General features: G+C 48.1%; 8 protein-coding genes across 24 annotated transcripts; 3 read left to right on the top strand and 5 right to left on the bottom strand.

Moving 5' to 3' along the window:
- Positions 1-706: 706 nt before the first annotated feature.
- Positions 707-6,826, bottom strand: LOC132526407 (roundabout homolog 3-like). 9 transcript variants are annotated; one of them, XM_060160662.1, is made up of 14 exons: positions 6,616-6,826; positions 6,186-6,357; positions 5,905-6,090; positions 5,068-5,091; positions 4,934-4,976; positions 4,596-4,735; positions 4,115-4,309; positions 3,811-3,949; positions 3,428-3,640; positions 2,895-3,043; positions 2,346-2,456; positions 1,973-2,140; positions 1,299-1,489; positions 707-949 (listed from the first exon to the last, which is right to left on the bottom strand). In XM_060160662.1, the coding sequence occupies exons 1-13, from the start codon at positions 6,778-6,780 to the stop codon at positions 1,329-1,331; spliced, it is 1,866 nt and encodes a 621-aa protein (XP_060016645.1). In that variant the 5' UTR covers positions 6,781-6,826; the 3' UTR covers positions 707-949; positions 1,299-1,328. The 9 variants fall into 9 exon arrangements, with proteins under 9 accessions (XP_060016645.1, XP_060016649.1, XP_060016652.1 ...); XM_060160666.1 differs by having other exon boundaries at positions 3,811-3,905; positions 6,616-6,825; XM_060160669.1 differs by lacking the exon at positions 3,428-3,640.
- On the bottom strand, positions 6,825-14,446 carry LOC132526560 (roundabout homolog 3-like). The gene is made up of 14 exons (XM_060160899.1): positions 14,332-14,446; positions 13,913-14,017; positions 13,239-13,565; positions 12,713-12,870; positions 12,105-12,225; positions 11,870-12,008; positions 11,423-11,550; positions 9,668-9,790; positions 9,146-9,351; positions 8,846-8,927; positions 8,376-8,541; positions 8,024-8,190; positions 7,371-7,495; positions 6,825-7,181 (listed from the first exon to the last, which is right to left on the bottom strand). The coding sequence occupies exons 1-14, from the start codon at positions 14,444-14,446 to the stop codon at positions 6,825-6,827; spliced, it is 2,319 nt and encodes a 772-aa protein (XP_060016882.1).
- A 37,328-nt stretch (positions 14,447-51,774) lies between these two features.
- LOC132525447 (small ribosomal subunit protein eS6-like) lies at positions 51,775-52,522 on the bottom strand. Its single transcript, XM_060157998.1, has one exon. The coding sequence runs from the start codon at positions 52,520-52,522 to the stop codon at positions 51,878-51,880; it is 645 nt and encodes a 214-aa protein (XP_060013981.1). The 3' UTR covers positions 51,775-51,877.
- A 6,682-nt stretch (positions 52,523-59,204) lies between these two features.
- On the top strand, positions 59,205-88,560 carry MSANTD2 (Myb/SANT DNA binding domain containing 2). Of its 8 annotated transcripts, XM_060160657.1 has the most exons (5): positions 73,896-74,061; positions 77,960-78,049; positions 81,949-82,048; positions 83,649-83,709; positions 86,310-88,560. In XM_060160657.1, exons 3-5 carry the CDS (start codon positions 81,973-81,975, stop codon positions 87,160-87,162), a joined length of 990 nt encoding a protein of 329 aa, XP_060016640.1. In that variant the 5' UTR covers positions 73,896-74,061; positions 77,960-78,049; positions 81,949-81,972; the 3' UTR covers positions 87,163-88,560. The 8 variants fall into 8 exon arrangements, with proteins under 8 accessions (XP_060016636.1, XP_060016637.1, XP_060016643.1 ...); XM_060160653.1 differs by lacking the exons at positions 73,896-74,061; positions 77,960-78,049 and adding an exon at positions 59,205-59,824 and having other exon boundaries at positions 81,793-82,048; XM_060160654.1 differs by lacking the exons at positions 73,896-74,061; positions 77,960-78,049 and adding an exon at positions 59,215-59,824.
- On the bottom strand, positions 66,187-67,671 carry LOC132525930 (endothelial cell-selective adhesion molecule-like). Its single transcript, XM_060159502.1, has 3 exons — positions 67,492-67,671; positions 67,168-67,323; positions 66,187-66,194 (listed from the first exon to the last, which is right to left on the bottom strand). The coding sequence occupies exons 1-3, from the start codon at positions 67,631-67,633 to the stop codon at positions 66,187-66,189; spliced, it is 306 nt and encodes a 101-aa protein (XP_060015485.1). The 5' UTR covers positions 67,634-67,671.
- A 3,260-nt stretch (positions 88,561-91,820) lies between the features above and the next one.
- LOC132526405 (endothelial cell-selective adhesion molecule-like) lies at positions 91,821-99,682 on the top strand. The gene is made up of 7 exons (XM_060160652.1): positions 91,821-92,031; positions 95,453-95,649; positions 96,705-96,906; positions 97,074-97,229; positions 98,484-98,606; positions 98,887-99,013; positions 99,234-99,682. Exons 1-7 carry the CDS (start codon positions 91,962-91,964, stop codon positions 99,547-99,549), a joined length of 1,191 nt encoding a protein of 396 aa, XP_060016635.1. The 5' UTR covers positions 91,821-91,961; the 3' UTR covers positions 99,550-99,682.
- Positions 99,683-99,778: 96 nt separating this feature from the next.
- Positions 99,779-106,071, top strand: VSIG2 (V-set and immunoglobulin domain containing 2). Of its 2 annotated transcripts, XM_060160650.1 has the most exons (7): positions 99,779-101,255; positions 101,632-101,795; positions 102,380-102,587; positions 103,368-103,526; positions 104,498-104,617; positions 104,729-104,873; positions 105,884-106,071. In XM_060160650.1, exons 1-7 carry the CDS (start codon positions 100,847-100,849, stop codon positions 106,014-106,016), a joined length of 1,338 nt encoding a protein of 445 aa, XP_060016633.1. In that variant the 5' UTR covers positions 99,779-100,846; the 3' UTR covers positions 106,017-106,071. The 2 variants fall into 2 exon arrangements, with proteins under 2 accessions (XP_060016633.1, XP_060016634.1); XM_060160651.1 differs by lacking the exon at positions 104,729-104,873.
- A 267-nt stretch (positions 106,072-106,338) lies between these two features.
- On the bottom strand, positions 106,339-113,509 carry NRGN (neurogranin). Its single transcript, XM_060160649.1, has 4 exons — positions 113,352-113,509; positions 107,773-107,999; positions 107,535-107,552; positions 106,339-107,128 (listed from the first exon to the last, which is right to left on the bottom strand). The coding sequence occupies exons 1-2, from the start codon at positions 113,364-113,366 to the stop codon at positions 107,778-107,780; spliced, it is 237 nt and encodes a 78-aa protein (XP_060016632.1). The 5' UTR covers positions 113,367-113,509; the 3' UTR covers positions 106,339-107,128; positions 107,535-107,552; positions 107,773-107,777.
- Between the last annotated feature and the right edge of the window lie 18,745 nt (positions 113,510-132,254).

The following is a 132,254-nucleotide window of genomic DNA, read 5'->3' as shown; positions in this document are numbered from 1 at the left end:
CATGCCAACCTCATTTGCCAGACGAAATGAGAAAAAAGGGATTTGTACACACTTAGGTCAAAGTGGTAGGAGAGGTCAGAGCCTGGGACTGGGGGGTCAGCGGCCATCCCCTGAGAGCCCGGAGCAGTCACTGGGCAAGTGAGAAGGAAACAGACCTCAGTGCCCAGTGAGTGGTGTGGGCTGTGGGTTCGGGAGTGATGGGGACGATGGCGTTCGTGGCCAAAATTAGAAAGAAATTCTCTGCCAGTCTAACCAACTACATCTGGGTCTAATCTGGCTAAGAGGTGCCCATCTACACACACCCTTTGTGAGGGGTTGTGGGTGGTTGTCTGCAAAAGCCTGTTTTTCCTTCTTGGCTGGGATTTCCCCCATCAGCTCCTCCTTTCTTTGAGTTTTTAAAAATTACTGTTATTGTAAGGGGTATATTTCCTGATAGGGGAGGAGGGCACCAAGGGAGGGCCTGGCTCCGCTCTGGGAAGGCAGAACAAGATTCTCGCCGTTGGTTATTCGGAAAGTCCTTCTGGTTGTAACTGGGAAGACGGTGGCTTCAGCTCCTTCTGGAGGCAAAACAGGTGGCATCTCTTAGCCCTGCCCTCCCCTAGTGCTTTCAGCCGAAGAAGCTCAAATGATATACACACGCTCGCAGCCCCCTTCCTCCCCACATCCTGCACAAAACCAGACAAACAGGGCCCAGCGCTCTGATCAGACTCTTTTTATTGTCTTTCTTATGAATGGGTCCCAGATGGCAAGGGAAGAGCTGGCTCCTGGCTTCTAGGCCAATTTCTCAGGGAGCCCCATGCATCATTGCTGAGAGGGAAGAGACTCCTCCCTGCTCCTCTCCGCTCAGCCCTCATTCACCAAGGGGAGGGGCTCTTGCTCAGGCTCCCGGCCCAGGGACACGCCCTTCCCCATGGAATTTCTGGTAGCTCATCAAAGGTCATCTTGGTTCCTAGAGACAGACAGAGAGAGAGAGAGAGAGAGAGAGAGAGAGAGAGAGAGAGAGGGGCTGGTTTGCAAGGTGCTGGTCGGGACAAACAGGACCCAGTGGGGATGCACCTCATTTCTGGTCAGCCTGTCTCCCGATCCAGCTCTCCTACAGAGCCTGGCCCCTCTGTTATGTCATCTGTCTGCATCCTTTGTCACCTGTGCTCCAGGAGTCCTCTCTTCCTCCTTACTCACGGGGTCCCTTCCTTTTGACACTTCCCCCAGAAGACCTCTCTGCCTTCCTAGCTTTAATCATGCCGTGGCCCATGCTCCCTAGCCCTCCACTCTCATTTTTTGCCATCCCCAGCCCCTACCTCTCCACGCTTCTGTCCTGGCCTTTGGCTCTAGCTCCGGCTCTGGCTCCGGCTCCGGCTCCGGCCAGGGCCCCGGGAGCCCCGAGAGCTGCCGGAGCCTCTCGAAGAGTTGCTGCCGGCTGTGGAACAGGTGCTGGTGCCCTGGCCCCGGGACAGGAAGCTTGGTCGGCTGTAGGGGAGCCAGGCCTCTTCTGCAGCACGAGACAGAGGGGCATTTGGGCCCAGGCAGGGGGAGAACATCGCTGCTTGCCCCCGTGCCCCCCTAACCGCCATCCCAGCTCTGGAAGCAGAGTTGAGGGCAGACCATCCTGGAGGCTGAGGAGAAGCAGAGCACACAGCCCATGGCCTTTACATAACACGTGCTCAGAAACCCGTGGGGAACTCCCACGCAGAGAGGGCCTTGGGAAAGGAGGGACAGAGCGCCCGGCCCCCTCTCTTTTCTCCTCTGGGCTTCAGTCCTGGGAACGGATACAACTTGGGAACTTAAGGGGATTTTGCTCAAAGAGAGCTGGAGAGACAAGTGTCTTTGATGTTGAGCAAATGTTGACCTCCTCCCAGCTGGAGGTCAGGGGTGAGCTGGGTTGAAAATGAGTGCATCAGTGGCACGGTCCGTACCACCCTGTTAGGCTCCAGTCCCAGCACCCACCCTCTTGTGCAGCAGGGGCCCTCCTTACCATCCAGGTGCGGGCCCCGCCAGGCCCCCAGGGGCCCGGCCTGCGCCACTCTCCTCTCCCCACTGTGTTCCTGCTCCCGTTCCAAGGAGGACATGCTGCCTGCCACCCTCAGCCCCAGGGCCCAGCTTGCCTCTTCCTCCGGTGGCGGCAAGGGAGGGGGCGGCAAGTCTGGGGAGAGACCTGTTTTCAGCGCTCTCCTGCTTCTCCCTATACGGGCCTTTCTCCCACTCCCACTCCCCGGCGTCAGAGGGCGCTGAACAAACAGCCCAAGGTTTGGGTCCACTCGCTCCCTCCTCCAACCCGCAGAGCTCAACCTTGGTTATCTGCCTGCTTCCCCTACTGTCACCACCTCCCAGGCTCACGGCCCCCTCACCCCCAGGACTGTGCTCCCGCCGGTAGGGAAGAGCCTTGGGTTTCTTCCGGATTCGGGCACGGGGCCCGTGAAGTGGAGGAGTCATCTCCCCAGGCGCCTGCCGGGTTCTCCCTGTGGCATTGGGAGATGGGGGTAGGAGCGGGTAAGAGAGTGGATCAAGAAAGGGGCTTAGGGGCTTCCCTGGTGGCGCAGTGGTTGAGAATCCGCCTGCCAATGCAGGGGACACGGGTTCGAGCCCTGGTCCGGGAAGATCCCACAGGCCACAGAGCAATTGAGCCCGTGCACCACAACTACTGAAGTCCGCGCGCCTAGAGCCCATGCTCCACAAGAGAAACCACTGCACTGAGAACCCCGCACACCGCAACGAAGAGTAGCCCCCGCTCGCCACAACTATAGAAAGCCCACGCACAGCAACAAAGACCCAATGCAGCCATAAATAAATAAAGTTATTTTTAAAAAAAAAGAAAAGAAAGGGGCTTGAGGGTGAAGGGGAAACAAGCTTCCGGGAGGTGGGGAGGTGGAGGCCAGTTGAGGGGTCTACAGACTCACCTGGGGCACTGCTGGCTGTACTAGCGGCAGCGCTGGGGCTGTGATGGAGGGCCGTGGGGTCAGCACCCAGGCCAGCAGGCCTCCCTTCACGGCTACTCAGCGTAGGCTGGGATACACTGAGAGGGGAACTTGGCCCAAGGGGCGCCCTCCTGCAATGATGACATGAGGCTTCATTTGTTCGCTCAACAGACAGTCAGTGCCTATTGTGTGCCAGGCACCGTGCTAAACAATCAACCTAACACTCAGATGAATAAGACACAGCTCGTCCTCCACAAGGCTCCCACGCTCGTGGAATATGAGGAAAGCCAACTTTGAAATGCCCCAGGAAGCTTGCAGAGTCCCTCCAATGAGTGTCGGGAGTGAGAGACCTTGCCAGCCTCCACATTTCTCCCCAAATCACACTTGCACCCTGATACAGCCATGAGACCTCTGGGCCCCAGATTCATCCATCCATCTGGTCACCCACCCATTCACCCACTGAATAGATATGTACGGAGGGCCTGTAACATGCAAGGTACTATACACCTCCCTACCTGGGCGTCTGGTGGAGATGGGGAATGTCAGTGGGGGGCTGGGGAGGGTCAGGAGGTGAGGGGGTAAGAGTGGCTGTGGACTGCTGTCCATAGGAAGGTGTGGGAGAGGGGGTTTCCCCTCGGGACGGAGGGACCAAGCACCCCCCGCTGGTGCTGGGCTCTGCCACGTGGCTCCTCTCGGGCACTGGTGGGCCCCACTCTTCCGGCTCTGAGCTGGGGGGCAAAGAGGCAGGAGGGCGGGGTGACTGAGTAGCTTCATACCCTCCCTTTGGCCTTCCGCTGCCCCCTTCCCTTCTTCTCCCAGCATCTTTGCCCTCCGCCGACAGGAGGCCCTGGGCTGGTCCCACGTGTACAGGGCATCTGCAGGCGAGGCGCATCCTTACCGGCCCTCCAGCTCCTCCTCAGGCCCCTCTAGGCAGCTCAGTTCACAGGAAGGGGGCGGGGGTGGCAGCACTTCTGGCCAGTTGAGAGAGGGCATCTGTACAGGTTTTCCCAGAAGCTTTACTTTGCCTCCCCTGGCTCCTGAGGAGAGCAGGATGGGGCCACAGCAAGATACAGGCAGGAAAGAGGCAGAGGTGAGGCGCGTCAGAAAGGAGTGCTGGGCTAGCTCCCAGAAGGGAGGGTGGAGGATATTGGGGAAGATGCTGCTCAGGGCTAAAATGGGGGTGTTGGGAACTGGAGTCCTACCACTGTCCCCCTGGCTCCATTCTGGAGGAGCATACTGGCTCCAGTCGCCTGGCTCCCCTGAGGGATGTGGAGGGAACCCCCCGTGGAAGGTCTGCAGCTCCTCGCCGGCCAGGTCAATGGTGCTGTAGACAGGACCCTCAGCAGAGGCGGCAGCTCCCCGGGCCGTCTGAGCCAGGTAAAGGGAGATCCCTGCTTCTGAGGGGGAGAAAGCGGGAGGCCCGGGGAGGAGACGGGCCAGAGACAGAAAAATAGAGGACAACAGGAGAATGGAGGGCACAAGGGGATGCCGCCTCTTCCCCTATCCCAATCCGGGGTAAAGGTAAGGCATGGGAGAGGCTCCCCCAACTCACAGCCTCCCAAGGATCACGCAGCCTCAGCAAGACTGGGACCCCTTGGCCCCCTTCAGTTTGCCCCAGCCGGTCGGGAGGAGAGAGGGTGCAGGGCCTCCTGGTGTACCCCTGAGGGAAGCAGAACTCCTCACCATTGTAATATCTGTCGTCTGGGTCAGGATTGCTGGGGCCGCAGCTTCCCCTGGGTTCCTGGGCCGAGGGGCTGCGAGATGAGTGCGGCCACGAGTCTGCCAGCCACGGGTAAGGAGCAGGGCCGAGGCCCATTGGTGGCCTGAGGGACAGCAGGTGAACGCTGGGGACAGAGAGCCTGAAGAGGCCAGCGAAGTAAGGGAGGCAGGGGTAATGGGAGCTGGAGGACAGTAACGGTGAGTGTGGCGGTGAGAGGAGGGCGGAGGTCAGCACGGGGAGGCAGCTGGGCCTGGGACGAAGGGAGTGGTCTCATCCTGGGGAGATGAGCTAAGAGAATTACCTGGAACTGGCTGCCGACAGGCCCTCTGAGTGTGGGAAGGACACTGGGGAAGACGACGGGGAGAGTGTGAGAAGCGCGGCTACCTGGGGTCCGAACCCCTCCCCTCCCCCACCCCGGGGGCAGAGATGTCTTACCTGCAGGTGTGTAAGCAAAGGAGGCTTCCGAAAAGGAACCCGTGAGAGAAAGAAGAGGGGAAATGGGGAGAAAAGTCAGAAATATCCATATTCTGGTCCACTTCTTGGGCCTGGTCCTAATTCCACCACTCAGGTTGTACCCTGGACCAATTTCATCGGAATTCCTAGGGATGCGACTCAGGCATCAGTAATTTTCTAAAGCTCCCCAAGTGACTCCTGGTAGCGAAGATTGAGAACCTCTGCACTAAGAGAACTCGCATCTCTCCGGACACGCCCCTTCCCAGGGAGAAGCAGAACTCAAGTCTCCTCCTTTCAGCGGGTCCCCCCTTTCCATCCAGACCCCGCCTGACAATTTATCGCCTGGGATCCTGGCCACACTCCCTCTGCCAGCCCCCGACCCCCAGGAAGTGAGTTTCCGCCCCCCGCCCCCCAGACTTGCCCCTTCTCTACTGAGGCTGACCGCAAAGCCTGCTCCTTCCCGAGGCATTTTAAGGACAAATCTCACTCCTCTCAGCAAACTCAGGTCCCTCCCCGCCCCCTCTGGGCCCCGATCTTCCCCGTCACCCCACCCCGCAAGCCCAGGTCCAGACAGCTCTCGGTTCCATCTTGGGCACCCGGCCCCTGTCCAAGGGGCTGAGTTCCCGTGCTCCTGGCCCTCGCCCGACGCCGCTCCGGGAGCTGTTGAGCCCCTCCTCCTCTCTTTCCATCCTCCCCGCCTCCCTCCCTGGGGGGGGGGGGGGCGGGATCTCCAGGCTCCGCCCGCTCCAAGGCCCTCCTTTCCATCTCCGCGACGCCCTTGTGCCCCCCACCCGCGCTGCTCCCGGGCCGGGCTCTCACCCGTGTAGTGACTGAGCTCCTTGCGCTGCCTCTGGCGCCGGTAGAGGGCGGCGCAGAGCCCGAGGAGCAGCGCCCCGCCCGCGGCGCCGCTGCCCGCGAGGAAGGCGGGCTCCCGCAGCACCCTCGCCAGCCGCTCCGCCAGCCCTGGGCCCGCCTCGAGCCCAGGCTCCAGTTCCGGCGGAGACGCTGTGGGGGTCAGAGAGGTGAGGAGAGTAGAGGCACCGCTACCCCAGGACCCCCCTTAACTCCCAGCCCCGCCCTCCCACCCCCTCCGGACTCACGCAGCTGCACCGACACCGGGGCACTGGCCACGCCCACGCCCGCACTGGTGGCCGCCGCGACCTGGGTCCGGTAGAGGAGACCGGGCAGCAGTCCCCGGAGCACCGCCGAGCGCGCCCAGCCTGCCGCGGACCGATTGAGGTGGAAGCGGCTCTCATTGCCCAGGCACCAGATCTGGGGAGGCCGAGACCCGGGTTTAGAGATTCAGAAGTGGCTTCTGGCCTCACGGGGAAACTTGAAGCTCTGAATGGTAGAAGGGGCTTAGCCGGGCGTAATTCAACTCAGAGAGGGCACTCTGAAACCTCTCTCCTCTTCCCCCAGCCTCGTCTCCAGTCCCAGAGCCAGTCCTAGGTTCCCTCCTCCCGAATCCTAACCCCTCCATCCTCCCTCTCCTTCCACTCCCCAGCCCGCCCATCTCCTCAACCCCTGCACCTGGTATTCCTTGATGACCCCATTTTGCTGGGAGGGGAGCGGAGGGTCCCAAGACACAGTGATACTGCTGTTGCCGTCACCCCCCAAGGCCACTGCCACTCCCTGGGGGGGACCACTGGGGGCTGGGCCAGGGTGGAGCATGGTGAGAAGGACACAGACAGTCATTGCAAGTTGCCCCTCCTGCCCCAACCTTCCTCATCCTCCCAGTTCTAACATCTTAGGGAAGTGAGATGCATCCCCCCTTCCCACCGGCTCCTTGCTCTCCCCAGGCAAACCTTCATCCTCCCCCACTCCTTCTTCCCTCTTGTCCACCCATCAGCTCTGGGCCCCACCCCCTTACCCTCCTCAGGAATGCTCCTGGTCACCAAGGGGCTTTCAGCCCCCAGCCCCTCCTGGCCTTGAGCTTGAACCTTGATCTGAATTTGAGTCCCTGGGGGGAGTCCTCTTAGCACAGTACTTTGCTGGTTTGGGGACTGTAGGTCCAGCACTGACCAGCTTCCCCCATCAGGACCTGCTACCCTCCAAGACACCCGGAAACCTTGTACCAGCTGGACTGGGCCATCTACCTGTGGGAGACAGGACAAAGCACACCAGGGGGAGAGCTGGAGCCATGCAAGTCCTCCAGTCCCAGCCCCTCCTCCACTCACCCATCTTCCCCAGCCACTCACCTCGCACCCTCCCATACCAATTCTTGGAGGCCCCTTTGTCCCCCATCATCATCTCCACCCTTAGCCTCATCCCTAGGCCACACTCACAGTCCAGGACACCTGCAGGGTCCGGGGCCCAAGGACTACGGGCTCCTGCAGACGCACAGCCACTTCAGCCAGTCCCCGCTGGCCTCTCCACGGGTCCTCCTCCACTGGCCCGGATGGGTTGCTGTCTATTGACCAAAGAGCCCACTCAGCAGGGGCCTCCGGGACAGGGAGTCAGGACTGAGAGTGCGAGTATGTTCCACCTCTGCCCTGCCCCACAGACCACTACTTGGTACTTTGGAGCACATCCCAGGGTCAGGAACAGGCTGGTCAGGGGAAGAGCTTCCAGAGGTGGGCCAGGGTGTCCAGCTAACATGAGTATTCTTTCTGCATGGCTACATATGCGCCCTTTAAAGGCCCTGTTCCTCATCTCTCACGTGAAGATGACCCTCCAAGTTTCCTTCTACTTATAATCTGCGTTATCTGTGGGTAAAGCCTCAGAAGTGAGGAGCTACCACGATGACTGAATCCATCTTCCTCTCTTTCTCTCTCTCCTCTTCTCTTGTTCCCTCAGTGAAAGGGAAGCATGACCACCTATTCCAGGCCGGGCCACCAGGACAGACCTGGAACCAGGCAGGTGCTATGGTTTGCGGGGAGGGGGTGCTCTGCCATGTTGCGCGTTATGCCCATGATCCAGAGACCCTGACCTTGCTCACCCTGGGTGCGGACGGGCTTGGAGACGGGGCTGGGCTCACTGAGGCCCCAGGCTCCCACGGCTCGCACCAGGAACAGGTAGATGGTACTGGGCTGCAGGCCACTGACGGTGTGTGTCTCCAGCCGCACGCCGTCTGCCACCGTCCGCCACGTGTTGCCAGAGGCTTGGCTACAACAAGAGTGAGGTGACAGAGCTGTCCGAGCCCAACCTGTCTATTCCATCTCATCCATTCTCTGTCACCCCCTACTACCTCCTCACCCTGGCAAACCTCTCACCACAACAGCAAACCCTTTAAGGACACAGGGGCCCCTCCTGGTAACTTTCCATGTTTGCATTCAAAACCTTCTCCTTACCTGAAGGCCTCTATCACATAAGAGGCGACTGTGGCCCCAACTTGTGGGTTAGGCTCCCAGGTCAGGGTAATGCTGTTCTGGGTAATGTCAGTGACCACTGGTTGCGAGGGAGGCCCCGGAGGGGTACTGTGTTCTGTAGGGGGGTCTGGTGATACTCCCCAGTCTTCTGCAGTGAGGAGATAATCTTTGAGTAGAAGGACGGGGAAAAGATGGCCCCAGCGTAACCTTCCTCCGTCCCAGAGGAGCTGTGGCGCTGTGACAGTGGTGATGGTGGAGGGGGGACATAGTGAACTAACCCCTGCTCACATGTGCCTCCCAAGGGCACCACTTCTGTCCTCCTTTTCCCCACCACCATGGCCATGGCATTTGGAAGATAAAATCAGTCCTGGGGTTTGGGGAGGTACTGGTCACCTTTGAAGCAGGTTTGGAGAAGGGTGCTGGCAAAACAAGGGAACAGAGGAAAAACTCACCCCGCCTCCTCAGCCAGCCACTCCAGGTGGCCTCCCCTGTGGAACTCTTGGCCACACAGCTATAGAATCCCATGTGCATCTCCTGCAGGAGAGGGTGGAGGACTGGCAAACTGGGAGTGGAGCAAGGTAGGCCGAAGGAGTGGAGGTGAGTATACGGAAGGATGGGGAGGATGCTGTCCACTCTAGGTGGTCTGAGAGCAGAGGGGCAGAGGTGGAGTTCAAGCTGCAGCAGGTACTGGAGTTGGGCATGTGGACCACGTGGCCATTCTCAGTTACTTGGGCCCCAGGAGTGAGACTCACCTGCACACTGGCGATGTGCAGGGTACCGTTGGCCATTAGGTTGAGCTGGACGTCATCCCCGTGCAGCCACTGCCCATCCTTCTTCCACTGGACACTAGGTTGAGGGTTCCCAGTCACTCTGCATGGCAGCCACACAGAGGAGCCAAGTGCCAGCGTCTGATTGGCTGGTCCCTGGAGGATGATGGGAGGCAGCCCATCCAGGGAGGCTGAGAGAGGAAGAACTCGGGCACCTCAGGCGAGGGTCCTGGGTTCAGGCAACCAGCCCCTTGTCCTCATCTCTGCTCCTTCACTTCCCCTCCCCTGGATATTGCAGGGGGGCTTCCATAACTATCTGTTGTCTGTGTGTGGGATCAGCCATCTATTAGTGGCTTCTGTACCTGATTTCCAAACTTCAAGGACATGTCTCAGGAACATGCCTCTCCCCTTGCAGACATATTACAGCGAATCCAAGAAAAACAGATCTCTTTAAGCCATGATTTCCTTCCAGGCCGTGAGTCCAGCCCTGTCTCCATGGGCACGTACCTCCTTTCACCTCCAACAGAGCCTTGGCCAAGATGCTGCCGGCCACACTGACAGCCTGGCACACGTAGTAGCCAGCATCCCCGCTCTGCACTTCAGCGATGCTGAGCTGGCCTCTGGGAGAGACTGAGAAGCGCCCCGTGGGCTGAAGTGACTGACTGGGGAATAGCAGGGCCTGGGGACAGAGCAAGCAACCAAGCCACCTGGCAGCTGGCAGGGAGAGCTCCCCATTCTCACCAACCCCAGGATCCAGAGAATTCCTAAGCTTCTAGTTCATACTCTGTCCCAAGCCAGTGTTGTGACCTTAGGCAAACTAGTTAACCCTATTCACAAGAATAAGGGAGTTTTATTAGATGATTTGGGGGGTGCACATCCCGGCTCTACCAGTCAGGAAACTGAGCAAGCTATTTAACCTTCCTGAGCCCCAGTTTCCCCAGATTTGACTCTTAGAGGATACTTACGAGGATTCAGTCAAGTGATTACCTGAAACCCTTTCAATACATTGGATGATAAATGTTAAGTGCTTTCCCCTTCTTTCTGGCTTTAGCATTTTACATTAGATACACAGAAGGTAAGGAAGCAGGTTTTAATGACATCATGCTGAGCCCCTGACTGACACTTGTTCCCACCCTCTACTACCATCAGCATTTTGATTCATTTAAGAATCTAATTAAAATGCAGCAGTCCCCAGTGCTAGAGAAGATGTTGGAAAATTGTGGCTGTGGATTTGCAACGAGGCAGTGGGTGGCCTGGTTTCCCAGTGGGATGGGGTTAATGAGACTTATTTTATTCTTATTTTATTCTACTGACCCTGTTTCTCTCACTTGCTGGCACAACTCCCTCCCCTTGGAGGGAGTTACTGGTGTTGTAGCTTCAGTTCATGTTCATTCCAATTCTATATGCTGAGATTTGCTTGCTGAGGTTGAGGGGTGTCTGTGAGCTCCCCCTGGTGGAAGTCTTTTGTAATTAGAAAAGCGTGTAATGTTCTACCCTGAGCAGCTTTGGTACAGTACTCGCTTTCCAGAGCAGAATGTTAAAGCCCAGACCCCAGGCGTGGGGAGGAGGAAGGAGCTAATTGGATCTGCTACATCCTCAGGACAGCCTTGCCCAAAACAGAAAGATTCTCCAAGAAAATACAGGACTGTTCCCTACCACCAAAACATATTATCATATGTTCCAGGCCTTTTATATTCACTATCTTATTTAATCCTCCCAAATAACTTGCACAGGTTTCTGGAAGGAAAGCTAAGACGCTAAGACTGAACCCCAGAGAGAAGTTTGCAGAATGTAGAAGGAGGACGGCTGAGACCCAGAGGAGAAGCTGGTGGGAAGGCCCGTGGAGCTGGCCACCTACTTGACTTCCCTCCTTTTGCCAGAAGATGGCAGGCGGGGGGTTTCCTTTGGTCTCGCACTGGAAAGCTATGCTCTCTCCAGGAGCCGCCATCTGGTCCTGGGGCTGGGTCACCAGCTGGGGTGGGACTGGGAAGGGGAGGGGAGATAAAGGAACAGGGAGTCAGGGGTACTAAGAAGGGAGACAGGAAACAGGAGAGAGACGCCTGAGCTCGGCTTAAGCAGGAGCAGATGTACGTCTTTTGCTCAAGCCTGCTTAGCTTTCCCATCCTTCCTCTCCTTCCAGAAGTCTCAGGGGATGCACTCATATCTCCTGCTCTGTCCTTTCTCCTCATTCTCCACCTCCACCCATCCTCCGTCTTCCCTCGTCTCATCCCTGCTGCAGGCAGTCCCAGGTGGGGCCCTCACCGTGAACACTGAGGGAGCCGGATGCTTCGGCGCGGCCCACGCTGTTCTCCGCCACGCAGGTGTAAGTCCCCTCATCTTCAGCGCTCACACGCCCGATCCAAAGGCTGTGGTCGCTCCGGATCTCATACCTGCTCCACCCCCCACCCCCAGGCTGGATTGGCCACAGCTACACACCCTTTCTCCCCCACCCCAGGACAGACACCAGGATCAGGGTACATAAGGACAAGGTAGACCTCAACAGGGACAGAAGCTGCTACCCATGGACCCATGAACGGAGGTGGGGACTGGTTAGCGCAGGGGCCACAGGCTCTGGGGAACAGACTCTCTGTGCCAGCAAGTGAGAGGCATCTGCCTTCCTTTCCCCCTGCCCCGCCCCAGTTTTCTAGGGCTGGGTATGTTCTTGAGCTGATTGGGTCTCCTCACAGGCAGTAGGAGGGGGCTTCTCACCTGCCTGTGGGCAGTTCCCCATCCTCCTTGCGCCAGCGTAGACGAGGCGGGGGATCCCCCTGCACCTCACATGGGAAGTCCACGGGGGCATCAGCCAGGACCACCTGATTCACTGGTCTACGCAGGAATGAGGGACGCTCTGTGCAGAGTGAGTGAGTGAGTAGTCAGGAGGTCTGCTCAGTTACTCACTCCCCAGGCTACACACTCCCATAACTCCAAAACCCCACGTGCCTACCCAGGACCACAAGTTTAGCTGCCCCACTCTCCCGTTCTCCTGCCATGTTGGAGGCCACGCACACATACATCCCTGCATCACTCTTGAGCGTATGTGACATCATCAGCTTCCCTCCACGGAGCTGCAGAGTAATAATGGAAACTTTGATCCTTTATAGCCATCAAAGCCTATTTGTTTATCTGATCCTCACAGCAAGCCAATGAAGAAGACCAGTGAATTTGACCCACTTATCAGATAAGGAATCCTTGAGTGATTTGCGCAAGGTGGGGGCTCAAGTGTATCATTTCTCCCACAGCCCAGACCACCTCCCACCAGTCCCTGGGGCATCATAATCCCCACCTTCTTACACTGATTCCGTCCTACCTCTGCTGATTTATCCCCCACTCAGTAGCTGACTCTCAGCCTCCGGTTAGCTAATGCCCCAATTTCAAACCTCTTGTCTTATCGCCTCCAGGTCATTTCCCCCCGCCCCTCCAAGACCTTTAGACTCAGGCCTTCCTCCTCTGACACATGTCCCAGACCCCTAGCCTAGGGCTTCGCCCCTCAGGATGTCCCTGGCCCCGACCCTGGCTCCCGGTCGGATCCCCAGCCGTGGCCCCACCCCTCACCGTGATCCTTCCCTCCTCCTCCTTGAGTCTAGCACCATCCTTCTTCCAGGACACGGAGGGCTCTGGGTGGCCGCGGGGGGGCACGCATTCCATTACCGCGGGCTCCCCCACGGCCGCCACCACGTTCCCAGGAGACTGCCGGAAATCATCGCGGAGGACTGGAGAGAGGGAGAGCGAGAGCGAGAGCGAGCGAGAGTGAGCGAGAGAGAGAGCGAGCGAGCGAGAGAGAGAGAGAATGAATGACCACGGGAATAAATAGGGTGTGGGGTGACATAACTGGGTGAGGACACAGGAAAGTGTTTTGGGGAGAGGTGGATCACCACAGACCGCAGACCGGAACTCTTCCCGGGTTGCGACAACACCAGGCCCACTTCCTCATCCGACCAAAGCGAGGGCTTTAGAGACCAAAGGTCTTAGTCCCAAAGGGAAGCTGCTGAATGGGTTGAGATTGGGCCTGGCTCTGGATGGGATTACCCGGTGCCCTCCCGCCTTCCCGAGGCTCTGGAAGCAACCAGGAGACTCCTACCTGCCACTTCTAGAGAGGCGTTTCTACTAGCCGCCGCTCCCAGGTAGTTGCGCGCCACGCAAGTGTAGACACCCTCGTCCGGCCGCGCGCGGCGCCCATGCACGATGCGCGGGAAGAAGAGGGCGCCGCTGGGCAGAAGCAGGCGGTGTGCGCGCGGATCCTCGCGCGCGGTGGACACGCGCGCCCCATTCTTGTACCACTCGATGTTGGGCCGCGGCCGGCCCTCCGCGCGGCAGGGCAGCGTGGCCGGCTCGCCTCGGGAGACCAGCAGATCTGGCGGCTGCTCCACGATGCGCGGCATCGCGTCCTCCGGCCCGACCTTTGACCCTGAGGGGGGTGGGGGGCGCAGAGCATTCAGACCCGGAAACCGGGAGAAAGATCGAATCTCCAGAGAGAAGAAAGATCCCCTCCTGCCCACCCTCTCTGTGTGTAGGGTCGAGTATCTCCTTCCGAACAGGTGCCCCGCACGTTCTTAGGCTGGAAAGAAGATGCCTGCGGACAGGCAGATCAGTAGAGGAATCTGGACACCTGCTCCTAGGCCGGCTTTCTAGGCCGGCTAACGACGCCAGCCTCCTGCCAAGTTGAAGTGCAGAGTGACTGGGCCACGGCTTGGCAAGTAGACCGCGCCTCTAGCCGACTGGTTTTCAGTCCCCCACCCGCGCTGGTTCACAGACCTGTGAACAACCATAAGCGGTGCACCAGCGCCGACAATTTGTTCTTCGCCTCCTCGCGGTCCCGGACCAGCGATATGGAGACTGTGGCCCAGCCTGGGGCCCCCGCTTAGGAAAGGGAAGAAGTGAATGATGGGCTGAGGGCTAGGACTCCTTATCCTGGAGCCCGTGAATAGGCACAGTGCCCTCTTACTGACACCCCACAGATAATCACGTTTCTGGGTCCTGTGAAGTCACGGGAATTGAACGCAAATGATGGTGGAATAGTGAGTAACGCTCCTTTTCTAAGAGGGCATAGTTTTCAACAGATTATTCTACAGGTTGATATAGTTAAGAAAGGCTAAGGATCATTGAGAGAGGAATTCCTCACTTTCCTTGGTCACTCAGATCCGTTCACCCGCATGTCTACTCCTGCCCCTCACTTGGCCTACAGATTTCTGCTCGCTTCTTCTTCTGCAGTTTGGGATCCAGGATCCTCGAGCGGGTTGAGCTCAGACGCCCACCCCCAGATTCGTCAAAAGTGGATTTGTAACCCATGGCCAGTAGGCGTCGCTGCCGCCTCGCGTAACCCGGTGTCCTTAAATAACCAGGGACAGCCCCGTGCTTCTGTTCTCTGCCTCCCTCCCCCGCCCCCGCCCCCAACGCCCCACCCCACCCCCAGTTCCAAAATCCGCGGGGACCTCTTGCTTCCAGCCTCTGTACGGGATTGGGTTTCATTTCTCAGCCCCGGCTCTTAAGAAGTTCTAGTGGAGACAAAGCTGCACGGGTTGCCCCGTGCTGCTGCTATCCTGGGGAGAGGGTACCTAACTGGTTAGGGACAAGAAGATCGGTTTCCCTCCCACTTAGGGAAGGAAGGAATTTTTCTCGATTTCCTCCCTTTCAGATGGAAACCTCTGCTTCTCACTCGTTTCTTCTCCTCCATCCCATTCCAGTCCCCGTTTAGGGAGACCAGACCCCACGTGAGCGACCCCGGAGTGGATAAGAGCTCAAGGGGTGTCGTGGAACCGACCGGGGCTGGAATCTCAGACGCTGACACTTCCTAGCTGTCAGAACTAGGGCGAATTATTGAACTTGTCTGGGTCGAAGTTTCTTTACCTGTAATGTGGCACTGGTGGTAGGGTTGTCACAAGACCAGAGTGTATGTAAAGCACTTGGAAGAAGACTCCATGAGTATGGCTATTCTACCTTTAGTTAAGGACTCTTCCTCCCTGGCCCACCTTACCTTATCTTGACCTCTACAGTCTCTACCTGAATCAGATTCTTCCAGGCCCCAAAACTCCCTTTCCCCCCTTCACATGGCCTTTGGGTGTAATGGAAGTTGGTTTGTTATTGCCAAGCTTTACGTTGCTTTCGTGACCATTAGGATACTATTCATCCGCTCTGAGTTTGTTTTGTCAGTCACAAAATGTGACCATCAACGCACCTCCTTGAATTTTCGAGTTTGAATGAGACGATGTGTGGTGTAAACACTGTAAGAGCGCTGGGGGAGCAGAGGCGCGTCTGGGGTGTCCGTGAGAAGGGCTCTGTGCTTAACCTCCTGGGAATCTAAGAGGGTCAGGAGGTTGGAGAATCCCATCTCATTCCCCATCTCCTTCCTCCTTGCTCCCTCCATACAAACCACACCCTTCTCATCGGCTTTTTCCCCCTAATTCCTGTAGACACAGCTGCAGGCGTCCTTTCCCTGGAATTTCTTCCCTGTCATTCCCGGTGTCAGGAGATGCTTCGACAGCAGCTAATGAATAGCTAATGACCATGCTAATGAGGCTCTGGCGCTCCTCCCCCAGCACCTGGAGTACCCCACTCACAAACACACATCCATTGCCCGGGTCTCCTTTCTTGCCACCTTGGAGTCCCCAGCACGGTGCTGGTAGATTCGAGCGGGTAGAGGCGGAGGGATGAAGGCTGTGCCCAGAGGGGGATCAACAGCAAAGTCGTTCAGGGCTGCGGGAGTTCCCGATGTTGCCGGCAGGAGGCGCAATTGGCCCTCTCCCCAGGCTCCGGCAGATCTACTCTCGCCGCCTCCCCGCAGCGCTAGGGGAAAGCGCGCTGTCTCAATCATTTATTAATCACCGTAATTAGCGGTAATGACCTCCCAGCCAGCGCTGCCCGCCCGCCGCAGCTCTGCCGGGGTGAGCCGGCGGTGAGTTCTACCTCTGAGGGGCAAACTTCTAAGTTTCCCTGAAATGGTCGCCACCTCTGTCGCCTTCTGTAGCAAACACATTTAACATTTTGGCGTCATCACCCTCGTCCTAAGTGAGTTCTTGGAAAACTTAGGGTCCCGAACGGAAACCTGTTACCTGGGTGGGTCACCGAGTGGCCCGGCTTGGCCCAGGCCCTCCAGCGACCGCGCCCCCTCCTCTACCCTCCGTGCTGTGGGTCCCGGCCTCTCTTACTCAGGTTCTTCTCACCTGGGGTGGCCGTGGGCATCGGTTGGGGAGGAGAGGAGTGGTGGACTCAGCTGCCAACTCCTCCCAAGCCCTCGATCTCCCGCCGATATCCCCACTCAGGTGCTTTAAGCCCCAAACTATCCATTGGTCCCCACCACCCGGGAGGCGCGGGAGGGAGTAGCTGGGTCCTGAACCTTGGGGCAGGAGCCCTTTGGACTCCCCGTCCATGCCGCCCTCCCACCTTACCCCATCCCTGGATCCGAAGTCCCCGTGGCTCAGGGTCTCACCGTTGAGATAAGGATCGCCGGGGGTCAGCTGGCTTTGGTTGAGCGTCGCCACCGAGGAGTTGAAGCCAAAGAGCAGGTCGCTGGAGTTGGAGATGTCCCCGCCCAAGGAGTCCGCGAACAAGTTCATCTGCAGCAGCGTTTTAAGCAGGTAGCGCAGCATGGCGCGACCCGACTGGGACCGGGGCTGGGGGCTCGGGGCCCAGCCCCTGGGTCTGAGACCCGCGGGCCGGGAGCCGTAAGCCCCTCTACAGCTTCTGCGCGCTGTCCCAGCCACGGTGCCGCTCTCCTGCCGGCGCGCCTGGGTACCGCGCGTGCCTCCGCGTGCCCTCCTCCTTCCCTCGTCCTTCTCTCTCCAACCCGCCGTGCCCGGGTCCCCTGGGAGCTGGGCGGGCAGAAAGCAGGTGCCACGCGGATCACCGCGTAATTAAGGGATTAATCCGCCGCCTTCCACCCTCCCACCCCCACCCCGACGGCCACTAGCAGGGCCAGAGACTAGAGTCGCGTCGCGCGCGAGATGCGGAGTCCCCGCCCCGCGCCCCGAGTCCCGCGTCGGTTCTGGACACCTCGGGAGAGTTTCCCTCCTTTCTCAAAGCACCCAAGATGAGGGATGAGGCTCTTTCGGACTCTGCCCTTCTGCCTGACTTCAAAGGAGGAATCCCTCCTCTCTTTTCCTCTTTTAGGAAACTGAGGCAAAGGGCCAGACCGTTCCTCTAGCTCTCCAAGTCCTGGCTTCCACTTCCTCCCAAGTCCCCGGGCTTTGCTGCGGGAGTGCGGACGGCTGGCGTGGTTTGGGGCGGGAGTTGGAAGTGGGTGGAGAATCATTCCGCGGTGCGTCCACCCCTTTGCCCAGCAGTCGCCTGGTTTGCAGCCGAGAGACCGGGGGATGAGGTGGCGCGTCTTGACCGGGGAGTCCTTGCCCCAGACGCACCACTAATCTAGTAGTTCCTGAGGATACTCAACAGGGATAAAACTGGAGGCGGAAAGCCCGGGGAAACCCAGGCATCTCGCATCTATCGGCATGCTTTTGCATTATTTTGCTCTGACATATTTTATTAAATTGTCTCACCTTTCGGAGGAGACTGAAGGGGAGCCAGGGAGTCTGGGGCTAAGACAAAGAGAGCAATATTGTTCCTGTAAAGGCAAGTGCAAGAGAAGACATGGGGTTGATGGAAGACTCGCTCAAATCAGTTCAAACTTGATAACGATCCTCCTTACGGGGAGGGGACACGACACCCCCCCCACCCGCCTGCTTCTGGCTTTTCTGGCGTTCTTTGTACCTGAAGATCTCCCAGTCGCCCCCCTCCACACACACACACACACACACACACACACACACACACACACACACACACTTTCCTAGGCTAGGGGTGGCCTTGGGGTGTCAGGGGAAGAGAGACCCGGGCCTATCTGAGCTAAGGCCCTGCTGATGGTGGGGTTCTGGCTCAACCGGAGGGCTCCGTGTGAGGAGATCACCTTTGAGGAGTGGCTGCTTCCGAAGTGGGAAGAGGCAGGTGAACAGGTCAACATCCTGAGGGGTGGGTGTTACACAGACGTAGACCCCATCGTAAGCTAAGTCAGGAGTTGGGTATTTCAGGCAGGCGGCGCTCAAGTGAACTAGAGACTTAGTCAAGGGGTGGGGGCTTGTCCCCAAACTCCTCCCTCAATCCTCAGAGCAGCCCTCGGGGGCCTCAAACGAACGGACGTTTAGGTGCCTTCCTACGGCCCCCCGCCCCGCCTCAGCTCTGTGCGTGACTTCGCCAGGCCAGAAGCAAGAAGGGCGGGGGCGGGGCGGGGCAGTGGGGCAGGGCGTGCCCCACCGGAGGCTGCGCCCTAGGAGCTGTTCTTTCAGCACCCCGCCTGTCTTTGCTGGACTAGGAATCTGGCGCCCCACAAACGACTTAAACCCCAGTGGACCTTAAATTGGGGTAGGTGGGAGAGGAGCTGGTGACATTCTTTCTCAAGGACCAGTTACTAAGAGATAGGACCTGACGTCTGATCCTTGTTCCAGGACGAGGCTGCATTCAGATAAGAGAGGTGATAAGGGTTAGATTTTCCCACCAGAAATCAATCCCTTCAGGAATGACGAACCCAGACGTCCCAATCCTATATTTGCCAGTGAGATTTCACACTCTGGACCTGTTTGCCCATCCGTTAAGGAGAAATTGGACTACTTGCTCTGCTCTGATGCTTCAGATTCCCGGTTCAGGAGCCCTCTGCTCCCCTCCTTGCTGACCCACCCAGGTCACCTGGGTTCCGTCACGTCAGAGGATGAACCAGGACAGAAATCCGGCGTCCTGGCACCAGCCCTGCTCTGGGGCAGGGAGGGCTGCAGCAGACAGGAAACCGCATCCCACCATGTGGCTCCTGCCCCCTCCTAATCCCCTGATTTGCTCCCGGTGGGCCTCTCAGCAAACACAGGGCCTGCCAGCGTCTAGGGGCTTGTCACCCTGTTAGCGGATTTGTTCCCAGAGACAGCGCAGTTAATTGGCCCTTTATGTGGGGATCAGGGCTATTTGCTCAGGGTTCCCTGAGCGGAGGCTGCAACTCAGCCCATGGGCAAGGCTGCTTCCTAATCCCTGGCATTCTGGGTTTAGAGGCTGGACAAAGTAGGGCCACTCTCTTCCTGTCCGAGACTCTCCTGGCCCAAATCTCCTGTCCCTCTTCTACACCTCACTCCTTCTCAATACTCTTTTCTCTCTCCCCACTTTTTGTTCTTGTTTCTTCTCTTTCCTTTTTTGTACTTCTCTATCTCTAGAATACTCTCCCTTTAAACCAACTCATATTAAATGCCAAAAGAGGGTGCAGTACTCAGCTGGGGTGTATTGGAGAATAAACGCCTCCCAACCACAGCCCAATTCCCAGCCCGCTCAGGGTCCCTGGAGCCCTGGATTCAGTAGAGCGTGGGGCAGAGAGGGGGCAGAAAAAGCCCAGCCTCCCTTTCTTAAGGTCCGATGGGCAGCCTGGACACTGGCCCTGCACATTTTCCAGTCCTGCTTCTCTCTATGCTGTTCCCACAGGCAGTTCTGGAAGGAGTTTGCCTCCTATTCGTCTCCCCACTGCCTGCCCCACCTCACCACACAAACGACCAACACAACTCTGGCTTCTACCTCTCATTTAGAGAGAGTAGGTAACTCGCTGCATCTGTCTCCCTTTCCTAACCTGTAGACCACAGGCGCTGGTACAGCACCTAAAGCAGCGGTCCCCAACTTTCTGGCACCAGGGACCGGTTTTGTGGAAGACAATCTTTTCCACCGATGAGGGGTGGGTAGGGGGATGGTCCAGGTGGTAAGGCGAACGATGCAGAGCGGCAGATGAAGCTTCACTTGCTCGCCTGCCACTCACCTCCTGCTGTGCAACCCGGTTCCTAACAGGCCAGGGACTGCTACTGGGCCGAAGCCCGGGGGGGTTGGGGACCCCTGACCTAAAGCACTCAGTGTGTGCACTGTAATTGGAGGGTCCTCGTCTAACTTCCACCTTAGGCTGGAGAAAGGACTTGAGTTCCAGGCCCCTCCCTTCTGCTGCCTCAGGAGACTACTTCTTTCCCAGGGTTTTATCAGTAACAGTCTGCACTTCAGAAAGAGTAAAAAAGAGAAAAGGAAGTTCTGAGGGGAGTTGGCAAAAAAAGAGAGTAGCAAGAGGCAGAGAGGATGGGGAGAGTGGAGTCTATGGAGAGAGAGGGTAAGTTTCTTCTGATAGGGTTATGGAGTCTGGTGGGAAGAAATATGTGTCTGGGGTGTGGGCATGTGTGTTTATGGAGAGAATAGCTACCCCAGGTCAACTTCCATGGCCTAGAGCCATCACATACGCCAGAGAACATAGCTGGGAATTTTCGGTGGCCAAGCTGGGGGCTGTATGGGAAGCTTCTTGGTGGTTCAAAGCCTGCATGCCAGCTGGTAGTGGATGAGCTGCTGGCATGTAATTGAGGACAACCCCCCTATCTCACACTGATTACTGCCCCTGCCTCTCCCTAGTACACACACACACACACACACACACACACACACAGTCTGTTTACATCCCCCCAGAGCCTCTAGCCTCCCATCATTCTCTCTGCCTTGGTCCTTTCCCAGGGACCAAGCATATGTGTGTGTGTTTGTTGGGGAGGGAGACAAGGAACTAACATCTGTCCCCCACCCCTACTAAGCTATGCCTGTGAATGGCCCAGCAGGGTTGCTGGCTTCAGAGCAATGATGCCAGGGGGCACTGACCCAGCCTGCAGGGGCCAAACAGGAGGGGGGATCAGAGAGCAAAGAATAGGCCCCTGGCTGGAAAGCAGACAGCAGGAGCCAGCCCCCGGCAGGAGCCAGGGTCTGTTGGCTCAACCCTGTAGCTGCTGAGATAATAGGCCAGGGCCCCTTGTCCCAGAGCGCACTTCCCCCCCCCCCGCCTCGGCCCCCCACCACTGGGGTTCCAGTGGAGGAGCCTGGGGGGAGTTAGTGTGCAACACACACCGCCAAGTCTGGAAATTTGGGGGCAACTGGGCAGAAATGTCCACATCCCAGTACAGATGGAACAAAGGCTAGGGAGAACAAGAGTTTTCCTGATTCCTTTTATTAAACTTGGTACAGAGCAAGCACTCCGTACATATTGGTTTAGAGAATACACCCAATTAACTAGTCAGTCCTCACAACAACTGCCCCCGCAGAGCCCACTAGCCTTCCCTCTGTGCCTACCATTCATTCTCATTCTCTGTCTCTGTCTCTCTCCCCTTCTATATTATTCTCCTAGGGCTGCTATAACAAAAAAACACAAACTAGGTGGACAAAAACAACACATATTTATTCCCTTTCGCAGGCTGCAAGTCTGAAGTCAAGGGCTATGCTCTTTCTGAAGGCTCTAAGGAAGATTTCTTTCTTTTTTAATATTTATTTATTTTTTTAACATCTTTATTGGAGTATAATTGCTTTACAATGGTGTGTTAGTTTCTCCTTTATAGCAAAGTGAATCAGTTATACATATACATACATCCCCATATCTCCTCCCTCTTGTGTCTCCCTCCCACCCTCCCTAGCCCACCCCTCTAGGTGGTCACAAAGCACCGAGCTGATCTCCCTGTGCTATGCGGCTGCTTCCCACTGCCTATTTTACTAGCTATCTATTTTACATTTGGGAGTGTATATATGTCCATGCCATTCTCTCAGTTTGTCCCAGCTTACCCTTCCTGCTCCCCATATCCTAAAGTCCATTCTCTAGTAGGTCTGCATCTTTATTCCCGTTTTGCCCCTAGGTTCTTCATGACCTTTTTTTTTCTTTTTTTTTTTAGATTCCACGTATATGTGTTAGCATACGGTATTTGTCTTTTTCTTTCTGACTTACTTCACTCTGTATGACAGACTCTAGGTCTATCCACCTCACTACAAATAACTCAATATCGTTTCCTTTTATGGCTGAGTAATATTCCCTTGTATATATGTGCCACATCTTCTTTCTTGTCTCTTCCATGTCTGGTGGATCCCGGTAGTCCTCGGCATTCTTCCGCTTGTAGACGCATCTCTCCAATCCCTGCCTTTGTCTTCACATGGCAGTCTTCCCTGTGTGTGTACATCTTATAAGGATACAAGTCATTGGATTAGGGCCCAACCCAATCCAGTGTGACCTCTTCTTAACTACCGAAAAGGTCCTACTTCCAAATAAGTTTACATTCTGAAATTTAACCCACTACACCTTCTTTTTCTGTTTTTCTTCCTTCCCTTTCCCCCTCTATTATTTCTGATACTCTGCTAGGGATCCTATTGTGTTAGTTTAAAAATAGTTTTATTATCCTATGCATAATACATGCTCATGCAAGAATATCCAAGCAGAATAAAAGAGTATGAGATGAACAAAGTCCTCACACCATTCTTATCCTTCTTCAGCCTGGGGCAGCTACAGATGGTTTCTTGTGTACCCTTTCAAATTTTAAGAAAAAGCATATATCTCTCTATCCTTCTTAAAACACAAATATGATCATATTAATTGTACTGCTTTGCAGCCTGCTCTTGTTAACATCAATGTGTTTAGGGTATCCTTTCACATCGTATATATATAAATAGAGCTGACAAGATTTTACTGGTATGGGGAAACCTAAACATATTGTAGAGTTTATATTAATATTAGTTAATTATTAATTAACTAATTAATTAATTAGTTAATATTAGTAAATTAGTTTGGGGCATGTTAAGTTTGAGATGCCTGTTAGAAATCTCAGTGGTGTCATCAAATGGGCAGTGGGATGAACTAGTCGTGAAGTTCAGAGGAGCAGTCTAGGCTAGAGATATGAATTTGAGAGCCCTTCAGCTCTATTATTTTAAGATATTGTTGGTCATTTTTATGTACCTTTTAGGTTCAGGCATCATTTGGGGGGGATTGTTTCCAAAGTAATTAAATAAACTTGTATTGCTTATAAAAAAAATTTGAGACCCTTCATCAAATAAATGCTATAAAAAGCCACAAAACTAGATGAGATCATCAAGGGAGATAGAAAAAAAAGTAAACAGGTCCAAGGACTGGAGCTTTGGTTACTTTAATATTTAGAATTTAGGGAGTTGAGGAGGAAGCATACAGAAAGCTTAGAAGGAGCCAGAGAGATAAGAGGAAATCTGGGAGAGTGTGGTATCCTGGCAACCAAGTGAAGGAGGAGGGAGGGATCTATAGTAAATGGAATAAGAAGAGCTAGAATGAAGACCGAGATGAGTCATTAAATTCAGTAATGTGGATGCCACTGTGACCTTGTTAAAGGCAGTTCTGGTGGTTGGGTGGAAGCAAATTCTGATTGGGGTGGCATGAGAAAATAGAAGCAAAGGAATTAGAGTTTTGCTGAAATGGGAAGATTTGTGGGGAGAAAGTTGAAAAAGAAGTGGGATCAGAAATCTCTTTTAATAAAATGGGAGGGAAAGCCTCCTGCTTCTGTGCTGACTGAAATTACCTAATAGAGAAGGGACATCCACGATTCAGAGAAGAGAGGGGAGCGTGGCTGGAGCAATGTCCTTGACTGGAGAGACGACGGGGTCTCGTGCACAAGTGAACAGTTTCACTTAGGACACAAATCGTTCTTCCACAATAAAAGGAAGAAGAGGCTACGGCGTCCAGACACGAGTAGGTGGAAAGATGTGATGGTGGGAGCCAGTGGGAGTTATCTTCTTTTTGATTTAATTTAATTTATTTTGGCTGCACCGGGTCTTAGTTGCGGCATGCGAATTCTTAGTTGCAGCACACATGCGGGATCTAGTTCCCCAGCCAGGGATCGAACCCAGGCCCCCTGAATTGCGAGTGTGGAGACTTACCCACTGGACCACCAGGGAAGTCCCGGGAGTTATCTTCTGATTGCTTCTCTATTCCCCATGAAATAGGAAGTAAAGTTATCAGCTAAGAGTGGGATAGGGGAAGAGGTGTTGACGGCTTGAGGATGGAGGTGTGTGTATGACATATTCATATAGGAGAGCAGTAGAGTTACCAACTAGGGAAATGCAACATAATCACCAGGCAGTGTTAGAGGCCTGCCTGGGGTTAGAGATCATGAATTTAAAGTGAGACCATTGCGCATAGTTTTGCATGTTTTCCAGGTACCTTCAGTGGCTTGGGTGCAGGTTCAGAAGAGGTGGAGAGTTGGATTTATTCAACTTTGTGGGTTAGTCAGACACACTCAGAGAAGTGAGGGTCAGATAGGAAAGCTGAGCATGTCTACAAGAAACTGACTCTGATGACTGACCGTGGGAATGTAAGCTGAGTAAGGAGGGAAGTAGGGCCACGAGTTGAAAAACTGGAGTGACAGTGAAAAGGAATTGAGATCAATGGGAAAAAAATAAGATTCATGGATTATCCTGGTGGGGCTCTAAGGTTTGTTGGAATTGGAACATCAGAAGAAGCCAATGGGAAAACATAGGAGATGACGATTGGAAATGAGGTTGCTTGAAATTAAGATCATGGAGTAGTTCAGTTACTGGTTATGACAAGGTCTACTAGGGTATGACCACAGGAATTAATGGCTAAGGTAGGGCAGACAACAAGGTGGTGAGAGGAGAGGTCAAGAAACTGAGCAGCAAAGATACTGTTTGGTGTTTTGTTTTTTGATTTTTGAGGTTATTTTTGGCTCAGCTGTAGGATCTTAATTCCCTGACCGGGTATCAAACCTGTGCCCCCTGCAGTAGAAGCTTGTAGTCCTAACCACTGGACCACCAGAGAATTTCCGAACAGCAAGGATATCGGATGGATCATCTGAGTGGTTATTAGAACCATCAAGAATTAGAGCAGGGGAAGAGTTGGTGAGAAACATTGAGCCGGAAGCTAAAATCTGCAAGGAATGAGGTGGTAGGACCCAGGAGTCGGCAGTAGGTAGTACTGAGATGGTGGGTAATAGAGTCTTATGACATTAGACTCAAATATGGGGCATTTTCAACAACGAGGAGCAAGGAGTATATTGTTCCCCTTTAGGACCAGTGATACATGTTTGTGGCAGAAAACATCTGCCTCATTTTTATGTCCTTTAACAGTTTTAAAGTTTCCATGATGTAGATCTTGAATACTTCTCATTTGTTTATTCCTATGTTTATTATTGTTGTGTTACAATTATAAACTGGACCTTTCTTTTGGACTCTTCCTAAATTCTTTATACCTCCCCCCCTTAAACCCTGAACCTGAGGAAGCCAGTCCAGTGAGTCTCTGAGAGCTATTTCATCAGCTCTGTACCTCCTGCCCATCTCCACAGCCACGGCCTTAGTTTAGATTCTCACCATCTTTCACTCTGACTGTTGCAAACGAACTCCCTGCGTTCAGCCTCCCATTGGGAATCCATCCCCTACTCTGCTGCTTCAAGGAACTGTCGTATATTTGTTCAAACCCCATTTAGTAAGTAACCGCCAAGTGCCAGACACTGAGCTACACGCTTGTCTCTGATGTTCAAACCTGATCATGTCACTCGCCTACTTAAAAATGATAATGGCTTCTCAATTCCTAGAGGAAGTGCATACGAGTATCACCATAGATCATGTGTGCCTCTCCCAGATCTTCTCCATTACCCCACCTCTCACCCCATCCCTCTGGCCATCTACATCCCACCGCCAAGCTGCCTTTTTTCTTTCACGTGTGGTGCTCTCTCTACTTCTGCACCTTAGCTCCTGCCATTCTCCACTTCCTTTTCCTGAAGTACCCTCTCCCTTCCGTTCTCCACCTGCCAGGATTCCGTGCAGATTAGTGATTACTGAAGCCCTCCCTGACTCTCCCAGACCACTTGATTTATTCCCCTACCGTACAATTTAACATGCGATGTTTAAATTATTTGCTCCGTGATTAGCTTCCCCATGAGCTCCAAGTTCCCCTTAGGGAGCTGGAACTTATATCTGACTCATCTTTGAACCCTGGGTGCCCGACATAATGTGTAGCATAGCAGTTATTGTGAACTTACTATTGGCGGGGCTGTTCTAGGTGCTTTTCTCATTTAATTCTCCTAATAACTTAACAAATAGGTACTGTTACTACCCTCATTTTACAGATGGGGAGATGTAGGCACTGGGTGGTTAAGTAACTTGCCCAAAGTTACTTAAGTGGCTACTACATGGAGGATCCAGGATTTAAACTCAGGCTGACCATACACCGTGTGCCTGGTATACCACCTCTCTGTGAAAGACCTGCATCTGAGGATAGCAGAAGGCAGATTCCCCTGCCCCCACCCCACCATTCTTATGTATAATTCATAATTCTAGTAACAGAATGACTTCTACAAGCACATTGCTGAGTGTAACCCACTGAGACCTCCAGATCTTTTTCTACCATTCTGTTTTTAGTTCCGAAATCCCATCGTACCTGGTACCTATCAGTATTAAACCTGCTGCTCTTTCCATTTGCTCATTTCTATAATTCCTGGAACTTTTGCGGTTTCAGGGAAGTCAGAACTGGACTATGTTTTTTATCACTCTTTGTCTCAATTTCCCAGCCTCAGCCTCTCTCTCTCTCTCTCTCTCCCCCTCTCCCCCTCCCTCTCCTTCTCTCTCTCTCTCTATGTGAGCATAAAATTCACAAAGGAAGAGACCAATTAAGATCTTCAAATCCCCTGCATCCAACAGAGGATGTCTCATTTTTCAATTAAAGAGAAATATTCCCGTGCCTCTAATGATTTACATTCAGAGGGAAATGTTTTTGCATTAAATACATATGTGAAAGGTTCTCCACCTTACGTCACTGAGTCTTTAGTCTCTGTGTTCTTTGAGTTGCTACTTGTGTTCATAGATTTATTTGTATTCACCTTGAGTACTGGACCTATCTCCAGTGTCTTTCGGGACCCCTCTGCCCTGCAGTCCTTCCTTCCACTGCTCTACATTGAGCTTTGGTTTTCTACACCATAAGGGGCTCTGTTTAACCGACATATCCTGGAGCTCAATTCCTGGGAGTGAAGATGACTCCAAGGTCTCTCTGGGCTTCCATAGTCTGACCTGGAAAAGCCAGCATCATTGTGACCTCATTCCCATCTACACATGTAGAGAAGTCATTATTCTGACAAGTCACGAGAACCTATTCTTCTTCTTCCTTCCATTCATGTGTCTCTCTCCTTTCCCCATGGCTTTTCTTCCATGTCTCTCTCTCTCCTTCCATCTTCCCTACCCCCATCCTGCTGCCTGTTTATTTTAAAGCCTTACCTCCTAGGTCCTGATTGCAAGGCTCATAAATATTCAACATTTCCTAGAAGCAACCTCTGAATGTTATTTCACCACTCAGTGTTGTTACCACATCCAATCAAAATGGAGCTAGACTTTACTTAGGGTCATTTGCCTCCACCCCCTGAGCCCTGCACTATCGGCATGGGGGCCTTATTTTCCTCTCCAAGATCTTAATCATAAAGGGATGGCCCACTGTGACTTTGGAGCACTTTATGGATTCCAACCTTGACAAGTGCTGAGACCCCCATCCCAAATGTGAGAATTTCCAAATATTCCATCATGAGAGGGTTTACCTATTCCAGAGCAATAACCCTGGCATTAAAAGAGGAGAAGGATGGGCTTCCCTGGTGGCGCAGTGGTTGAGAGTCCGCCTGCTGATGCAGGGGACACAGGTTGGTGCCCCGGTCCGGGAAGGTCCCACAGGCCGCAGAGCGGCTGGGCCCGTGAGCCATGGCCGCTGAGCCTGCGCGTCCGGAGCCTGTGCTCCACAACGGGAGAGGCCACAACAGTGAGAGGCCTGTGTACCGCAAAAAAAAAAAAAAAAGAGGAGAAGGAAAGATAGGAACAGGTCTGGAGTTATAATCCAGGTAGAAAAACTATAAGCACTCTGCCTGATGCACAGAAGACATTCGGTAAATACTTTAGTTGTGTTGAGTGATTTCTAAGCATACGATAAAAGGAAAAAAGGAAAGAAAAATAAACCAAAATCTAAGCAATGGTTGGTTAGTTGTGAGGGACTATATGCAATTTTTTCACCTTTCCTCCATTTAAAAATATTTTGATAATAATGGAAAATATAAAATTATCATTTTAAAGGTTTAAATAGAGGCAGGAGGGCAGGCAGATTACAGGTCGAGGACTCGCCTCAGGACAAAGTGTTCCTGCCTCGATGGGCACCCAAGCCCAGGCAGCAGCCAATCTCTTCTTTCCTCCATTGGTTTGGAAAAAGGGTCAGCAAACCCACCGCTCTTTATATTGGAGGGAAGGAAGGAAGAGAGATGTACGGGCAGGAAGCAAGTGCAGGGAATCAGAGAATGGTAGGTCCCTTTGCAAATATCCTCGCCAAACCTTTCTTCTCATCCAGGCTTGGCTTGAATCCTTCCAGATACAGGGAGCTCAAAACCTGGTGGGATGCCTAGGACAAGATGGGCAGCTCCAACAGAGAGAACGGCTCTGGTCTGTAGATACCCTCACCTTTGGGGCTTGGTTCTAGTTCTGCCTCTAAAGAATTGGTTGGGAAGTGGGTAGGAAGAGAAGTAGGATCAAAAACAGAGATGGAGTCCAAGAATTAAGGAAGAGAAAATCACTTGGTGAGATTCCAACATTAGTCGAGTCATTGGAGACTGAAGGCCAAGCTCATCTTTCAACACAGTCCTGAGCCGTCTCTGCCCAAAACCCACACGGGGACTTAGGTTGGCAGAGGCTGGGGGTAGAGTGGGCGGCAATGACTTGTGCCAGTGTCCAAAGAAACAGCTTTCCAGCTCCCGTTTCAGCACAGCTTAGGTGGGAGATGGAAGTGGGGAATATTCCATGGGGCTATTTCAAAAGGCCAGGGCTGCTGTCAGACGAAGCTGTAAAAGTGCGTGCGTGTGTGTGTGTGTGTGTGTGAGGGGGAGGGTCGGTGTGGGGACAGGGCCCATGTGTTTTGGGCTCTATTAACTAACTCCCTCCCATCCATCACAGCCTCCCCCTGGGCCTCCGAAGCCCTGGCAGCTGGGTCACCCCGGGGAGGCTGGGCTGAGGGTCCCTAAAGGGAACCAGGCTTCGGGCAGAGCAGCGGAGACACATGTGTGCCTGGCTGGGTTGGGGCTGGCGCCTCATTGAGAAGGGGGCTCTCCAAGCTGGGCTTCATTAGGGCAGTGGCACTAATAGGGGAGGGGGTGCAGGGGGCCGGGCTGACAGCCAATTACTTGCTCGTCTGCATTATGGATTAACCCATCTGGGTCTGGGAGATTGGCTCCGAAAGGGGCACAAAAGGGGGGGGCGTGACCACAATCACACACTGAATTATCCAGTCTGAGCACAATTGTCCACCAACAAACAGGGCCTCAGGATGGGTGACCCCCTTGGGTTCTCTCCATCCTCCACCCCTCGCCCCACAGGAAGAGCCAGAGATAAACCGCCGCCTGGTTAAAAGGCAGGGTGTGGGATGAAGAGAACAAGGATATGCCATTCCAGAGAGGCGGGGAATTCAGGGAACAGGGCCTAGTTTGAGGTTAAGCCAGAGAAGTCAGGAGCCAAGCAAAAGTTCTCCCAACAGACTTTTTAACTTCAGTCCCCTCTACTTCAGAGGCAAAACATGACTTAAACGTGCCCATCTGAAATACCGGACAGAGTCAGAGAGCAGAGGGTCTCAGCTGAGTCTAGGGGAAAGGAATGGAAGGACTCTCAGAATCGGGTGTCTCACACGTCACCCATCACCCTTTCTGAGGTTAATTGATTCCAGAAGTGAATAAGGGGCTTTCAGATGGGGTCCTGGAGGACCCCTGCCCTGCTCTGGCATCTCTGATGCTCTCCCAGTGGGAGTGCCCTGCACCCTCCCCCATAACTCCTCCTCTAGGAATAAGCCCACCGTGCAGGGTGATGGAGGAAGAATGGGAGGGGGAGGCAGGCAGGGGGCTTCTCTCCTCTGGCTAATCCCCTCATTACCATCTCATAATCAGAACCACGCTTTCAATGTAAATGGGGCTGTTAAATATTGGTTTCTCTAGACACAAGCTCCTTTGGAGAAAATTATTGATGCTCCCTCTTCTGCCATCCCTGGCTGGCTCCCACATTGAGGGTGGGTGGTATGAAGTGTCAGTGAGGGCTGGGGGCTTCAGAGGCTGGTTGGTGGGGAAGGTGAAGGTGCCTGACAAGCAGGGGCAGACTCATTTGTTTTTAGTTGGCCCGGGCAGCCTCAATGTCCCTGGTTCAGCAGAAGAAACTCATCTGGAGGAAATTGGCTCATTTTGAAGTCAAGAACTTCTTGACTGCAAGAAGTCAAGCAGATTGGCTTCTGGTACCAAATCACTTTAGACTGTAGAGCAACATGGAGCTGTAGATCCCAAAGTGAGATTCCTGGGAGAAGGGAGGTGTATTCATTGGGCAGCTCTGGCATCTCGCCCTTTGCCCATTGCTAGAAACCCCTGGCGCGCCCCAGGGCAGTGACCTGGACTCCCTGGCCAGCCATTTCTAGATACAAAGCGCAACGTAAAGTTACGATGACTCTTCACATGCGAAGCTTCATGCTTGTCCTGCTGCAGCAGGTCCTGAGAGACAGCTATGGTGGTTATCATCCCAACCGGCAGATGAAGCTCAGGCTCGTCAAGTGACTCACCAGGTCCACATGGCTCGTCAACGGCAGATTCATATTGGAACATGGTTCTTCCGAGTCCAAACTCAGCCCCATCCCTTTGTGCCAAGCTCTGCCCTTTAAAATCGAGGCTACTACTATGCCGCTGTGCGGACATGGAGACCGTTTGATGTGTCTGTAGTATGACCGCAGAGGTGTGTGCCTCGAGAGGTGGGTATGCAGAGCAGAGCAGGTCATTTTCTGCTCTGTTCTCGCACTATGGTTAAGACCCAAGGCTGCAGACTGTTGGCGAGGTCACCACACCCCCTGTTGTCTCTCTCTGTTCAGGGGCCACATCCTTCCCAGCCATGTCTCGACCCTGGGTCCAAAACTGGGTATGAAAATGATAATAATAACGACAACAACAACAGTGGCTTCTCACATTTGCTTAGCATTTAACAGTTTACAAAGTCTTTTTCATGTGTTATATGATTAAATCCTCACAGCCACCTTGCAAACTAGCACTGTTGCTTGCTGCTAAGGACATGAGCTCTGGAATCACACTGTAGGTTGACGTCCCAGCGCCCCTTAGTAGCTGGGTGGCCTTGGGTAAGTTACCTCACGTTCCCTGCTTCTATGTCCTTCTCTATGGAATAAAGATGGTAAGAATAGAGCCTGCCTCCTAGAGTTTTGGGGAGCAATTAAGGAGATTATACATGCCAGCTGCTTACAGGAGTGTCTGGTACATATCAGTCAACCTTAGCCATTTTGAGGTGGGGGTAAGGACTATGATCCCATTTTACAGATGCAGAAACTGAGGCTTAAAGGACTAAGTAACCTGTCTAAGTTTAGTCGGTTGGTAACGACAGAGCTGGTTATTAATTCGGGTCGGCAATGAAATCTGCAGGGGGGTCTGGGACTCCTGCCCGACAATGAAGAAGGCGGTCTCCTGAGGTCCTTTGTTGGGTTTTAGACGGGAAGGGCAGGTTCTTTCTCTGTTTAGCGAGTTTGGGCACACACGGAGGAAGGAGAAGCAAGTTCTCCACGGCGGCGAGTGTGAGGCGATCCCTCTTCTCCCCGGCCGGAGGCAGCTTAGTGGAAGCCCGGGCACCACGTGGCTCGCGCAGGGCCTCGGCTGAAAAGAGAGGGCGGGAGATGCCTTCGGAGCCCCCTCCCCCCCAGGGCCTGAGAGTGCTTCCGCTGCTCGGCTCCCTCCGTTTAGCTTTCTCCTCATTAACTCCCCGGCCTCATTAATCAGCCGCGATGAAATGCGCCCCCGGGAGCACTGCCCGCCCGCTCCGCCGTTTGGCGCTTTAATTATCGTCCCAGCGGGAGGAGGAGGGGTGGGCGACACACACACACACACACACACACACACACACACACACACACACACACAGATTCTGCTTCAGGAGGAATAGGAAGTGGCTTGAATCTGCATGTTTAACAAGCTCCCGGTGACTTCTGTTCGAGTAATCTGAGGACCACACTTGGAGAAATATTGCTCTGATCCCTATTCTGGATTCTGGATTCTATTCTGTTGCCCACACACACATATACCCACTCACACAACACAGCTCCCATATTCACACAGCACACAGTCACACACCCAGTTCTCTTACATGTACACACACACACACACACACACACACACACACACACACACACGTCCTCGGATGGACAAGACCAAGCCGGGCCCGGGTCGTGGCTCAGCCAGGGCTTGGTCCCCAAGATGCTGCATCAGCCCCAGGCAACCCTAGCCAATACTTGGCATCTGTCAGTGAGTTTACTGTAGTGGTGTCATTTGCATCAAGCCCCCTCCCTACAACGGAAGGGAGGACTTCTTTCTGTCCAAAAAAGTCCACAAAGCTTCATCTCTCTGGTCTAATTTCATTTACTAACCAAAATCTTCGCTGACCCGCCTACTGTGTGCTGCGCTTCTAGGTGTTGGAGATACAGACATGGCACCTGTCAGGCCCCAGGAAGCTCCCACATTGTCCAGGTGGGAGACAAGTGGAAGAGAAAAACGAACCTAACTTGAAAAAGAGAATACAAGAACAAAAACCCACACAGGAGGCCACAGAAGTGAAGAACAGAGCAGGGAATGCAGCCAGGGCCTGCCCAAAGCAGTTTTCCTAAGAAGATCAAAGCTTGAAGGGGACTTAAACTATAAGTGAGAGTTAGCTGGGGAAGGAGTGGGTGCTTAAAGAAGCAAATAGAAAGTACAGAGGACAAAATATAGACAGCACTGTGTGTGCAGAGTCCTGTGCGTAATTCAGTCTGGCTGGAGGACAAGCTCATGACAAGGGGACAGCATGTGGTAAGACGCAGGTCATGGGGAACCTTGTCTGACGTGCAAAGGAGCCTGACTTAGATCTAACCTAAAGGCAATGAGAAGTTACTGACAGATTTTTAAGCCAGAGAGTGACGTGATCAGACTTATGGTTTGGAACACCTCTTTTTGATGAGCAGGATGAATTGGAGGGGACAGGAATGGAGGCAGGGAGGCTAATTAGCAAGTAGGTGACTGATTGGGTGTAGAAGGCAAGAAAGAGAGAGAGAGGAATTTGGGATAGCCTCAAGTTTCCTCTGCAAAGTGTGTTTTGGGAACTGGGAGGAAGGTTGTCTTGAGGTGTTTCAAGGTCTCTGACGCAGCTCAAATTAAAGGTAAGGCAGAGTCCAGCTGGTTCTCTCCTCTGAGGAGGCGACCAGGAGACTTGTCTTCTAGTCCCAGGTAGGTAAATTACCAGTTCTCTCATCTGTAAGATGAAATACAGATTGAATCTGGTTTACGAACTCACACCTGCAGTGTCCAGGGAGGTAACAGAAAAGATCTGAGCAGACCAGGAGAAGAATAAATGTCCACTAACAAGGGCAGTGCCCTTCAACAACAGGCTGCTCTAGCCATGTTGGAAAAGGGCTCAGGATTGCCAGATCATCTGCAGGAGAAACCAGAACTCAGAATTTTTAATATGGTGCCTCCTAATTTAACAATACCCATGTAATCCAAACATGCTTGGTGCGAAACGTATCTAATGTATTTAAATCCATGAGTTCATAATGATTTTTTTTTTTTTAGCGGTACGCGGGCCTCTCACTGTTGTGGCCTCTCCCGTTGCAGAGCACAGGCTCCGGACGCGCAGGCTCAGCGGCCATGGCTCACGGGCCCAGCCGCTCCGCAGCATGTGGGATCTTCCCGGACCGGGGCACGAACCTGTGTCCCCTGCATCGGCAGGCGGACTCTCAACCACTGCGCCACCAGGAAAGCCCCCATAATGATTTTTTTTTTAAAAAAAATCATTGCTTACCTTTAGAGGATGCTAAGGAATTGGTTCATTATTTTGAGAAATAATAGGTAAAGGAAAAGAATCAAGCCTTTATCCTACCTTTTCTACTTGGATGTACCGAAGTGTAAACAAATAGTTGATGACAGGTTTTCTTTAGAAAAGTATTCCAGCTAATAAATGAAGATGGAATCACAGAATTAGAATGCCACAATTTGGCAATCCCTAATGAAGTAATGGATCCAGGCAATGATCTTTACTGGAAACTGGATGCTGATATAACAACAACAAAAAACAGACAAGCAGACATTACTCCTGATACGATCACACAGTATTGCCTATGAAGTACTCTTGCAAAAAAAATATCAAGCATTCATTGATCAAGCCTTTATATCTAACAACCAATTTACAGGAAATATAGGGGCAGAAGAATGTGTTAGATGACACCATGGGGATACATTCAACAAAATTCAGACTGTGGAAAATTCTACAGAACAAATGACCCAGTTTTGTCACTTGCAAAGAAAAAAAAAGAGAAAGATTAGAGGGGAACCTCCAGTTAACAGAGACATTGCACTGTACAGATTCATCTGGATCCTAATCTGAACAACAAGAAGGAAGAAAAATCATTGAAACAACTGGGGAAGTTTGAATATTGATTATGTATTGGGAGATATACTTTAGGCATGACAATGTTATTACTCTTATTATGTTATTTAATGAGACCTTAACTTTTAGGACTACTTTGAAATATTTCCAGAAGAAATATGATTTCTGACATTTGCTTCAAAATCATGAGGGGAGAGAGGTGGGGACAGATGAAGGAAGATTGTTTTTGAATGGACACGTGCTGAAGCTGAGTGACGGATCCATGGGGCTCCTTCTATTACTCTAATTTTGAATATGTTTATTATCCAGAATATGCTATTATCCATAGTAGAATGCTTAAAAATACTTAACGGGCCAAAATGTGTCTGTCGCCTGGATTTGGTCCACGAGCTGCCAGATTCTGGTGAGCTTCAGCTTCCACTCAACGCTACCCCCCCCCACCCCGCCGTGAGTCCAAACCCTCAGTGGTGGGCGCTTTATCTCTAGACCTCGCTGTCCCTTTTCAGGTCCTTTCCCAGAGGTGCCCATTTCCCAGGGAACGTAAGAGTGTGGCAAAGAGGAGCATGAAACAAAGCCATAAAGACCAGCGCGAGTTCCCTGGGACAGAAGACACCCCAGGATTAGGGAGCAGGGAGCTGGGTGTCAGGGGCCGTCACAACCTAGCACACTTCCTTTAGTTCCCTCCCTCCTCTATCCAAGTCTTCTACCTCAACGTCAAAGGTACACACACCTGTCCAGACGTCCCAGCTTTTATCTCAGCATTCCAAAGCCCAGACAAAGGCTTCCACTGCCCAGGAAAATAAAATAAAATAAAAAGGGGGCATCTCTCCCGGAACAGTTCGGGCCAGAGAAGAGAGTCGTCAACCTAGGGAGACGAAGCATTTGGGGCGCGGAGGGGAGCGAGTGAAAGTCCCGTGATCCCCAGGCACGAGTGAGGGACGGTGTTGGAGGCCGGCTACTGCTTTTCTGTGCAGCCTCTGCTTCCTGCCTCCCCTTCTTCTCCTCCCCCCAGGCTCCCTCCTTGAAAGATCCTTTCCCCGGCACGCGCCGGCGGCGCTAGCTGCTCTTTTCGAACGGACGGGGCCAGCAGGGAGAAGGAGTTAACGGCAGGCGAGCGCGCGGGGCGGCGGCCGGGCTCGGGGCGTGGAGGGGACGCGGACAATAGGCAATCAGCAGCCCAGCAGGGCGCGCGCTCCCCGGGCGCCGCCCGTCCCTCCCCAGCCCCCTTGGGCCTCTTGTTGTTCCCTGGCTCCTCCTCCCGCCCGGCCTTGGGGGCCCAGATTGGCCCGGGCGTTGGGGGTTTGGCGAGGCTCGGAGCTCGGCCGCAACTGGACCTGTGTCAGCGGTGCAGGCCTCGCCCCTCCGCCCTCGCGCGCTCCGGCCCCGGGGTCTGCGCGCAGCGATCTGGCGGCCGGCCCTCCCCCTCTCCCCCATCCTTCAACACCCGCTCCCCGGCCCATCGGGGTAATGAGCCGCCCTCGGCCAGGCCCCGGCCCCATTGTGTGCACGTAGGGAACGAAACCGGGTCTCCGCGGTGCGATGGAGAGTGACCGCGCGCGCGGCTGCGACCCCCGCTTCACACCTGCTCCCCGCCCCCAGCCCGGGGCGGGCGCGGGTGTGTCCTCTCCCTCCCCGCGGGAGGGGTCTCAGCTGGGGCTGCACTTGGTAAAGAGGCCGTGGAGAGGCCGGCGGCGGCCCGAGGAGGAGCTATAAATTTGGAGCAGATGCGGCCTGACAGGCCCCGAGCCCGGGGAGGTGGGGGTAAGGCTCCGTTCCCGGCCCAGGCCCCATCCTCCCGTCTGCAGCGGAGTTAGACGGACTCCGGGCGGGGTGACCCGGGACTTTGGATGTACAGAGCCCGTCCCCCCCACTGCCACCTCCGCCTCGGCTCTTTGTGTACCCACGCGTGGGGAGGAGGACTGGAAGGCAGGGAGGCGCCGGAATAAGCTTATTGCTTTCCCCTTAAAAAGAGTGGTTTCTTTGGAAGAGACTGGCAAAGTCTGAGCCCCTGGCTCTGGCCTGACACTTCTGGGCAGCAGCTAGAGAAAAAAAAAAAAAGCAGATAGTAGAAGCATGGTTCGGCCGTTCATTCCACACCATTTAAATGCCCATTTTGTGCTAAAAATGCAAGGTAGGGAGACACAGGCAGACGGGATGGGGGGAGGATGGGAACGGGTGACAGAAAAATACTAAGGAATAATGCCTGCCATGCTGTAAGTACTATAGGTGCTGCGATACTGTACATTTAAATAGCATTTCCCTTTAGTAAGTACAGTCCTCCCTGGGTATCCTCTGGGGATTGGTTCCAGGACCCCCATACCAAAAATCGGATACTCAAGTCCCTTATCTAAAATGTCCTAGTATTTGCATATAACCTATGCACATCCTCTTATATACTTTAAATCATCTCTAGATTACTTAAAACTCCTAATACAGTGTAAACACTATGTAAGTACATAGTTGCTCTCCCTCAGCAAATTCAAGTTCTGCTTTCTGGAATTTTTTTTTTCCTCAGTATTTTCGATCCACAACTGGTGGAATCTGTGATTGCAGAACCAACGGACCCAGAGGGCCCACTGTAGTATTCTCTCCGTCCAACAGAAGAGGGAGCAAGGTGCTGAGTGCTGCCAGGGGTTTGATGGTAACTCAAACCATCAAACCATTCAATCCAGGTATCCCAACCCCAAGTGGGAGGAGGTGGGAGGGTGTGCTAAGGGGGCTTTCCAATACACTACACTGCCAAGGAGGTGAGGCGGGCCTGTCATGGATCTGGAAGGGAGTGGAGAGGGTTGAAACTGAGTGTCGGTAGCAGTTAACACAGCCCTGATTGACCTTACCTGGACTCGACACTGTGCAGCTACTTCTCTGGAGTGGCACGAATTGAAGGCTGAGTCCATGTCCCAAGTCTGAAGGTCGTGGTACGGTCACCATTCTAACCTAGGGCGAACTGGGGGGTTAGTGTCTACAACACTGGTGCCAAGCTGAGTTCGCAAAATCCACTGTGTGCAGTGTCATCTCCGTTTACAGCTGTTCTCTGCTTCCTCTGCTTCTAACACGCCATGGGGCTAACCAGATTGGCCTGCAGGAACCATTGCTTCTTCCCTTCCCTTCCCTTCCATTCCTACCAGTCTCCCTGGTCCATACCCACATAGTTTTGTAGACTAATGGTTCTCAAACTTTGGCAAGCATCAAAATTGCCTGGAGGGCTTGTTAAAAACACTCCCAGGATTTCTGATTTATTTAGTCTGGGAAGTCGTAGGGCCTGAGAATTTGCATTTCTAAAAGTTTCCCAAGTGATGGCGGTGCTGAGGCCACAATTTGAGAGAGCTGACCTAGATGGAAGGAGAAATAAGGGCTGGTGAAAGAGGAAAGAACTGATGTGTGTGCAGTGCTGGAGAAGGTTATTGGAAGTTCAAGCTCCCCAGGGTCCTGGGGTATCTTCACTCTCTGTGAGGGATAGATAGGCTATATCCCCAAGCAATTGTGGGCATAGTCCAGAATTAGCCTAGTGTGTGTGTTTCTTGTCTGGTGACTTAGCACTCCCCCTAATGGACTCAAACGATTCTGCGCTCTCCTCAGCCTCCTAATGGAAACAAGAATTACCCTAATTTATTTTCCCAACCTATCTTGGTCATCCATTCATCTCTTTGTCACTAAAGGTGCAGGGATGTTGTCTTACACATTTCTGTTTGCAAATTCATTAGCATGTTTTTTTTTCAAGGAAAGGCATTTTATTCTGATTAGCATGGTTTTGGGTGCTCAATGGTGACTCCGTGAATGAATGAATGCTTTCCTCTTCTTTAGGAGAACCCTAACACCTACCAGTCCCCTCTTCCTCACCTTTGCTTCTCCCAGCTGCTCTAAAATACTCTACAGGTGATTTAAGATCCAGATATTTGCTGAAAAATTCTCCTCGACATGTCAGCATCATTATCACCAGTTACAAGACTTTGGCTGGGGACAGGCAAGCCCAAGTCAGAGGCTGAGGATGGGTTTTGTAAAAATGTGACCAAAAAAAAAATATATATATATATAGCAAAAGATTAGATGAGAAAAGCAGGTGGAATTTTATTTCCTACCACCAGGTGGCAGACCTTGCCCCATTAATGAGAATTAACCCTGGACTTGAAGCCTGGCCTAAACTACTTTTTTCAAATCAGAGCGAGGACAAAAGGCTGTTTCTCTACTTAAATGACTTGGGAGTTGAGGCAGGGAGAGCAGTTACTTGAAAATACCTTTGTAACTGCTGCTACTCAAGGTACTTGAGTAGATCCCTTGAGTTTCCTCAAGGGCTCGCTGAGACATGCTAGTTTTTCCTTCCGGAAAAGAGGTTCACCCTCTTGTAGATGAAAGAAAATGGGTTACTTAACTAAGAAAAATGCCAAAAATGTAACTTCAAACCAGAGGTTTCTGGCGCCGCATACACACGTGGCAGCCCTGAACGGCTTTAAGTCCCAGTGCTTGGCTTCTTTTTCCCAGCCCCCATCTGGCAGTCAACCTCTATTTCCTACCACCCGACAGTTCTTTGTTCTCTTGCTTATACTGAATCTTCCTCAAACTAAAAATGAACGCTTTATTTTAACTCTAGAGTCCACTCCAGGGCCTTCTTACTGAATTCCAGTTTGCAGTCTAATGGGCACATGGATGGTCTCTAATCTACCCCTCCCTCAGAGGATCCTCAGTATGTTACAAAACCTAAATCATACAACAACTTGGGCAAGAGTTACAGGCTCACAGCAATAATATACATACATATGTGTTTGCGTGAAAAAAAAAATATGTATATATATAATGTCTTACAGGAAGGCTCAATGAATGTTTTGGGAGACAAGCAGGTGAAGATTCGGTTTTATGCACCTTTTTCTATCTCAGTTGTATGTGCAACAGATATTGAGAATAGAGTAGTATCCACCACAGTGCCAGGGTCAGAGCAGATCTATACCTTACATAGAAAACAGGAAGTTGTCTCTACCATTGTTAAGGGTCTCTAACACAGGTGAGCCATTACCCTCAGCTCATCGGCTTGCAGCTTCCTCCCTCCCTTGGGGATGTGCAAATCTCAGGTAATACTGACCATCTTAGACTAAGTAAAACTCACAGCCCCGAGCGCTTCACTGGGCAGTTCCCTACCACTGCAGCAGGTCCCTTGGTGGCCTAAAATGTTTATAGATATCTGTGCTAAAGACAGAGACTATGAGAAAAAAAATAATTGAAACAGTACATATTTGGTTGTTTTGGTTTTTTTTTTCTATGTGGATTGTTAACAGAGTCAGTCAAAACATATTTATGGCATGCCTGCAGGGCACATAGCATGGTACGTCACCCCTCATTGAAAATCCATTAAAACAATTACCAGGCCATGCTAGGAAACTTTTCTTCACAAAGGAATTTGCTTTAGTTGCTGGATTAGCAGGAACTAATTTGAGATGCAAAACTAACAACCCCCTTTGTACTAGGAAGCCCTTATGTAAACTGTCACATACTACAAATAATATATGTGTATTTATTTGTACCTGTGTCTGAGTATATGGACTTAAAAGCTACAATCCCCTAATGGGATAGTGATATAAGGGGAAAATAATTTTAAAAGTTAGTGAATCATCTACTAATGCTGCAAAGTTAAATGTTTACCTGGGAGGTTGTGCCCTGGTTATAGGCCATTAACGACCATCAAAAAATAAAATCATGTTCACATCTATCACACTTACGGAATGTCCTATTGTCTTGACTCTCATACGAAGAAGCTAGGTTCAAAAAACCCCACTTTTATTGAGATACTGTTGATCAATGCAAATAGTGAGACTCATTCAAACCAACATTTGGTCTTTGAAATTAATTTATAAACATAAGGAGATTTCATAAGTTTGTTTATTGCTTTTCCCCACTACTAACTGTAACAACCTTTATTAGCATATTACATACACACAGTTGGTTCTGTCTTCTTTCAATTATTTGTTCAACAAGGAATTTTCATTACCTACTTAAGGCACTGAAACAGAACGTACCCCCATATCTTGCAAAGCCCAAGTTATCTAGTAGAGAGATGCAGTTTGAGGGAGTTGCGGCATCTTGTTAATGGTGCCCAGTTGTAGTGGGAGCCCCACCATTGCTACTCCTGTCCCATGTTTCCAGTTCCAAATCTTCTCTGCAACCAGTGTCCAACCCAAGACCCTCTACTGAATCCCCTACCTACTTCAGGACAGAAGGAGAGAGAAAGAGTAGACTTGGGCAGAGGGCCTTACTCTTAAGAGAAGAACACACTTTCCATCAAATGGTAGAACTGTGGTGACTGACACAAGGAAAGTAATATAGGTTTAAAGCATAAGCTGAGGTCATACAGTCCCAGCATCAAAGTTTAGATTCATCATTTACCAGTGATCAGGTTTTGGGAAAGTAACTTAACTGCTCTGAGCTAAGGCTAAACATCTCACTTATAACGTGACAATAAGATAATGCATGTAAAATGCTTAGTATAGTGTCTACCAGAATGCATCAGTGAATGGAAGTTCTTGGTATCCACCAAAGCTCTGTGAGAGTAGAAAACTACTTCACCTCTGATGCTTCAGGTGGCTTCTGGCCGACCTTCACCTGTGATCAAGAGAGTATGTACGGGGAATTCCCTGGTGGTCCAGTGGTTAGGACTTGGCGCTTTCATTGCTAGGGCCTGGGTTCAGTCCCTGGTCAGGGAACTAAGATCCTGCAAGCTGCGTGGCCAAATTAAAAAATAATAATAAAATGTAAAAAGAGAGTGAGAGAGAGAGAGAGAGAATGTATGCACTTGCAGTACAGCAGAAAGCTCACTGATCTGTCAGTAAGCCAGGGTACTGCATCATTGGAACATTCGATTTGGGGAAAAGCTCTGTTTGGGGCTAGGAGTCATAGATGAGCAAGACTCTTTTCTTTTTTCCTAATTATTTTTCTAATTATTGGTAGGTTAGTTTGGAACTTCCAGAGATAGACGCTGAGACGAGGATTAGAGTGCAAGGAGTTTACCTGGGGAAGAGGACCACCAGTAGGGAAATAGAGGTGTTTAAAAAAAAGGAAGGAGGGCAATAAAGGGTGAGCGTGGGCAACTGGGGTTTATAATCCCGTCAGGGAGCCCTGGGAGATGGTGTAGGACACACCTCAGAGCTCCCCCACAGGGAAGAGCAAGGATGTTGGGATATTTATTTACCAACTCTCCATCATCGGTTAAGATCTGCTTCTGGGAACATTAACTGTTACAGGCACAGCCATGCAGCAGAACCCTGGAGGTCTACACTACAGTTTTCCCAGTGGAGCTTGCAAAAACTCTACATGGCATATACATGTACAACTAACACCACTAGCACCAAGGAATCTACTGGTCATAGGGCCAGGCAGCAAGGCCACTTAAACGGTACCCAGAACCTGCTACAGAGTTTGCCCTTGCTCTGGCCCCCCTCATAATGTGTGACCTTTAAAGTCACTAATACATAGATTGGAGTGGTATTCCCTAACATGGTATATGCTGTCTCCAAAATCCCAAGAAGCCTACCAGATCTACACCTCCGTGTGGTAGGTGGAGCAAGGTACAGGAACTTGTCCTCAAGCTTGGAGTGGACCTCTTGGGCATGCCCCAGACAACCGCACCCTAATAGCTACCAGGCACCCCCCCCAATCATTTTAGGGTGTATATCCTCCCTGCTGGTATTCAAGTGATCCAATTAACTCAATGCTATCAAAATAGGGGAACTTTTTTTTTTTTTTTTGCGATACGTGGACCTCTCACTGTTGTGGCCTCTCCTGTTGTGGAGCACAGGCTCCGGACGCGCAGACTCAGCGGCCATGGCTCACGGACCCAGCCGTTCCGCGGCAATGTGGGATCTTCCCGGACCGGGGCACGAACCCGCGTCCCTGCATTGGCAGGCGGACTCTCAACCACTGCGCCACCAGGGAAGCCCAAAATAGGGGAACTTTGTGCTGTTTCGTGTCACGTATACCAAGACAATCAAGGTCTCTGGGGACAATAATTTGGAGCTACTGCGGGAAAGCATCCTGAAGATTCTCAGAAGCCCTTGCTGAGAGTCCTTTAGGCATTTACCTTAAATCATTCAGGAGTCTTACAAAGGTTCTCACAGCCACACCCTTGATTTGATTTTTGGCCTTGGACTCTTTCAATGCTGAGAAATATTAATGAGCTGGGAAAACAGGGGATAAGAGACAGTTATATCAGCCAAACCAGCAAATCCTTGTGCTTCTGCATCCCCTCCAGATTCTGCTTGTTAATTGCATGGTGCCTTCTTTCGCTCACCCTTCTCTTCCTGTGCGTTATTATGCTCCGTCAGAAGAAACCAAAGGGCACTTTCAACATTCTGTCTGGAGATCTCTTTATCGTATATTTTAAAGTTTATTACGTACACTTCTTATCTTTCAAGTTTCCACAGGCAACATTTTGGCAATTATTCCATCATACATAACACGTGTTGTCCTTTCTCCAGCCTCTAATAACTTTTTTCTTACTGCTTTCTCAGCCTCCAGCAACTGTTTGTTCACCATTCCTCCAGGCTTTGCTAACAGCGTCTTTGGTGTTTTTCCAGCTTCTAACCACCAACTGGTCCAAGGGCAGAATTCCAAGAGCATGAGAGGTTAGGCTCTGGAACCCTTCTGCTACATTTTATTGCAAGCAAGCCCCAGGGCAATTCCAGATTCAAAGAGTGGGGAAAACAGATTCATCTCTTAATGGAAAGCATTGTAAAATATTGTGACAGTGTTTTTCAATATACAGCAGACATCTTTACACTAACCAGTGGATACATTTTTAGAATAAATTCCTAAAAGTGAACTTGCTGAGTCAAATGCAAATATGCATTTGTAAAATGTTGCCAAGCCCCCTTCACCGAGGTTATACCAATTTTGAATCTCCCCAGCAACATAAGAGGGTGCCAGATGAGGTTTCCCCAGACCTCACAGCACCATGTGTTATCCAAATTTTTTTCTCTGCCAATCTGACAGGTAAATATGACATCTTCTTGTCGTTTTAATTTGTATTTTGCATATTATGAGTGAGACTGGGAATATTTTATTTGCTTAAGAGCCAATTGTATTTTTTTTCTTGAAACTGACTATTCGTATGTTTGCCATTTTCCATTTGCTTTGTAGGCTTGGCTTACCATCTTTCAATGCACTCAAGAACTTTCATATGTTAGTAGTGTGATACAATTCTGGGACAGGCTCTCTCAAGTCTCTGAACTGAAAGTTTCCTTACCTACCTAATTTTGGTCTTTCTGAGGGTAATGAATTCTCTCCTCCCCTGGGAAAGGCCAATAGTATGAGACCATTATGAGCTCTAAGGGAATATGTGGTTCTCTAACTGGCGAAGACCTGGGTTTCTAGAGATTTTCCCCCAAATTTCACTGCCCCCAAAGAAGAAAGTCACATATGTGGAAGAGGATCCTGAGTCCTAAGTCTGGAGGAACCCAGTTGCCTTTAATTTCCTAACAAGGGCTTAGGCAGAACTGATCAGAAAGATACCCCTGCTTACATGTTATAATTGACTTCTGTAGTTTGTGGGTGCTACTATAAAGAGTTCTGTGTTGAAGTAGAACACCTGTGTTTGAGTCTAGTGACCTTGGGCAAGTGTCTCCCCTTCACTTCAGTTTCTTTGCTTCTAAAAGGAAGATGATATTACCTGTTTAGAAACTCAGATTTGAAATTTGCCAAGGTAAGTTGTACAAATATGTGGTGTTATGATGTTCACCTAGAGCCACTGGGTACCATCCAGGATCTAATGCAGGCTGTGGAAACTCAGTAGTTCTAAACCATCATTGCCTGCGGGACACCACTATTTCTCGCAACCTGAGATACTAGATATTGTTGCCTAAATTCTTCTAATGCTACTGTTAGAGCCAACCGAGGTTAAGAGCACAGACCTCCAGACTGCCAAGTGTGCCTGAGACTAGGCACCAACTGCAAGTTCAGGGATCCCTAGGGCCACCCTTACTTCAGACCAGCTGGCTACAAATTAGGAAGCTTCCATGACCACCTTCAGGTTTCATCCTTTGCTACAATGACTCAACGGACTCAGGAAGTAGTTTTGTTACAATAAAAGGATACAAATTAGAACCAGTCAAAGGAAGAGATACATATGGCAGAATGTAGAACTGAGAGGGTTCCAAATGCAAACGTTTGTGTCCTCAAGAATGAGTTTCTCTCATGGCTTCAATGTGTGGTAATATGCAGAATATTGCCAACATAAGAAGCTCATCCACACCAGTCCCTCCCATCAGGAAGCTTGCACAAGCCTCTTAGATAGCCTCATCCACCAGAGGGCAGACAGCAGAAGCAAGAAGAACTACAATTCTGCAGCCTGTGGAAGGGAAACCACATTCACAGAAAGACAGACAAAATGAAAAGGCAGAGACTTTGTACCAGATGAAGGAACAAGATAAAACCCCAGAAAAACAACTAAATGAAGCGGAGATAGGCAACCTTCCAGAAAAATAATTCAGAATAATGATAGTGAAGATGATCCAGGACCTCAGAAAACGAATGGAGGCAAAGATCGAGAAGATGCAAGAAATGTTTAACAAAGACCTACTAGAATTAAAGAACAAACAAATAGACATGAACAATACAATAACTGAAATGAAAAATACACTAGAAGGAATCAATAGCAGAATAACTGAGGCAGAAGAACGATAAGTGACCTGGAAGACGGAATGGTGGAATTCACTGCCACGGAACAGAATAAAGAAAAAAGAATGAAAAGAAATGAAGGCAGCCTAAGAGACCTCTGGGACAACATTAAATGCAGCAACATTTGCATTTATAGGGGTCCCAGACAGAGGAGAGAGAGAGAGAGAAAGGACCTGAGAAAATATTTGAAGAGATTATAGTCGAAAACTTCCCTAACATGGGAAAGGAAATAGCCACCCAAGTCCAGGAAGTACAGAGAGACCCAGGCAGGATAAACCCAAGGAGAAACACGCCAAGAGACATAGTAATCAAATCGACAAAAATTAAAGACAAAGAAAAATTATTGTAAGCAACAAGGGAAAAACGACAAATAACATACAAGGGAACTCCCATAAGGTTAACAGCTGATTTCTCAGCAGAAACTCTACAAGCCAGAAGGGAGTGGCATGATATATTTAAAGTGATGAAAGGGAAGAACCTACAACCAAGATTACTCTACCTGGCAAGGATTTCATTCAGATGTGATGTAGAAATCAAAAGCTTTACAGACAAGCAAAAGCTAAGAGAATTCAGCACCACCAAACCAGCTCTACAACAAATGCTAAAGGAACTTCTCTAAGTGGGAAACACAAGAGAAGAAAAGGGCCTACAAAATAAACCCATAAAATTAAGAAAATGGTAATAGGAACATACATATTGATAATTACTTTTAACATGAATGGATTAAATTCTCCAACCAAAAGACACAGGCTCGCTGAATGGATACAAAAACAAGACCTATATATATATGCTGTCTACAAGAGACCAACTTCAGACCTAGCGACACATACAGACTGAAAGTGAGGGGATGGAAAAAGATATTCCATGCAAATGGAAATCAAGAGAAAGTTGGAGTAGCAATACTCATATCAGATAAAATAGGCTTTAACATAAAGAATGTTACAATAGACAAGGAAGGACACTACATAATGATCAAGGGATCAATCCAAGAGGAAGATATAACAATTATAAATATATATGTACCCAACATAGGAACACCTCAATACATAGGGCAACTGCTAACAGCTATAAAAGAGGTAATCGACAGTAACATAATAATAGTGGGGGACTTTAACACCTCACTTACACCAATGGACAGATCATCCAAAATGAAAAAAATAAGGAAACAGAAGCTTTAAATGACACAATAGACCAGATAGATTTAATTGATATTTATAGGACATTCCATCCAAAAACAGCAGATTACACTTTCTTCTCAAGTGCGCACGGAACATTCTCCAGGATAGATCACTTCTTGTGTCACAAATCAAGCCTCAGTAAATTTAAGAAAATTGAAATCATATCTAGCATCTTTTCTGACCACAATGCTATGAGATTAGAAATCAATTACTGGGGAAAAAATGTAAAAAACACAAACACATGGAGGCTAAACAATACATTACTAAATAACCAACAGATCACTGAAGAAATCGAAGAGGAAATCAAAAAATACCTACAGACAAATTATAATGAAAACACGACGATCCAAACCTATGGGATGCAGCAAAAGCAGTTCTAAGAGGGAAGTTTATAGCAGTACAAGCCTACCTCAAAAAACAAGAAAAATCTCAAATAAACAATCTAACCTTAAACCTAAAGGAGCTAGAGAAAAGAGAACAAACAAAACCCAAAGTTAGTAGAAGGAAAGAAATCATAAAGATCAGAGCAGAAATAAATGAAATAGATACAAAGAAAACAATAGCAAAGATCAATAAAATTAAAAGCTGGTTCTTTGAGAATAAACAAAATTGATAAAACTTTAGCCAGACTCATCAAGAAAAAGAGGAAGAGGACTGAAATCAATAAAATTAAAAATGAAAAAGGAGAAGTTACAATGGACACCACAGAAATACAAAGCATCCTAAGAGACTACTACAAGCAACTGTATGCCAACAAAATGGACAACGTGGGCTTCCCTGGTGGCGCAGTGGTTGAGAGTCCACCTGCCAATGCAGGGGACACGGGTTCATGCCCCGGTCCGGGAAGATCCCACATACCGCGGAGCGGCTAGGCCTGTGAGCTACGGCCGCTGAGCCTGCGCGTCCGGAGCCTGTGCTCCACAACGGGAGAGGCCACAACAGCGAGAGGCCTGCGTACCGCAAAAAAAGGAAAAAAAAAAAAAAAAGGACAACCTGAAAGAAATAGACAAATTGGTATAAACTTCCAAGACTGAACCAGGAAGAAACAGAAAATATGAACAGACCAATCACAAGTAATGAAATTGAAACTGTAATTTAAAATCTTCCAACAAACAAAAGTCCAGGACCAGATGACTTCACAGGTGAATTCTATCAAACATTTAGGGAAAAGCTAACACCCATCTTTCTCAAACTCTTCCAAAAAATTGCAGAGGAAGGAACACTCCCAAACTAAATCTATGAGGCCACCATCACCCTGATACCAATACCAGACAAAGATACTACAAAAAAAGAAAATTACAGACCAATATCACTGATGAATATAGATGCAAAAATCCTCAACAAAATACTAGCAAACAGAATCCAACAACGCATTAAAAGGATGATACACCATGATCAAGTGGGATTTATCCCAGGGATGCAAGGATTCTTCAATTTATGCAATTCAATTAATATGATACACCATATTAACAAATTGAAGAATAAAAACCATATGATCGGGCTTCCCTGGTGGCGCAGTGGTTAAGAATCTGCCTGCCAATGCAGGAGACAAGGGTTTGAACCCTGATCCGGGAAGATCCCACGTGCCTCAGAGCAACTAAGCCCGTGCCCCACAACTATTGAGCCTGTGCTCTAGAGCCCTCGAGCCACAACTACTGAGCCCGTGTGCTACAACTACTGAAGCCTGTGTGCCTAGAGCCCATGCTCCGCAACAAGAGAAGCCACCACAATGAGAAGCCTGTGTACCACAAACGAAGAGTAGCCCCCCACTTGCAGCAACTAGAGAAAAGCCTGCGAGCAGCAGCGAAGACCCAATGCAGCCAAAAATAAATAAATAAATTTATTTTAAAAAAAATACAGGGCTTCCCTGGTGGTGCAGTGGTTGGGAGTCTGCCTGCCGATGCGGGGGACGTGGGTTCGTGCCCCGGTCCGGGGGGATCCCGCGTGCCGCAGAGCGGCTGGGCCCATGAGCCATGGCCACTGGGCCTGCGCGTCCGGAGCCTGTGCTCCGCATCGGGAGAGGCCGTGGCAGTGAGAGGCCCGCGTACCGCAAAAAAACAAAAACAAAAACATATGATCATCTCAATAGATGCAGAAAAAGCTTTTGACAAAATTCAACACCCATTTACAATAAAAACTCTCCAGAAAGTGGTCATAGAGGGAAACTACCTCTACATAATAATGGCCATATATGACAAACCCACCGCAAACATCATTCTCAATGGTGAAAAACTGAAAGCATTTCCTTTAAGTTCAGGAACAAGACAAGGATGTCCACTCTTGCCACTATTATTCAACATACTTTTGGAAGTCCTAGCCACGGCAATCAGAGAAGAAAAAGAAATAAAAGGAATACAAATTGGAAAAGAAGAAGTAAAACTGTCACTGTTTTACTATACATGGAGAATGACATGATACTATACATAGAGAATCCTAAAGATGTCACCAGAAAATTACCAGAGCTAATCAATGAATTTGGTAAAGTTGCAGGTTACAAAATTAATGCACAGAAATCTCTTGCATTCCTATACACTAATGATGAAAAATCTGAAAGAGAAATTAAGGAAGCACTCCCATTTACCATTGCAACAAAAAGAATAAAATACCTAGGAATAAACCTACCTAAGGAGACAAAAGACCTGTATGCAGAAAACTATAAGACACTATGAAAGAAATTAAAGATGAAAGCAACAGATGGAGAGATATACCAACAGATGGAGAGATATACCATGTTCTTGGATGGGAAGAATCAATATTGTGAAAATGAGTGTACTACCCAAAGCAATCTACAGATTCAATGCAATCACTATCAAATTACCAATGGCATTTTTTACAGAATTAGAACAAAAAATCTTAAAAATTGTATGGAGACACAAAAGACCCCGAATAGCCAAAGCAGTCTTGAGGGAAAAAAATGGAGCTGGAGGAATCAGACTCCCTGACTTCAGACTATATTACAAAGGTACAGTAATCAAGACAATATGGTACTGGCACAGAAACAGAAATATAGATCAATGGAACAGGATAGAAAGCCCAGAGATAAAACTACACACCTATGCTCAACTAATCTACAACAAAGGAGGCAAGGATATACAATGGATAAAAGACAGTCTCTTCAATAAGTTGTGCTGGGAAAACTGGACAGCTACATGTAAAAGAACGAAATTAGAACACTCCCTAACACCATACACAAAAATAAACTCAAAATGGATTAGGGGCCTAAATATAAGACTGGACACTGTAAAACTCTGAGTGGAAAACATAGGAAGAACACTCTTTGACATAAATCACAGCAAGATCTTTTTTGATCCACCTCCTAGAGTAATGGAAATAAAAACAAAAATAAACAAATGGGACCTAATGAAACTTAAAACCTTTTGCAAAGCAAAGGAAACTAGAAACAAGATGAAAAGACAACCCTCAGAATGGGAAAAAATATTTGCAAATGAATCAATGGACAAAGGATTGATCTCCAAAATATATAAACAGCTCATGCAGCTCAATATTAAAAAAAAACCAACCCAATCCAAAAATGGGCAGAAGACCTAAATAGACATTTCTCCAAAGAAGACATACAGATGGCTAAGAAGCACATGAAAAGATGCTCAACATCACTAATTATTAGAGAAATGCAAATCAAAACTACAATGAGGTATCACCTCACACCAGTTAGAATGGGCATCATCAGAAAATCTACAAACAGCAAATGCTGGAGAGGGTGTGGAGAAAAGGGAACTCTCCTGCACTGTTGGTGGGAATGTAAATTGATACAGCCACTATGGAGAACAGTATGGAGGTTCCTTAAATAACTAAAAATAGAATTACCATATGACCCAGCAATCCCACTACTAGGCTTATACCCAGAGAAAACCATAATTCAAAAAGACACATGCACCCCAATGTTCATTGCAGCACTGTTTAAAATAGCCAGGTCATGGAAGCAACCTAAATGCCCACTGACAGACAAATGGATAAAGAAGATGTGGTACATATATACAATGGACTATTACTCAGCCATAAAGAGGAACAAAATTGGGTAATTTTTAGAGATATGGATGGATCTAGAGACTGTCATACAGAGTGAAGTAAGTCAGAAAGAGAAAAACAAATATCGTATATTAATGCATATATGTGGAATCTAGAAAAATGGTACAGATGAACTGGTTTGCAAGGCAGAAACAGTGACATAGATGTAGAGAACAAACATATGGACACCAAGGGGGGAAAGGCGGGGGGATGAACTGGGAGATTGGGATTGACATATACACACTAATATGTATAAAATAGATAACTAATAAGAACTTGCTGTATAAAAAAATGAATAAAATAAAATTCAAAAAAACATTCAAACAAAAATAGAAGTTCATCCACATGCTTTGTATATTCAAGAAACAGGAATAAGGCTGGTGTGACCGGAGCTGGGAGCAGCAATAGGAGATGAGGTCAGAGAGGTAACTGGATGGAAGCAGGAAGACCACTTAAGCAGTTCTCTAAATAATCTAGGCAAGAGATAATGATGACTTGGAACTAATACTACTGATATATTATTTCACTAAACTCCGTAGTTTACATTAGAATTGGTTCTTTGTGCTGTAGAGTTGTATGGGTATTGACAAATGTATAATGTCACGTATGCATGTGTGTATGTCAGTATCATACAGAATCGTTTCACTGCCCTAAAAATCCCCCCTGCTCTATGTATTCTTCCTCCTTCCCTTCCCGCCCAACCTCTGGCTGCCACTGATTTTTTTTTTTTACTGCTTCCATAGTTTTTCCTTTTCCAAAATATCATATAGTTGGAATCACACAGTATGTAGCCTTTCTGATTGGCTTCTCTCACTTAGCAATATGCATTCCTCCATGCCTTTTCATGGCCTTTATTCGTTGAATAGTATTCCATTGCATGGATGTACCACAGTTTGTTTTTCCATTAACCTGTCGAAGGACTTTCTGGGTGCTTCCTGTTTTTGACAATTATGAATAAAGCTATTATAAACATTCATTTGCAGGTTTTTGTGTGGACATAAGCACTATTGCTGGATTGTGTGGTAAGACTATGTTTAGCTTTGTAAGTGGTTGAACCATTTTGCATTCCCACCAGCAATGAGTCAGAGTTCCTGTTGCCCCACAGCCTTGTCAGCATTTGACCTTGTCAGTGTTTTAGATTTTAGCCATTTTAATAGTTGTGTGGTGGTATGTCATTGTTGTTTCAATTTGCAATTCCTCAATAACATACGACATTAAGCATATTTTAATATACGTATTTCCATCCATATATCTTCTGTAGTGAAGTGTCCATTCAGATCATTTGTCTTTTTTTTTTTTTTTTTTCATTTGTCTTTTTTTGTTTGTTTGTTTTTTCGGTACGCGGGCCTCTCACTGTTGTGGCCTCTCCCGTTGCGGAGCACAGGCTCCGGACGCGCAGGCTCAGCGGCCATGGCTCACGGGCCCAGCCGCTCCGCGGCACGTGGGATCTTCCCGGACCGGGGCACGAACCCGTGTCCCCTGCATCGGCAGGCGGACTCTCAACCACTGCGCCACCAGGGAAGCCCAGAGCATCTCGTTTTTGACTGGACTCAGACTTAGAAGTAGAAGCTCTCAGGGCGGACAGCCTCTGTCTCACGACAATCTGTTCCTGGCGTTTTTCTTCGGGCTCCTTCATTCTTTAGGCCAAAAGTTTAGCATATTCTGCAGCCTCTTCCTTATTCTTCTTAGTACGCTGTTTCCTCAGAGCAATACACCTGTGTTTATGTTGCAGAACACGTGGAGTAACAAGACGCCGAATTTTAGGTGCTTTGGTCCTAGGTTTCTTACCTTCTTTGTTTAGGGGCTTTCTCAAAACGTACGGATGGACATCATGCTCTTTAGAGAGATTGAAAAGTTTGCAGATTCTCCAAGTTCTTTTGGGCCCCAGGCGACGAGGCACAGTAGTATCAGTGAGTCCAAGAATATCCTTCTCCCCTTTTTTTACGCTGACCAAATTGAGAACACTCAGATTGGCATCCACAATGCAACCCCGTACAGATTTGTGCTTTCTTTCTCCAGTCCTCCTCGGTCTGTAACAGGAATGCCCCTTATTCAGTGGCAGGCAGACTCGGCCATTGGTCAAGACACACTGCTTCGTGGGGGAAGCTTGTTTGTCGTTCCCCCCACTGATTCGGACCACATAACCCTTCCATTCTTCACCCAGAGCATCAGCAGCAACTTCCGTGGCCATATGCTTCTCATAAAAGGTATGAAGTTTTCGTTCATCATCCACTTCAATGAGCTTCCGGCAGTCAGTGGCCGGGAAAGAGATGTTCAGCTTCATCCTGAAGCAGCCGACTGCCTCCAAGATGCCACAAAAAGAGCAGTCTATTATTCTTGATTAACAAAAAATAGTGTAAACATCTCTCTAAGTTAATTCATTTACTACATCATTTTTCTTGTCAGAATAATATTTCATGGAATGAATATAACAGTGTTCATTTAACCGGTATCTTACTGCTGGGTTTATAGATCCATTCTAATTGTTGGTATTGCACACGGTGTAGAGGTGAACCATCTTGTAACTGAATCTTTGTGTGCAATCTTATTTTCTCAGTATACATTTCTAGAAGTGGAATAGCTAGATCAAGGAGTTCTTATGTTTTTTGAAGATTTTGTTATTTATTAAAATTGTTCTACAGAAAATTTCTCCCAGTTTACATTCTGATTAGCAGTACAGAGAAAGCATCTATTTCCCCAATCTCTTGAGTAGGTATTATAAAATGCTTTAGAAATGGAAATAGCTTTCTTTTTTCTTCTGAATACAAAAATAACTCATGCTTATGCTATCATTTAAAGCTGTTTGCAGATTGAAAGGTTAAAAACAATATTTCGTTCTTTTAATTTGTATTTCTTCGATTGTTAATGAAGTTAAACACTTTGTCAAGAAAAATAACTTTAGTCCCGTTTAAATAACATTAATATAATGGCTATGTAATAAATGTGCCATGATAGTATTCATAAAACATCATTTGAATATTTGGTATTCACATAGTACTTTGCTGGGTATTACCTAAATATGTATAGAAGAGTCAATCGCTAACCACTAAGAAATCACAGTCCAAGAAAATCAACAGTCAACAAATGTTTATTGAGTGTCTACTATTTGCCTGGAACTATGTTTTTTTATAACAACTTTACTGAGATATAATTAACATACAATGAACTGTACATAGTTAAGTGTACGATTTGATAATCTCTAACATATGCATGTACCTGTGAAACCATCACCACAATCACCTTGTTTCCTATCTCTTAGGTTCATTCTTCTTTGTTTTCTGATGTCCTTTGTCTTGAATACCACTGTTTCATATATTTTGTCTGGTTTTCTAGTTATTCAAGGGAGGAGGGTATATCTAGTCCCTACTGCTGCATCTTGGTTGATGATGAAAGCATGCCTGGACTATTCTAAGTACTGGATCTAGTAGAGGGAACAAAATGGACAAAATCCTTGGCTTCAAACAGCCTACATTCTAGAGGGGGGTGGCAGACAATAAACATATGAAAAAACTTAATTTGCATAAATAAATGATTTCAGAAAATGTGTGTCAATAAAATAAGATGGTAATGTGATAGAGATGCAGTAAAGGCGTCTCTGGGGAGGTGACATTTGAGGAGATGACTTATGAGAAAGGGGCTGTCACTTGAAGAGCTAAGATAAGAGTGCTCCAAGATAAGGATATATGACAAGTCCAAGGGCCCCCAAACAGAAATAAGCTTGACTTACTTGATAGGACAGATACAAGGCCAGTGCAGTTGGAATGTATCTGAGACGGGAGATGAAGTTGGTGTGGTAGGTAGGCTGAGCTTAGAGTAAACGGGTCTTGTAGGTCAGTGCTCCAGTTACCAACTGCTGCATAGCACAGAACAACAACAATCGTGAACCATGCTCATGAAGCTGGGGGTGCCTGGGGTGAGCTAGGCGGCCCTTGCTAAGGGTCTTGTGTGGTTGCAGTCAGGTGGTGGCTCGGGCTGGGGTCATCTCAAAGCTTCTTCTTCCCCCTGTCGAGAGCCTGGGCTGTTTAGACAAATAACTGGAAGATGGAACATTCCTGGCTCCTGGGCACCCTCTCTCTCTCTCTCTCTCTCTCTCTCTGGTATATCCACATGGACTTAGGGTAGCCCAATTTTGTACATGGTGGCTAAAGGTTTTGAGAGCAAGTATATCAACAGAAACTGGAAGAAGCTTCAGGGTATTTCCAAACCTAGCTTTGAAGTCACACAATGTCACTCCCACCACATTTGGTTCATCGAGGTAGTCACAAAGATTCACCCAGGTCCAAGGGGAAGGAACATAAATTCTTCTTATTGGAAGAGCATCACATAATGTGTGGATATGTTCTTAAATCACCACACTCATGACAAAGAGTTTGGATTATATTTTTACAGTGGGAAGCCATTGGTGGGTTTTTAACGAGGGAATGATATGCAATGATTTACAATTTTAAAAGACCAATCTGTCAGGATTATTTAGATGCAAAATCAGCATTCAAGCATCGATTGCATTATTATATACCAGCAAAAACAATTAGAAAATAAAATATGAAAACATAATACCATTTACAAGAGTGTTTTAAAAATACCAACTACTTAGGAATAAATCCAACAAAAAAATGTGTAAGACCTTTATGCAGAAAACTACAAACATTTTTTGAGAGAAACTAAAGACTAAATAAATGGATATACTATTTTCCAGGATTGTAAGACCAATTACTATAAAGATGTCAGTTTTTCTCAAATTGGTCCATAGTTTCAATGCAATAGCAATCAAAATACCCACAGCTTTTTCTGTAGAATTTGACAAGCTAATTCTAAAATGTATATGGAAATGTGAAGGATTAAGAATAGCAAGCCACTCTTGAAGAAGGAGGAGGAAGAAAGAAAGAGGAGGAGGGACTTTCTGTACTTGATATAGACTTATCATAAAGCCAGTGTGACCCACTATTAAGGCAGTGTGATATTGCCACAAGGAACACAAATAGAAAAATGGATACATGGACCAATGTAACAGAAGAGCCCAGAAATAGACCCATGCACATATGGACACTTGATTTATGTCAAAGAGACATAAATGCCTTTTTTTGGCATTGCAAAAAAAGGAAGGAAAGGATGGTCTTTTCAGTAAATGGAGTTGGAGTAATTGTGTATCCACATGGAAAGGAGGAGGGAAAGAAGGGAGGGGGAGGCATATACTCTACAGAAGTACTTGCACATATGCACTGGGAGACATGTACAAGAATGTTTGTAGCAGCGTTATTCATAACATCCTAATTTAGAGACAACCCAAAGATTCAACAGTAGGATGGATAAATAAAATGTGATATGTTCATAAAACAGATTATTTTACAGCAACAAAAATGAATAAACTGCAGCCTCATAGAGAATAGATGAATCTTAGTTAAAAACATAATATTGAATGAAAGAAGCCAGACACAGAATACATGTGATTTCATTTCCAAAAAATTCAAAACCAGGGAAAACTTTTAGCGATGTATAATCAAGTGATAAAACTATAAAGAAAGGCAAGTCAGGATAGTGACTTTATGAGGGAGATAGGGGTTAACATTGGGAAGGGATTGTAAGGTAGGGCTTCTAACGTGCTGGCTATATTCTATTTCCTGTCTTGGGTGGTGGTTATATAGTATTTGTTTCATAATTCATATAGTAGTTGTACACGTACATTTTATGTACTCCCCTATATGCACGTTATATTTCACAAGAAAAAAGTTTTAAAATACCAAGTTCACTCTGGCTACTATGTAAGCAGGCAAGTATGCAAGTGGGAAGTCCAGTTGTCCAGTAAAGACATGATGGAGGCTTGGACCAGGGTTGAGAAGTAGTCAGATTTAGGAAATAGTTTAGAGGTACAGGTAACGGGACTTGATATGGAATTTGAAGGGCAAAAAGATAAAGCAACAAACACACTGACAGTCATAAAACACAGCAAGAGAGTATGCAACAGAATTAACTAAGCTTCTGAAACAGAGAACATTAATGTGAAGTGCTAAGTCGTGTGAATGGGTATTAGATGGAGGACTTCTGTCCAACAGATTAGGGAAGGCTTCATAGAAAAGCTGGGAAAACAAACACTTGACTCAGATTGTGGAGGAAACGGATAAGGGGTGATACGGTTAAAGGGGGTAGTGTATATTTACAGGTGGAAGATTTGTATTGTTGTGCACTCTCTGGCCCATTATTATATTTTTGAGACGTTTCATATATTATCTCTCAAATAAGATTTTATCTACTTATGACTACCATTTAGATCCACAATAAAAGGTGTAGCATATTACTTCAATCATAGTAGCCATTCCATAAGTCCTGATTAAACCATGAAGTCTTGAACAAGTATATCGCACAACTTCTGGAACCCAGGAGCGGCCACAGGAAGCCAACACGATGATCACACGGTCCTGGTGGACTATATAGAAGTGCCTCTGTACTATGGAACACATATTAATAGCTTTTACATTATTGGCTTCGTTTGAACTTCAGGGTGTTAACGGAAATTTTATTATTTTATTTTTTAAATATTTTTTAATAGATTTATTTTTGGCTGCGTTGGGTTTTCGTTGCTGCGCACGGGCTTTCTCTAGTTGCGGCGAGCGGGGGCTACTCTTCATTGTGGTGCGCGGGCTTCTCATTGCAGTGGCTTCTCTTGTCGCAGAGCACGGGCTCTAGGCGCGTGGGCTTCAGTAGTTGTGGCACGCAGGCTCAGTAGTTGTGGCTCGCGGGCTTAGTTGCTCGGCGGCATGTGGGATCTTCCCGGACCAGGGTTCGAACCCTTGTACCCTGTACTGGCAGGCGGATTCTCAACCACTGCGCCACCAGGGAAGCCCAGAAATTTTATTTTTGATACAAGATTTTCTCATTGGATAGACTGATGGGTGTGGGAATAAAGGGGGGGTATATAGAAATAATGTCTAGAAACAGAAGTTTGTGGGAAGGGAGACTTCTCAGTCAACCCACTTCATCTAGGAAGGCTTCCTGAATGAGTCAGAGTTGATTTGAGAATCATCCAGAATTAACAGTAGAAGGAGGGAGGATTTTTTTTTTCAGGCTTGTGGTAAAATGAGAGCGGGAGAAGCAATGATTTTAAAACTCCTTGCAGTTTCTGATTTCATTATGATTCTAGGCACGTCACTCCCGTTCATACACCTTATGACATTAAAAAACTTACTGTTGGGCTGAATGATAGTGAATTTTGCTTTGATAGGTGTTTGAGCTTCCACTAGAGCCCTTAAGAGAATTGGAAATGAGAACACTGAACCAGAAGTGGAGAGAAAGCAACAAAGGGAAGATTCTATTAATAAGAGTACAGGCAAAGTGAGATGACACTCACTTTGTGAGTGTGTGACACTCACAAAGTGAGATGAGCTAATGCTCATACATGTTTATGTGAACCAGGCACCATTCTAAGGGTTTTATCTGTATTAACACATTTATTCTCATGACAATACTGTGAGGTCATCCTCATTTTACAGATGAAGAAACCAAGGCCCTGAGAGGTTAGGCACATAAGTTGGCTGAGGTTGCAGAATTGGAATTTGAAGCCAGGTATTCTGACTCTAGAATTCATACACTTAACTGAGGTGCTAGACTATATCTTTTATTTAGCTATTTAGTTTTGGAAGGATGTGAAATATTTATTTTTTTAATTTTTATTGGAGTATAGTTGCTTTGCACTGTTGTGTTAGTTTTAGGTGTACAGCAAAGTCAATCAGTTATACATATACTATATATTTTTCTTAGAAAAAGAGGAAGAGATAGCATAAATGTTGGAATTTCTTTGTTTCTTCATATTGCTAACATAAACTACAGTGACATTTTAATATGACATACGGAGACAATTATCTCCTCTACTTCAACCCTATTGCTTATTCCTTTGGCTTTCCAATGACAACCATGTCATTCTCTGGAGTGATTCTGAGTTTAAAATGTAGCTGACCTTAGCTCTATTTAAAAAAAAAAAAAAACCTAAAATATATTTGCTATTTAAAAAACATTGCATAGCTTATTCATACTTGAACAAAAAAATCAGCTGGGGCCTTCAACTTAAAGCTCCAAGATAAACAATTAGATTTTTGGCTTTGAAGAATATTGAAATACCTTACAGTGATGTATTGGACTTGGGGTGTTAATGTTCATTAAACTGCAGCATGTTACGGAGGGTCCAGGCGCGCTTACCACTAATTACCGGAGGTCACCACAGCTGTCATAATTGACAGTTTTCTTTTTAGCCTCCTTACACTTGAGAGCATGAAACACTGTGGCAAAAACATGCAACTTCCAAATTAGGGCGAATGGATAATGGTATTGTAAAGTAACTTTTCTGCTGAGCTCGGGAGTTCCTACCTATTTAAGTTATAGACAAACCGTGCAAGCGCAACAAAGACATCTAACTATTCTACAAATCGTCACACCCACCCAGATTAACTAGAAAATAGATCACAACTGGAATCAGAGTTGCTCTTCAAATAACGCGCTTGGATTTCTTGAAAAGCTACGCCGCAGGAACTCAAACCCTGGTCCCCAAATGCTTTTTAAAGTCTTCCCCAGAAACCCTCCCCCTGCAGCCTCGGCGCCTTCCTAGCTGTGCCCTGCGCAGGGCTCCCCAGCCTCCGCCCTGGACGTCAGCCTCTGCACCCCGAGGCCAGTTCCGAGTGGGGAGCGGCAAAGCGGAGGGAGAGAGGCGAGCGAGCGAGCGAAATGGTCAAGTCCTCCTTAACTCTGGGCCCCCTCGCGGGCCTCACCCCTCCTCCCAGGGGCTGAGATTGGAGAGGAAGTGGGAAGGCTTCAATCGGTTCCTCACACCAGCGCCCTCATGCCCCCACCCTACTCTTCGGCTCGGGGCTTCGGCGCGCCTCACCGCCGCCCCTCGCCCCGGGAGAGGAGCGGGCGGCGCGGCCGGGCTCGCGGTGAGAGGCCTGGGGCGGCAAGCGGCCTCCGCGGGGCCGCCAGGGCCCGCAGCCGTCCGCCCGCTGGAGAGCCAGGCCCGAGGGCAGCCCCGGAGTCCGCGGAGGCCGGATGCGCGGGCGCGTCACTTCCGGGCGGTGCAGCGGCGGCCGCTTGGAAGATGGCTGCGCCCTGTGGCTCGGAGCTGCCCGCCAACTCGCCGCTAAAAATCCCGAAGATGGAGGTGCTCTCCCCGGCTTCTCCTGGTGGCCTAAGCGACGGAAATCCATCGCTCTCCGACCCTTCCACGCCTCGGGGTGCCTCCCCGCTCGGGCCGGGCAGTGCGGCGGGCTCGGGGGCAGCGGCGTCCGGGGGTCTCGGGCTGGGGCTGGGGGGCCGCAGCGCCGCCTCGTCCTCGGTCTCCTTCTCCCCTGGTGGCGGCGGTGGCGGGGCTGCGGCAGCCGCCGCCGCCGCCTGCCGGGGCATGTCGTGGACGCCGGCCGAGACGAACGCGCTCATCGCAGTGTGGGGCAACGAGCGGCTGGTGGAGGCGCGGTACCAGCAGCTGGAGGGAGCCGGCACGGTGTTCGGCAGCAAGGCCCCCGGGCCAGCCATGTACGAGCGCGTGTCCCGGGCCCTGGCCGAGCTGGGCTACGAGCGGACCCCGTCCCAGTGCCGGGAGCGCATCAAGGTAACCGGCCGCCCGGCCTGGGGCAGCGAACCAGAGGCAGAGAGAAGGCGGGGAAGCGGGCCTCGGGGGCGGGGGCCGGTCTGAGCGCAGGGCTCCCCTCCGGGGCCCGGTGGGCGATTCGCATCTCCTCCGCCTTTTTCTTCTCTCCCTGGGAAGGGGGCTTTTTTCCAGATGGCCGCCAGCCCGTAGGTTTCCTGAGTTTGAAGTTGGGCGTGCCTGCCGCCGCCCCTCTTTCTTGCCAATTGAGGATGTTCTTGCGCTCTGAAGTTGGTAGTTTCTCATTGTGCGGCGGGCGGCGGTCCCCGTGCTGCCCGCGCCTCTCGCCCCCACCGCCGGGGCCCCTCGCTTTGTTCTAGGCCCGGGGCTCCTAGGCAGAGGCTTACCGGCCGGGGCGGGATGGAGCAAGGGTAGAAGACCGGGGCCGCTGAGCCCCCAGTTTAGGAATTTTCAAGTGAGTGGCAGGGGCAGAGCCGTACGAAAGGCGCCTTCGGACGATGGCCTTTGTGTCAGTCGTCTTATTTCCGACTTGAGCTTGCTTCTAACTCGAAGGGCGACCAAGTCTTGAGATGCTTTGGAGAATTGGAAAGGCTCGGTTGTAGCCAGATAGTGTATTGCTTTCGTGGAGTTAGGAGCACACAGTTAGCTTGGCTGGTAGTTGGTCTGGAATTTGGAGTGTGATGCCTGCAGAGTGAGGTTGGTTTGAGGCCCTGCTATGTTTCTGACTAAACTCCTTGAAAGCCCGTTTTCCCCTGCTTTAGCTGTTGTGCCGGCTGCGGTGACAAGTAAAGTTCTCACTGTGCATCTGGCCATCCTTGTGTACCTGAATGTTTAAATACAGAGGCTTAATTTAGGCTAGAAATTTCACCTCCAGCCAGGTTATCGTTTTGCTCTTGCTACTGACTTTTAATCTAGGAGTTCAGATTTGTAGTCTTGGCAGATACGGAGTTGTTTTTTAGGTAAGCTTGTTCCCTCTTCACAGTGTCTGCTAAAAGATTCTGGTAGGATTCTTTCTCCCAGTTTTCACGGAACTCCTTCTTGTTCAGAGTTATAGTATCTGTGTGCTTCTGGCAGGGATGACACTTTTTGGGGAACTCCTTGGGGGGTAGAAACCCAGTAAGAACTATCATGCTCACACTAGAAAAGGACATTGCTCCAAAGTTCCGGAGATCTTGGCTCAAGTAGTGTTCATCGGAGGACATTGTTGCTTAGAAAATTTGGTCCAGAGACCAAGATATTTCAAACCTATTAACTGTTGTTCAGGGAATTTGACACCCACTTCTCAATTACAAAATTAAATTGGTTTACCTGATAACATGTACCTCTGGGTTCCGTCCCCCCTTCCCCGCCTTTTTTGAAAAAGGATGTTATTAAAGTGATAGTTAATAGGTAGGATTAAAGTAGTAGCTAATAGTAGCCACTGTTCTCTGAATCTCACTTGTTGTTCTGTTCAAGGTTAAATTTGGGGGAGAGTTTTTGCATTGTACTGTTTAGCATCTATCCATGAACTTTTCTTGAGTTTAGAAGTGCACTTTAGGTATTTGTAATTTTTCTAGCTTTATTGATTTTTGTCCATAGAAATTTCCCAATCAAAAGGAAACAGTGTCTTATCCAAAACTCACTACTTATAAATCTCACTGATTATAAAATTGTTTCTCAAATAACCAGGAGATCTTTAGTTGGGTTGCATCTTTGTCCGGTTATGAGAAACATAACCTAAAGCAGAGAAAGGAGATAAAGTGTCTCTGAAGAATTTTTAAAAGAGGATTGTCTTTTCTGTCTCCAAACAGATAAGATCAAATTGACCTCAAGCTCTTAGACTATTTTGAGACCATATAGATGATGATGATGGGTTCTCTGATCCACAGCAGCAGTTGGCAAGGAGGGTAGATAACTGTTTTTTGTTTTCTTTTTTAAGTGCTCTACTCCTTAAGTCTGATTTCAGCCAAGGAACCAGACTTCTTCATTAACAATGTAGGTCTTTCCTGCCGGAATTATAAGCTCCGTAAGGACAAGTTCTGGTCTCTCTTATTCACAACAGTATTTCCAGTGCCTAGCACATAGTAGGCACTGGATACATATTTGTTAAGTTCACCAAATAAACTAAGTCTAGAAGGAGAATTTTGGAAAGTATAGAAATCTAGAGCAGTGTTACTCAAACTTTAACCCCAAAACATAGACTTTGAAACCCAGTTTGAAAAAACTGCATTAAAAACTAAGCTCTGTCCCTCTAGGAGGCTTAATATGAATGTAATCTTAAGCATAGAAGGACACGTAGTCACTGAAATCATAGCCTTACACAATTATGAGGTGGATGTCCAAGTACTCCAGATTACATTTATGAAAATAAAAACACAACCTTAGAAAATTCTCAGAGAATCCCAAACCCCTGAAACAAATCTTTCGATCCTAGTTTCAGAAATGCCAATTTAGAACAAGTAATTCAGAAATCTCCTTCACTTTATCGTGTTAATGAGAACTGCAAAAAGAAATTAAGTAATCCTTTTTGCTTTAGAATTTGAAAAATAGAAACAAAGTAGTACAGTAAGATATGGACCTGGAAACACATCTTGTTTAGGCTAATGTAGCTCACTTAAGTGTGAACTCATGTCAGAGGCTCCCAGGGAAGGAACACCATGTGTGTCAATTACATTTCTGGTCAAATGTATTTAAATATCTATCAAAATTCAATTATGAAGACCCAGTAAATAATTTCTTCTAAATTTGAAAGGAAGCATGATACATAGTAACTTCAGTTTTTCCCTGAAACTTTCCCTTAATCATAGTTTCAATATATTGATGTAGCAGCCTTCACCTCATCATGTGAAGGCAACAGCAAGCTGAGTCCTGTCGCAGCCTCTTCGCGGACCACCTTCCTGAGTAACCTTAAAGCACGTCACTTCCATTCTCTGGACTGTGCCTCAGTCCTCTTATCTATACAGAGAAAGTATTAAAGTTTTAAATATTGAAATTGAATTAATGACTCTTGGATTTTGCTACCAAAGTACTGTTTTTAAATACTCTCCAAGCGAATATGTATATTTCTAAGCACACAGAATTTTAACTTAAAGTCAGATATAAACTTTTTTTTATTGCTGCAAAGACTTTCATTTTGAAGTCTGACATGTCCTGTTATTGGTATTTGTTCGGCCATTTGGATAAAATGGATGTGTTTGAGACTGCCTTGCTACACATGTTATTGTTTGGTTCTAAAGTTTTGTTGCCTTTTGTTCGTTTGCCAGAAGAAATTTAGTCTGCTAGCAATTTCAGCCTAATTTTGGAGTCAGATTAACAAATAGGTGGTTTTCTGTTCTTTTCTGTAGACCTTGTCTTCATATCTCCATTCGCCAAATACTTGAGTGTTTACTGTCTGCTAGATGTTAGGACGAAGAACTGTAATGTACAGTCCGAGAGCTTACAGTGCAGTTGAAGTCTGTAAACACACAACCAAAGTTAAAAAGCTGTACGAGACAACACAGGGGATAGTATGCAGTGCAGTACTTGATTGAGTGTCGAATGACAGAAGCAGACAATAAGTGTGATAACTGCAAGGGAGGGAGAGATCTCAGCACAGTCCATACTGTAGTAGTTGAAAGACCTATCTAGACTTGGAATTCATGGAAGCATTCACTTCTGAGCCAGATGCTGTATTCACACTTCAGTCAGCTAATCTGATGCACTGCAAAGCCCATTCTCAAGCCCCATATTTTTGGGTGTTCTCCAAAAATTTGCCTCTTGAGGTTTGGCTTTATGTCTTTGAAACAGATGTGTACTTTTAGCTCTCCCTCAAGTTGAAATGCAAGGTGATTGTATGACCTGAAAAACTTGTTTTTGCTGGATCGATGCTGGTTGCCCATCAGGTAAATTTAAAAGTGGTAGGGAGTCTTCTGCCTAGCAAACAAGATGATTAATCTTTTAGGGACTTTGCTTAGATCTGTTCATCATAATTCATCATAATCTTTGGAACAAATATTGTACTTTAGCAGACAAATCACAGTATAGTATATGTGGTCTTCATTTTAGCTGTCAAGACTTGTCATTATTTGTCTGTGAGAACCAATAGGGCAAAGATAACTTGGAGCCCAAAGATACCATTGTCCCTGTTTAAGCATTTTAAGACTGTGTATCTCTGAGGACTCTTCTCTGGTGTTTGCAGACAAGACTTTCCTTCTGCATTATCGTTGAAAGATTTTCCAGAAATACGGTATACCACTCAGAGAGTTGGTAAGATTTAGTGAGATTTGTCTCCTTCCATTTCTGTTGTTCTAAAGTCATTGCCACCCGAAAGCTTGTGCGTTCCAGTGTTTTTGTCTGCTTGTGAATCTGACAAAGGCTTGATATGTATCCTAAAAGAATAGACCGTCCTAGACTCCTAGCCATACATTTATATTTAGGCTTTCAGTTTTGGAGGTAAGGGATCTAGTAAGCACATGTTAAAACTGTGTATGGGGCTTCCCTGGTGGCGCAGTGGTTGGGAGTCCGCCTGCCGATGCAGGGGACACGGGTTCGTGGCCCGGTCCGGGAAGATCCCACATGCCGCGGAGCGGCTGGGCCTGTGAGCCATGGCCGCTGAGCCTGCGCGTCCAGAGCCTGTGCTCCGCAACGGGAGAGGCCACAACAGTGAGAGGCCCGCGTACCGCAAAAAAAAAAAAAAAAAAAAAAACAAAACTGTGCATGAACAGGCAGGCATCTGAGTTTATTTCCTGGAGTTTTGGGAAGTCTACTGAAGAGTGGAGTGAAATATTCTGGATCCTTCATTAAGAGGATATATAAAAGGAAAAAAAATTAGAAAATCCATAGTACAAAACAGTGTAGTTCAATAAAACTTTCTGTAATGGTGGAAATGTTCTGTATTTGATGCAGTTCGGTGTGATAGTCACCAGCCACATGTGGCTGTTGAGCTTTTGGAATGTGGCTAGTGTGCTTGAGGAACTGAATTTTTAATTATATTTCATTTTAATTAATTAATTTTTAAATTATAAATAACTACATGTGGCTGCTAGTGGCTACCATATTGAACAATGTAGGTAAAAAGTTATTATTCAGAATATTAAAGAAGTCTTTATTTTATGAAAGGATTCTCTTGGCTATACACTCAAACCTCCAAAAGGAGCTCAAAGTTTCTTCTTCTTGCCCTCCCTGTCTCTTTACCCCTGAGGAGGAGGAACCTCGTAGAATTCAAGAGATATGGTCCACCATCACAGGAAGAGGAACTTTTCCTGTAAGGAATAAAGTAGTATAACCTGAGTTGGCTGGAGCAAACCATGTCATATTCTTGGTTCTCTAGGACAGTGCTGTCCAATAGAACCTTCTGTGGTGATTTGAGTGTTCCGTATCTACACTCTCCAGCAGCCACTGTGCAGTAGCCACTGGCCACAGGTGGTGATTGAACACTTGAAATGTGACTGTGAGACCAAATTTTTAATCTCAATTAATTTAAATTTAAATAGCCATATGTGGCTAGCTAGTGGCAATTACATTGGCCAGAACAGCTTTGGAATAATGGCGATCAAACTTTTTTGCTTATGTACTCCCCAAAGAGTTTTGAAATCCGTGCACTCTTGAACATTTTAAAGCTGACATTAAAATTTTTTCATCATATGTTTGAAAGTTTATGGGAAATTAACAGGATATAGGACATATTAAATCTAGTATGAGTAAGATGAGAATTGGCTGTAAAATTTATTGAATAATGTACCCTGAATCTGAAAGATTCACTCCAATTCTTATCTATAGGTTTTATCAAATATACCTTGAAAATGTTGATGATCAGACAGTATTCCACTTACATTTAAAAATAAACAGTATCACTAGCCTATATTCCTTTGGCTATTCTAAATTCAGCAGCCAAGCTTCATGCCTAAAAAATACATGCAAGACTGAGAATGACAGGAATCCCTAAGGTTTAAGGTGCCTTGATCAGTCATTAAAAAAGGCATATAGGTACCACAATTAAAGACCACTGCTTTAGAACTTTGAGCGTCTTTTTGATATCCTTCTTGGTAGATGTAGAGGGCCTGGGCCCTCGAATTCCACTGTCCATAGGAAACAGGAGAGAGGTGTGGAGCTTAACGGTTGGCTGAAGTCCAAGCACCTGGGGGAGGATTTGGAAATCTTAACCATTCCCTGTCATCAGACTCATCTGACAGATTCATCACAGGGTTTCTTTAAATACTAAGGTCTGAAATAAGGACTTCATTTCTTTTTATTATTCACCAGCAGATACTCGAGTGCCTCCTGTGGGAGGCCCTGGAAGTACAGCAGTGTACCATTTACTGCCAAGGCGTCCGCCTTCCAGGGCAGGAGTCCGGCTGCTAAAGCGCCAGTACTGTGACCACGGCCCGGGTGTTGTGTGGACATTAGGCTCATGGTGCTGCAGGCACACACAGGGAGGGCATGTCAATTTAGGCTTTCAGGAAGTGGATCGCGAGGGTGAGGGGGGACTACCCTGGGCAGAAGAGAATAGAGATGGATCACTAGTTGGGGTAAAAGCCCAGAGGCAGCATGGCCTAGAGTGGTGCAAACTGCAGATACAGTGAAATCTATTTTGTCCAAGAATCCAAAGTTGGAAGCATCCAAATAATGCAGTTCCAAACATTTTAAGTGATCAGCTATTTAAAAAGTCATGCCTTTCCGTTGAAGAACAGTTTGCCGTAGCGCATGAAGGTATGCTGTAGACACCATGAGTGACTGTTTGGTGGTGTCATCAAGGACCTTGTCGAAGGGTGGAGCCGATAGTTTTGGGATAACCGCGGACATACCAATTCTAGAAATTTATATGTTTTGATAAATAACTTTTATAGTTTGAATTGCAGTTATGCAAATACCCATTATCTAGCTCATTCCTTAATTTATATACTAGAAAGAAAAAACAAAGCAATGCATCATTTTGAACATACAACAAGAAGAAATATATTTTACCCTGTGGCCTAGTACTCACGTAACATACATATATGTGCATAAATATATACATGTATATGTATAACTGAAACAAATTTCACAAAATAATGCTTATATAGCATTTACTATGTGTCATCCACTGTTCTTAGTGCTTTACAAATATTAACTTATTTAACCCACATAATGACACTATACTTAACTGTGCAGTACTCTCTGGTATGTTCCACCCTATTTGAATGCAGATCTTCTAGCCCCAGCGCCTCTTGAGTAACATAAGTCTGCAGTGCAGCATGTGCCGGCACCTGGCAGGGCCTCTTTCTCCAGCTCCCCACCACCACCCCCGGCAGTGCTTTTCAGCATTGCCTCCCCTGGCACCCCGGCCCCTCTGGTACGTCATCTTTCCTCTACCCCAGCCGCACTCTCAGTGTCTTCGGAAGTTCCCTCACCTAAAACAGGTGCAAAGAAGACCTGGGAGGATGGGGGCGACCGCACCCACTGGTATTGGGCAGCGGGCTTACTCCTTGGGGACTGGCAGCTCAGGGTCACGTTGGTCCCCACGTGGGGCATGCCCCGGAGGCGGCAGGATGGAGGAGCTGGAGGAACTGGTGGAGGGGAGACAGGTTAAAAACTCACATCCGGGGGCCAGCGGCTCCCCTCCCCCGCTCCCACACACGGACCCCCCGTCACTCTGTTTGCCCCTCCCCCAACCTTCACACTCAGTCGCTTGGGGGAGAGACCTGCCCGACCTCCCATGGGTGCCTCTCACTTACCCAGCACAGTGAGTTCTAAAGTCTTGCTGCTGTGACCTCGAACAGTGCCTTGACTGTCTTGCAAGTTCACGGAACAGAGGTAGGGTCCGGAGTCTTTCTCCTGGAGGCCCTGCAGCTGCAGTGACACATTCCGGGAGGGCATGGGGTAGACCAGGGATGCTCCAGGTTTGCTTGATGTGACCCCACTGATGTGTGCCAACACCTGGTGGGCGGGTGTCACACCTCCCCATTATTACTTGTCTGCTCTGTGCCCAGGGCTCAGCTAGTCCCCCTCCCCCAAACTGGGGGTCTTCAAATGCCCCTCAGCTGCACCACCCCCTCTAACCTCTACCAGTTCTCCATTCACCCCTGTCTCTCTAGCTACCATCTCACTGCCCTGGGTGCTCTGCACCAGAACAGGTCCTGTTCCCCTGGGCGCTGTCTCTTCATCTCCCACTTGGGGTGTTTAGAAAGGTGCCCACAACTCATTAAAATTGCCCAACATACTGATGGGCCAGAACCTGCAGTTAGATAAGAGAGGAATGGAAGAGAATGAGGTGAGATCAAGTTGAGAGATCATTGTGCTACTGTAGACTTAAGGTATCAAAACTCCAGAAACATCATTAAGGTCATGTCCCAGATATTCTGGTGAAATATTTTCTACTGTGTAGTTCTAGACAGCTGGAGCTTAGGGTTTGAGGGAAAGGGTGAAAGGAGGTGGGAAGCAGTAAGAAATGAGACAGGAGACATAAACACGAGGTCAGATGATGGGCTAAGGAGTTTGGACTTTATCCTAAATTATCAAAGAATTTTCAGCTGGGGAGTGGCATGGTTCATCTTAGGTTCCAGAACTGGCTGTAAGGCGGAAAATGAATTGGAAAGGGTGAGACTGGAAGCACAGAGACCATTTAGAGCCTCCTTGCAGTGAGCTAGACAGGAGGTGAAATAAAGCAGTGGCAGTGAAAATGAAGAGAAGAGAACAGATTTCGGATATACCAAAACTAGTGGAGCTGTTTCGGAGAATCTGAAAATTCTAATTTATTGGATTTATTAGATCTTAACCTGGCATACAACTCACTATGTACTTCTCTACCAACTCACCCAGAGGATTCTTAGTTGTAGTCCTCAGAGATCATCACAGTACCTCATAGCCGAAGTTTTAAGAATTGGTTCTTTTTTTTTTTAGCCTTGCCACATGGCACGTGGGATCTTAGTTCCCCGACCAGGGATCAAACCTGTGCCCCCTGCAGTGGAAGCGCAGAGTCCTAACCACTGGACCTCAAGGGAATTCCCTAGAGTTGGTTCTAGAACCCAATGAGATCCAACTAAAGCACTGTTTTAGGGCAGTCCTGTCTGTGTTACATCCAGGCTACATACAGACTCTTTTGATTCAGATCTAAAATTTCAAATGTTAATTGTCATGCAGGCACTCTGAAGTCTGCTCATATCACTAGGATGAGGTGGAATAGCAGTCCCCTGTCCCCTACCCTTTGGATGGTTGTATCTGTGTAATGTTTACAAAATGTTAAAAAAAAATGGGAGAAAAAACTTCTTGAGTTTCAAAAACAAAGACCAGTACCATAAAAAGCTCTAGATTTTAGACAGTTGTTAGGATTGCCCATTGATTATTAGGTAGTCTTTAATCTTATTTCTGTTGTGGGGATTATGCAATGTGTTCTTCTGCCTGCTGTTTACCATTGCAAAAACTCCCTTCAGTGTTCAAAATGAATGCTTAATGACTCTGTACCTCGTGTGCTGCATATGTTACAAATTATCTGGGGTTTGTAATCTAAGTGGCGTCTCCCCCCTATTGTTCTGAATAATTGAAAAATGTCTTCATATTGGAATAAGGCATGTATTTAAATCTGTATAATTCTTACCTATTCGTAGTTGAGAGAGTCCTTGAGAGCCAATGGAAATACTTTTTTTTCTTGGCACCAATCAAGTGAGTGTTACCTTGTCACTTAGTGGGTGGGATGTGGTGTTATTTCTTAGTAAAATACAGACCTGTGTTTATTCTCAGACATCTTAGGAATAACAGCCATCATCTTATTTTTATATATGTGTTCTTGGCTGTATTCATAAATTACATTTTTTGAGCTACCAAATAATACTTCATTCAATATAAAGTGATACAGTAGAATGGAAGTTATTTACCTAGATATGTTTTCTAGTTGCATTTTCTCAGCCTGTGTAAGATGACTTTGTTGTAATAGCCTGAATTTTTGAAACTCACAATGTTGTTTCTCTACTATCTACCTTCAGATTACTTCATTTATCCAAAAAGTCAATTATGTTTGTACTTGATATTAATAAAACCAGAATAAAGTTCATACCTACCAAAACCTGCTTTTATCATTATTATTTAAAATTTACAAATACTTTTCTCTGAATGGATAGAGCTGGTTTATGATTTAGAAAGAAGAGTGTGATAGGTCAAAAAGTACCTTGACCTTATATTTGACCTCTCAACTGCCACATACAGTCTTAAGGAGTTTTCATTTATTCATTCATTTAGCGAAAATCTATTGAGCCACTTCTGGGTGCCAGGTACTGGGAATACTTCAATGAATAAAACTGAAAAAAAAACCCACCTGTCTTCAAAGAGCTTATATTCTGGTAGAAAACAGTATATTTTAAATATGCTAATTCAAAACAACACAATTAGAAAACCGCTCAAATATGATATTCCTTTATATCAGCCTCATTGACCTTAGAAAGTTTGAGCTCTCTACCTTTCATTATGCATAAGAAATAGAAATTCATTTGCCTTGGCTTTATTCAGAATGATTTACATGATTTCATATTACACCTTCTTATTGTGATACGTTCAGTTGTCACTTTTACCCCTCCAAGCAGCAAAGTGCCATATTGTTGGTATTCATGCAGTCATTGGATAATAAGCACGTCTGTGCTGGTCCTGAAGGTGCAGTTTTCAGCAGAAATAGGTAACGTTCCTTCTCTTTTGTGCAAACTAGCAAACATGGTTAATAGTTGGACTTGAGAAATTAGAGTTGTGCCAATTTTAGAACAATATAAAATATTTTTAATATAAATTACGTAAACCACATTACAAAATTAAGAGAAAAAAGCAAGGGAAGAATTTTACCCTCTCCACTGTAGCATAACTACGTATCTGTGAAGTGTTATTTTTTAAGAAGTGGTGAATCTGATTTTAATTCCAGTAAAATTTCCATGCACCAAAAATGAGAGGTGTACATGCTTTTTGTTTTATTGAACTCCAAGAAAATATAAAGGTCATTCATACTTCTTATTTGATTCATGCCTGCCACCTGCTTCTTGCAAACAGGTTGCCCAGTGAGTGAGACCAAATCCTCACTCTGGATGGGTAGTTAGGATTCCTTTTTTCTCCCTTGTTTATGTATCAGTGTGTTAGTCACCATATTCTTGCTAAGACTATAAACCTTTGAAGATGGTTAAATGATTGGCTTTTAACTATAAATGAATAAATATGAAGTTGAAGCTGCGATGACAAAGCCAGATGTTTATGAAACTTGACTAATGTGTGGCAAAAACATGTTTGTATAACAATGTTACTTAACATGTAACAAACCTAAATCTAAACTTTTACTTATAGATTTCACATGTTATTAAACAAAACCAACTTTATACAATATTTTTTAAGTACTAATAAAACTAAAAAACAGAAAAATCAAGTGAGCATTCTTTTAATATTGGATGGTGTAGTTCAGCTGAAACTTACTTGCTTTTCCAAACAAGGTTCTGATACTGACTGCTACAGTAAGGTTCTTTTGAGTTTGTTATTCTTACCATGTGCTTAGTGATAAAACTTTGCTGCTACTTTTTCTCTACTTGAACTGACCTTTACATAAGGCACCTTGGTCTCCAAATGGTCGGACTATCATTTTTGTAATAATAACAAATAGTTAACATTTACTGAGTACAGACTATTAAGCAAACACTGTTTTAAATGCTCTGCTTGAATTTTTTCATTTAACACAACAAATCTATGATGGAGGTACTGTTTTTAGCTCCACTTTACAGATGGAGAAATTGAGGCAGAGAGAGATTAATTTGTCTAATGTCACAAAGCTAGCAGGTGGTGAAGCCAGACTAAGGAGTGTGACTCCATGCTCTTAACCACTTGATTATACTGTCACCTTGTGAATTATCAGCCCACCTTTATTAAAATTTGACAGTTGAACTAATATTTTGGCAACAATGAAATCATAGTCATAAATGCCAAAAATACCAAAATCACATAGCAACACCCAGATGGACATCATTGTGCTCATACATGCTTCTTGTCATAGAAATGAAAACACAGATTTAAAAAATTCTTGCAGATAATTCATGGTGTCCTAAGATTGTAAACACAGTGAGAAACATTGATTTGGAAGTCCCAAGGAAGAATTTAAAACAAATGTTGAAACATAAGACTTTTATTGTAGAAGGCTCATTCAGTCATGCATTCAAGCCTTTATGTACGTGATGGTATCTATTGGACTACCAACTGCTCTTAAAGGAAGTAAGTTTGACATTACAGAAGGAGAAACATTTACAAAGTAGAATTACTTTTTGACAGTAAAAGTGGGTAAGGATGTGGCTTACCAAAGGAGGCCACGGAGTGTCCATTATTTTATGCCTGCCATTGTTCACCTGATGTGTAAATGATTTGGATACTCTTCTTAGAGATGATGAGGATGAGACACTGTCTTGTATAATATAGATATACAAAGAAGGGAATATGCATATGAAGAAAGCTAAAAATAGAATCAGAAAATGAGAAATCAGAGTACAGGGAGTATAGCAGGTAAATATGTTTACTTCAGCTAAATAGTAAAACGAGCTATGAACTTCCCGGCAACCGTGGCAAAAAGGTAAATACAGTGACTTTCTGTACTTTTCAATGTCTGCAGGAGAGAAGCATACCAGGTCCTAGTTTTGAAAGCTAAGATGAATTTGCATTAAGGACACTCTGATAGTGACCTTGGATAAGCTCTTACCTTTCTCTTAGTTCTCTTTTCTTTTACATAGCGATGCATCACATATCTTCTGTGATATGTAATATACTGCCCGGACCCCTCCTCCAGGAATGAGACACTGGTGCATCTCCACCAGCTGCCTGGAGCACTGATTGGTGATGGCTTCTGGTTGGATTTCTCCCAGGACTTTCCCGTTGCCCAAGGTTAGGCTCCCTCTCCAGTGGCATCCAGGACCCAGTGATTGGTCAGTGCTGAAATACAAAGGTACAGCCTCCTTGCCTCAATCCAGGGCAACTCTGAAGGGTCATCCAGGTTCCATACTTCACTTTAGGATTAACCGAGGCCTCTGCTGCAACCGTGAGTTACTTCAACTCGTCTCTCTACCCCATCCTGCTCCTCGTTTGCTCACAAGTGCTGTTCTGAAGAGCCCTCCGCTCTGAGCCTCCTGCACGGTCTCCTCAGTGTCTGTTTCCTGGGACCCTCTCTTTTAGCCTTATTGTAAAAATTAGAAATAATAAGTGTAAACTGCTTACCCCAAATCTCAGCACATGGTAGGCACTGAGAAAATGGTAGTTATGGTTTACTTTCATTGCATGGGACATTGAGCCACCTGTGGAAATGTTTTGATTTTTGTAGAAGGTACAGACATTTTTTCATACGGTGATTGCTTTTAGCAGTCCTCATAAAGGTAAGAGTAAAATATAAAAATGCTACCAAATGAGCTATAAAAAGTGTTATGAGTACCTGAATTTCTTTCTAACAACTTCCTAAATAAGTTCAGGTTGCCCAAGGACAGGCGCCTAAACTTAAAACAGGCTTATTTTCAGATTTTTCATAGAAAGTTTATATGTCAGGATGTGAAGATGTATTCTTTTCATGCATTTATGACCTATAGTTTATACCATGTAAATGCAAAAAAAAATTTTTTTTAAACCCTTTTAAAGTAAGTTAATATTTACCAGGTTTTAACAGTCGACTGAATCTTGACTTAATGCTTGTACCCAGATATCTTGATGGAGGATTTCTAATAACCTTACTTTTTAGATGATTTTATCTTAGATGTCCAAATTACTTTTTTTTACAACCAAATACATAAAACTTGCTAATGGGAAAAAATCTGTATTGTAAGTTATCTTTGCATCATAGATGGTAGTTTTTAGTAACAAAATAACTACAAAACAGAGAATCACATGGTCACCATACGAAAGGAATCAAGTGACCTGTTTCAGGGGTGAGCCTGCTCTGCATAAACATTGGTCTCATGAGTATAAGAAAGTACCTTTGTGTTTGGGAAGCCATACAATATTGTAATGATAAAGGTCCGTGAGGATTTTTGGAATGTGTGTGTATGTGTGCACGTGTAATGCCTAACCTTTAGACACCGCTGATTACAGAAGTCATTGCGTGATGCACGGTGTTTGTATGGCAGGACTTTAAAGATGAATGGCTGTCACTGCTGTCCTAGATATATTTTAGGTAATTCTCTTGAGTGTGTTTTCTAGTTCTCACATACTAATAAAAGTTACCATTTTAATATCATCCAAATACTACTTCTAGGTGGTGCCGTGGGATGGGAAGTACTGAGAAAAGATTCAACAGAGATGCTAATGTAGCAACGTCAGAGGTAATATAGGAGGTCAGATGAAAATAACCTCTAATTCAAGTCAGTGCTTTACCAAACAACTGATTTCTTTTCCCTTTTAGGTGGGAAGTTCTAGATACATAGTGTTATCTGACTATGTTTGATGACTAACTACCTGCTGCTTTTGTCTGAAATAGTTAAGTAGTTCAGTAAACCGTAATATTTTTACCTGTCTTGTTCTAAATGGAGAAGCCCTTGAAGATGTCTAGAAGGGTTCTTGTATCCCAAAGAAGCCCTTAAACATGACCATACATACTAGGTATAGATTATCTAGTATTGCTGCCAATGAGATTTTGTATGAGTATCTGTATGATTTACATACAGAGTAGAGTTAAAAGCTTTATGGCCATATGAGTATAGTTCCTTGAGCAACGAAAGGTATTTGGTTCTGACAATTAGTATTGTCCTCCTTGAGGGCTTTTTTCTTCATAATCTGAATGGATTAAGACCCTCAGCTCCTAGCATGGAGGAAGCTAGAAAGCTTAGGAGTTGATACTCAATGAGAACAAAACTTCCTGAATGATTTGTTCTATGCAAGTATTTCTCCCTCATGAAGACATACTGACCAGTTATAGACACAAAAGTGAGTCGTTGATAGGCAGATTCGGGATGAAGTGCAGCTGATAGAATTCAATCCTGGACAGTTCCCCACAAAGACTAAGGCTCCAGAGAGGCAGGAGCTCTTGGTTTCTGGTGGTCATTCTTCTGTCTGGCCCTGTTAAAATCCAGGAAGCAATTGAATCCTTTTTCCTTTTCTGTCTTTGACAGAACTACTGTCAAAGAATATTATATTCTTGAATATTTTATTTAATTTGTAAGGCATAAGAAATAATAAAATTTGGACAGGGTTACAGAGCTCCATTTGGCAGGTAATCCCGCCCGCCCCCCCAAAGAAAGTGTAACATGGTAGATATTTAAAAATAGCTTTGCCCTCTGTTGTTAGTCCTCCTTTGTTACAAAGAAATTAATTTGCTTTGCTAATTATAACTAACTGTTTTATACCCTTTAGGGCTCCTACTTTTTTCAAAAGGTTTTAGGAGTCCTACCTACCTTGGATTTATTGATTTTTATAAATATAGTCCATCGTTGTGGTTAACCAATGAGTTTCCTGATTTTCTTTGCTAAAAAATGTTTGATCTTCTTGGTAGTGATTTACTACTTTAAAATTACCTCAATTCATTTAATAAATATATATTGAACAATCCTTATGTGATAGGCACTATTCTGGACTCCGGGAAACAGCGAACTAGGTAGACATAACCCCTACCTCATGGAATTTACAATCTAGTGGAATAGCTTTCTTAGGATACAGTAACATTTTGTGAGTGGCATTTGGTAATTTTTCTATGCAAATCCCTTTTGAAGGAATACTCACTTGTCTTGGGGCCTCCACTCGCATTTGTTAATTAGACCTAGATGATCTCTAAAGTTCTTTTCCATTCAAAACTTCTCTAATGTTTTGGAGGTTGGAACCTGGTTTGCTATCAGAGCGTTGGGCAGCTCCACCCGCTCTCTGTCAATCAGTGTATTACAGAAAGTTTTAGAAAAGAGGCACTTGGCAAGGATGGTGACACAGATAGGTAATTAATAGTATTAAGTGCTGCAGGAAAGTCAGATGAGTTAAGGACAAAGTTTGAGGACCGTTGTTCTTAGTAATTAAGAAGGCATTGCTGACCATGACAGTTTCAGTGGAATAATGGATCAGATTTTGATCCCATTGAGTTAAGGATTGAATTAGGGTAGACATTGCCTATTCCTTTGAGTCCCTTTAGTCTTCAGGCAGTGTTAAAATGGGGAAATGTTAAGGCTTAGCCATTATCCACTAAGGAAGGTAGTCAAGATTTACTTTCCTATACTTGTTTCTAGGTGTGTGCGTTTCCCTAAGTTGTTACCTTAGGTAATTTATCTAGCATCTCTATTGATAAGTTAATCAGATAGTGAATGATCAAGTACTATGTGATACAACTGGAACAGGTGATCAACATGTTACGAATCATTTATTATTGTTTAATTGCCACTTCAGAAAAAACATTTCTTCCCCAGCAGGTAGAAAAAAAGCGCTATATTTTTGTGAAGAGTAAGTTGATATCCTTGTATGCTTTTACTGATAGAAATTGTTTCTTTCAAGAAATGGCAATTTTGCTAATTTATCTCTTAAAGGAAATATTAATGCTGCTTTATCTAAATGAGCAGGATACTGAGGAAACTGGAGAAGTTATTCTTGAACTGGCCCCAGTCTCCAGACTCTCTTGTAAAACCTATGACACACACTAAGTCTACCTCATTTTAGGGTTTCTGACTAATACCTATTATATTTTTTTACGGAAGAAACAACCACATGGCGTAGAGCTGAGTTTCTTAACCGAAGGTTCTTGTATGAGCTCTTCAGAGAGTCCATGTTCCCCATGACATTGTGTGGAACAGTTTTGTATGTGTGTTCTTCTGGGGAGGGAATCCAGGACTCAAAAAAGTTAAGAACCTCTGCTCTGGAGTGGAAAAGGAAAAGGAAATCTTAAGAATAAAAAGGTTTCTCACTTGCCAAAACTTCTGTAGCACTAAGAACCGGGGAGTGTGAAACAAGTGCTGTGTTTTTGGTTTTGGTTTTCCTCTTGGGGTTTTTGGTTGGTTGGTTTTAAAGGATTAGGTGATTGGAAAGTCAGTTTGCCAAATTTTAATGTACAGAAAACCTAAGAATGCAGGTAGTAAAGCTGCTACTGGCCCCAGATGGATTTTACCTTAAGTGACTTCCTCATCATTAGTTACAGCTCTGTGTCAAAAATATATATAGCAATTTATACTATGTCCTTAATATCCCTCTTACTGTGCAGAAATGTTTTTACAGTTGTCTGCCATTTCAGGGGTTTTTTTCCCCCTGCATTTGTGCTCACAGAAAATAAAACTTAAGAAATCTTGAGTCTTTCTTAGAGATATTGAAATAAACTCAGTATTGTTCTGTTGCCTCAGTTAACTAAGAGCAACTAATTGCAACACAGTAAAGCAGGAGCTTTAGTTTAAAGGAAGAGGATAGATCTATTTCACAAAGGCTTCTTTTGCTTTGCAGTACGCATCTGCTTAGGCTGAGGTACTGTTCTTAACACTTAGAAACAGTCACTGGAGATTTGCTCCCAGTGTAATTTCCCCTATCTCTTGTGGAATATAGTATGTGATTTTTAAGATTTTGTTTGCAAATAAGTATATTCTTTATTTAATCATTTGGGTTAAAGAATTTTAAATTTAATCATATTTAGTTGGCAGAGGGTTAAGATAAACTATAATATGTAAGTCATTTCTCGTATGGCCAGTTTGACAACGACATTTGAAAATCTGTTTCACTGCTTGTTTTTTCTTATAACACTGTTTCCTGCTGTTATAACTAAGCTGTCCTCCCTGCAGTATGACTGTTTTCATCTGACATCTTAGACTGATCATGCCGGTGTTTTCTAAACAACACGTTTATATGGCAGTTATGCCTTATTTCTGTTCCTCCCTGTTACATACCCTGTTCCATCGATAGACAGTTCTGTTAGAACAGTGGTTTTGTCATGGTGATGATTTTATGATTGTATGAAATGGGGCACATTTTGAGAAAATGATTGAGCCAGTAGCAGAATTGGTTGGCATGTGCTCATATGATTTATTTAGCTTGCTTCCTACTTTGCCATACCAGGGAGGAATTCTATTCTCCCCACTTCTTGAAAGTCAAAGGAGGGATTGGAGGACACTGAAACAAAAGAAACCTTATTTGTATCCCCAAAGTAGCTTATATAATATCAGGAAGGGCTTTGATGAAACCACTGGCCCTACTTAAAGATCTTATTTTCCAAGCCTTTCATTATTTTATTTGCCCTTTTCTGAACTCTACAATTTCCCTCTCTTGTAGCTGGTTCGATGCCCAGAACTGAATGCTGTGCTCCAGCTGTGGCCTCACCGGTGCTGAATAGAGAGGAAGAGCCACCTTCATAGCTTACATGTGATTCCTCTGCTTATACAACCCAATACTGGATTTACTTACTTTGGCAAGATAGTTGCATTGTGCACTGTATTTAATGTTACGTGTACTGTAACCCTGGGTCTTTCTCTGCATTGCTGCCGTTAAACCCCCAATCCTGCCAATCTAAAACTCCTGCCTTTGTTTCCCTGCCCCATCCCCTACCTCCAGACTCCCCTTACGTTCATCCACAATGAATGTCATCTTTATTCTTTCATTTTCTTTCACTGTAATCTTAAACTTTGGCAAAACTTTCCCTCTGTCTATAAATTGTCAGTTGTCAGCCATCTGATTTTTCTCCCTGCTTTGGTAATGGGACGTCCTTCACGTCTTTCCTGTGGGACTTTTCCTTTCCTAGTCATTGAACACTTGGCACGGTGGATTTACCAAGCATTCACTTGGCATTTCTTCTACATCAAATACCTTTGGACTTCTCTGATCTGACCACGTGGTCAGGTTGTTTCCTATACTTTAGTTCTTCTGTTAAGATTTTTTTGACTTCTCCTGACCTCTATCCTTATAACTTCACGCAGGATATAGTATTATCTCATAGCTCTTGTCCCAGGGAGGAGACAGTAACACTGATTTACCATGGACATTCCTAACAATAAGGAAAGTGTTCTTCTTCAATGTGACTAGAATAGTCTTTAATAATTTCAAGCAAATTCTTTCCCTTCTGAGATCTTAATTTTTAAAAAAATGCTAGAGCTAAGTGACTAAATTTCTAAGATGAGTGAGGTAAAGGAAGAAGGAAGAGAAACAAGGTTTTTGTGTTGAACAGGAAATGGTTCTCCAAGGAAGCTGAATTGAGGTTCTTGTTGGGTTTGGTACAGCTGTCCAAAATGGGAGGCAAGACTTCGTTTTTTCCTAGATTCCAGAGCATTATCTTAATCTAAGATTTACAGTAGGTGTTAAGTTGGTTTATTTAGGACTGTTGACAGAGACACACAATCACTTAGTTATATGCTTTGGTTAATCATGTAGAGTGTGGAAAGTGTAACCTTTTCTGATTTATTATGGATGATAAGAATTGGAAGGTCTCCATATGTCCTTTTTATCCATTTCCAAAGTCCCTCTCGTTTATCTTAATACCAGTGTTTCTTATAGTAGCAGTCAAGCTGATGTTTAAGTTCTTGCTTTTTTTTCTTAGTTGATATGTGCTATTTACACAGCCTCTCCTTGGATCTGTGGTCTTTACTGAATCCAGAAGATACGTCTTTTGCATATTTATGTCTTGAGAGAGTTAAAGTCAATTTGGAAATCTTTCAACACATCAGATGCTTATCATATGGATTTAGGAGTTACCAAACATTTTGCATTCAGACCCCTAATAGATATTTTACATATCAGCATATTGCACTATTAAAGTGTATTTCAAAAGTACACTACAAAGTAAGAGGGGGCAAGATCTGTTAGGCTTTTTTGATGAAATATAAAATATATCATCTGACTATTCTTCCATATCTAGAACGCTTAGATATTTCTAGTTTCCTTATTCATAATTACACAAGCCAAGTGAAATTTTAAGCTCGATTCGGTGGTTTCAGAGAAAGTAAATCTTTTCTGTGGTTTCCCACCATATATTGTGTCAAAGATTGGTGGCTTTGCTTACGCCTAGGTCACGTCCTAAGTGTGGCCCCTTCCTTCAAAGGAATGTTAGTTTTATTCCCTGACTTCTGAAATAACCCTCCATGACAGATCCAGCTGGGCTCTTTTGTGTGCTGAATGCCTTTCTCTAGGCGGCCAGTAAGTAGTGAGCAGTGGCATGGTTTCCATCTCCATTTATGGCCTTGGAAGGGTGACAGGGACATGGCTGGGACTCTCCATTTACGGTCCTTGCAGGAGCTGAGAAGAGTGGCTGGGGTGTTCTTGGAGGGCAGAAAGTAGACATTGTGAGATAAAAATAAATAGGAGATGTTTGCAATTCAAATTCCAGTCCCTGGGGGGAGGGCAGAAGGCACCGGGAAGGGGAGTGTGTAGGAAGTCAGATGAGATCTGCTGCAGGCATTTGTCTCCTTCCATTGGAAGGGTTGCTCATCACACGTTTCCCAGGTTCATTTCTGATTTGTTCCAGAAAGTTGTGTGTTACGTACTTGTGACTCTCCTTTACAAAGAGAGAGGAGGAACACTAATTAAAGTGTGGCAGAAACCTAACTTCTTTAAGGCATCATTTGAGGCACCAGAAGAAATCTCCAGAAAGGGAGAATGAGACAGGGGATAGGCTGGCTGGTTTTAGGACGGGGTGACTCTAGTCACTCCTCTGCTTTTGTCAGAGGGAGATCATCATCCGTGTCTTAGGTTTATTATTCCTTTTGCCCGTCTGGATTTCTGGCCTGGAGGGACAGATCTGCAAAGTATTTGACAGAGTGTCTTCCTGTAGCTTATCAACTGCGATTTAAAGGTACTGAACTTCCGAGGAGGCCCGATAAAGATTATTCAGAGTTGGTTTTGTTTGGCGAGAATAGAGGACGTGTTGGCTTATGGAGAGTCATCTCACATTCAGGAGAAGTTTATAGTCCGGCTCATGCGTGTAAAGTAAGCCTGAGGTGAACTTGTTTGGCACAGCTGAGTTAGAAAGTATTTGGAGCCACCAGAGAAAAAGGGTCTTGCCTGTCACGAAAATCCTCAGAGTAAAACCTAGTAGAGTGGAGAGGAGAGTAGAAGGAACAAAAGGAGACAGCGATGGGACAGAGGACGAATGTAACTAAACTAAATTTGGAACTAAGGCACAAGGACTGGGACTAAGTCCTTGATTTATTTTTTGAAATGTCGTGTAAGATAGCATAAGATGTACCATGAAACGAAGGAAATCCTCAGAAATATGCGTTAGAAGACCACGAAGCAAGTTGAAGCGTTGTGCAAGATAATAAAACTATCCAGGTTTCATCTGCGGATTTGCATAATGATATTTGCTGTGTGCTACAAAAAAGAAGTGAAATAACACCCTTCCACCTCACTTCCCCCGCAAAAGGAAATCATGGGCTTCGTTTGTCGGTGTGTTTGGCTGGCGGTTTGTGTTGGTAGAATAGACTAGTGTTATCACTGGCTAATTTTTAGATGTAGGTATTAGTGTATTTCTTGATGATTGATGTCTGAGACTGGGAATCTGTAGCATTATTGATTTGATCTCTTTTAAATTTTAGCAACTTCCCCAAAGACAGAGTGAGTTAGTAAAGATTATGGACTATGTAACAAGTTTTACCAGCTGATTTGTTTAGGCAATTGTTTTTACCCTGTGTTCCTTCTTATCAAGGGTAAGGAAGGTTATATTCTTTGCTTTGGGAAATTCTTCTTTCTGTCCTCCCTCCCCTCACTTTTTCCAAATTCTGGGCACAAATAGCAGCTCTTTCTTTTCTGTGGCAGGTGTGCATCCTATTGGCTGGCTGGTATTTCTTGTTTTCCTTTTTTTTTTTTTCCTTACTCTTTTAAAATGGGGGTGGGGGTGTACAAATACGTGTATGGGACACATGCAATAATGTTTTAATGTTTCTTGTTGTTTAATGGATAATTAATTGCAAAGTAATTGTTTGAATTATAACATGTTTGAGTAAATGCTAAATTAGTATTTTTTTCTAATATAATCATGAATTTAAAATCTAGCATTCCTGTAACAATGTGTCTGTGTTTGTCTGTCTGTGTCTGTCTAATAGTAATTAATATCTGTGGTCCGTACCTGGAAGAGGAAGTACAGCTTTAAAGGAATAACAAAAGACTTTGTGTCTTAGACCCTTCGCAGGTGTTACAGTCGGGTGAAAGAACATGGTGTTGGGAAAAGAAAGAGCAGTTACACATTTGAACAGTTGGAACAGGTGTTTGGTCAGGGAGGATGGGATGCTCAGCCCTGCCAGCCTGTACTTATTAACAGTAGTGGCTTGTACCAGGAGCTGGAGTCAGATGGCAGCACTATGGAGGAGTATTCACAGGAGGACTGGGGAAACCACAGTCAGGATCTCCACGGCTATCCAACAGATCAGGAATTGGGTAAGAGAGCCAGTATCTATGTTACTTCTGTGTGTGTGCACGCGCATGCGCGTGCACGTGCATATACATATCTTTATATGTGCACAGGTACTTCATATCTGTAATATCTTCTTATACCATTCCCACTGACAGCACAACGCATATAGCCAGTCTATTTGGGGCAATTTGGGCATCCTTAAACTACCAGCCTAGTGTTTAGTGACTTGGGTTCCACAAAATTCCTAAAGACAGAAGAATTCCTAATTCTGAGCTGCACAAGGAAGCTCAGTGACAGGCTACGCAATTGAAAATATCCTGCACCTCTTAGTTCTAAGATGACTGCTAAGAGTGTTGACTCTTGGCTCGACTGGTATAGCTATAACTGTCTTTTCCTTCCTTTATCCCCAATACTTTTATTTTTCCTGACTGTGATTTGCAAAAGGTCCCTTTCCAGGCTTCAGTCTGAACAATCAATGAAGGGAAGCCTTGGTTTGAAAGGAGCTGATATTTGAACATTATCAGGGATCATACTCCTTCAAACTCTGTAAAGGATCCCATCCCAACAGTAGCTGGAATGATTTATTCCCAGTCTTCACATTAAAAATGGAAAACAAAACTCCTGGCCATCAAATCTAAACTTGTGTGGACTAATTAAGAGGGTATATGTAGTTGTTTTTCTTCTTTCTTTTCCGTAAATGCTCCAATTTTAGTTTTCATAATTTGCAAGTACTAATCAAGTTTCTGCTGCAGCCTTTGTACATTCATAGCAAGTTGTGTAATGAGTGCTTACTTATAAGTAAATGTTCTCGCTCTCCAGTGAAATACTCAGGTAGCCCCCAAGGAAGGATAAGTAGGGTTGGTACTATAAATGTGCCTCCCTAGCTTAAGACAAAAGCCAATGGGCACTATGTTACAGAACTCCTGATGACAGAGAAATGCCTAATTCGAAAGAAAAAGGATTAAATGTTAATATTTCTTGTGAATGCTGTATCTAAAGGAATCTCTCAAATATCAGAAGAGAGAGGGAGCGAAGAGGTTATAAAACTGTAAGACTAACACAATGTAAGAGAGAGAATTGATGACTAGAAGGATAAGAAGGGCAGATGCTAAGTGATCACTACCTCTTAATTTCAAAACGGTACTAAGATCTAAATTACTTTGGCATCCTCTAACTCTGGTTTTGCTGGAGAGAGTTAAGTCACCTAAACCTTTGGGGGAAAAAATGACATGCATAGTATATATTGATCCTGATATTAGGGGAATAATTGCTCTCTAAAACCTACATAGAAAGTCTAAATAGAACAGAATTATTTTCATTCTCGTTCCTTTAAAAATCATGTTTGCCATGAAATTAAGCTTTAAGCTCCTAGCTAGAAATCCACTGGTGACCTTGAAGAATTTTATACTTGTAGAGCTGGTTTCTGATCTTGCATATAAATGTATGCATCTCATTATGTAAGAGTTATATTTATAAATCTGGCATTGGACAGTGTTTGACACTGGAATTAAGTTCTCGCATTGGAAAGCATGGAACAAACAGTAGACATACAGCTGCTTAGCTACATAAATGTATGCCACCACTTAGGAAAATATAACTTTTTTCAAAACCTCTGTTTTTCAGATGAAATACCTGTCACAAAGAGAACATTAAAAATAAAACAAGAGTCTTCTGAAGAAGCACAGTAAGTAGATGTTCCACCTTTCTACAAAGTGTATTTACCTAAGTTTAATGACAAAAGTCTTGCTGTAATGAAGCATGCTATGAGAGTTACAGCCATGCCACTGAGAGAGCATGTCTAGTTGTTCTTCCTCATCTTTTTAGCCTAAGTTTTCCAGTGGTTAATCCAAAATGTTGAGAATGTTGTATACAACAAGAAGAAATAAATATATGAAAATAAGCGTGTTTATGGTATTTTCCTGTGTGTGCATGTGGTATTTGGATGTTTAAATATGATACAGAGATAAGTCACAGGGCCCAGAGTTTGTCTGGGGTTAAGTGAAATGATAGGAGGGCCAGAGGGATACTTAAACTCCTTATAATATTCCATTTTGGGACTCAAAAAGCAAGTGCTTAGGAACTACAGGGGAGGCCCAATTGACGTAACTAGGGATGAACTCAAGCTTCACAGAATTGGTGTCCCCAGTCTCAGACCCCCTGAACGTTTCCCACGGTTGGAACTTCAGAAATACAACAGACAGTTCTCAGGAACTGTTTCAATAACTGGATATAGTTCTCATTGTGCTCCATAGCTGTGAATAGCTCATCTGAGGTTTGAGCCCAGGGAGCTTCAGGCCGAGATCAGATCAGTGGGGCAGGAAACTGACAGGCTCTGCAGAAATGTCCCGTGTGGCTGTCTCTACTCCAGGTTTCAGCTCACAGGGTGAGAGGGTTCTAAGAGGCAATTCATTTCCCAATGCAACAGTTTCCTCAGAACTGTTCCTTATTGATGATTTAGGGCTATGACAGTGCTGAATAAAATAACTTCATTTGGGCACGGGATCTTTTCACTCTAGGTTTAGGTGGGATTAGCCTGAACTAGCTGATATAGCCTGTAGTCAGATACACCACCCTTCACCCACGAAGAAGAGTCACGACTTATTTATCAAATACCTACTGTATGTCAGGCATAGGAGTACAGCAGTGAGCAAAACAGACAAAAAACTCTGCTCTCCATCCCAGCTCCTGAGCCGAGTCCTCCTTGAGATCAGTGAAATATTTTAAAAGAGGACAGGAAGAATGGTAGCTATGAAAGATAATTTTTCTTTAAAGCATTGACCCATGCAGAAACATGGTCCTATGTCTTAGCCTCACAAGCACCACAATCTAAATATTAGAAAAGTGATCGAGTGCCTTTGTGTACTCTGAGAAGAGGAGCAATCTCCAGAAATGCAGTGATTTCATCCTGATGGCCACTTAGATACTTGAGTAGCTTTCAAGACAAACTAAAGTGTGGAGGATAAGTCCAGGGCAGTCTTTGGTTCAAGAAGCAACTGATAACAAAACATTAGCTCTTTGCCATCTTGAAAAGAAAATCAAGGAAAGTAAGAGAGAATGACTATGTGGAAGGTTCCCCAGTTTGTTCCAAAAGCTCTTCCAGAAGGTATGAGCATTTAAGAATAAAGTTTCCAGGATCTGTCGCCTTCCAAGAAGCTGTTAGCAAACCACCATTACACCCTCTTTTCTTGCCTGTGTTTGATTGTATGTGAGTGTGGTAGTTGAGTATTTTTGTAGCTTAAACCTGTGATTGATGTCGAGTGTAATTGTTTGTTGCTAAGTTGATACTTAACAAACCTCAGTCTTCCAACATCAAAGTTGTACCCTACCTGAGAAATATCCTCATATAAATGTACAAATCATCATGAAGTATCCGTTGGAATTACATGAATTAAGCAGCACGTGAAACAAGAATTTCCCTGTACTTTGTCTTCTTCTGTTAACTGTCCAAATCAAAATTGAAATAATTTCTATACTTTTGCTTCCCTTTATAAAATATATTTTAGAAAAATCTCAATTCATTATCTGGAATTTTTTTTTCTCTTAAAACTGAAGCTTAATAATGGAACTTTTTCATCTGAATTCTCAGATCTTAATTCTGTGCTAAACTGACAGTTCTTTTAAATTTGAGAATAGTAATGTAATTCAGACAAATAGAAGAAAATGTCCTTTTTTCATGTTTTTGTATCAGATCAATAGTCATAATCAGTTGTATATTTTCCTATGGCCAGCATGTATGGGCCAAACATATTGAACTTTCAGAATTTCCAAGTTAGAAATTAATGTGTTCATTCTTTTAAGTGATACCTACTGGTTACTTTTCTGAATACAGCATCCTTCACCTGCTTTTGGTAGTTAGGTCTGAAGGTCATCATATGCACTATACTAGCCACTTTAAAAAGTACATGATCCTTGGTTTCTGAAATCCTAGGGTCTTATGTATCAATAGTTACTAAGTGGAATACAGCCAGACTTTAGAAGTAATGGAAAGCAGTTTTTCACTAGTTCCTAGGAACTTCCTAAGGGTGAGCATGTCTCAGATTTTAATACTATGATTATCTAGACTTGCACAGTCCAATATGGTAGCCATTAGTCACCTATGGCTATTTAAATGTAATTTAAAATTAATTAAAAACTTAATACCTCACTCACACTAGCCACATCTTAAGTGCAATGGCTAACATATTGGACAGCACAGACACAGGACATTTCCACCATTGCAGAAACTTCTACTGGACAGTGCTCATCTAGACACCTGAAGAATCTGACTTTCATTTCTCTTTCCAGGAAAAGAGACATCATGCAGAATATCATACAGATTTTGGAATCAGTACAGTTGAAATGGGAACTGTTTCAGAGCTGGACAGACTTTTCAAGGCTTCATCTCTCTAATAAACTGGCCATTTTTGGAATTGGTTATAACACCCGTTGGAAAGAGGATATCCGTTACCATTATGCTGAGATCAGCTCCCAGGTGCCCCTTGGCAAGCGACTCCGGGAGTACTTCAATTCTGAGAAGCCTGAGGGACGGATCATCATGACCCGAGTGCAGAAAATGAACTGGAAAAACGTTTACTACAAGTTTTTGGAGATCACTATTAGTGAAGCGCGGTGCCTGGAGCTGCACATGGAAGTTGACTGGATACCCATTGCCCACTCCAAACCAACCGGTGGGAACGTTGTTCAGTATTTATTGCCGGGAGGCATTCCCAAAAGCCCAGGCCTTTATGCCATTGGCTACGAAGAGTGTATTGAGAGGCCCCCCTCACCCCATGTGGAGCGACATTCCCTGGACCCAGGAAAGGAGGGCCGGGTTGACTTGGAAACCCTTTCAGCACAAGCCTCACTACAGGTGGAAATAGAACCTACCCGAATTATCTATTGCTACCTCGGGATCGCTGAGGTCAGGACTCTGCAGCAATGCTTATTTTTGCATTTCCAAGCAAATACCAAAACCTTCAGCAAAGATTGGGTCGGTATTAATGGGTTCTTGTCTCAGAACTGTATCGTGGATCCTGGAGTTTCCCCCAAATCCATCTATATCAAATTTGTAGAAGTAGAGAGGGATTTTCTTTCCGCTGGCTCTTTAGTTGAGTGCCTGGAAAAAGCCATTGGCTACCCCTTAAAATTTAACAACTGAATGTCATCCTTCATAAGGATTTGGGCTCTTACCTCTCTCTTCTTTACTCACATCCTGTTACCCAGACTGTCCCTCATCCGGATGCTGCCATCAGACTTCATGGAAACTCTTTCCACGATCGGGCCAGTACAACTAAGAAATCATAGTAGACTTTGGGCAGAAAAAACAGACCTCACCTGAAAATGCTCATTTTGAGCCAGCAAGCTATACAGCGGACTTGCATGGTGGGTCAGTTGTTTCTTTTTTAAAAACAAAAATCAATTTTTAAATGGATTTTAGAGCCCTGATGTAAACAAATGTAGGTACATTCCATATTGGACAAAACTTATACTTTGAGTTTCATATGAAATTGAAAAATTGTATTTTTTTCACGATGTTTCATTTTTACACATCTCTATGTCTCTATATAAGTATTATTTACAACCTTGAATAAATAAGCAATAGATAATGGCAAGTTAAATCTTGAGTCACAGTAAATAAGACTGTTTTTCAATATTACCCTTAGCTACTATTGTATATAATTTAGAGTTTCATTTTTTTCACCAATCAAGTGTTTTGCTATTCCCAATCAGTGTTGCCTGCAAAGACCTTTGTTTCTGTGATGTACCAACTTTATGGTTGTGCTGCCATTTAAACTTTTTTTTAAAAAATCATTAAAGTAATTCCTGGCCTCTTGGCGTACTAGTGGAGCTTTTTGTAGCAGAGTGTGGTCGCACTGGCAGTGGGACTGTGCTCTGACTTTACTGCTAGGGATGAACACAACAGAGTAGGGCAGCTTCACTTCCTTTCACTCTCTGTACCCCACTGACCAATGTCATCTCTTGTCAGAGTAACAAAGGTCATTGGACATTTCATTTTGTGCTACTTTTTAAAAAGCTACAAAAGGATATTCCTTTTGGCCCTACGTACATGAATTTGTAAGAGACTCTCATTCCTCATCTTTACAATCAGTAATCGGGGGCAGCTCTCTCAGGAGCACAGGTGGAGAATTGATGTCATCATACTTCCTGTAAAAAAGGAGGGAAGATCTAATAGAAACATCCAAACAAAAATTTTAAGTGATCCATAGGCTAGGAAACTGTAAGGTATCAGTCCATTAGGAGGGTAACTGTCACATTTAGATCTTTCAGTGATTTCTGTGGGTCAACTAGCACTCCAGTTGGAGGTTAGTACTCTTGGCTAGGAACTACCTTACTAGTGGAGTAGTCAAGGGTCACTTTGGTCTCATGACAGGGACTTGTTAGATTGGTTATTTATCTTTAATGATTCCCCCAGCATCTCTCGGGTACTCTACTTTAAATGGACTGCAAATCCAGGTAAGAGCTATAATTCTCCCCGTTTTTCTGTACTATTGAAGATAAGATTGCATATTGATTTAAAAAATGTTCTTTCCTGCAACCTGAGTTGTCTTAAATCAGTGGTTTTTCTCATTCTGACACCTCTTGGTTGGTTGATGCTTATTTATTTTTCTAGTGACTAGAGAGCTTATAACCAATGGGATGACTTTTATTAATGTCATTTGAGTCTAGGTTTATGGAGTTGGCTGTTTCCTGGTGTGAGCTGCTAAAAGTGGGTGCTAGTTCATGGAGAGTATAAATAAATATCCTGGAATATTTGCGTGCAGCACCTCTTCTCCCTGGGCACAGGCTGTAGGTATGGGCTTTAGGAAATTCTCATGAGTTTGCTCTTCTTTGGAACTTGGAATTATAGTCCTAAAGACCGAGGCTTCATTGACCATTTTGTAGCAATAATCTCATAATATTAGTGCCAAGTGCTGCAGGAAAAAGCATTATCACCAGGAGTAGTACATGGCATCCCCCAAACTTTGCCACTGATCAGCCCTAAAACTAACATTATGCTTCATTCATTTCTTCCCCCTATCCCGCTTTTCACTGCTGTTAGTTACTTAGCAGGGGCAGAACATTTGGGAACATTTAGTGAGGATGTCTGAGATCTACCTAACGTTACTGAGAATAGGGCATTGCTAGACCACTGTGAGCAGCACAGAGTGTATGGCAAAGCCTGATCCAATATGTGTTTTCACCATGTGGCTTGGGAGGGGTGAGGGGTGGGGGCAAGAGGACAAAGCTGGGCACTGGAAAATGGCGACTTGGAAAGAAAGTACCTTCCTGATACTGAATATCCATTCTCTTTGGCCAGGACAATCTAGAAAAGAGGACAGCAGGGTGTCAGATAACTATATGAGCATTTCTAAAAACAAAAAGACTATTTAGACCTTAATGAAGCCTTATAACTGATTCCAGGAGGATGGAGACACTACATTCAAATATGTAAGAATCAGTATTAAAAAATACTGTAGAGATAAAAGATGAGGTATGACTGGGAGAAACACTAGTGAGCTGCAAGTCTCTTAACATATGAAACTATGAACTTAGCTCTTGCACACAACCTGTTTATTCAGGGCACTCACAGATCATCCGCACTAACCTTCCCATTTTACACAAGGGTAGAGAGCAATGTTCACCCTAAACTGCATCTCAGCAAAAACTTCCAGAAAGTAATAGAACTGCTCTGCTAACTTCTACCACTTGACTGCCTCAGGGTCAGCAGAAAAGAAGTGGCTGGAGTAGGAGATAGTATAGAAAATTCTTTGATTGGGTGAGAGCAGTGGAAGAGTCCTGAAGGGACTGGCACTGCCTACAAATCTTTATTTGTATCTTTACTTCTGATGTTTTAAATTATCTGGGGTGCAAATTCTGGAACGTTAGCTACTGAGAGTGAATGTTGAGGCCGTCCCTGCCTTACGTAGCACTTGATAGGGATGAGCACAGCCTCTGTAATCAGATGCTTTGGTGCTCCTGGGATACAACCAAGAGCACTGTACTGCTGTTTTTGGAAGGAATTACTTATTTGGGGTAACCTAGGCCTGACCTGGAAATAAAGGAGGGATGTTTACAAGAGGTGCTTTGCAGTGAAGACCAAAGTAAAAAAAAAAATAGTGTGTGATAGACTAGACAGACCAAACCAACAGCACCCTCCCCCCCATACACACACACACACACACACACACACACACACACAATCTACTTGACAATTCCAAGTTTGTAGGTCCCTGCGTAAGGATATGAGACTAACAGTTACCTATTCCTGTTGCCTTTGCTGTCACTGAGCCGCCAAATACTAGATTCCAGGGATTGCATGAGCAGTCTAGTGTTTGCATAGCCATTTCTCAAAGCCACTGCATGGCAGGTATTTAAAGAGCAGCCAGGCAGGTCACACTAGGAAGAAGCAGCTGAGAGGGTCTACGGGGCGCTGTGTAGAAAAAGACCTTGGGCAGCGCAGGCTCAAAGACCACATTCAGTGTTAAAACAGAGCAGGGCCGTGTGGAGTAAATGGAATCCAGGAGGCCTGGCTGCTTTTCTACCCAGTCAACTGTCACCTAGAGCAGGCAGCGCCAGGGATTCGTTGTTATGCTTTCTGTCCTTGGTGACCTTTGCTCTGTGGTTGAGCCGTGCCGGGATGTTTGAAGCATCTTTATTTTGGCTGTCCGACCGAGAAGCCAGAACGGGTGCGTGCCCTTCTGTAAGAGAGCTGCGGCCGCCAGAGGGCGCAGAGGTGCCTGTGACCGGCTGGCGCGGGGAGGGACGGTTAAATTAAATTTCACCCCGAACATGATCTAGTCCCGGGAATTAAAGGATCAGAGCGGGCCTGAGGAGGGATGGGAGGCAGCGAAGACATTGGGATAAATAAATGGAGGGACTTGGTCCAGTCTACCTTCCCGCAGCTGCCCCCTCCTCCCCAGTTTGCATAAGGCAAAAGCCTTTATGAGTTAAGCGGGGAACCGGGATCTTGTTTCCTCAGTTTCCTGCTCAGCTCCTGGGGTTTCCTTGCGCCAGTCACTTCCCTGCTCGGGTTTGCGGCGCAAGCTCCGGGTGACCCTCGGGCCTTGGTTTTAGGGAGTCTCCGAGAACCTGCTGAGAGGCCCCGTCTTCTCCGGTCACAGGTGAACACGGTCCTCGGGTCCGCCGCCTGCGCATCCTCCACCGCAGCCTCGGGGCCACGCGGCACGTGCAGGGGTGGGCGTGGCCGCCTCCCTTCCTGAGCTTCTCTCCCTGCCCGCTCCCGCGGCCCAACCCGCCCCTGGCCCTGGGAAATTGGTAGTTTCGGGCAGCGGAACCGGGCCCGCGCGGCCGGCACTCTGGACCTTTCCTGCCGCCCCAAGCCCCACACTGCGGAGCCCCAGTGGCCCCGGGAAAACGCGGCTCCCCTCCTCTCCGCTTAGGCTGAGAACGCGTTACCCCCAAGCTCGGAGCCGGTTGGTCGGGCGGGAGCCCCGGCCGCTTAGGGTGTCGGGTACGGGTGGCCCCTGGACGTCGGATAATCCCCAAACCTCCCTTCCTTCCTGGCCCTCCTTCCTACCCCACTTAGCGGAGGGGGAAGGCTATGGCGTAGTCTGAGAGTTAGCGCTCTTGTCTTCTGCCCTTGCCCCCGGCCGGCTGTGAGGGCGCCACGACTCACCCGACCCCACCCTGCGTCCTGACTCGGTGGAGGCCGCGGGAGCCGGCCGTCGGAGCGCGAGGAGCGTCCCCCTGCGGCGGGTCACCCTCGAGCCCCGCCCGCGAGGACGGCGACCTCTCCGCCCCCTCGAATGCCCCGCCCCCAGTCCCCGTCGGTCCCCACCCCACCATCGGCACACGCACGCAGACTCTGGCCAGAGCCGCCCTTGGTGTCAGTGGCCCGGCTCCCGCCTCCGCTCCGGCTGTCGTGCGGCCCCAGCACCTGTCGCTTGGTGTGTCCCGGAGCCGGCGACCCTGACTCCGTCGGGGCCAGGGAAGGCCATGGTTTCCCTGCCCGGGTCCCCTGCGACCAGCTTGCTGCGGGTTTTGTTCCTGGGGCTGACTGCTCTCGGTGAGTGAAACCCTGGACCTGGAGGGGACATGAGATGGGAGAGATGGGGTGAATCCGACCCTGAGGGAGGTGCTTTTGGGCACTGATGAGGAACTGGGTGGGACAGGACTCCCGTCTCTGACTCTTTCCCTCCCCGCCCTTATACTTCCCCCCACGCAGGGCATCACTTGTGTCCCCGCTGCGTTGGGGAACAGCTCCCACTTTGGGTGCGGTGTGTTTGTGGTCGGGGAGAGGGTTAGGGCACTGCCTGGGGTGAGTTGTTGGAACCATTCCTCACCCCCACTCCCCACCTCCACCCAGCAGAGCCGGATGAGCTGAGCTGCTGGATAAGACACTGGCTAAAGAGCTTAAGGACTTAACTCCAGCCCCCCTCCCGACCCCCACCCCACCACAAACTGATGTGCAAGAGCCTCTGGGGAATTCCCTGGTTCCCGGGCTTGACACACGCACTTCACCTCAACTCCCCAGCCCAGATCCTCCCACTTGCCCCCTCCTCCTGCTTCCTGGCCTGGGAATCAAGGGAGGTGCCCCCAAAGCACGACCGTGAGGTCATTTGGGACACAGGAAATGGAGGAGGGCTTTGAATGCCTAGAGGAGCAGAATTGTGACCCCCCCCCCAAGAGGTCCACCACCCCCATTGGCTCCCAGAGCCAAAAGGACAAAGGAAATAGAGAAGAGGGCCTTTGAGTCAGAGAGGAAGGGCCCCTCCTTGGAGCAAGTGCTTGAGGAGTGTTTGAAGGGCTCCAGGAGCGCCCAGGAGCTGGGGTGGCCCAGTGCAATATCTGGGAGCAAAGGACCCACAGGAACTAAGCTCATTATAAGCTGTTTCACATGCTGCCTCCCAGGCTTTCTTGCCATCTTTCTTCAAGGATCCCGAATGAGGGTGAAGGGTGGGTTTGTCCAGGTCAGCTTTAACTCCTCATTTCTCTCAGGTTGGAAGTCGCCAGGGCAAGTAAGACTTGGAAAGATGTAGAGTGAAATTCAACCACAGTGATGGGGCCCACCTAACTTTCACCCGTGTCTCCTTTAGCCCAGTCTGTGCTGCAAGGGTGTTGGGGCATGAAGTATTAGGGTCCCCAGACAAAGTGGGGCTCAAGACCAGACCACCAGCCCCTTGGTGGGGCTGCTCCAGGATCCCTTGACTTCTCAGGCCCTCTGTCCCAGCTTCAACATCAACACCTCTTTCCCTTCTGTATTCTACCCCCAACTTCCCCATCCCCCTTCCTGCTGGGGATCTCTGAAGAAAGGGAGAAAAATTCAAGTTAGCAGCTAGGGTGTCTCAGGCAGCTCCCCGGCAACCCGTCCTCTTTCTATCCTAACTCTGAGCCTCAGAGTTTCATACTGAAGACCCAGGCTTCAGCATCCCTACCTGGCCACCCCCGGGGGGCCACTGAGGGTTAAATGGCCCTCGGGATGGTCAGCACTTTGGGTGGCACAGGCTCTATTGGGCTCTGCCCGACAGGGTTCTCCGCCGAGGCCCTTCTGCTCCCTTGCTCCTCGGTGGCTCAGCGATGCTGCCCCTGGGGCGTGAGAAGCCCGCGGGGGGAGTTTCTCAGAGAAAGAGGGAGACTAAAAATAGTAGCCCTGGGGAGCAGGCCCATTTTCCTTCTCCTGCGCTCTAGCCTGCCCCACGCTCTGGTCTGGCGTGGGCCAGAAGGGTCCCTTTCCTGGGCGGCTCCCGTCTCCTTCACTCAGACCCAACCACCCCCTTTGCCTCTCCCTGTGGCTCCTGGGAGCAGAAAGGGCCGAAGAGTTGAGGGGCTTCTGCTCCAGCGGACGCCCCGGACCAGGGCAGCGAAGCCTGGGGCCCTCTCCAGCTCCTAGCTGGCCTTTGCCCAGACCCCAATGTGTCCGCATTACTATTGATTTACCACCCCTCTACCTTTGGCAAAGTGACCTCGTAAATGCAGGACCTGAGGGAGGTCGCGGGGGGCCCAGGGAGGAGGCGGCTCATCCCTCTCCCGGGACTGCGGCCGCTTTCTGGCAGGAAATGTGTCTGGCCGCTGGGGGTGAGCGGCAGAAAGGCTGGGCCAGAGCCTGCACCACCCGTAGGCCTCTCCGCGTCCCAGCCGGCGGGCTGGTCCTGAGCGGGTGTCAGGCTCCTTGAGGCAGAGGTTGTTTTTGCCTGCAGAGCCTCCGGTCCAGCGGCGCCCTCCTCATTGTCTTCTGGCTTATCACCGGGCACAAGTTTCCTGCTTGGCCCACAGGGACCTGCCAGGAAATGGGGAGGGGGGGGCTAAGAAGGCCAAGGAATCGGGCTGGGGGTTCTGTAAAGACACGCAGCCAGGAAGCCATGGGGGCGGTGTGCATCCTGGCCAGATCCACTCCTGGGCCCTTAGAGGCCTTCAGCCGGCCTCTAGCAGGGTGGAGAGCCGGACCCGGGCGCGGCCGCTGTCCGAGCGGTGGCCCCCTGATCACCACGTGGAGGTGGCATCTCAGACTCCAGGGCAGAGTGTTGAGGCCGAGGACTCAGGGCCTCAGTGAGAGCAGGGCTTAGGAACTAGGGCGGCCAACATCCTCAGGCCTGGCCACGGACAAGCCCAAGCTTATTCCCCCAAAGGGCTTTTGACTGGCTGCTCCGTTGCCTCTCCAAAGGGCAATAAGTGAGTGTTCCTGGGCGACATGATGCAAGCTTTGATTCGACAGCCCCCTCCTTGAAACCAACACCCCAGGCCACCTCCTGAAGGTCAGTCACAGGCAGAGGCAAGCTCTGTACTTGATTGCTTTGTACTTGATTGTCAGGGGACCTTCATTCTCCTCTAGCTCTGCCAGGATTCCCTGCGACCCGCCCAGATCCCCTGGGCCCCAAAAGGGCCCTTGGGAACTTTCCTGGGGAAGCCCACGTGTGGGAACCTAGCGGGAGGCCAGGGAGCACGGGCAGTCACTGGGCCGGGTTAGGCGCTGGGCCACTCCAGATTCCCTGGCTCGGAGTAGTTCAGAAGGAGCCGCGGAGTTAATCGGTAACCGATTAACCGTCCCACCCCCCCCCCTCCGCACATCTGTTTGAGAACGCAGGAGATGGGAACGCTCTTGATCCCGACCGGCGCCTTTCCGCCCAGGAAAATTGGGGGAGCAAGTGGCCTACGTAGAGTGTAGATAAAAAGTATTAACTCTTCCCTTCCTCTTGGATGTCTTTCCCTTCTCGCTGGAAATCTCCCCTCCTCCTCTTGGTGCGCGGAAATCTGTGCCTCTGGGTACAAATAAATGCGTAGACACAGGTCCCTATCCCTGCTGCAAGCCAGCGGGCTGAGGTTGGGGAGAAGAAGCGCTGATGAAATTGACAATGGGATCCCAGGCCAGCGGGCCCTGGGCAGTCTTCGAGGCCTACGGTGGCGGGACCCCGCGAGGTTCGTCCTCTCCTGCCGCCCCGCTGAGCTGGGTCCTTGGGCTCCGCGCTCACCCTCCTCGCTCTCATCCCCAGCGCCCTCCTCGCGGGCCCAAGTGGAGCTGCACGTGCCCGCCGGCCTCACCAAGTTGCGGGCGGTAGAGGGAGAGGAAGTGGTGCTCCCGGCGTGGTACACCCTGCAAGGGGACCAAGCTTCGACCAAGCCCAAGCCTTGGGAGGTGCCCACCGTGATATGGTTCTTACTGGAAGGGAAGAATATGAATATGAGCCAGGTGAGGGAAATCGTCTCGGCCGGAGGCTCGCTACGCCCGAGGTGGGGCGGGGCCGGGGGCGGGGTGGGGAGCAGGGAAGAGCGGGCAACGGTGGGAGGGGTGGCCAGGGGATGGCTGACTCGAAGGAGTGTCAGGGAAAAGCAAGGTCCACCTCACCGGTTCAATTTTTGTTTTGATATTGGAGGCTTCCCCAAAGAATTCTCCTTTTCCCAGGTTTCCCTAGAACTCGAGCACACCAAACACTGACAAGTGCAGAAGCATTTTACTTTGCCGGGCAAGGGGGAAAGTGAGGATTGAGGGTATAGGAAACAGGAAGGGTTAGAGCATGTATCACACAACTTTTAAAAGTTGAGCATCTTCCTGCTTTCACATTATCTGTGCTTTGGACATTGTCACAGGCCGCTTCTCTTTCCAAATGATTATCTGTCCCGCGGCTCCCATATAACCTCCTTGAGAGGCAAGGGTACATGTCCTCCTACAATCTCTCACCTATCTTCCTTCCTGACATCAGACGAAGACTCAGAGGCAAATTTACCCAGAAGCCAAGGAAACGTCATTTTCAGAGCTGCTTATTTGCCGGACTCCTTGCAAGGTCCTAGAAAGTGTGTTCAGGAGGTCATTTGATAAGTAGGGGGTATGTATGAAAGAAACTTAGATTGCAGGGGTAGGGCATGGGCTTATACACTGGGGGGGGGATCTTCAAGAAAAATTAAAAGGATATTTTTTCTCTTGGCTCTACCCCTGCAGTCTAAGTTTCTTTCATACATTACCCCCTATTTACATTATCCCTCAACCATTTTACCACTTTCTAAACACCCCAAGTGGGAGATGAAGAGACAGCGCCCAGGGGAACAGGACCTGTTCTGGTGCAGAGCACCCGGATTGATGAGACGGTAGCTAGAGAGACAGGGGTGAATGGAGAACTGGTAGAGGTTAGAGGGGGTGGTGCAGCTGAGGGGCATTTGAAGACCCCCAGTTTGGGGGAGGGGGACTAGCTGAGCCCTGGGCACAGAGCAGACAAGTAATAATGGGGAGGTGTGACGCCCGCCCACCAGGTGTTGGCGCACATCAGTGGGGTCACATCAAGCAAACCTGGAGCATCCCTGGTGTACCCCATGCCCTCCCGGAATGTGTCACTGCGGCTGCAGGACCTCCAGGAGAAAGACTCCGGACCCTACCTCTGTTCCGTGAACTTGCAAGACAGTCAAGGCACTGTTCGAGGTCACAGCAGCAAGACTTTAGAACTCACTGTGCTGGGTAAGTGAGAGGCACCCGTGGGAGGTCGGGCAGGTCTCTCCCCCAAGCGACTGAGTGTGAAGGTTGGGGGAGGGGCAAACAGAGTGACGGGGGTCCGTGTGTGGGAGCGGGGGAGGGGAGCCGCTGGCCCCCGGATGTGAGTTTTTAACCTGTCTCCCCTCCCCCAGTTCCTCCAGCTCCTCCATCCTGCCGCCTCCGGGGCGTGCCCCACGTGGGGACCAACGTGACCTTGAGCTGCCAGTCCCCAAGGAGTAAGCCCGCTGCCCAATACCAGTGGGTGCGGTCGCCCCCATCCTCCCAGGTCTTCTTTGCACCTGTTTTAGGTGAGGGAACTTCCGGAGACACTGAGGGTGCGGCTGGGGTAGAGGAAAGATGACGTACCAGAGGGGCCGGGGTGCCAGGGGAGTCAATGCTGAAAAGCACTGGCGGGGGTGGGGGGGGCGGGGGAGGGGCTGGAGAAAGAGGCCCTGCCAGGTGTCGGCACGTGCTGCAGACTTAGGTTACTCAAGAGGCGCTGGGGCTAGAAGATCTGCATTCACTAGGTGTGTGACTTTGTGACTCTGTTTCCTCATCTGTAAAATGGGGATATCAATAGCCCTGATTTGAACACACCAGCTATAAAAAACATTTGGGGGCAATTGGAACTTTTTTTTTTTCAATTTGACTGAGATAATCGATGGAACAATTTTAAAATGGAGTACTAGATGCTCTTGGAGAATTAGTCTTAATTTATCAGGTGTGGTAATGGTATTGTGGTTATGTAGGATACTGTCCTTCCTTATTTTTGGAGTTTCATGCTGAAGTATTTACTTTAAAATGTCTCAGAAGAAAGAGAAATGAAAGAAGTATAGCAAAATGTTAGCAACTGTTGAATCTAGGTTGTGGGTATATGGATTTTTATTTCGTCCCTCTTTCTACTTTTCATTTGACCATTTTTATAATAAAAGTTTTAAAATTATTTTTACATAGAGCTTATCTCATAGGTTTGTTGTGAAACTTTTCTAAGTTAGTACATGTAAAGAGCTTAGTCTCTGGGGCAGAGTAAGCAGCCAATAAACTTTAACTGTTAAAATCATTAGATTACTTCATATATTCCTTTCAACACAATCAAGTAGGTCGTATTACCCCCATTTTACAGATGAAGAAATTGGGACCCAGAGATAGCAGGTCACTTTCTTAAAGTCAGTTGACCAGTCTTCCCAAGGAGAAGACTGGTCAATTCTGGATCCTAGGTTTTCTAATTCCTCAGTCAATGTCCTTTCTCTCTCACTCTCCGCCATTCAGAAATAAAAGTAAAAATTGGATTTTGGTTTTTCTGGGCATCACTTCCTCTTTAGCCTCCTTTCAGATATCACTTGGGGACACTGAGTGGTGGAAATGGAGAGGGGTATTGAGCCAGCAGTTAGGCAACTGGGAGCAGAACCCAGCACACTGGCTGTCACACCTCTCCCTTCCCTCAGGGAACGGATAGCCAGGGAGTCTGTCCCAGGGAGTCAAAGAGGACATTCCAGAGGAGGGGCAGGATGTTTTTTATGGGAAAGAGGATCCCTGGACTGACGGCTAAATTGTGTCCACAGATGCCATCCATGGGTCTTTAAACCTCAAAAACCTTTCTACTTCCATGTCTGGAGTGTATATCTGCAAGGCCCACAATGAGGTGGGCAGTGCCCAGTGCAATGTGACCCTGAAAGTGAGCACAGGTCAGTGAGGGGTAAGTGTGGTTAGGGAGAAGATTGGTCAATGGGGGGGGTAGGTTTGCAAGAGAGGGGAGGAGGCCTTTCATTATAACAGGACAAGGAGCTTGTCTTGGTCAAATGTTCATGCAGGTGCTTGGTCAGTGACCACTTTCTTCTTGACAGTCACCTTCTTCTTAACAAAGAGAGAAAATGTGTATGGTGGTGGTAGGGCAGTGGGGCAGTGGGGTTGGAAAGGGCCAGGGAATAAGCTGAGAGTCCCCCTCTGACAGCAAGGTTTTTCCAGGGCCTGAGGCTACGGTGGTTGCTGGAGCTGTCGTAGGCACCGTGGTTGGACTGGGGCTCCTGGTTGGGCTGGTCTTGTTGTACCAACGCCGGGGCAAGGCCCTAGAGGAGCCGGCCAACGATATCAAGTAAGTGTCCCTGGTCTGTGCCAAGATGAGGGCTCTCCTTGGGAATTCGGGCAGCTCTCATCTAACGGATGAGGTTGGGCGGTGGCTGAACCATCCTTCCTGTGGGCAGATTTTAAGGAGAGTTGAAGAAGAGGGGAGGCGAGAGTAAGACAAAGCACGTGGGAAATCTCCCCCTTCCCCCTTCCGGCTTCTGACCTCTTATCGCTTCTTTGATGACTAGGGAGGACGCCATCGCTCCCAGGACCCTGCCCTGGCCCAAGGGCTCAGACACAATCTCCAAGAATGGGACCCTCTCCTCTGTTACCTCAGCACGAGCCCTTCGGCCACCCCAAGGCCCTCCCAGGCCTGGTGCATTGAGCCCCACACCCAGCCTCTCCAGTCAGGTCCTGCCCTCACCAAGGCTTCCCAGAACAGATGGGGCCCGCCCTCAGCCAATATCCCCCAGCGCTGGGGGGGTCTCTTCCTCTGCTCTGAGCCGCATGGGTGCTGTCCCTGTGATGGTTCCCGCCCGGAGTCAGGCTGGGTCTCTGGTGTGATGGCCCAGCCACTCGCTGGCTGGGTGTCCGGCTTCTCCTTCCTACAGGGGTCACCCCTAGCACAGAGGCCTGAGCCTTGGGAGGGTGGCCGCCTTCCAGACCTCTGGTCCTCTGCCCCCACCTTTCTTTACTATGGGCAAACTGAGTCTCAGTTAAGACCCAAACTTCGAGGAGGTAGAAGAAGAGGACGTGGACCTAGGATTAGGAAGGCCTCCGCCCTGGGCTCTCTGTAAGACTGCAGTGGGATGCTGCTGAGATTGCTACCTCTGCCTCTCACCCTCATCCCCCAGGGCCTGGTAGGGACCGCCAGTCAACCAGTCCTCCAGGCCCCCTTGGTCTGTACCCCGTCCCACCTAACCTCATCCTTCACTCCCCCTCCAGCTCCCAGCGTTAATATAACCTGTCCTGCTGGTTTGGTTGGGTTTTGTTGGGGCAGGGGATAAGGAAGATATTTTTTATACTAACTTGAAATGCATGGTTCTGTTTTGATTTTGCAAACTTCAATAAAGATACATTGTGTTTGTGTGGAAAGTGAGAGTCAAATCACCTTTTCAAGCTTGGAATTCCCAGGAGAAGCTGAGTCTCAGGATGATGCAAAAAGGACCCTGCCCAGGCGGTGGACCCAGAAGGGCTTCTCCGCACAGCCTCCAGCTTGGCTTACTGGCTCAGGATAGCTCTTCTAGAGTCTTTAAAAGGGTCGTTTGCTGTCAGGCAGTGGTGGAGAGGCACAAAGAGCTTGGGGCTGGGAGACCCTCACTCACTCTGAGCAGCAAGGGGATAAAATTGGTGACTCTCTGCGGGAGCTTGAGCACTCACAGCTCAGGTGTGCGTGCGCTTATCTCCTGTTTCCTCCTCAAGAGCAGAGGAGAAGAACCTGGCTTCTGCTCCTCTCCCAGACCACTGAATCCTTACCTGTCTTTTTGCCCGTCCAGCAGTGACCCCCCCCCATACTGGGGGGGAGCCAGGCACAGGATGTGGTGGCGGTGTGTCCACCCCAGTCCTGCCACACCTTTTCCTACCAAGGGTAGCAGCTCCTCCAGACCTCAGTTTCTCTGCCCGTGAAATGGGGTGGCTCTGGGAGGGGGGAGGGCTTGTAGTTTCCACGGAGACTCCTGCCTCAGCAAGTGGTGATAAAGGTGCCAAAGAAGGGATCTCAGAGGAGTACCTGGAAGAGGGGCTGAGGGGCTCAGAAGGAGCAAGACTCTGAAGAGGGTGGTAGGGCCCTGGCCTGGGGCTCAAGCTCACAGTGTGAGACCCCAAAGTGGTGACGTCATTTGCCAGCTCCCAGGTTATCAGAATGCCTCCCTCTTCCTCCTGCGTCACTCTTTCCCTACAGAGCACCAGTTCTGATCTCTCTCCTGTCCTGAAGTACCCACCCCAGGCCCAGCCCTTTCCCCAGAGCCTGACTGCTTCAGAAATTGGGGGGAGGGGGACAAAAGAAGGAAGTAGGGCTAGAATGATTCCTGTACTGGGGCCTGGAGGAGGGAGGAGCACTTCCTTACCTGAGGGCCAGGCCTCTCCCCTTGTTTGCTCTGAGATAGCCAGTCTCGCTGGGGCCCGGCACCAGGAGGCTGCCGTGTGGGCACTCGCTACCTTCTCCCAGAGCCAGACACCCAGACGGACCAAGAGCCGGCAGGACGCGGCCATGGCCTGGCTCCAGGGGCCCTTCCTCTGCGGAGCCCTGCTGGGCTGGGTCTGCTTGAGTGGTAAGGAGGGGGCCAGCGAACAGCGGTGGGAGGGGGCGGGGCCAGAGCCCGGGAGAAGACGTCGAAGGCCGCTGGGAGGGTGGAGGACAGAGGAGGCCGCTGGGCCAGCAGACAAGTTGGGCCTCTCGGGAGGGTGTAACCACCACCCGACTTTTGTTTTCCTTTCCCCGACAAGCACACCCTCAGACCGGGCCCAGTCTTGGCCCTTTCAGGTCCTTCCACCCGAAGAGCCGGTGGTGTGTGGGCTCCTCCCTCCTGGAAACCTCAGGCTTCAGGAAGGGAGGGATGGAGCGGAGGGAGTTGAGCCCCAGGGGAAGAAGGGCACCCCGGCCGCGTCACCTGAGCGCTTCTCCCGCCGGCCTTTCGGCCACTGCAGCCCCCGGGCTGGCCGTGGAGGTGAAGGTGCCCACCGAGCCCCTGAGCGCGCCGGTGGGCAAGACCGCCGAGCTGACGTGCAGCTACAGCACGTCGGTGGGAGACAACTTCGCCCTGGAGTGGAGCTTCGTGCAGCCTGGGAGGCCCGTCTCCTCGTCCCAACCCGTGAGCTGAGGGCACCCGCGCGGAATGGGGGGGCCCTCCTGCCTTTGGCGGGCTTGGCCAAGAGAGGCAGGAACAGGGGACCCACCCAGCGATGAGGGCGAGGGGGTCGGAGAGGGCGCATTTGTGGATCAGTATGCTTGGATGAAAAAGATCTTTCTAGATCTTCTTAGGAACGCAGTCTCCGTGAGGCTATATCACACATACAGCCCTGTGTATCCAGCCGCCTCCCCGAGTTCCTCCATGCAACCCCTGTACGTTAGTGCCGCTCCAGTGTCAGTTCATAAACCCACCAAGGCTAAGCGGTTGTGATTAAAAGCAGGATAAAAATGCTGCCCCCTCCGGGAATATTTGCTTCCCCTGCCCCCAGATTGAGAGCATGCTTAGCGGAAAGCAATGACTCTAGTTCATTCAGCACCTGGGAAGGGATGGTATTTGGCGACAGATAGACCTCCCTGGTTCTGGCTGCAGAGTATCAACTTCCCTGGCGGCCATAGGGAGGGGCTTCTAATACCCGCGTTGAAGAAAGACTACAGAGTTGACGCCAGGTGGCAAGAAGCACATATGTGTCTTCTGCTTCTCCCCAGATCCTGTACTTCACCAACGGCCAGCTGTATCCAACTGGTTCTAAGGCAGAGAGGGCCAGCCTGCTTCAGAACCCCCCCACAGGAGGAGTGGCCACCCTGAAACTGACTGATGTCCACCCCTCGGACACTGGAACCTACCTCTGTCACGTTAACAACCCGCCCGATTTCTACAGCAATGGGTTGGGGTTAATCAACCTCACTGTGCTGGGTGAGGCAGGCTGGGGACCCACCAGTCACCCACATAACCCGAAAGATTGCACTGGCCCTGCTCAATCCTCCCCTATCCTGATTTCCAGCCCAAGGGCACAACTGCACTGGGGACCCCGAAGCAAAATGCCTCCTTCCCAAAGTCCTCCAATCCTACCCCTGCTCCACCCTCCACAAAGAACGCCTCCTCCCTCAGTCGCTCCCACAGATAGGGATCTGAGTCATGCCCCCAACAGCTCCATCTTTGGGGGAACCTCCCATTTGTAGCTAGGTTTCTGTCCCTCTCTAGGTCAGTAGCAGAGAGGGGGAGTGCCCATCAAAGGAAAAAGGGTCCCTGTCACTAAGCACTAACTTTGTGTTCAGATCACCCATCTCACCCCAAACTAGAGCCTGCTTGGAGATGAGCAAACAGAAGAAACTATTAAAGGGGCTGGAGATGTTTAGATGGAAGAGAGAAGACTTAGGAGGTGGTGTATGACAGCAGCATTCAAATATCTGAAGGGCTGTCCTGGGGAGGAGAGTTTTTTTCATTTCTCTTTGTGGGCCTAGAGGGCAGGTATTGAGACCAACTGGGATATTACTAACACAGATTTTGGTTCAACATGAAGAAGAATTTTCTTAACAATCAGAATTTCCAATAGTGGAAATCATTTCCCTGGGATGCAGTGGTACGTGAATAGAGGTGGACCGCTACGTGGTAGGAGGTATTGAAGCAGGAAACCTAGCACTTCATGGGGGTGGGCTTAGAAGATGGCTAAGGTACTTCCTGTGATTTTTGCAGTGCCTCCCAATAGCCCCTCGTGCAGTCAGAGTGGTCAAACCTCCATGGGGGGCTCTACTGCATTGAGATGCAGCTCTTCCGAGGGAGCCCCCAGGCCAGTGTACAACTGGATCCGCCTTGGATCTTCTCCTACACCACCTCCCGGCAGCATGGTACAAGGTAAGGGCCCACACCACCTTCTTCAAGGAAGAAGGGACTCAGAACCTGGGCAAATCTGACCTCTAAACTCCACACGCCCACAGTACGAGTTCCAAGCTTGCAGGTATGAGACACACTGCTATACCTTTCCCCTGCTTCTTCCCTGGCTTCTGTTATTGTTCCCTCCTGTCTTCCTGTACAGTCTGTGGCTGCGTGGTCCCCGGAGCATTACTCAAGCTAAATGTACTTCTGATATCCTGGAAGAGAGTGGAAGGCAGGGGCATTCTATGATTCCCATTTGCCTATTTTGGGGGTCGGGATTCCTTTTAGATTTCTTGAGGGTCATGAATCATTTCCAAACTTCCTAGAGAGGAAGCCGAGGAAGAGTAGCATGGACTGGCTTGAATCATTTAGCCAGTTTCTTCAAGGAACCATGTGACTGTCTAAGAGCCTTGGCTTCCCAGCCTCCTCATGCTGGCTCCAGTGGCCTGGTTCTCCTCCCAGCCCCAGCAAGTCCCTTTATCAATCCAGAGAGCCCCCCAGATCACCTCCCAATGTGTGCTCTTCCTTCTAAAGGGAAGGTAAGAAGCAGCTTAGAAGAGCATTTGGGTCAGCTGAGAGCCACCCAGAGGGCACAGTTTCCAGCAATCAAGCCCTTTTCCCCCAACCAAGAACCTGACATCAGCCAGTAGACACCCCACCCCGATTCCACTGTGGTTTCTGAACCCTTCATGTGTGTGCTGTCTCCCCCTTCCCTGAAAAGGCAGCTGTGTAGTGTGGGAAGAGCACAGAAGTTGCAGTGGTTTTGACACTTTCTCTGTGGGTCGCCTTGGACAATTACTTTCCTTCTCTGAGCCAGTTTCCCCACTAATAGAATGAGGTTCGTCCCTTCCTGACAGGATTATTGTAAGATGAAATGAAATATGCTTTTGTCATAGTATAGCTCACTGTGAGTTGAATGAATGATGGAACACTTCCTCTTTACCCTCTAGATGAGGTGTCCGGCCGGCTCATTCTCACCAATCTCTCCCTGGCTTCCTCGGGCACCTACCGCTGTGTGGCCACCAACCAGATGGGCAGCGCATCCTGTGAGCTGACCCTCTCTGTGACTGGTAGGGGATGCTGGGCAAAGGCTGGGCTGGCAGGCCTGGGTTGGGGGTCTGCATGAAGCTATCTGAGGCACCAAGGAAGGTCTGCAGCTCTGAGGATCCTGTGTCTCCTAGAGCCTTCCAAAGGCCGAGTGGCCGGGGCTGTGATCGGGGTGCTGCTGGGCGTGCTCTTCCTGTCAGTTGCTGTGTTCTGCCTGATACGGTTCCAGAAAGACAGGAGGAAGAAGCCCAAGGAGACATACGGGGGTAGTGACCTACGGTGAGCAGGAGGGCTGAGGGCCGGTGCCGAGTGGGGAGAAAGGGCTTGGGTTAAGAGTTGGTGACTTCCGGGCTTCCCTGGTGGCGCAGTGGTTGAGAGTCTACCCGCCGATGCAGGGGACGCAGGTTCGTGCCCCAGTCCGGGAAGATCCCACATGTCGCGGAGCGGCTGGGCCCGTGAGCCATGGCCGCTGAGCCTGCGTGTCCGGAGCCTGTGCTCCGCAACGGGAGAGGCCACAGCAGTGAGAGGCCCGCGTATCGCAAAAAACAAAACAAAACAAAAAAGAGTTGGTGATTTCAGCCCTCAAACTCTGACACCTTTGTGGGGGGGCGGTCAGGGCACGGGGTGCTGCTCAGCCCTGGGCTTCTGTGGTAGGAGTGGCAGTACAGCCCGTGTAGTTGAGCGTGTGAGCGAAGTGTGCGGGGTGGAGGGCTTGGTTCATGAGCTGCCCTCACCTCCTCACACTTAGAAGAATTTTTACTTTTCACTATTTAAGGCCTTTTATACACATCGACGGGATGTGGAGGCCAGTTGTCTGTCCTGAGCACTCAGCTGAGTTTAGTCCTTGTGTGGGGGTTAGTAAGGAAAGGAGGGGCAAAAGCCGCCTGTCATCAACTTCAGCTGTCAGTCATGGGGTCCAGAATAGGGATCAGAGCAATATTTCTCCAAGTGTGGTCCTCAGATTACTCGAACAGAAGTCACCGGGAGCTTGTTAAACATGCAGATTCAAGCCACTTCCTATTCCTCCTGAAGCAGAATCTGTGTGTGTGTGTGTGTGTGTGTGTGTGTGTGTGTGTGTGTGTGTGTGTGTGTGTGTGTGTGTGTGTGTGTGTGTGTGTGTGTGTGTGTGTGTGTGTGTGTGTTGGGGTGATGGGGCCTGAAATCTTCATTTCACCAAAGTTCCACCATGATTCCTATGCAGAGTGAAAATTAGAAGTCCCTGGGTTAGAGGATGATGGTGCTCTGAGGGAGGCTTCCAGCCTTCACTAAGAATTGCCTATGTTTATCAGGGAGGATGCCACCGCACCTGGGATTTCTGAGCAAACTTCTGTGAGGGCCGATTCTAACAGTGGGCTCCTGGAGAGGCCTTCGTCTGCCAGCACTGTGACGACCACCAAGTCTAAGCTCCCTATGCTTGTCTGATTTCTCTCCCGATCCCTGAGGGGGGAATATCAAGAAGTAAAGCCTTTGGGTACCATACTGTCTCCTTCTTTCTGCCGGTATAGCAAATTCCTCTAGGCGGCCCAGAGGGTGTTACCGGTAAGGGAAGGAGCGGGCTTGAAGTCCCAGAAGGGATGCTGTAGGCGGGAAGTCTGGTTGGTTCCGAAGGTACGTTCTAACCTAGGTTCCTCTCCTCCCTTCCCCCTCTCCACCTCCACTTTTTGGTTCGGTCAAAGGAGATTGTTCAAAATTTCGAAAGGTGGCCTTGTGCACCCAAACTCCCTCCCCCCCGGCACCCTCTGAACACTTGGACATTCCTCTTTATTGTTCACATTCCAACCCAGCACGGTCACATGCACACACGGAGATAAAAACCCTCCCGGCCACAGCCCCAGGAGCCCGTGGGGGCGGGGCCAGCAGGAGCAGGGGCGGGGCCGCGGAAGACTCCTCCTACCGAGCCTCCCCCACACTCGGCCTTTGCAGAAACAAGCAGAGAGCTGGAGAGGCGGCTCTCGGGGTGCGCTGGGGAGAGGGGAGGGCAGATTACAGGCAGGTGTGGGGTTGGGGTGTGAAATGGGGACTTCCGATCACAGCAAGGGGTATCCGACACCATAAAAACCCTCCTCCCCTATCCAAAGTTCTGGGACTAAGCTGGGACGTGAACAGCGCAGAGAGGCACGGCGCCCCCTTTAGCTGCGCAGAGATCGAAAGGACTTTTTTTTGGAGTGTTTTTGGGCAACGGTTAGGGCGCCCTCCGCAGAGCGCGAAGGGAAGCGCACCGAGGCTGCGGAGGCAGAGCAGCATGCTGGGTGCGGGGAGAGGTGGGCGAGAAGCTAGAGAAGGAAGATTTGGGAGCGCGGAGATTGGGGTTAGGGTCGAAGGGAGGGCAAATGGGGACCATACTAGACTGGAGAACTAACTAAAAGGGCACGGCCTTGGTGAGTCCTCGACGGAGTCTGCCTCGGTGAGGGAGTCTCTGAGGACGCAGAGAGGGCTCCTGAAGCTGGCAGGTTGGTGGGAAGGAGAGGATCACAAACACGGCAGGGAAGTCTCGTCACTGCGAAGGGGACGTGGCATCCATCTCTCTTCGGGAACTGAGGAGAGAGAAGGTCTGAGCACCTGCCCTCTCCCAGTACTTCCTCTCCCCTCTCCTTCCTGAACCAGGAACCAGGGCGGGGAGCACCAGGGTGCCCCGGTCACCCGGAACTGCCCACCCGGAGTCACTGAGCTGAAATGAGCCCGCGGCCGGTACGTGTGAGACGCTGGGTGTTTATGGCCCCCGGCCGGGCTGGTCAAACGCGGGTGACTGGGTATCTGTGTCGGTCCAGGTGCGTCCCCGTCGCAGTCTCAGGCATCTCCAAGTGTCAGAAAGCCTGCAGGCGCAGGTGCATTTTCCCTGGCTGGGAGGAGGTGAGGGCGGGCGGAGGGAAGGGCTGGGGATTTGGTCCTTTCCTCCCACTCAGGGGTCCCACCCCGCTGCTTCGGAGTCGTATTCATTACCTTCGAAAATGCTCAGTTCTTTGGTCCGGGGCGGGGCAGCAGGCCGGGTGGAGAGAGAGAAACAGGTGAGCGCTCCAACCCGCGGCGTCCTCAGCCTCCTCCCACCCCCCGCACGTCTCAGATTTCTAGGTCCCCATCCTTCCACACCCCTCTCCACCCCCCAGCCGCCCTTAGTCTTCCTTGCTCCTTCGAGGGAGGGGGTCCGGGGTCGGGAAGGAGAGCCTGTGGCCCGCCTCACCTGGCCTAGTCTCCGCTGGGGCCGCCGCCCGCGCCTCCCCGGGCGCCCCCAGCTCCGCCAGGACCCCCGGGGCCCGGGCCCTTCCGGCCGCGCTCTCCGCTCTTTATCTTCTTCCGCGCCATGTGGCCCCGGAAACTCGCCTGGATTTTGGCAGCGGCCGCGTTGGCACCCGGATCGTCCAGCGGGATGTCTAGAATGTCGTCGTCCGGCTTGGAGCAGGCGCTCTCCTGGGGGGTGGGGGGGGGCGTCCTTGTGGGGTGACCGGGCCGAGGCCCCCCGAGGGTGGGGTAGGAGGAGAGTGTTGGGGGATTGAGACGAGGGCGACGCGGGAGTGGAAAGTGCAGAGAAGGGCTAAGGTAGGGCCTGTGTGTGTGCGTGTGTGTGTGTGTGTGTGTGTGTGTGTGTGTGTGTGTGTGTGTCTTCTGGGCAGCGGCAGGCAAAAAGGAAGGTTCAGGGTCAGGTGGACACAGTTGTGTTCCCAACTCAGGAAAGAGAAGTGCACGGTAGATGGGATACAAGACAGCCGGGTAGCCCTGAGTGAGCGAAGGCCCCTTGCCAGCAGCCGAGTTAGGGGAGCTGCCCAGCTGACCGGAGGGTGGGTTTGGAGGAGCACAGTAAACCACAGCAGGGACTCCTGGATGTGGCTGCCTTTCCCCCGTCCTCACAGGGTGCCTCCAGCTCAGAAGGGTCCCTTCTGAGTCCAGGATTCCCTGGGAGAGGGTTCAGAAGAATCAGCAGGCCAGTCCCTTCCCTAAGTAGAATCACACCAGAGCTCAAAGCTGGAGTTAGGGTGAGGATGGGGCTTACCCCTCAGCGACGCAGCCTCCCTCCACCCAGGGCTAGAGGCCAGAGACTGTTTTCCCATTGCCTCTCCATTTTGCACTGCTCCTCAGGATGTACTCAAACAGAAGAGAGATGGTCTGGAAGAAGCTACAGAGAAAAGGCTTCACTCCAAAAAAGGACAAAAGGAAAAGAGCAGGAGCAAGAAGCCCTTTCCATGATGTGCTCAAGAGAAAGAAAAGAATTATGACAATAGCTACCATTTAAGCCCTGCCCTGGTTCCCGGCACAGCATCACGGAGTTTTACAGATGTTATTTTATTTAGTCTTGGCAACAACTCTATGACGTACCTTTTATTGTTATCCCAGTTTACCCCTGATAAAACTGATTAGAGTGTGGAAACCATACCTGAGGTCATACAGGTATTTATCAGTGGACCAAAGAGTCAATCCTTTGTATGTCAGAGTCCAGAGTATATTTTTAACCCCTACGCTGCAGGTAAGCAAAGGCATTCAAGAAAAGGAACCAAGCTCCACCACTTGCTAACTGAGTGGTCTTGGGCAATTTTTCTAAGCTTTTCCTAACTCATTTCCTTCATCTGCAATCAGATAATAATATCTACCTCTGGGCTGTGGGGAAGAATAAACAATGTGATATGCAGAAAGCTTCTGGCATGATCTAGTTGGTCGATTAATGGTAGCTATTATGATTCCTTTAAATGATAGTGAGTTGATGTGAAAGAGCTGTTTTTGTAGGCTAAAGTGGTCATATAAAAACAATTTCATAGGGATCAACCTAAAAATAATGAGACCCACCCACAGGCTCCAGGTTTCTGTTTCCCCAGCAGCCTGCCCTAGCTGAGAATAGAAAGGGTTAGGGAATTGATGGGACTGATTTCAGAGTCGAGGCTCTGGAACGGAGAGGGCCTCAGCGCCCCCGCCCCCAGCCTGCCTCTCGCTTAGCGTTACTCACAGTGATGACGTGGGGTAGGAAGCAGAAGGGTACTGTGGAGTTAGAAGGGCATTTCTTCTTTGAACTGACCCTCTGGCTTCTAGGAATTTGCTTTTTTTTTTTTCGCCTGGGGACTTCCACTGCTTTCCCTGTACTTTGCTTCTCCGCAGAGGTCTCACGCAGTAGTAGTAATTCAGTTCTATTCCTTTCCCCTCGCTCTATCGCCCATCCGGTTCACAGAATTGGGATGGGTGTGCGTGGGGCCTCAGTGATCACTGCCCCAGCCCGGTCCTGTCCTAGGAGGCACAGATTTACATCCCAGATGCCCTAAGCCCAGGTTTACAAATGGCTTCCTCTCATATGGTTCCCAAGGCTGTCTTCATTTCCTGGGCTTCAGAGTTCCTCCGTTTGTGCTCAAGATGTCCACAATTGATTCAGCTTCGGTTAAGAGGAGTTATCAAGGGCCGGTGTGGTTGTGGCGGGGTCTGACACACTCTTTTTGTCTTTTCTGGGTCTAGTGCTCGCCCCTCGACATCTTAGCCCCCACTTAGAAACAGAAACAACCCTTTTTGGATCCTTGATTCTCAGAGCTCAAGCCTTTCTTGGGATGTCTCAGGGAATAGGGATGCTTCTTCTCAAAAGAGGACGATGATCAAGAAAACATTCCTGAGCCCCTCTCCTGGGCCAGCAGCTGTAGAGGTTGAGCGGAGGAAGGGGTACCTTCCCCCAAACATGCTAAGGCCCACCTGCGGCCACCACCCACCCAGCTGGATCCAGAGCAACAGACAGAGCCACCCTCAGCACGCTGCTCCTCCCCGGAATCAGCCCCCTCTCCCTCCAGCTGAATTCTCAGGGCAGAGCTGGAGGGACAGAAATAGAGGGACAGTAAAAGGAATCCGGGAAGGGTCATGGTGCCTGGGTTGGTGCCTTCCAAAGCCAAGATCTGATGGTGTATGCCTGAGAGCTCTGCATGAACTGGGGGGTTTGTAGGAGGGGGAGGGGGAGGGGGACAAAGGTGGGCAAAACACGAGCCATGGTTTCTGGTCCCAAATGGTCCCATCACTTCACCTCTGAGGGTCTCAATATCTTCAGCCACAACTAGAACTTGGCCTAGATGAATAGAGTCTCCTTCAGCTCCCAAATCCTAAAAGCTTTAAGAACGATCCCTGCCTACTGCTTGTTATATGCTGGGCCCTGTGTTAAGCGCTTTGCACACATTACCTCATTTAATTCCCATTTTACAGGTAAAGACACATCCTCAGAGACATTTTGTAACTTACCCAAGGTCACAGAGCTGACAAATAGTGATGGGATTCAGAAACCTGTGCTGTTAACCACTACCTCAGGGCAGGTAATTATTTCTATGAGTTCAGCTGGACCAAGTCAACTAGACCAAGCAAAAAATGGGTCCAAAAAAATGTTTCTTTGCCTTTTTATATTAAGTGACTTCAGGAAAGTCAGATATAAAGTCAGACTATGTAAATGGCAACAGATACATCTGAATCAACAGCTCTTGCTCTTATAAAAAAAAAGCGGATCTGTTTTCTTCTTCTCATTTCTGTTTGCGCCTCCTTACAAAGGAGAAAGAAGAAAATAAAGCAGGACACCAGGCTGGATGGTCAGCAAGGACAGCCCCAGAATGGAAGGTGAAGAGGGACCGGTCCCCACCCCCCAGATGTGCTCTGCTCTCTATGCATGTCCCAGCTGCTTCCCAGCGCTGAGCCCAGCCCTCCACAGAATGGGGTTGGGTAGGAAGATGCTCAGTGCCAGCCCTGCCCCTATGCTCTGCCCCGTTACCTCTTTTGGCCACCACGCCACCCCTTCCCGCCCCCGCCACAGCCTGACAATGGTGTTGTCTCTTGCTCAGTTCTTTAGCCCTGCAGACCCAGGACAGGGCCTGAAAGGGGAAGGCTCCTGTGTAGAGAATGTGCTGGAGGAGGTGACCCAGGGTGCTGGGCCACTGGGATAATTGTGCATTTGCCTCTTCTGTGCTGTTTGGGTGGGCAGCTTCTCCTTTTTTTAGGGGACACTTATTCCAACCACATCTACCAATCCCTCAGTATGGCCTTGTGGGCACCCAGGAGCATGGTCCAGGGCAGACCAGAGCCTACAGGCAGGGACACGACATCCTACTCTAATTAGTCCTGCAGGTACCAGGGGAGACAATTTACATTCCTTCCCTGGCTTCTTGGAGTCTTTGCTCTCTCACCTCCTTCCACTGACCATTCTTCCTACCTTCCCTTCCCCATCATTCTTACCATCTTGGCAGTATTTCCTCTCCCTTACATGTGTATCCAGATCCCACCATCCATTTATTTTCTCTGTTTTGTAAAATACTGCTGGGGGTGAGGAGCCCAGGAACCTCCATTAAGAGCCCATTCCTCCTTTCACAACCAAAAACTGCTTCCTGGGGAATAACAAACAGAGGAGAAAGCCTGGAAGAAAATATGTTATTAGAGCTTTCTCCAGGGGGTGGGATTGTAGATGATTGATGTGTTTCTTTTTTATACTTTTCTTTAGTTTTTAAATTTTTTTGTTATGACCATATTACCTTTATAATGAGGAAATATAGTAAATGTTTATAGGAGAGGTTAAATTACAGCTATTGGAATCAGACAAGGCTAGTGTCCCACCTCCACACTTAGAAGCAGTGCCTCCTTGGGCAAATCATTTAATCTTTCTAAACATCAGTTTGCACATCTGTAATATGGGGAAAATATCTACTTCACAGGGTTGTTGTGATGATTAAACATAAAATGTTAGGTACATGGTAAGCATTCACAAATTGACAACTATTATTTGTATTAATAAGAGTTAAACATCATAACAACCACCACAACCACTTGTCCCTAAGTTCTTTCTGCCTCTTGGCACCCAGACATAGGGAAGTCTCACCTCTTCTAAACTGGTCTATTCTTTCCTTCCAAACCTCACTTTTTTCCCTTTTCTAAGCAGGCAAAGTGATAACCTCTTGTATCATTAGCTGGGTTGACCAAACGGCTGAGAATACAAGACTTTGGAGTAGGACTTTCTCCATATGTAGGGGCTAAAAAAAAATAAAATATCAAATAAATGAACAAATAAATTGTATACATGCATGATCACTGCACTCCTCGACTGTACCAGCAGCCTGGTCCTGTACCAGGCGCTTTCATACCAGAGTACTTTAACAGCAACCCGCTCTGGCATTAGGTCTCCGTGTGGGCGCTGACAAATTGCAGACACTTCCTTCCCTCGCCAGCAGGGCTCTCTCGCGGTCACTTCACCCAGCCCCCTCCAGGGCTAGAAGGCATTGGAGGTCTGGCCAGTCCCTCCCCAGAACCACACGGACTAGGCTCTTTGCAACCCATCATCGCTACTAAGCTAACCAATAATAATTGACTATCTCACCGGCGCTGTACAGGGCGCGAGGGTCACGAGAGTCAACCTGTCAGCCCACCGACGGCGGCGGCAGTGGGATGGGGAATGGGGTGGGGGACGAAAGCCAGGGGAAAGGAGTCGCGGTAGTTTCGCTAGGAGACGGTTTCCAGCGTCACTCTGGGGGAAGTTCCTCTTCTCGTCTAACCTGCAGCTTCCCTGTTGCAGAGCCTTGCCGAGCTCCCAGACCAACCTAGACTGCCTGGCGGATGCGCGCCCAGACGCCCCCACGAGTTGGGGGACATTCTTCCTAGGGCTTTCAAGTCAGGCGGGCGCCTTCCACCACCCACCACCCACGTCTCAGCAGGCACCCTTACTGCTGCTAGGTCTTCTGCACCCACTTCCATCCCTCACTCGCCCTCCAGGGGCTTCTCGGGTGCCCCTTCCCCCAGGCCAAGCTGAGTGCCCGTCCCCCAGACCCTCTAACTTACGGTGCAGCAGTCCATGCTGGTGTTGGGGGCCCTTGTCTGGGACGGAGGCTGGCGCAGGGTGTCGGTGCGGTGCCGGGTGGGGACTCGGGCAGTGGGGAGGCAGCCGACCGGGGCCAAACCAGCCGCTCAGCTCTCGGGTCCTCTCTCCCGCGCTCGGCCCTGCGGGAAAAAGTAACCTGAGCCCTGCGGTCGAGAAGCCAATCAGGAGAAGCCTTCGGCAGGGTGGGCGGGGAGATTGGAGGGGGACCACGCCCCCTCCCGGCTCCCTCCGGCTCGCTCCCTCTCCTGCCCCAACCCCTCTGCCTACACACTTCCATCCATTCCTCCTACACACCCCATCCTCCCAAACTCACCGCCCCTGCTGCCGAGGCGGCAGACTGCCAGGCAGATGTATGCTGGCGCAGGCAGAAGGAGGACCCCGACATCCCGGGCACGAATACGCTCGCATCTGTGCACAGCATCCCTCCCACCCACATAGAGAAAAGCATGCACCCCTCACCCACCTCCCCACACTTCCACAACCTAGCTAGAGTCCCAAATATGGCTCCCTCCACCTTCCCTCCCCCTCAGTCCTCAAAGAAATGCCCCCTAAGACGTGCGGTTTAAAGGTATCGTCATCACTCTGCTGTGGAATGGAGAAGGTGGGCACACATAAACACAAAAGCTCACGCCTGTGCCCCACATGCCCATATATGATACTCCCCAGGCTCACTAAAACGTGCATTTCTTCAACATTCAGACACTACAGACACAGCCTGCAGAAATAACTACACAGACCTGGTACACACACTGAGCAGATACATGCAGATTCCCCGTTATGTGCACACACATGCACACATATCCACAGGCAATCACACTACCTGAAGTGTCTGCATTACGTATCTATCCATCCATCCATCTAAATGCCCTGCACTAAACAGACAAAATCATACATGCACAACACCCCTTGTATGTATTTATATATGGATGTGGGCACTCTTCCTTCCCACTCACTGAACCACACTCTCCCTCACCTCTTAATCTACTGTTTCTGAATACGACAAAAGCTGACCACTCTCACCCTTGCTCCTGGGAGGAAAACAATACTCTCAACCCAGTGTAGGGAAATATCAGAAGTCATCAGTTCTTTAGGTCCACGATGGAGGAAGGATGTGGGCTTTGTCAGAGGCCTGGGAAGGGGAGATAGGGGAGGAGGCTCGTGGAGGAGCAGCCTGCCACTTTCATGGTCGCCAGCCCCCCCAGACCAGTCAGGGTACGAGAGCTGACAGTGTGGCATGTTAGTGAGGAGAGTGGGCCACCTCTGAGAAAACTAGAAAGTCTTTCTCAGCTGAGGTCGCAGAGGAGGGAAGGAAGAAAGGAAGGCTGCCCTTCGGGCCTGTTGACTGAAGCAGAGGGAGGAGGGGGAAAATGCCCTGTGGCTCTGGTCGGGACAGGGGATCCTGCAACAGCACTGCTGTGAACCAACAGCCCCTGGCCAGTCCTAGCATGGCTGTCACACGCTTCCTTCTTACCTGAATATTTGGGCCACGGGCTTTGCTTGCCAAAGGGAAGATGAGCGGAAGGGAAATTCCAGTGGCCACTCTGGCTGGGGACAGGGTTAGCCAGCTTGGGGCCCCAAGCTGAGCTGGATGCTGGCTGGGATTCCAGAGCTTGGGGTGTAGGGGTGTCTCTCCCAGCATGTTTGGGACCCACCCACCCTTGTAACTGAAAATCTGTTCCCCAATCTGTCTCTGGCACATCCTCCATCCCCCCCCTCCACCAAATGACAGGATGTCCTGGGAACTCGAGCCCTTGCCTAAATGATGCGCACATCTAGGGCATTGGTTTGCGCCAGCTCCCGTTGGATTTCAACTCCAGATTCCAGAGGAGAGAGGGAAGGAGGACACTGGGGGCAGACTGGATATCAGGCTTGGACTCCGTGCTTCTCTCTTCCCAAATTAGAGCTGAGGAATTCAGGATTTAGTGAGTTTGCAGTAAAGTCTCCCAAGTTGCTAGGCAACATCCCTCTGCAGACTGCGCTGCCTCTAGGCCCTTCTTCCTGCTGGTCAGAGCTGAAGAGGGGCTATCTTTAAAATGTGCCCCCCCCAACAAACCCCCTCACAGGCAGCACAGCCCTTTCGTCTTCCTAAAAGACACCTTTGTGTGGGGTGAGGGTGTCTCTGAACACCAGTGAGCCCAAGGGAGAACAGGTACACGCGCTTATCAGTTCCATGGGCAAAACAACCATCTCAGCGACAGCCCACTTGAGGCGCCTACGCAGAACTGGCCGCAGTGCTTGTCCTGGGGGATGGGCAGGCCCCGAGGTGAGGAAAAGGGAGACAGACAGGAAGGCAGAGACTGGGATAGGAAGACAGACACCCACAGACTCAAATCTCCAGAGGATGGCCCCATTTAATGACACCTACACGCAGACACACACAAGGTCCACACATCCACAGAGACACATACTGTGGGCACCTTGCCACACATTCACATCCAAAGACACGCACGGAAGTGGACCCCTTCACCAGCACACATCAAGGGCATGCACTTCCCCTGGTAAGGGGTTCCTCATCTGGACTAAGTGGCCAGAGTTTGTCAGCAAGTCCGGCTGGGTGGAACTCTGAGCCTCTGATTCTCGAACCAATGAGAAGGAAAGGGGACAGGAGCAGTGTGGAATGCCGGGTCTGGCTGGTTTAAGGAGCAGGCTGCCTCACCCTGCATCTCACCTGGGGCCAAGGTCAGCCTTTGGAGTGTTACCTAGTAATCTGCTGGGCTTGGGCCCTACAGTTATCCTCCTTGACTCTTGAAATCTCGAGATTTCAAAAACTCTCCTCTATCTTTGCCCCCCCCCCCCCCAGCTATTGAAGGAGAAGGACTGCAGGCCTGGATAGGAGAAGAACTCTGGAAGGGCCCGGTTAGAGAGGGAGCTGGGACGTGTGGGTGCAGGGTCTGGACCCAGCATGGAGCGTGGAGGAGGAGGGCACAGAAGAGAAGGCAAGGCTGGCAGAGGAGGAGATGGTTCAAAAAAAGAGAGGATAAAAGATGGATTAGTGGGAAGCTTCTGGGGTCCGATACAGATCCTTCTTGGGACAGATGGAGGGGGATTTGGAGAGAGCTGGTCTTTGTGAGCAGAGAGAAAAGCCAAACCACATGGCAAGCTATTTGCCAATTCTTGCGGCTTCCCCTCCCGGGAGTGGGCACTTTCTGAACATAACATCCTGGCTCAAGCCCACAGAGGGACTCCATGATAAGACGAGGGTGGGAAGTAGGAGGCTGTGCCTTTGGTGGAGCTGATTTGGGGGCTTCTTAGGTCAGGATTTTACTCATTTGAGCGGAGGGGGTGAGGGTGGCAGGAAATTCAGTTTTCTCGGCAAATATTCCAGCTTTTGCTGTAGTAGTATTTTTAGCAACTTGGCTGGCAGAGGGGGAGCCCGGGTACATCTTTAAAGGGGCCTCTGCTTGACGGGAGGCCTCCTCCCACCCTCACCCCACAGGTCATAAAGGAGAGGGGGAGAAAGCACGCGGCTCTAGGGGTGCGTTCCAATTTAAAAGTCAGGCTTGCTGGGCGCTGGACGACCCTTAAGTCATCTTCACCGATAGTCGATAGTCGTTATCTGTTATCATCGACATCGTTCTCACTAGCAGCTTTATCGAGAAGAGTAAATATTCCTCGGACTTTTGCTGTGTGCAAGGTACTGTCAGGGACACGATACAGAAGGCTTAACAGGACACACTTGGTGAGACGAGGGAAGGAACCAAGGCTTCTGAGTGAGTGCTGGGTGTTGTGTGTCGTACTAGCCACGTTATATATGTGATTTCATTTAATTCTTACAACAACTCTGCAAGTTGGGCATTATCTTTCCTGTTTTACAGGTGAGGAAGTGAAGGATTTTAGGGGCTGAAGAATTTACCCAAGGTTACACCGTCATGAAATGGAAGAGTCCGGATTAAAACTCAGAACAGCATAATAATGTTATCCTAAATCTGAAGAGTGATTTACAAGGTGCTTCCACATCCATGATTTAATTTGTTGCTTTTGAAAACTGTGTGAGGAGGTGTTAGTATTTTTAGCCGCATTTTCTGAGGAGGAAGTGAGGCCTAGAGAGGTTAATTAAGTGACTTGTGCCTTGTTGGAATTAGACCTCTAGTGAACTGCGGTACTAGGGCTAAAACGCAGGAGTTCTAGCTTTGAATTCTGTGTGTGTTCACCTCTTTGGCTCCCAGCACGTGCATTGGGCTCGAAGGAATGGGTTACAGTGGTTAGCAAATCACTCACAGTCTCTTGTCTCTTGCAGATAAAAGTATATATGTATGGGGCTTCCCTGGTGGCACAGTAGTTGAGAGTCCGCCTGCTGATGCAGGGGACACAGGTTCGTGTCCCAGTCCAGGACGATCCCACATGCCGCGGAGCGGCTGGGCCCGTGAGCCAAGGGGGCTGAGCCTGCGCGTCCGGAGCCTGTGCTCCGCAACGGGAGAGGCCACAACAGTGAGAGGCCTGAGTACCACAAAAAAAAGAAAAAAAGTATATATGTATGTATGTGTGTATATATCTATGTGCACATGTATCTTATGTATATATAGATATGGAAGTATATAAATATATACATATCTACATGTACATGTATGGGATATATTTATATTTCCTAAAGTAATACATGATAGATGCCAAATGAATGATGTGGATGGTAAGTATTATGAGAATTGAGATGGGGGAGAAATAATTGAGAATTTGGACGATCCAGGAAAGCTTCCTGGATGAGGATGGTTTGGAGGAAGAATAGGACTCAAAGAAGTAAAGGGGCCTGGGAACAGGCAGGGGGACATTTCAGGCAGGGGCAAAAGTGGTGAGCCATGCACTGCATTTAGTGTCACTGTTAGCTTACACTGTTCCAGTCCGGAAAGGCCCTGAGAACAGCAAACCCCATCTCCTGCCTCTCACGCAGGGATTTTTGTCTAAAGCTCAGTGCCCTGACTAGATATACCGGAGCAGTTCCGGCCCTCTAAGTCACACCAGCTGTGTGCTCATGCCTGCTCGGCAGCCGCACTGCTCCTCGGAACTCTAACACACACTTGCCTCTTGCTCCTGCCCATGTGCCAGGTGCCTGCTTCCTCCACCTCCGTGCCGTCTCCTCTGGGTCTCAGTGTAGTTCAAAGTCCTGGATGTGGTTTGCTCTTTGTTCCCATATCACCCCAAACATTTACCTGTTCTCTACCCCTCCACTTCCCTTTCCTCAGTTTGCTTCCCCACGCTTCCTTACGAATAAAAGCTAGTGGTGGGGACTTCCCTGGTGGTGCAGTGGTTAAGAATCCGCCTGCCAATGCAGGGCACATGGGTTCGAGCCCTGATCCGGGAAGATCTCACATTCTGCAGAGCAATGAAGCCCGTGCACCACAACTACTGAGGCTGCGCTCTAGAGCCCGCGAGCCACAAATGCTGAGCCCACATGCCACAGCTACTGAACCCTGCGCACCTAGAGCTTGTGCTCCACAACAAGAGAAGCCACCGCTATGAGAAGCGCACACACTGCAACGGAGAGTAGCCGCAATTAGAGATAGCCCGTGTGCAGCAACGAAGACCCAATGCAGCCAAAATAAAATAAATAAATGTTAAAAAAGCTAGTGATGGCCAGGCAACGTGTGTACCTGCTGGGCCTCACATCCCACCTGCAGACATTGGACCAACACAATCTTTTTTTAATATAAATTTATTCATTTATTTTTGGCTGCATTGGGTCTTCATTGCTGCGCGCAGGCTCTCTCTTCTCTAGTTGTGGCGAGCGGGGGCTACTCTTCCCTGTGGTGTGTGGTCTTACTGCGGTGGCTTTTCTTGCTTGTCTTTTGTGGCTCCAGGCTCACAGGCTTCAGTAGTTGTGGCTCACAGGCTCTAGAGCGCAGGCTCAGTAGTTGTGGTACTCGGGCTTCATTGCTCCACGGCACGTGAGATCTTCCTGGACCAGGGCTCGAACCCATGTCCCCTGCACTGTCAGGCAGATTATTAACCACTGCGCCACCAGGGAGGTCCCACAATCATTTTTATAACAAGGATACAACCATTTTGCTAATATTTTAAACTCTCACACAAACCTGAGAACCACTTCAATTTTGGTCCAGAAAAATGCCTATTTTAATTGTTTTTTTTTTTTTTATAAAAAAGGCTTACATGAGGTATGATTTTTCCTTATTCCTTAGTCTGTTTAAAGACCTTTTCTCCTTTTGTGGTTCAGCTGGACAGTCAAATAAAAGAAATTCGTGATTCTTCCAGTAATGTGTGTCATGTGAGGGGCAGGCCATTCTCCCCTGCCATTGTCTACCTTAGGGAAGAAGGGAGAAACTCTTATATAGGAGATAGAGACTCAGAATCATCCAGGCTGAGCACCTCTTGGAGTGTGTGTATATGGCCAGGAACCCAGGTTCACGATTCTCCACGCTGACACTCTCTATTCTGAGAGCTTGGATGGAGTGGTGGTTTTGATCTGGGTCCATGAGCCATGGCGGTCATTCATTTGGCGTCTAGCGACTATTGCCTTGTATTTATACTTTTAAAAAAATTTTTGTTTTACTGTAGAAAAATTTAAACACATGCAAAAGCAAATAAAGTAGTATATAAGGAACGCCACTGTATCCAGCTGTACGATAATTCTCAGCTCATCACCAAACTTATTTTATCTATATTCCTTATGATTCCCCCATTATCATTTTATTCATAAATATTCAAGTATTTGATTTCCATTGGTATGGAAAGGTCTCTTACCTAGACTTCAAAAGGAAGGAGACATTGACAGAATTGTCCTCGCAGACTGTCATCCAATTTGGCCAAGACACAGGTGAACAGATGTTAGAACTCAGCCGTTGTAGAGCCTGGGTGGCAGGCCTTCTGCAAGAGAAAGCTTCCTCAAGGGCACCACCCACCATGAAAGTCATGTCACACACCCCTCGGATTGGATCATGACACAGGAATTTGGTCATTCAGTCCTATGTAAAGTGTAAAAATGAGAGAAGTTCTACTCAGATTAACCCTGGCTCTAACCTTGGGAAGTGATGTTTGTTCGGTTTGACTTTTTTTTTTTCCTTTTTGTTCATACTGAAGCACTGGAAAGTAAAGGATTATTATCTATAAGCTTTTGTTATTCTGCAGCTTGGGTGGAGTGTTTGCATTTAATGAGGTAAGAACTGATGGTTATTTGGGTTGATATACTTTTGTTATTTTTGCTTTGCCTGCCGTGGGATCGTGTGTTGGAGTGGGGTGAGGGTGGGGAGTGCTGGAACATGAGCTGTTTTTGGATTGTGTTGTTAGTGGAAACGTTCCTGCTGCTTAGACAGAAAGTATGTTAGGTAAAGCCACTCTGTCCCTTTGACCCTGAAGCCTTAAGGTATTTAATCTTTCCACGGGTGTTCAGTGTTCACACGTACCTGGGAGACCGAGTCTCTGTACAGTAGGCACAATCCTATAGCAAATGTTCCTCAGAAGTGAAAGAGTATAAAGCTTGGTTCATTTTTTTAAAATTTATTTTATTGAAGTACAGTTGATTTACAATGTTGTTAGTTTCTGATGTACAGTAAAGTGATTCAGATATATATATACACACATATATAGACACACACACACATATATATGTATACACACATTCTTTTTCATATTCTTTTCCATTATGATTTATTACAGGATATTGAATATAGTTCCCTGTGCTATACAGTAGGACCTTGTTGTTTATCCATCCTCTATATACTAGTTTGCATCTGCTAATCCCAAACTCCCAATCCATCCCTCCCCCCCCCGCCCTCCCCCTTGGCAACCACAAGTCTGTTCTCTATGTTTGTGAGTCTGCTTCTGTTTTATAGATAAGTCCATTTGTGTCAATTTTAAATTCCACATATAAGTGATATCATATGGTATTTGTCTTTCTCTTTCTGACTTACTTCACTTAGTATGATAATCTCTAGGTCCATCCATGTTGCTGCAAATGGCATTATTTCATTCTTTTTATGGCTGAGTAGTATTCCATTGTATATATGTACCACATCTTCTTTATCCAGTCATCTGTCGATGGACATTTAGGTTGTTTCCATGTCTTGGCTATTGTGAATAGTGCTGCTATGAACGTAGGGGTGCATGTATTTTTTTGAATTATAGTTTTGTCCAGATATATTCCCAGGAGTTGGATTGCTAGATCATATGGTAGCTCTATTTTCAGTTTTTTGAGGAAACTCCATACTGTTTTCCATCGTGGCTGCACCAATTTACATTCTCACCAACAGTGTACAAAGATTCCGTTTTCTCCACACCCTCTCCAGCATTTACTGTTTGTGGCCATTTTAATGATGGCCATTCTGACTGGTGTGAGGTGATACCTCACTGCAGTTTTGATTTGCATTCCTCTAATAATTTAAAGCTTGGCTCTTAAAGAAGAGAGAGCACTTTCTGTTCTACTGGGAACAGGATGGTGGAGCTGAGCTATGTTATAATTTGCTAAACATATGTCAGATCATAACAACGGGAAAGTTCCGTGTTTGGGATACCGTGTGAGGATGTGTAGATCTTAATAAAACCATCATGGCAGACACTGTTGGTTACCTAGCCAACATCCATGCATTCCCCCCACTTGCTTCCTAACAGAACTGCAGTTTTGTTGGAGCCTGTCATGGGTCCGGGCCTGAGAATGTGTCATCATCAGTCTAAGCGTGTTTCCACTTTCTCAGCTTTTATGGCAGCTAGGGCTGATCACACTGCCCAGATATGACCAATAAGACAGAAGCAGATTTCTGCTGAGAAATCTTCTGGGAAGCTCTTGCTCTCCAGATAGGAGGAGGCAAAGGCAGCTGGCGCCACCAGTCCCTCTTCTCTCTGCCTTGAATACAAACCTGAAGTTTAGAGCTGCATCAGCTGTCTTTTGACCAGAGGCAACAACTCAAATGCTAAAATCATGAAGAAACAACCTCCTATATATTTAAGCCAGTATCATTCAGGCTTTCTGTAAGATTTACACGAAGGAATCCCTCATATGCCATAATAATACAAGAGATGTTGGAGTGCCTCAGATCAATGTACCCAGCATTGTGACAGGACGGGGGCAGCAAGTTATTTCCAGGGATTCTTTGATGACAGACCCTGAAAATTCTAAGTTTGAACAGCTAGCATTTCTGACATGAGTTTATGCGATCTCGTGCAGCTTGGCCTCATAATTGGTTGTCCTAGATTGGCTCTGCTTAGTTGAGGAACCATTGTAGGATTCTGGGTGACCATTTATAGTTCCTGTAGTCACACTCAGAGCCTTGGTCCCCTGGTCTCTCTCAGCATTTCTTTCTTTCCTCTATTTTTTTAAAATAAATTTATTTATTTATTTTTTATTTTGGGCTACATTGGGTCTTTGTTGCTGCGTGGGGGTTTTCTCTAGCTGCGGCGAGCAGGGCCTACTCTTCGTTGCGGTGCACAGGCTTCTCATTGCGGTGGCTTCTCTTGTTGTGGAGCGTGGACTCTAGGTGTGTGGGCTTCAGTAGTTGTGGCACACAGGCTCAGTAGTTGTGGCTTGCGGGCTCTAGAGCACAGGCTCAGTAGTTGTGGTGCACGGGCTTAGTTGCTCCACAGCATGTGGGATCTTCCCGGACCAGGGATCGAACATGTGTCCCCTGCATTGCCAGGCAGATTAACCACTGCGCCACCAGGGAAGTCCCTCTCTCAGCATTTCTATCACATCAACCCCTCACCCTTGTCCCATGTCTGGTGTGTGGGCTTGCTATACTTAGGCTTACTGGCGAGGAAGGAAAATTCCTTTAAGACAGAGAAGAGAGCCCAGAGATAGATGAGGACTGGGTGGATCTGGGCATTTTTTTCTCTAGTCAGATGGCTGATCCTTATTGTTTTTAAAAAAGTGACAGGTGGGAGACCCGTACTTCCTTATAACTGGCAGTGACAGGCTGGTCTTTATCCCCCCGACAGACCTGGTAGACAGAAGTCATTAACATACAAACTTTTTCAAATTGGGATCAACCATATCAGACTACCCAGTGAAGAAACTTCCCACCTCTTTTACTAAAAATAAAACCCTGCAAGGTTAACACTGGAAGGAGACAGATTCGAGCAGAGCAGATATTCATCCCGAATCTCTTGTTTGTAGAGCCTTTAAGAGCTCCTTCAGGGCACGTCTCCTCTCCCCCACCACTCCTGAGGACAGTACGTCCACACGCAGTTGTCAGTCTAGTTGGGCTGATATTTTTTTGTTTTGAATTGTATTTAATTTAATTTATTTTTTTATACAGCAGGTTCTTACTAGTTATCTATTTTATACATATTAGTGTATCTATGTCGATCTGTGCTGATATTCTGAAGGGTTAATCAGATGTCCTTAGGACAAGTATTCCTTACCAGTTCTTTGGGTAAAGTACACTCGTCTCCTTTAAAATAGGCATTACTTTTAAGCACTACATGGGAATGGCTTGTACCTATAAGCAGAAATCTCTGGGACACTGGGACGGCACTTGTTAGTAGACATTATTATTGTTGTAAACACATGTGTATATACAAGGACTTCTGAATTTACCTTAAACTAAAGTAAAAATTTCATAAGTCTGAAAGATCTCAAACCGTTTTCCTGGGAGCACTTTCAAATATGCCAAATGTTTACTGTGAGCATTTATTATGTGCCATCTGCCTTACATTAGGGGCATCACACATTGTATTGATCAAGAGTCTCTTGGTTGTAAGGGATAGAAACCTGACTTACATCAACATAAGCATCAATGCACTGCAGGGGCAGAGGAGGAGCTTCACAACCAGATCCAGGAATACAAAATCTTTTTTTTTTTTTGCGGTACACGGGCCTCTCACTGTTGTGGCCTCTCCCGTTGCGGAGCACAGGCTCCGGACGCGCAGGCCCAGCGGCCATGGCTCACGGGCCCAGCCGCTCCGCGGCATGTGGGATCTTCCCGGACCGGGGCATGAACCTGCGTCCCCTGCATCGGCAGGCGGACTCTCAACCACTGCCCCACCAGGGAAGCCCCAGGAATACAAAATCTTAACCAAAACTCTCTTCTTGCCTTTTTAATCTCTCGCCTCTGCTTCCTTCTGCTTAATGCTGCCATCCCCATAATACTAGAATTGTGGCTGTAGGTATCACTGAACTTAAACCATTATAGCCTTGGGAAAAAAGAGGAAATGTCTTTCTTCAATAGCAGCTTCATTAATAATATTTTTTAAATTCCTAGGAGTGGTCTCTGATAAACCTGACTTGGGTCGCCTGCCCATCCCTGCACCAATCCCTGTGGCTAGAAAGATTAAAGTATTATAAGTAACCCAGCCTGTGGCACAACCGTGTCGCCAGCTGGATTGTATGATTGGCAGTGCCCTCCAGAACCATTTGGTTAGAGTGTGGGAAGAGCAGTTCCCCGAAAGAAAGGGGGTTGTTCCGGACCGGGCTGACTGAGTGATGCATGTGCGTTCTCAGTACACTATGTCCTATAATGCTCACAGTACTCCAATGACGCAAATATTATCCATGTTTTACCAGCAAGGGACATGTGGGGAAAAAGAGAGGTTAGATAACTTGAACAAAGTCACACAGCTGGTAGGCAGCAGAGTTGGGATTCCACTCAAGTCTGTTTAACCCCAAAGCTCCTCCGTTACCTTGCCACTTCTGCTGCCTAGACGAATTTCTCCTCAATCCATGTATCTTAGTAGAGACAAATGACACTAAATGTGCACGTTAGGTAGCCACCTTCTGCACCACTCTAGGAAAAGGGTCTTGGTGTTGAGGGCTCTTGTCAGGCTTCTGCTTCCTTCTGGAATTCCTAGTTGAAACAAAACCAAGAATTTCTTGGGCCACTTAACTGGGTTGGCATGGCTGGACCCAGGGGCTTAGAATCGTGTTGCCAGGTCTCTGTCTCCCTTGCTATTTTCAGCAGTGCTTCCCTCAGAGTCTCTCTGTATTAGATTTACCCTCGCGTTGGTGAGAAGGCTGCAGCTAGGCCCAAACTGAAAAAAAAAAAAAAGAGAGAGAGAGACCATCTCTCTGTATGTACCCATATACCACTTTTTTTTTTTTTTTTTTTTTTTTTTTTGCGGTATGCGGGCCTCTCACTGTTGTGGTCTCTCCCATTGCGGAGCACAGGCTCCGGACGCGCAGGCTCAGCGGCCATGGCTCACGGGCCCAGCCGCTCCGCGGCATGTGGGATCTTCCCGGACCGGGGCACGAACCCATGTGCCCTGCATCGGCAGGCGGACTCTCAACCACTGCGCCACCAGGGAAGCCCCATATACCACATTTTGGAAAGTGTTCTGCTCAGCCCTTCATGGGTATTTGTCCACATAACTGACAAACACTCCAGGACGACACAGACCGGTCCAAGCCTAGGACGGGATGCTGGCAGCCATAAACGCATCCAACCAACCCCTACCAAGGCAGAATCACAGAGTGAAGAGCTGTGGTCAGCCTCCTCCTTCTCAATATTCTGCTAGCACTTTATTAGCAGTTACAACCCTGCCTAGTAATTGTTTACATCTTATCTTCCTCACTAGGCTGTGTATGCCTGTGGAGCCAGGATCTGGTCTTTCATTGTGACATCTCAGCATCTAGCATAGTGCCTGACATATAGGAACTCAATAAATATTTATCAAATGAATGAATATAATACAGGATAATGCTATGGTTTGCAATGCTATGGTTAAGAAAACAAACATTCTCCAGAGGTCTGGCGGGCACCACAATAATAAAAGCTACCCCTTAGATGCCATTGTATAATTTACAAAGTAAATGATAACTACTTTGCTGAAAAATTTTATATCTGCATCTCATTTAAACCTAAACACAATGAAAATGCGTGTACCACTACTTAGAAGCCTTGCACTTAGCTTGTGTAGAGGAGGGTGAGGGAGGATGCACAGGGAGAGGATGTGATCTGTAAGGAGAGTTTGGTCCTGCAGAAGCAGGACAACTAAGACAATTAGAAAACCTCTCCAAGGCGGTGCAGGATAAGTTCCGCCATTCAAATGGGTGCTCAGGTGCTCCCTGGCGAAGGCCCAGCATCTGCTGAGGTTCCAAGGAGGAACTTGGGGATATATTCAGAGCAGAGTTAGAAGAGTGACAAGGAGATGAGCTAAAAAACATGACATGTGTGGAAAGGTTAAAAGAACCAGAATGACTCAGGTTGGAGAAGAGAAGGCCGAGAGGAAACTGAATCATCTTCTTCAAGACAAAGAAGGGCTCTCTTGCTGGGGGGTGGTGACCAGCTGTCCTCCTTTGCCTCTGCATGCGGAGCAAGGGGAAATGGGCTTAGACCGAAGGCAGGGCTAAGATTAGAGAGAGGGAAGAATTTGGCAGGAGCGATGTTGTATAACCTACTTTACAGACACTTGGGGGACGGAGGAGACTCCCACACTCCTGGTCCCCGCCCAGTGGACTGGATTTGGGGACGGTCTGGCAGGCTGGTGGGGAACGGAGGAGGGGGTCCTGCGGACCTTCTGTCCGTGGCCTGATCTTTCTCGGTGTCCTCAATTTCCCGTTGGAAAGTAAGTTCCCCAGTTTTGGAGCCGGCAAGGCAGCACCTCCCCCACCCATCACGCACTGCACCAGTGTTCTGGGCTGGGTAATAATGCCTGTCATTTCCTCTCCCGGGGGAGTGGGGCTGCATGCGCCCTGACAGCCCCGAGGGATTGAAGGCAACTAAAAATAGTGCATTAAATATAATCTGTGGAGGGGCACATTTGCATTGCTTTTCTTTCCCCCTCCGGTCTCTTTATCCTTCTGGGCAGGCCAGGCCTGGGTCTAGCTCTGGGCCCTGGGGATTGGGTTCTGAGCTCTAGCTGCTCTCATCTTGTTGCAAAAGGGTTCTCTAGACAAGAGATTTGAGCGAGCAAAACCAAAAAGTACAACCGAGGGCCCTCAGGGGCTTCCTCTGCCACCCTCCTCACTTCCCGTTGGGCCCTCTGCGTCCTTCAGGGCCTGAAGGTACAGGGAGAGAAGCTGGAAGTGGGAGAGGCAGTGTTGAAAAGGAGAGCCAGCTCCAACTTTGTTCTCCCATCAGCCACTTCCGTCTGCTGCACAATCTCTCTGAGGTTAAATATTAATTAAGAGCAGAATGACAGTGAGAGCTGAGCAGTGTCACTTTCCGTCCCAACACAAATGCTAATTTCCTGCCTGGTATAAAGTGACTTTGGAGTGGGATTGGCAGCCCAGGGAGAATAGCTGGGGAGAGGGAAGGAGAGGAGGTGAGGAGAGGAGAGATGGGCAGCCCAGCTTCAGAACTTTTAAGAGGAATGAGGTGAGGGAGCGGAGAGAAGAGGGCCATCAGGTTACAGAGGATGTGGTCACAAGACAATCCTAGACTCTCCCCACTTTAACATGGTGATTTAAGAAGCTGGGGTAGAGCTGGCTCTCCCCACATCTCTAAGGCAGGGTTCTTAACCTGGGGTCCATGCATTGATTTCAGGGCTCAGGAAACTGGAAGTTGTTTGCAAAACGATGTGTGTGCACATAGACAGCTTTTGGGGGAGAGTCATGAATTTCCTTCAGAGCTGGTGTGGTGTACCACAGGGTCATCCTCAGCTTGTGGTACCCACCTCATGGTTCAAGATGGCTGCTAGAGCCTTAGCTGAACATCTGTCTTCTAGGAAGGAAGCAGAACAGTGCGATGGGGAGGGGAGGGCAAAAAAAGCTCCACTCCAGTTTTCTGTCCCCCTATTAATGTCCCCAGAAATCCACTTCCATCTTCCTGTCCACACGCACCCTCAAGACAGGCTTGAGGGAAATACGGTCTCTGGGCTGAGCGTGTTGCAACTCCATATAAAATGCATTTCTATTAATAAGAAAAAAGAGAGAATGACAGATAATCAAGAATTTCTGCTGCAGTCTCTGTCTCACCGAAGGCCAAGAATCTTAGATTCGAGGGAGGACATGTTACACCTCTCTGCGATTTCCATGCCCACTGCCCAGGCAAAGCTGACTGAAGGCAAAGGCCGAGCATCAAAGTGCCTACTTCGTCTTGGGAACCCATCAGCCACTCCTGAGTTCACACTAGGTCTTCAGAGGCTGGTCCTCCCGAGTGAGGTTGGCAGGTTTAGCCTCTGACAAGGGTCGTTATTTGAAAGGAGGCTAAATAAATGGGTGCTTGTTCCATTGAGGAATGAGGGGACTTTGTGATGTGTGTCGAGGAGCGGCTTTGTTGGGTCTGTCTTCGTCGTCTTCTTCCTGGCAGCACAGACTGGAATAGGTGACCAAGGAGAGAGGAGACATTTTTACTTCTTAAGAAAGACACAGATGGGGGCAGGTTTGGGGTGTGGGTGTCAGAGAGGTGAGCTGGACCAGAGTAAGATTCCACTTGTGAAGGACCTGGGTGGTAGATTCGATTCCATTTCTCTCAGGTCTTTGTGCCTTTGCACGGGCTCTTCCATCTGATCAGTGTGGTCATCCCATGGTGGACTTTCAATCCCTCTTCAAAAGTCAGCTCCATGACACCGTTCCTGGTGTCTCTGGCTCTACTTCACCACCACAGCTGCCTCAGGAAACTGGTTGCAATTTTGAGCGATCTTTTATTTTTTTTTTCTTTTTTTTTTTTGCTGTACGCGGGCCTCTCACTGTTGTGGCCTCTCCCGTTGCGGAGCACAGGCTCCGGACGCGCAGGCCCAGCGGCCATGGCTCACGGGCCCAGCCGCTCCGCGGCATGTGGGATCTTCCCGGACCGGGGCACGAACCGGACCGGGGCACGAACCCGTTTCATGATCAGCTAAGGTAGACAACTCTTGGTCGGGCTCAATGTATGTTTGATGGGGATGAACCAGTTTTAAAAGGTGTTAATGGGCCTCTGTGGTGAGCAAAATATTCCAGAGGTAATAAGGGGATTAAAAAATAAAAATTGCATGGACACTGGCTTCTAGGAGTCCATAGTCTAGTGGGGGAGACGGAAGAACAGATTACCGATCAAAAGCAAAGGTAATGGTGATACTATGCAGGTATTTTTAGAACAGGGAGGGAGAGATTAGTAGAAGGGAGAGGGATCTGGGAAGGTAACACTGATTTGTGTGAAGTCTTAAGGAAAAATCAAGCCCCCATCTTTAGGGCAGTGGCTGGGAGAGAAGGGGCAAGAAAGAGGAGAAAACATAATCTTTGGAGATCGGGTGTCTTGGCAGAGTTGGAGAATTCCTTTGAGAATCTAGAAGTGTTTCTATTTGTTTGTTTGTTCTAACATGGGGAAACTATGCTCTCTGTATGTTAGGTTGAGTACAAGGCTCGAATTTTTTTCTGGAAGGAAACTGTGTTTTGTTCTTGTATAGCTTGAAAGTGCTTGTGAAGGTGTTGGGACTGGGAGATGGTGCTGTTCAGGGAGAGGAGGTGAGGGGCCAGGGTGGAGCTGGGGGCTGGGATGGGTGTCACCTTGGTCTGAGTGTTTTGCAGGCCTTTGGGAAGGAGATCCCATGCTAGGTCCTTCCCTCGCCCTTCCTTTTTCTGTCTTTCTTAAAATACCTTGTGTTTCTGCAGCAGTGCGGCTGCTAATCTAAAATAAAAACAGCAGGAAATGCAAATGGTCAGGTTCTCCTAGCAACAGGAGCCAGCCCACGCAGGGCGTGTGGAGCAGAGAAAACTGTCCCGAGGCTGAGAGGCGTGTGGCTGGGGTGAGGAACAAATCTCCTCTTAGAGCCTCGCCCCTCTAACTGCAGAGAGGGGCTGTCTGGTGGGCAGCCACCTGCTGTGCAAAGAAACCCTCCATGAACTGGACTGAGGTAAAGGATCGTGTACTGGGGAGATGGTGCGAGGGTAGGGAGACAGCAGGAGCCGTGGTTTATTTAAGATATTGCCTGACGGCAGTGGCTGAAATGGCATCTCAGAACCTGGCTTTAGGGGGTCTAACTAGGTGCGTGATTGGGAAAGGTCTTGATCTGTGGGCATGTTTCCATGTGTCCATTTGAATCAACCCACAAGCCTTGCCATTCCTAAGGTTATGAAATAAAAGGAAGTAGAAGATGCCTCAGATGTGTAGGTAAGGGGACCAAAATCAGGAAACTGCAAAGACTCTTAGAGATACGTGGTTTAATCCCCTCCTGTTACAAATGCAGAGACTGAGGTCCAGAGAGGTAAATGACTTTCCTGGGACATGGATCTAATTAGTGGCAGAGGTAGAACTAGAAAACAGGTAACCAGGCCGAGACTCATTCTACTTTAAGTTGAAGCTGCTGTTGGTCCTCCTCTGCACACAGCTAGACAATTAGAAGCCATGATAACCTTGCTGGGCCCTTGGATAAGAAATCCAGTCCTCTTAGGCACATCAAATAACTCTAGAGATATTTGAGAGACAAATGAGCATCACAACCTCCATGGAGTGCCACGGAAAAGTGAGCCCCTGAAGATGAGGGAGGCATCGGCTGGGTGCCACCCAGCGCCTGGTGGCCACCATGCACAGGCATTCTGTGGGGGTCTCACAATGGGAAAGGGGAGGAAGAGCACCGCCTCAAGGTGACATGGGAGGAAACTGGAGAAGTTGGGGGTGACTTGCTCAAGGGGTCAGATCCAAGAGTGGTAGAACTTGGAACAGAACGCTGGACTCCTGGCTCCCGGGCTCCTGGAGAGGCCCATGTGTCCTAGACAGTGTAGCTTCCTTTTACATAGCAACTCCTTTATTACTCACGCCCTGGCTTCCTCCTGCAAGTCTCCTGTAGCCTCTCCCCCAGAAAACGCAGTGCAAGAAAAGTGTTCTTTGTTCTAGCCGAGTCTTGGCTACTTGAGTACATGGTCAATCATGAGGGTTCCAGGATAGGTAACAGGGTGGACAAGAGCAACAAGCCCTGTGGGGGAAATGGCTGGTGTACTCAGAACTTGGATTCAGAACCATCATCTAGGAATGACCTATGCATCTGCATACTTCACTTCTCCGTGACCCTGGGGCACCCCTTTCAAAAGCTCAGTCCTCACCTTTCCAAGCTGCCCCACTCTTCTGGGCCAAAGCCCAAACTGAGGCAGTCAGTTGATGAACAGAAGAAAGAATATGGGCTTTGGTGTCCGCATCCTGAGCTCAAATTCTAGCTTAGTCACTAACCGTATGACCTTAAGCAACTTACTTAGCTTCTGAGAATTGGATTCTTTATCTGTCAAATGAGAGCAACTGTGTCTGTCTCATAGGGTCATATCTCATAGAGGTATGTGAAGCACTAACACAGCCAGACGTAACAGTAGGCACTCAACAGATATCGGTTTCTGCACCTCTTACTTGTGGTTGCAGTTGCTCAGGGACCAGGTGGGAGTTTCGACTGCTATTGCCAACGCAGGGAATGTTATTTTCCAGGTGGCCCGAGATGGAGCTCAGAACGGAATTCTCCCACACACACAAATTAACTTGCCTTTATTATTGATGAAATGGGTTTTTACCGATAGATCTGGGAACATAACATCTATGTCGGTTTTTCACCACTATTTCCCCGGCACCTGGTACTCAATAAACAGTTGTTGACTGAATGAACCAATGTGTTGTTTATGTGAGAAAAGGCATTTTAAATTCAAGATAGACAGCTTACAAAAGAATATTTGAAGCATAAGGAGTTCATAGATTTGGTCTGCTTACAGAATCTCTTTGAGGCCAGGCCCAGAGAAGACAGGTCGGGGTCCAGGCGGGGGGACATGATCTGCTAGTGGGTTTACCAAGCCATGACCTGTAGCCCAGCTCCGGACAGTTTCCTGGCTCAGACAAGACAGCAAACTGCAGTGATTCATATAAATGGTTTATGAGGGGGCGGGTCTTCCCAGGAGATCTCTGATGGGCAGTTGGGGTCAGTAAAGTGGATCGTCAGCCTTGGCCTTGGCAACTCCATCCTCCATCCTACTCTTCCAGCACATGAGGGGCATATGCAGCTGAGGTCTCCTCCAAGGAGGGGTTTGCTCTTCCCTCTTAGTTGTAAACATCTCTCACACCCCACATCACTGTCTCAGTCCCTCTGTGTGTCTCTCT

This window comes from Lagenorhynchus albirostris, chromosome 9, assembly GCF_949774975.1.
Source record: "Lagenorhynchus albirostris chromosome 9, mLagAlb1.1, whole genome shotgun sequence".
In the NCBI taxonomy this organism is placed as follows: domain Eukaryota; kingdom Metazoa; phylum Chordata; class Mammalia; order Artiodactyla; family Delphinidae; genus Lagenorhynchus; species Lagenorhynchus albirostris.
The sequence above is the reverse complement of the archived record's forward strand: the minus strand, read 5'-3'. Positions and strand labels throughout refer to the sequence as shown.

Coding starts and splice junctions, on each gene's coding strand:
- LOC132526407 (XM_060160662.1), bottom strand. CDS start 6,780: ATGACTGTCTGTGTCCTTCTCACCATGCTCCACCCTGGCCCAGCCCCC. Junction 3,044..3,427: donor CATCTCCACCAGACGCCCAG/GTAGGGAGGTGT, acceptor TCATCATTGCAG/GAGGGCGCCCCTTGGGCCAA. Junction 2,141..2,345: donor GCGGGAGCACAGTCCTGGGG/GTGAGGGGGCCG, acceptor GTCTCTCCCCAG/ACTTGCCGCCCCCTCCCTTG.
- LOC132526560 (XM_060160899.1), bottom strand. CDS start 14,446: ATGGGTTACAAATCCACTTTTGACGAATCTGGGGGTGGGCGTCTGAGC. Junction 12,871..13,238: donor CGCCTCTCTAGAAGTGGCAG/GTAGGAGTCTCC, acceptor CCCTCTCTCCAG/TCCTCCGCGATGATTTCCGG. Junction 9,791..11,422: donor CGGCTCCCTCAGTGTTCACG/GTGAGGGCCCCA, acceptor GGCGCTTCTCAG/TCTCTCCCAGAGGCCAGCTC.
- LOC132525447 (XM_060157998.1), bottom strand. CDS start 52,522: ATGAAGCTGAACATCTCTTTCCCGGCCACTGACTGCCGGAAGCTCATT.
- MSANTD2 (XM_060160653.1), top strand. CDS start 59,315: ATGGCTGCGCCCTGTGGCTCGGAGCTGCCCGCCAACTCGCCGCTAAAA. Junction 59,825..81,792: donor AGTGCCGGGAGCGCATCAAG/GTAACCGGCCGC, acceptor TTTGTGTCTTAG/ACCCTTCGCAGGTGTTACAG. Junction 83,710..86,309: donor GAGTCTTCTGAAGAAGCACA/GTAAGTAGATGT, acceptor TTCTCTTTCCAG/GAAAAGAGACATCATGCAGA.
- LOC132525930 (XM_060159502.1), bottom strand. CDS start 67,633: ATGCCCTCCCGGAATGTGTCACTGCAGCTGCAGGGCCTCCAGGAGAAA. Junction 67,324..67,491: donor TTTAGAACTCACTGTGCTGG/GTAAGTGAGAGG, acceptor CCCCTCCACCAG/TTCCTCCAGCTCCTCCATCC.
- LOC132526405 (XM_060160652.1), top strand. CDS start 91,962: ATGGTTTCCCTGCCCGGGTCCCCTGCGACCAGCTTGCTGCGGGTTTTG. Junction 97,230..98,483: donor CTTCTTTGCACCTGTTTTAG/GTGAGGGAACTT, acceptor TTGTGTCCACAG/ATGCCATCCATGGGTCTTTA. Junction 99,014..99,233: donor GAGCCGGCCAACGATATCAA/GTAAGTGTCCCT, acceptor TTTGATGACTAG/GGAGGACGCCATCGCTCCCA.
- VSIG2 (XM_060160650.1), top strand. CDS start 100,847: ATGCCTCCCTCTTCCTCCTGCGTCACTCTTTCCCTACAGAGCACCAGT. Junction 101,796..102,379: donor CCGTCTCCTCGTCCCAACCC/GTGAGCTGAGGG, acceptor GCTTCTCCCCAG/ATCCTGTACTTCACCAACGG. Junction 102,588..103,367: donor AATCAACCTCACTGTGCTGG/GTGAGGCAGGCT, acceptor TGATTTTTGCAG/TGCCTCCCAATAGCCCCTCG.